Here is a 138,486-nt window from a genome sequence, read left to right as displayed (position 1 = left end):
CAGGTGATGATCTCACGGTTCGTGAGTTTGAGCCCTGCATTGGGTTCTGTGGTGACAGCCCAGAGCCTGGAGCCTGCTTCAGATTCTGTGTCTCCCTCTGTCTCTGCCCCTCCCTGCTCATGCTCTGACTTTCTCTCTCAAAAATAAATACACATAAAAAAAAGAGAGAGAGAGATGACTGAGGGTCAGTCAGGTTAAGTGTCCTGCCTGGTTCCCACAAGTAATAAGTAGCTGAATTGAAATTTGAACAATCTGACTCCAAATTCTTCACTCTTAACTAACACTCTATACTCCCAATTTTTCTTTCTTTTTTTAAAAAATGCAAATAGATGCTGAGTATTAAATTCAAGTGTATAAAAGCACCCCACCCCATCCTACTCCCTAGAGGGAGTCAAATTTTCAAAGTCCCTCTTCAGCATGCTACTAAAAGCTGGATGTTATGTGCAGAGCAGAGGGGAACTCTGTCTCCTTTGCTCTGGCTTCTGACTGCCTTGTGGGCTTGGAGGAACCAGGGGGAATGAAGAGGTCTTTTCTCATTTTGACTTTGGTGTCAAGAAAGCCCTTAGTTTTTTGTTCATTTTACTCAACTGTTGTCAATTCACTCATTTTGTATCCTTGCAAATGGAATTCTTTTTCTTCAAAGAGGCACTTCATATCTATCTCCATTATTTTTCTTGTTGGTTGTGACCTATCATCCCAACTTATATATATCCTTTAGACTCCCAATTTGATAGCCCATTAAACTATCTGGCTCAATGTCATTCTCATATTTTAATAGTTATAATGTCTCTTTTTGTCCAAATCACTGATAAAAGTTTTGTTGAAGATAATACCAAGGACAGAGTCTTTGAGCACCTGCAGGGGGGATTAATCAATCATTTAATTAATAAATTAATCCATATTCCCAGGCTACAGTTATCCAGTCAAAGGCAAACACACTTCATTGTATGAGCATTCAGTCTTATCTGTAAGGACAAGGGAAATTTGGTAGAATGCTTTTCTGTCCGCAGCGTTTTCCTGGTTAATTAATCTAGTAAGCCTATCTGAAAAGGGAAGTATTTAATTCTATTCTTAGCAAACCCTATGAGTTCCTAGTTATCATCACCTTTCCTCTTTAAAGTTCACAAAATATCTCTTTTATAGTCTAGTCTAGAGTTTTGCTGTGGATTGATATCAACTCACTTTTTTATTGGGCTCTGAGTGGCTCTGAAAGGGGACTGGTTCAGACTGGAGTGTGTCGCCATGGAGCCTGGAGTGGAAGGCGGGACCGAGGCCAACAGGGTGATGAAGGAAGGCAGTTTCAGTGACAACGTGGGTGGGTTGGTTGAATGCATAAGTCGGGCTGGTTAATTACAGTGGAGACGTGACTAGCGGTCACTTAGGATCCACTCTAAGGATGCATCAAGGGGCCAGGGAAGATCAAGGATGGGACAAAGGCAGAATTTCCTTCATGGAGCAAAATAGCAGAGCAGGGGAAGACTGGGGGCTGATGTTCGATTGAAACTAAGAAACCAAGAAAGCCCAAGAGTCAGGAAGGTGGTGCTGACATGAGGATGGGTCTTGTAATGGAACAACTTCATTCCCTGTCTCAGCAAATGGTACCAACTACCCAATTGGCCAGGCCAGAAACGTGGGGGTTCTCCTAGAGTGCCTGTGATCCCTCAGCTTCCCCATGGCCAGTTTAATCGCTAAGCTCTATCCTTTATACCTCTAATATTTCCCCAAACCGCCTGTTTCTCTCTGTTGCTCTGTCCCCATCCTGGCCACTGTCATCCTACTCGTGTGTGTATGTGTGTGTCTTAAGTAATCTCTGTGCCCAATGTGGAGCTTGAACTCACGACCTTAAGACCAAGAGTCGCGTGCTCTACTGACTGAGCCATCCAGGCGCCCCTGTCATCTTACTCTTGAGAATCACTATGTAGCTACCTCATCCATCCTCTTGCCTCCGGATTTGGCTTCCCATTCAGTCTCCACACTATGGATTCGGTCCTTATTTTGAAACACAAACTTGATCATATCTCTCCCCTGCTTAAAAAGCCTTCAGTAGTTTTCCTATGACCTTCAGAATAAAATCAAGCTCATTAGCGGGAGATAACTGCTCCTCCTTAAGGATGCCTCACTTCCCACTGCCCCGCCCCCCAGCCCCTCCCACCTTACTTTGCCCGCCTCAGGCTCTGGTAGTCTGTGTTCTGGGTGGTCATTTCATGGATGCTCTCTTTTATGCTACCGAATATATTTCTTCTGCTGCCAGAAATACCTGTCCCAGCCTTACCCCCATCTACCTAATTGCTATTCCACTCAGCATGTCTCCCCTGCCTACCACCTGCTCCCCCTCCCCATTATAAAGAATGTGACCTTCTCCGATGCCCTTATCTTATTCTTTCATGGGATATAATTACTCTGTATTGTAATAATTGATATATTTGCTTGCCTCTCCTCTAGAATGTGAGCTTCTTGAGGGCCAGAGAATATCCTGGAATCCCTAGTGCTTGGCATAGAGCATGGCACATTGAGGTAAACAAAAAATATTTATTGACTCCATCTCTTCATACACTCAATATTAATGAGAAAACAGCCCCTTTTAAAGACCAGCCCTTTACATGGTCTCTACCTTGAGACATTATTTTCCCCTATCCAAGTTCAGTCTATTGGGTCATGATACTTACTGGCAGAAGGGCATTGTTATTTAGAGGTTATGCACGTAGGAGGTATAATACTAGGTCACATCTCCTAGTTCATCAGGAACTGAAACTTTTTTGAATCCTTTCATATCCTTTACTGGAAGAGGAGGCAGCCAGGTGCTATGGTCATGACTCAGAATCAAGCTTGGTTGCCAAGAGGAGGGGATGATGAAGAAAGGGGTGGATTTGGGGCTCAGGGGAGGTCTATGGCTGCAGTCCCCCAGAATGTATGACCTATGCAATGGGAAATAGAGGTGTTACTCATCTTCTTAGAGTTTTGGGTACATGGAAGAATTGGCAGAATTGGGGCATTTTGGTGAGTATCTGTACTAGGTTTCTAACACGGAGAATTTCTGCAGGGAGACAGTTTGTTCAACTTAATTTTATAGACAGGCCTGATCTGGTGTAAGATTACATATAAATTGACCTATCAATGGGACATTTGTACTGGTAGTTATTTTTATCATGATAGCTTTAAGAGATTTGGGGGCTGGCAGGAACTGGCGTAAATGTAGCAGAACAAATGGGTATTAGAGGGAAAATTTAACTGTGAGGAGAAGTGATAGCTTGGTGGTGGTGGTAGTAGAGCATAGAGAAAAAGTCATCTTTAATTTTTGCTTTGCAAAAATTGAGGTACAAACTGAGGCTCCAAGACCCAGGCAACCCAATTGGGACGATCCATAAAAACGAAAAGAGTTTCATACATGTAGCCATCGTGAGTTTCTTGCAGGCCTACTAGAAAATGAACTGTGTTAGCAAATGCATTAGTCAATCTGATGAATTTTAATGACAGACTCTACCCTGGAGAGCTCAGGATAACACCAGTTACACCCACAACTAGTCACTGGGTTAAATTACTGGGAATGTGTCAGAGTCTAGATGAAGAGCTGACCCAAGAGCACTCCTTGAATATGTCCATTTTGTGGCATCAAGAAGGCATCTCCTTCTAGAATGGCTAGAAGTTCCCATTTGTAAAATGTAATGGTGGATGCCAACTGAGAGATAAGGTGCGGCCACCGTGTCTGGGTGTTAGAAAGTGTACCCTGGAGTTGTCTTGGTGGCCAAGCAGTGGCCGTGGTCTGGGCCTTTTGCTGCTGCTCTCTGCTGAGAGATGCAAAGATAGCAAGGCTGAGTTATGGCAAATTTCTGGGCATTCTTTTGCATTGAGCCTACTGTCATGAACTGGCAAGGTCCTCTGGGCCAGCACAGAAAATCTACGGTTCTGGGTGCTCAGGATGCTGTGTGTGTTGATGTTGAAACAGTGGGTTTAGAGGCTTGGTCTCAGCATCTCAGACTCTGGAAATGCTCAGGTTTGCAGTGATCCATGCATGGTATGATAGAGTGCCTGATTCCTATCCCTCTAGATGGCATCTACAGGATCAAAATGTGACCTTGATGGCCAAGTTTTCCTTCTTCCCAGATGGTCTAGATCTGCCCTGTCCAATATGGTAGCCATTAGCCACATGTGACTGTTTATATTAAATTTAAATGGATTAATCAAGGGATACCTGGGTGGCTTAGTCAGTTGAGCATCTGACTTTGGCTCAGGTCATGGTCTCATGGTTCGTGAGTTTAAGCCCCACATCAGGCTCTCTGCTATTAGCACAGAGTCTGCTTTAGATCCTCTGTCCCCATCTCTGCCCCTCCTCTGCTTGCGCTCTCTCAAAACTAAATAAAAATTAAAAAAACAAATGATTAATCAAAATTAATTAGTGCTTAGTTGCACTGGCTACATTTTAAATGCTTTGTAGCCACATGTAGCTAGTGGATACTGTATTGATCAGTGCTGATTACAGAACATTTTCATCATTGAAAAAATTCTGTCGGACAGCACTGGTAGATCTCCTTGAAGGAGAAGAATTTGTAGAAAGTTTTTCTCCTGCAAGGTCACCATGCTGGTGGTTTTTAAACCAGGTGAGGATAGGAGAGGGTTAGTTGTGATGATAAAGGGGTTCTCTTTCTCCCAGGGAAGTTTGCTGAGCCAGAAAAGAGGTAAATCATTTCTTCAGGTCTTTAAAGATCCAGGAGATGACTCCTCAAAGGTTTTCATTTTGTTGAAAATGAAAGGATATCTGTTTTGTTTATGGGAGGGTCTCAAAGCATAAACACTGATCATCTTGGAGCTGAGTGAGGAAGAGGTGTAGGGAATGGTGTTGATCCATCTGGATGCCATGCTTGAAGGTGATACGATCCAGAAATTTGACTTCCACCAGCTAAAAAAATGTACTTCTATTAGTTTTGTGTTTAACCTGTAAATCCAGAGGCATGTCAGGGCCTTTTAGATAAGAGGCAAGAAATTAATAAATACTGAAATCTTTTCCCTAAAAGATCATGCACTGCTTTGCCTTAGATGATAATCCCACCTCATATTGCGGGCCTCAGCAAATACTCTTTGACAAACAATTTGTTCTGTGATGTTATTAAGTCTAATAAATGAAAGGTGGACCTCTCCTCTAAAAATTGAGATACACGATACCAATCTCATAAACTTGAATTCACAAATCCTAGGATTATGAGAGGCACTGAAAGTATGAATGGCATTAAGATTGCTCTTGGGGCGCCTGGGTGGCTCAGTCGGTTAAGCGTCCGACTTCAGCTCAGGTCACGATCTCACAGTCCGTGAGTTCGAGCCCCGCGTCGGGCTCTGGGCTGATGGCTCAGAGCCTGGAGCCTGCTTCCAATTCTGTGTCTCCCTCTCTCTCCGCCCCTCCCCCGTTCGTGCTCTGTCTCTCTCAGTCTCAAAAATAAATAAACATTAAAAAAATTAAAAAAAAAAATTGCTCTTTATCTTTGTGGTAGGCAGAACAGTTCTGTGAATGTGTTACTTTACCTGGGACAGGGGACTTTGCAGACATGATTAGGGATCTTGAGATGGGGAGGTTTTCCTGGGTTATCAGGGTGGGCTCAGTGTAATCACATGAGTTTTTAAAAGTGGAGAAGCTTTCCTAGTTGCAGTCCATAAAGAAATGTGACCAACACAGGAGAGGTCAGAGAGATGTAATATTGCTGGTTTTGAAGATAGAGGAAGGGACCATGGGTCAAGGAATGCAGGTGGCCTCTAGAAGCTGGAAAAGGCAAGAGAATAGATTGTCCCATTGAGCCACTGGGAAAATACAGCCCTGCACACCTGGAGTTTAGATTTCTGACCTGTGGAACTCTAAGATGATAAGTTTGTATTGTTTAACTTTCTCTATTTGTGGTAATCGTTAATACTGGTAATGGGAAACAAATTCACTTTTTATAGAGTGGAGAATGATTAAATAACTTATTTTGAAAACTGTAACTGTTAAGAAGATAGAATATTCATGTTCACTAATTAGTGCATCCTTAGCTTGCAACAATGCTGTATGAAGGCAAATTATAATAAAATCATTGCTTGGTGAGCATAGAAATCTTACTTAGTGATCAGACGGAGCCCAGAGCCTATGATGTCTGATTCTACCCCTTACCTATCTGGGTAGGCCTCTGAGAGTGTAATCTAGTAGAGAACCTGCCTGCCAAAAACTGGCCTGGTGAACTGGGCAGCAGACATGTAAGACTGTGGCATCGAAAGCCTCCTAGCCATTTTATAGCCTTAGCTCCTTGGTGCTATTTTTTCACAAAGATGAGCAAAGAAGATAGATGGAAAAACTTGGTTTTGATGAACTCTTTGTGGGGGCAGGAGGTGGCTACCAAGGGATCTGTATCCCAGTGCACACCAGTCTGAGCTCAGTAGTAATGTTCATCATGGGCAAAGAAGTCAGGATCACAGTTTCCGAGGACTGAACATGTTTTAATTCTCAAACACAAAATCCTTAGTGGAGTTGACATTCATCATTAGCCTTGGCTCAGAGGAGAATACCTTTGACATTCACAGGCTCTCCAAGTTCCCTCAGTAGACCATAGCTACAACACATGGAGATGGAACGCAGTTAATGATCCCTGATTTTGCTATGGCATAGCACCTGCTTGACTTCCAGAAGGCATTGCTTCACCTTTGTGGAGAAAAGATGTAACGGCTGCCACCAGGGACTCGGGAATTCCACCCACCAATTCTAACTCCTACTGGCTGGCTGACCCTTTGTTCACTTTCCCCCCTATTATAACAGCTTTATTATGAACTTGACTTCACATACAAAGTTAGAATGGCAATTATACTTAAAATGAACTCATTAAAAAGTTGAAACATCATATTATAGGTATGTGCTCTCCAAAATTCCAGAAGGTATTTAAACAGGTAACAGATATTTGCTACCCATCTTGGACAAATAGAATAAGCATTATTGAAACTGGCTCCCGGACAAGTATGGACCATCTGCTGCCTTGTCTTAGGAAAGAGAAGAGGTCATGATACAGGCGTTGTTGATGCTGTAATTCATGGATGGTTGTTTTTTATAATAATGCCAAAATCGGGCTCACATTTTTTTTTTTTTACTTTGCAAGGCAGCTGATGACTGTTGTCCTTCTCCTGTTCCTTGAAAGCTACCACTCAAGATATTGACATTATAGCCATTTATTCCAAAAGGCATCAGAGATAGATGGAAATGAATATAAACTTCTTCACAAAGCAAAGCACCTCAGATTCATAGATGGTATCCAACGTTAGTCCATAACTGATATTAGATATTATGACAACATCACTTCTTGGAAGTGATGGAGACCTGGTCCCATTAGTTATGCTGGAGTCCTGCCATTCCATGGCTCAATCTGTGCCTTGGATCTATGACTGTGCCTCAAACCAGGACCAGGCCCTGATTCCTGCTGTGGGGCTGGGCTGCGAGAGGCATTGGCTGGGCATACAGGTGAGAGTAAGCGTAGAATCCAAGTTGGAGGTAGGAGAGGTGCTGGTTAAGGGGCTGGCGAGCTTCGAATGAAGTTGGCGAGCATTTGGTCGGCAAGGTTGGGAATTAAGACTGAGGACTGGACTGAGGGCAGATCAGGGGTCCTGGCAGCAACACGGTTGGGATGAAGGAAGAAGCATGCAAACACAGGTAGGCTGAGAAGGGTCTGAGAGGGAGCTGAAGCCGGGCAGGTAAGTCGAGGCGGCAGGGGGAGACAGGGGGATGCCATGGTCCAGAGCATGGATTTTTCATTTCTATGGAAGACTCAAGTTTAATCCTGTCCTGCCAGATACCAGCAACGTGATTTGGGTCAACTTACTTAAATCTGTCCCAGTTAAATCATCTCTAAAATTAGAAGAATAACATGCATGCTGCTGGTGATTGTAAGAATTAGAAATAACGCTTATGAAGCCCCTTACACACTATCTCTTCAACTGGGTTCACAGCTGTACTTTCAGGAGTCCAGATGTTCTCTACAAAACTTTTATTCCCTGTTGTTATTTTTTAAACATAGACTTCGGTTGTTAGAGGACTTTTAGGCTCATGGCAAAATTGAGCAGAAAACAAGAGTTTCCATATACCCCATCCACCACATGTGCACACCTTCCTCCACTATCAACACCCCCTCCACCAGGGCGGTACCTTTGTTACTGTTGGTGGGCCTACACTGACATCACTATCATCCAAGATCCCTAGCTTACACTGGGGCTCACTCTTGGGGACATTCTGTGGGTTCAGACAAATGTTCAGTGACGTGTATCCACCACTGAAGTATCATACAGAGTAACTACACTCCCCTAAAAATCCACTGTGCTCTTCCTCTTCATCCCTCCTTTCCCCACCCTGTGTCTGCCAACCACTGATCTTTTTACAGACTCTATAGTTTTGCCTTTTCCAGAATGTCGTGTAGTTGGAATCATAGAGTATCTAGCCTTTTCAGACTGGCCTCTTTTACTTAGTAACATGCATTTAAGATTCCTCTATGTTTTTGTGTGTGTGTGTGTGTGTGTGTGTGTGTGTGTGTGTGTCTTGATAGCTCATTTCATTTCAGTGCTGAATAATATTCTGCTGTCCGGGGGTACCATAGTTTATTTATGCAGCCACCAGTTCTTTTTTTTAAGTTTATTCATTTATTTTGAGAGAGACGGAGACAGCATGAGTGGGGGAGAGACAGAGAGAGAGGGAGAGAGGGAGAATCCCAAGCAGGCTCCGTGCTGCCAGCACAGAGCCCCATGCGGGGCTTGAACCCATGAAGCCGTGAGATCATGACCTGAGCTGAAACTAAGAGTCAGACACTTACCCAACTGAGCCACCCAGGCTCCCTGCTCTCCATTCACTACCTCTTAATTCTCAACTCAGTGCTTTTCAAACAGGGATCCTGGGATCTCTGTCTGGGCTGAATGTGTATTCTTGAGGACTCAAGAATTTAGAATTTGGGGCGCCTGGGTGGCGCAGTCGGTTAAGCGTCCGACTTCAGCCAGGTCACGATCTCGCAGTCCGTGAGTTCGAGCCCCGCATCAGGCTCTGGGCTGATGGCTCAGAGCCTGGAGCCTGTTTCCGATTCTGTGTCTCCCTCTCTCTCTGCCCCTCCCCCGTTCATGCTCTGTCTCTCTCTGTCCCCCCCCCAAAAAAAAAAAAAGAATTTAGAATTTGAGAAACACTAGCCTAGCATATGATAGGTACTCAATAAATGCAAATAATTCATAATAGGATCATTACGCCTATAAGAGAAACTAAAAGTGTAGTGGGGCAGGGCTGGGCCAAGTCCCGTGCTCATAAGATTCATCCCAGTGAGGAGAGCCTTGTCAACTGCATTTGTAGTCAAACCTGCTTTACTGTGGGCAGGGTGAGTTCGGGCTTCCCGGACAGCTGCCCGGGGCTGCCCAGGGTTCAAGGGCACATCCTGGGGGCAGATGCTGGACACTGCCGTGACCTGACAGTCTCTGACAGCCCTCGTTCTGAAATGGGGAGCATTTTCTGCTCTTGGGTTTTCTGGCACTGCTCCCTTAGTCCATGATTTTCAGAGATCACAGCGTGATTTCTCAATTACCTCTGAGAGGTCTCCCAGTTCCCCAGACTGTAACTCATGGGGCCTGAAGACCGTGACTCTATCAGAGCTGCTTGGGGCTCCCTCCCCACGTCCCCATCCTCTTCAGCTCCTGTTCCCTCCTAAGCATCCGTGTTCTGTTTTCCTGGGGCTGTAGATTCTGCCTCCAGATGGCAGGGACAGCAGTTCCACTGCAGCTGGGTAAGGTCCTCATCTACTCTGAGCCCTTGCCCTCTTGTTCGTCTTCTTGTCCCAGACACAATTTTTTGAGGTCCACGTTTTGTTCTCTGAGTGTTTCCCAGGCCCGAGGCTGGAGCTGCACGAGCATCACCACTGTCTTCTGCCCTGCTCTGTGTTCCTCTCCCAAACCCCTCATCGAAAGGGACCCCATGCTGACACAGAGATGTTTTTAGGTGCCTCCTCAAAGTTCATTTGGATTATACCTTGTTATACTTCTAGAATTTCATTTTTTAGAGCTCTCTATATTTCAAGTCATATTTCCTCTTAGTGCTGGGGTTGTCAACCCTGGCTGCACGTTGGAAGGATTCGAGCAACCTTTAAAAAGTACCAATGCCTGGGATGCCTGGGGTGCCTGGGTGGCTCAGTTGGTTAGGCGTCCAAATCTTGATTTCACCTCAGGTCACGATCTCATTGGTTCATGGGTTCGAGCCCCGCATTGCGCTCTGCACTGACAGCACTGAGCCTGCTTGGGATTCTGTCTCCCTCTCTTTCTGCCCCTCCCCCACACACTCTCTATCTCTCTCCCTCAAAATAAATAAAAATAAACATAAAAAAAAAAAGCACCAATGCTTGGCCCCAACACAGACAAGTTGAACCGAATCTCTGGGGCAGGGCCCAGGCATGGGTATTTTTTATTTTAAGTTTTTCCAAATAGTCATAAAAGGGAAAAAAATGTAAAAATGGACTTCATCAAAGTTAAAAATTTCTACTCATCAAAAGAGACTGTTAAGTAAAAGAAATAAGTCAGGGTGCCTGCGTGGCTCAGTTAAGTGTCCAACTCTTGTTTTCGTCTCAGATCATGATCTTATAGTTTATGAGGTCGAGCCCTGCATCAGGCTCTGAGCTGCTGATGTGGAGCCTGCTTGGGATTCTCTGTCTCTGTACCTCCCCCGCTTGTACTCTCTCTCTCTCTTTCTCAAAATAAATAAATAAACGTCAAGAAGAAGAAGAAGAAGAAGAAGAAGAGGAGGAGGAGGAGGAGGAAGAAAAAAAATAATAAGTCACGGACTGGGAGAGAGTATTTGCCATACGGTGTATCTGAGAAAGGACTTTATGCAGCATATGTTAGCAATTCTTATAAAAAGACAAACAGACCCATTAAAATTTTGGCCACGAAGCTTGCAGAGGCATCTTACAAAGGAAAATATGTAAGTGGCCAATAAGCTTGTGAAAACACCACTGGGCATCAGAGAAAGGTGAAGTGAGATCGAAATGAGATGCTCACTGATGGCCAAAGAAGAAATGAAAACCAGACAACATAAGGATGCAAAGTGCTAGTGTCACAGGTCATGCCAGGAGACCAGCGTGGTGTGACCACTTTGGAAACTGGTCTGGCAGGTTCACACAAAGTGAAACATACATACACCCACCTAATGACAAAAACACTGCATCTGGTTTTATCCAAGAGAAATGAAAACATACATACACTCAGAGATGTCACAGCTACGTTCATAATATCCCCAAACTGGAAACGACCCGCATGCCTCTCAACTACGGACGGCATGAACAACCTGTGGTATATCCATACAATAAGATACTGCTCACTTACAGAAAAGAGGTCCTGATTCGTGTGACAACATAGATGGGCCTCAAAAACATGATGCCAAGTGGAGGAATCCACACACAGAAGAGCGCCTGCTCTGTGATTCCATTTATATGAAGTTCAACAACAGTTGAAACCAAGATAAGAAGAAACGTATCAGAAGAGAGGTTGCCTGGAGGAAGGCACAGCCTATGAGTGACCAGGAAGTGCATGAGGGATCTTTCCGAGAGGACAGATACGTCCTATATCTTGATAAAAGGGTGGGTGACAAAGCATATACATTTGTCCAAATTCCTATGCAGTGTGGGGGTGGGGGGTGGGTCTTAAATGTTGTACATTTACTATCTGTACATTCAGTTTATTTAAATTATACCTCAACCAGAGAAATTCAATGAATGAATGTTCCCCAGACAATTGTGCTGCACGGGAAAGGCTGAGAGTCACTGCTATAAGGCCTCAGTTCATAAAATGTCTTCTGTCTTCCCTGCAGTTTGACAACCTTCTTTCTAACATCCAGGCCCCTTGTTTGCCAGCACCTTTCATTCCAATCTCTTGTCCTGAGGAACCCCGGAACACCGTGAGCATCTGACCTGAGATGTCTCTCATCTCCAGCACATCGACTACACTTTGTCGTTGGTCAAAATGAAATGGGAAACAAGGTCTCCTTGCTGAGAGAGGGGGAACTGTCAGCAGGGTAACAGGAAAAGGGACCACCTGCTTTTCATGTGGGTGACTGACTCTTGTCATGGATGTCTGGGGGGGTCATGGCCCTCTGGCCTTGCTCTCAGTCTTTATGCAAAGGTTCATATTACGTTTTGGGAAAGCGTCTTTCATTCACTTCATGGACGAGCATCTTTTCCCTCTCAGACTTACAGATATATTTTTTTGACTCACTGAATTTTGATATAGTTGAATGTGTTCTTATTTAAAATTAAGTTCTGTGTCTCTTCTGGTTATGTATACTTCTTTAGAATAAGACATACTTTTAAAAATTACTATTTCCATTCGAAACTCTTTCCCACCGAGATCCTGGGATTTCTAGGAGGATGTTTTTACCATGCTGTACTATATTTTCAGGCTACTTATTGCCTTGCCACATTTTCTGATCTCCAGAAAATGCTGAGATCTGATTTAGGTTCTTTTTTTGGTCTTGTATCAAACAGCTATGAGCAATGCAGAAGTAATATATCACCTACTCAGCAGCCTTAACTGCCCAGGACTCAGCTACTAACTAACAAGGAAGCCACAAGGAGGCTCTGAAAATGCAAAATAGATGGCAGAAAACCCACGCACTTGACTCAGAGGTGAGCCCTTTGGATTCTCACAGCCAATTTACTCTTACCTGCGACCCAGGTGTAGCAATCTTCAGAAGCCCCAAGTCAGAAGCAGAACAGAGGTTCCTTGATAGCTGTAAAAGGTACAGCTGATGGGAGAGAAGATTGTCTTCCACTTCCATCTAATCCTGTTAAAACAAAAAAAGATAGAAAAATCTAGTGGCTGTTTGGCCTAGGGGCACACATGCAAAATCATTCTCAAGTCTCTGGAGGCACGACCATATTTGAGTTCAACACAAAACTGTCCTTGATGACCTTTAAGTCCTCGAGAAAAGGCTGAATATTCCCTGCAATTTCTCCCCTTGAGGAGGCAGAGAAGTGTGTATTACCATTACAGAAGTTTCTATCAAATGGGGTGGAAACAAACATTTTGATAGTTCGAGTGAACAAATTTCAGTATCCCAAACCTTGCCTGTCCCAGCGCGGCACCCTCCCTGGCCGCTCTGATGTGTTGGAATCACACTTCCCAGGTGGCGAGCATAGAGGTAGGACCAGGGTTACCCTACTCTTCTCCATAATGAGCCCTTCCCTGCTCTGGACATCAGAGGGGAGAGTCCCCTCCCTGACACTGCAGCCCCCAGGTATGGCTCTGAGCCTCTGATCCGCCCTTCTCGGTGTTTACTCGGCACCTGCTGCCTTTCTTCGTCGAAACCTCCCCCAGCTGCCAGCCCCTGTCTCCTCGTGCCTCCAAATCCACAAGATTATCTCCGGGTATCTCCGGGCGGACCCTACACTCTACAAATCCATCTGAGGCTTGTCTGTTAATCCCATGAATCTGAGATAAAAATAAGTGATGCATACAGAAGTTCTACAAATGAAATGATAATGATGCTTGGAATTTTTTGATTGTTTTTTATTTGAATTCCAGCTAACATACAGTGTTCTATTAGTTTCAGGTAGTTTCACAAAACAGTGAGCGATTCAGCAATTCTATACGTTACCTCGTACTCATCATGATAAGTGTTGGAATTTGCTTTTAAATAATCCACCGGGCGTGGGGGAAGGAAAGGAACAGATGAAACAAGGTGGTTATTGACACTGCCGGAGTCGGATGTCATGGGAGCAGGTCACATAATGTACTCTCTTAGTGTATCTTAGAAAATGCCCATCAAAAAAGTTAGAAAAGAAAACGTGGTGACATACAACGTAATTTAAAGTTCTTTTCGGGGCGCCTGGGTGGCTCAGTCGGTTAAGCGGCCGACTTCAGCTCAGGTCATGATCTCGCGGTCCGTGAGTTCAACCCCGCGTCGGGCTCTGTGCTGACAGCTTGGAGCCTGGAGCCTGTTTCAGATTCTGTGTCTCCCTCTCTCTCTGCCCCTCCCCCGTTCATGCTCTGTCTCTCTCTGTCTCAAAAATAAATAAAGTTCTTTTCTTGGGGCGCCTGGGCGGCTCAGTCAGCTGGGTGTCTGACTTTAGCTCAGGTCACGATCTCATGATTCATGGGTTCGAGCCCCACATCAGGCCCTGTACTGACAACTCAGAGCCTGGAGCCCGCTTCGGATTTTATGTCTCCCCCTCTCTCTGCCCCTCCCCTGCTCATGCTCTGTCTGTCTCTCTCGGAAATAAATAAACATTAAACAAATATATATTAAAGTTTTTATTCTCATTTTCATGTGATGCCAGAGAGGCAGCATACATTCACTTTACTGTTAGCCTGAGATCACTCAAAATTGTTTTCTCGATAACTTCATCCAGGAAGCAAAATATAGGAATTATTTTTTTTAAAGACTCTTATCATAATTATAATAACTTTTTAAAATTTTATTTGGGCACTTTCAAACATATGTGTGTCTGTCTAATGTAAGGAATCCCTTGTGCCATCACGCAGCCTCAATGGATGTTCACACATGGCCAGTGTCCTTTTGTCTGCCGCCCCCCACATTCCACATTACGTTAAAACAAGTTTACGGCTTTGGGGGCACCTGGGTGGCTCAGTTGGTTAAGTGTCCGACTCTTGACTTCTGCTCAGGTCACGATCCCATGGTTCATTAGATCGAATCCCGTGTCAGGCTCTGTGCTGACAGCATGGAGCCTACTTAGGATTCTCTCTCTCCCTCTCTCTCTGCCCCTCCCCTGCTTGTACTCTGTCTCTCTCTCTCTCTCAAAATAAATAAAATAAAGCTTTAAAAATAAATAAATAAAACAAACTTAAGGCATCATATTGTTTCATCTGTAAACAGCCTATCTTTTGTTTTTTAAACATAATCACAATACCATTATCACATCTAAAAAGTCACTATTTGTTAATATAAAATATCCAGGGAGTGCTCAAATTTCCCTGATTATCTTGTGATTTCTTTTTATCCTTAGTTTGTTCAAATCAAGATCCAAGTAAGATCTACACACCGAATTCAGTTGAAATGTCTTGTCTTTTTGCATTTAGTTGAAATGTCTTGTTTTTTTGAATCTATAGACTTCCTTGATCTTGTTTCTTTTTTCTTTGCTATTTATTTACTGAAGACCCTGGGCTGTCTGTCTTGCGGTGTTTTCAACATTCTGGGTTTTGAGACTGCATTCGCATGGTGTTGGTTAACATGTTCCTCTATTGTCTATAATTCCTGTAAGCTGATAGTTCTACCTGGAGCCTCGTCTTCATTATTAGCAATATCGAAAACTTCACTTACAAGACTGACAATTTCCATGACATGTCACTTATATGACATCTCACCACAGTGAGTAAGGCAGGTTTTAAATTCTCCTGAGGCAACAGAAAAGAGGATAACTATTTTGCGGCAATGTCAAGTGTAGTCCCTGTTGACTTTACAAAACACGTCTGGTCAGAATCCCTCATTAGCTCTATGATACCTGTCAACTGGAGCGTGTTAGGCTTCCCCTCGGTGCATGAACTCGAGCCTGCACAGGTGGAAGGAACGTGCACTTGGGAGTCAGCCCTAGATTTGAATTCTGACTTTGCCTTTTAGGAAGCACACGCCTTTTCTAGTTACTTAATATTTTTTAGTCTCAGATTCCTCACATACGAGGATAATGTCTATCTCACCAGGCTGCTGAGATGCACTCATTGTGTGGTACGTGTTCAATAATTGCTTGTTTCTTTTACAGTGTAGGTTAAAAATGAGAATTTGTGTTCAAAACTACAAATGTATGGTTCGTTTAGAATCCAAATGTGAATATGGCATTTACCAGCTTTATAAATAATAGAGGTTTTCAAGTTAGCCTCAAGAAAGGACATACAGGGGCACCTGGGTGGCTCGGTTGATGAAGTGCCTGACTTTGGCCCAGGTCATGATCTCTCAGTTCGTGAGTTTGAGCCCCACGTCGGGCTCTGTGCTGACAGCTCGGAGCCTGGAGCTGCTTCGGATTCTGTGTCTCCCTCTCTCTCTGCCCCTCCCCTGCTTACACTGTCTCTCTCAAAAAATGAATAAAACATTTAAAAAAATTTTTTAAAGGAATTCATACAGAAAGACGAGGGAATATGAGAACAGGAAATATTCCTCTCTTCCGTCCTTCTTATACTGAGAAAATTTAGGAGGTTCTTCCCAAAGAAAGCATGACCCATTTCAGCCTAAAACTTTTGCTATTCTCTGAACTGTGCTGGCTTGAGAACATATTTCTTTTACCAAAAGATGAGTTCACAGCAAATGACTCAGAAACATATGGATGAAATTTCCCTTAAGCCACTCAGGGGATTTGAAATTAAGGGAAAGAGTACTTGGCAGAATGCATTTGGGGTTTTGCCAAACCCAAACCAACTGAGAAACAGTGAAGACACAAGGCAGATCTCGAATGCTGCCAAGTTTACCCATCATAGCAGGACAGGGATTTATAATCAGAGCTGCTCAGAAAAGCACTGCCTCACGGGTGGCAAAGGACAGAAAAGCCTTTGTCCTCACGTCTCCACGTGGCTGCTATGTCCCAAATGTGTGCACACCATGTTCATCATCAGGACCCTCAAAGCCACCTCTGTGGCTGCAGGTTCCTCTCTGCACTGAGCCCCTGACGTCTCTCCAGGCTGCTTTTGTTTCCAGGCCAGCCTGGATGCTTCTTACTGTGAATTCCTGAAGGAGAGAAAACAAGTCTTGGTGAGCGTTCTGGAGTGACGGTGAAGAGCTGTAAGGGGTGAAGTGTGACAGAGCAATTTCCTTCTCTGACAGACACTAGGGTTTTTTTTTTTGTTTGTTTGTTTGTTTTTGTTTTTTTCAGTCACCTTTCCCCATTTCTCTGCTTTCCCATGGGTTTCTTTGTCTGTAAGATGAAGGGACCGGATGAATGAGCTGTTTTCACACTGTGCTGCCTTGAGCCTTTTCAAGGCTTGCCTGGGCCCAGGGGACGACAGGGTGAGGAGACAGAGAAAGGGGTCTTCTTTGCAACGGGAAAGGGGCTCCAGCTTAAGATCAAGTGAACTTAGGGCTCTGGGGAAACAATTGGGCAGTCATGACACTAGACAGTGTCCTTTCCGACTAGACAGCCCCAGTGTCTTATGCCATTCTTCTCAGTCTCCACCCCCTGCACCAAATATCACTAAAGACGGGCACCAGTTTTTTTTCTCCAGCATTCTTCAGAGGACTCCAGTGAGCTGGGCACAGTGAGCCGGGCATTTAGCAGTGAACAAAACACACCTGGTCCCCACGCCCATGGAGCCAACAGACTAGATGGGGAGGTTGACATCGAGCAAACAAATGCCTATGTAAATCTAAATCAAGATATATCCACCACGAGGGGCGGCTGAGTGCCTCAGTCGGTTAAGTGTCTGGCTCTTGGTTTCAGCTCAGGTCATGATCTCACGGCTTGTGAGTTCGAGCCCCACATCGGGCTCTGTGCTGACTATGCTGAGCCTGCCTGGGATTCTCTGTCTCCCTCTCTTTCTCTCTGCCCCTCCTCTGCTTGCTCTCTACCTCTCTCCAAAAAAGATATATCCACCATGAAAGATAGGATCATGGTTGAAATTTGAGCAGGACTGGGGTTTGAGAGAAACTACAGAAAGCTTCCTGATCAAAGCCGCTCCCCCACCAGCCTGGCTTGCCACTTGCCTCTCTACAGAAATGCCAATCATTGTGAAGTCATCGAGGGTTTCCATGAAAAATATCCCTCTTGCACCTGACAAGGGAGGCCAAGGAACCCAGAATGCAGTGTAGCTGATGGATGTACTAGCTGTTACTGCAGAAAGCCAAGAGGATGAACTTGAGAGAATAGACTGGGGCTTTAGGGGGGCAAGGATGGGAAGGTTTAGAGCTTGGTGGGCCCAAAGGGATATGAGGGACTCAGAAAGGAGGTGATCCAGAGTGCAAGAGAAGTCCATGCGAAGACTCCCTTCATGTAGTTCACTGTAGCGTCTAGAACTCTCGATGTCTTTTCCCCATTCCTCACTGAGTTTAATATGCTATGCGCAATAAGTGTTGACTCGTGACTAAATCTTAATTCTATTACTGTTCTTTCTCTATCTAGCTCTTTCTCTTTATGCATTTTGTAAAGAGAAAAGGGATTAAAAAAATTTCTGGAGACATTTCCACGGTTCCTACTGTAGGTAAGGAGGCAGTGCTCACCAGTAATGGCCTGTGATGTGTCTGACCTCTGGTCTAGGAGAGGAGCAGCCAAGCGGGGGGGGGGGGGGGGGAGTGGGGTGTGGGGGGAGGCTGGTTTCTCATCTGAAAGAGTGAAGGCTCCTGTGGGGCACTAGATGGCAACATTTCTCCAAATCTAAGCTCAGCAAAGGCAAGGACCTGTTGACAGAAGGTCAACCCTGCACAACTGCTAGTCCCAATGCGTTCTGTGAGACCTGAACTTCTGGAGATGAGAGGTCTGAAGCCAGATCTGGTGGAAGGGGGGTCCCCAACAGCGCATCTCTCAGGCACAGTCTATACAGACAGGGGTTCAGAGGTGTTCGCTATTATTTCTCCTACCGTTTTGCAACCACCATCTCCTCCACCATCACCACCACTACTTAGTCACACAAGCTGCTATTAAATCTGTAGGTGCTGAATATTAAAACTTCACGTCAACCGATTCTAGGAGAGATCTACCGAGAGATGCATTTCTTTTCGTTTCCTTTTTTGCGTCCACATGCTGCAAGTATATTAACAAACTGGTACCCGGCTTAGAAACGTAGGAGAGTTGCTTTAACGAAGAACGATTAGTATTTGACATACTAGTTTTTTGGTAGATAAGTAGTTGCTTCTTATCTACTTAACCAATTTTGAAAACAGAGCGTCCTTCTATGTGGACTTAAGGTACCCTCTGGAGTGTCATTTGCTGTATCAGTTTCTTCAGCACACTCTTTCTGCTTAGCAGCCCTGCCCCCACTCCCTAGGTCTTGTCCTGGCAACCTGTCACTGTATTTCAGTGTTTGTGTTGATAAACACCAGCTGACCCATGAAGAGTCAAAACAGACCCACCCCACATAGAACAACATTTACTAAAGTTCTCATGCAATGGGCTGGTCAGATGAACTGTTCCTTGGGGACCGGAAATTGAACCTAGGTGAGCTTATGTGGAAGACCAGGAATCAAGGTGTTCAAGAGGATGAGGACGGCAAGGGGAAAGGGTGGCAATCCAGAGTTACAGAACCAAAAGTTGACAGTGGACCACTTGGTTTAAAGCACATCTTTTGTGCCGTCAAGCCCCAGTGCGTCATAGCTACAACCTGACAGGTGCAGATTTTCCGCATAGGTCCGTTCATGGGTTCAATCAATACGTAATGATTAACTTCTAACATATGCCCAGTCTGGTTCCATGCTCCAGGGAGAGAGTTATGAGCAGGGCATGTGCCTTAAGGACGCTCACACACCGGCAGAGGAGAAAAACAAAACAAATAAATTGCTAAATATAGTTCAGGTTTGATAAGTGCCGATTTCTTTTCGGCAAGTTCAGGAAGAAGGAAGCAGGATTTGCACAGAGTGACAGATAATGGCATACGTGTGTGCAGCTGTGTGCGCATGTCCAATGGCTATTGTAGTTAGATTCATCAAGGAAGGCTGCTCAGAAAGGGTGACATTTGAACAGTAAGACCTGAAAGAAATGAGAAGGTAAGTCATGTGAGAGTCTCTGAGCTAACGTGAAGGTACACATTATTGTCATTATGAGCTATTATTATGAGCTCACTTTATTGTTATTATAAGTCAGTTTGGTCACGATGCTCTTAGGTTCCTGGTGGTGATGATAGCTATTGAAAGAGATTGACGTAAATAAGGGTGAACTGCTACCCTATAACTTTGCTCCCAGTTTATTTTTTGTTTTGTTTTATTTTTAATATTTTATTTATTTATTTTGAGAGAGAGAGAGAGAGCGAGCAGGGGACAGGCAGAGAAAGAGAGAGAGAATACTAAGCAGGCTCCACACCAGCAGCGCTGAGGCTGACACAGGGCTTGAACTCATGAACCATGAAATCATGACCTGAGTTGAAACCAAGAGTCAGACACTTAACGGACTAAGCTACCCAGGCACCCCTCACTTTGCTCCCAATTTGTAAAGAGACCAATCTTCTACCAGATTTGGTAATGCATTACAGAAATTTATTAATAGGTGTTTGTTTGTTTTTTATTAATGGGTTCAAATAGTTTACATGAACTTTTGGTAAGCTCAATGGAGACTCAGATTTCTATTCTTTTAGGAGCTCTTACTACTGCCTTGTATGAGAGGGTCACTTGAAGTGGGGCAACAGCACCCCAGAGGCAGGATTCTGTTATACTGGGACTCAGCAACAGGTGGCCAGAGCTCCCTCTAACCAATGCACAGACACTGGACTGTACAGGACCAAGCTTCAGGGGCCATCCCTAAGCGTGCATATTTGTAATGGTTAATTTTGTGTCCACTTGGCTAGGCTATGGTGCCCAGCTGCTTGGGCAAACACCAGTCTAGATGTTACTGTGAAGGCATGTTTGAGATGTGACTAACGCTTAGATTAGTAAACTCTGAGTAAAGTAGATTACCCTCCATAATGTAGGTGGGCCTCGTCCAATCAGTTGAAGGACCTAACAGCGAAGACTGAGATACCCCAAAGGGGAAGAAATTCTGACTCCAGATGGCAAATAGAGAGTCTGTCTGAGTTTCCAGCCTTCAGACTCATCAGTTGACTCCAGAGTTACAACAATAACTCATTTCAATCGCCAGTCTCCCAGCCTGCCCTTTGAATTTTAGATTTACTACTCTCCACAATCATGAGAGCCAGTTTCTTAAAATAAATCTCAATCTACCTATATCTATATCTTCATCTCGTATTAGTTCTATTTCTTTGGAGAACACTGACTAATACAGATTCTGGTATTGGGGAAGTGGAATGCAGGTGTGACAGATGTCTTAAAATGTGAAAGTAGGGCACCTGGGTGGCTCAGTCAGTTGAATATTCGACTCTTGATTTTGGCTCAGGTCATGATCCCAGGATCGTGGGTCGTGCCCTTTATTGGGCTCCATGCTGAGCGTGGAGCCTGCTTAATATTTATTCTCTCTCTCTCTCTCTCTCTCTCTCTCTCTCTCTCCCCCCCCCCTCCCGCTCATATGTGCACTCTCCCTCTCTCAAATAAAAAATAATACATAAATAAATAAATAAAATGGGAAAGTGGCTTTAGAATGGGTAAGGATAGGGGGTGGACAAATTTAAAGCACAGGACAGAAAAAGCCTAGATCGCCTTGAGGAGGTCGTTGGTGGCGATGCGAATGTTCAAGGGGTTCTGGTGGGAGCTCAGGAAGAAAAGGGCCAGAGAGCCAGTTTCTATCGTCCTAGAGAACACGCATATCATTGTGAGCAGAATGCTGCTAGAAATAGGATTGTTAATGGTGCTTCTGCTGAGATCTCAGACAGAATTTTGGACACAGACGCAGACACGCATAGAGGGAAGATGTCATGGAGACATGGAGAGGAGACAGCGATCGACAAGCCAAGGAGAGAGGCCGGGGACAGATGCTTTCCCTGCAGTCCTTAGAAGGAAACCACTCTGCCAACATGTTGATTTGGGATGAACCGAATGACAGTGAATATGTGCACACTAATACAGGGCTGTAAGCCTCAGGGGCTCCCTATGCCATTTGTCACCAGTCTGGGTCTCTGGGAGCAGGTGCCGAGACAGAGGTGGGGGTGGAAAATGTCTGTCATGGACCAAACCCTGTAAAAGCAGGGGAAGGAGCCAGCATCAGAAACAAATGCAAATGACATGAAACCAGTGAACAAATATGGCCAGCTAGTTCTGTTTCTTAAAAAAAAGCTCAAAATCAAATATCAAGGAGTATAGATAATCTTTAAACATCATTTATACTTACCGTTTTAATGTTTATTTATATCTGAGAGAGAGCGCGCGCGCACACACACAAGCGGGGGAGGGGCAGAGAGAGGAGGAACAAGCAGGTTCTGCGCTGACAGCAGAGAGCCCAATGTGGGGCTTGAACCCACAGACTGCGAGACCAGGACCTGAGCTGAAGTTGGATGCTCAGCTGACTGAGCCACCCAGGCACCCCTTCATTTATACTTATTATACTTGTTTCCCCTTACTAGTTTATCGAGAGTATGATGTCATTCGGTGTTTATCTACGTTCATATTAATGGAGCTCTATAGTCCACAAATTGAAGAGAATTATTAATGCTAATAACTTCATGTATTATGAATGCTAATCAAATAATAGTTATTATTAACTAATTAATAATAACTGCTTTATTTGAATCTTCTTCAGTTAGAAGGATTTCAATTCAGTACAATTTAAGGTAAATTCTTTAGAAAGGTGGGGGGAAGGAATCGAGACTGGGCAGAGGGAAAATATGCATGATGATGTATATCCAAGGAGGCATCAGGCATCCCAATGTTGAGCGCTGGACTGAATGCTGCCTTCAGGGTTGTCTTGCATTGTGTCTAAATGGCTGGGACTTTATCCCTACTGGGGTCAGTCACTGGGTAAGGGCTGCTCCCAGTAGAGTGGCCGTGGGCAAGGAGTTTCTCTACAGCTGAAGCTGACCCTGGAGGAGTGGGCGGCTGGAGATGCCCTCTGACCACACTCCTTACAGTAAGCCCTTCCTGGAAGAGGGACCTGGGCTACACATCTCCATGTCTCTACCATGCTGCTCATGGAACAGTGAAGGATGGCACAAGACCCAAATGTTGTAGACAATCCACAGGTATCTTGAATACCTTTAATTTCACCAATAAGAATCCATTTCTTTTTTTTTTTTAAGTTTATTTACTTATTTTGAGAGAGAGAGAGCGTGCACGTACAAGCACAAGTGGGGGAGGGTAGAGAGAGGGGAGAGAAAGAATCCCAACCAGGCTCTGTCTGCACTATCAATGCAGAGTCCCATGCAGGGCTTGAACTCACAAACCGTGGGATCATGACCTGAACCGAAATCAACAGTCGGACGCTTAACTGAGCCACCCTGGTGCCCAGAGAGTCCATTTCTAATATTCATTGTACCTCTTACCAATGCACTAATTTAAACAATAAAACTCCATTTCTGACATTCACTATGCTAATTAACAAAGCCTCAGGTATTCAGTGAGACATCGATCACAAAAGCACTTGAGGTGACTATTTCTGGAGTGTGACTTTTCTGATAAAATATTAGCTGACTGCCCTAGAGTGGAATTTTCCATTAGAGCAACTGACGGCCCTTAGAGTAAAACCTCAAAGCTTAAATGAACCGGCACACACATCACATGACCGACTCTACCCTGTCAAAATCACAGACATCCTAACAATCCCCCATTTCAATACGCTTGTCTTCGTGGTCTTGGACACCGACCCATTTTGTCCAATCATACTGCTTTAGGGATTACTTTCTTACAAGAAACAGAAACACCTCAAACTGGTTTGAGTTTAATGGGGGTTAAATGATTGGACACTGAGATTCACAGGGAAGTCTCTTTGGGTCACTCCGAGCGGAACTGGGGTGTTGGGATCTCAAGCTTTCCCTGCCTCTCTCATGGGTGCACAGACTCTTCTCTCTGCTTTCATCTGAGTGTCTGCCTCTGTCTCCTGCTTCTCTTTCCCTTTCTACTTACTGATCAGCACACTTCCCCAATCGTTTTTTAAAAAGATTTTTATTTTTAAGGAATCTCTACACCCAACGTGGGGCTCGAACTTACAAACCTGAGATCAAGAGTCGCATGCTCTACCGACAGAGTCAGCCAGGTGCCTCACACTTCCCCCATCTTGATTCTATGTAACCACCATCACCTGACCATCTCCACATCTCTTAGGTCAATGCCTTGAAAGGAAAGAGAAAATATGACTGGCGCAGCCCTGTCTATAGCCTGGGGGCCTGTTCCAGACATCTGTGGCCAGGGGTGCTACGAGAGGGGTAAATGAAGCTTCTCCTTCCAGGGATCCTAGGAGGACGAATTCCTCCAAGAAGAGGATGAAGGTGTGAAGGCTCTGACCTTGGGGTGTCTCTGCCAAGCCCACCGACTGGTAGTGCAGTATCTTGCCAAAAAATCCCCTTATCTGCACACTGTGTGTGCACACGCACATGTGCACATGTACGCACACAGGTACGTGCATGCATACCACATACATACGCGTAGTTGACTAAGCCAATCCACCAGTTACTGCCAAAGGCCATACATTCAAATGGTAATATTCGAACGCACACAGAATATGTCTCCGTGATTAGGTCAATGAAGCAATGTCTTGTTCTCCCTCTCTAAAACCTCACCTGCTGCAAATACCACCTTCTCCGTTGTAATCCGCATTCTGAGTCGAACCTTCCTCAATCATGGCCACTTCCACCACCTCTGGATACTGCCCTGTCTGGAATGGTGGTGTCTCTCCCTCCTCACAGACCACCCATTGTCAAGGCTGTGAGTCATAGAACCCCGTTCTAGGTGGACTCTCCAGGGACACGTTGGCCTCCATCCCGGCTGTAACAATTAAACGTCAGCATAAGCTATCAACCCAGGGATTTGATTCATGAAAGCAGAGCTGTCCTTCAGCCTGAGTACACAGAAACCTCAGACTGTTCTCAGTGTTTCCTTTTGTGCTTGTTTGCATCGCCTGGGGTTTCCCAGGGACACTGGTGTGTCAACCAACGTTATCAGCCAGGCACCCTTAAGCAGGCACAGTGATGAGGCGAAGAGAGCCCTGTGTCCAGCCTACCGGAGCTGCTTACTTCTGCCGAGGGCAGAGATGGGCAGCCCCTGCCCAGGCCCGACAGACGCTCTCATTCCCCATGCCCTTTCCCCCTCTCCCTGTACCCCTTTAACAGGGGTAGAGAAAATGCAGAAAAAAGCGGAGACATCTCAGGCAGAAAGGACCTTGCCAAATCGAAGACCTCAGAAACGCCAAAGAGAAAAGGCCTATTGTTCCTTCACAGACTCTCCCTTGTCAGGGTAGGAAGAGGGGAGATCTGAGTGAAAACCTATATTTACCTGACACTCTCCTCCCCACCTCCCCTCTCAAGTTCACATGCCTAGAGAACTTATAGACTGCCATGAATAATTAGTTAAGTGTTTGCTAGAATATTCTCTCATGAAAGCCCTTTGGAGAGGTGTCCCTAATGGAGGGCACTGAACAAAAAATTTCTTCTTTTCAGTTTTGCCTCAATCCAGCTGCTCTGGTGAATACCATGAAGTGCCAAGGGGTCCAGGCCTCTGTGATTAGGCTGGTAAGACTGCCCTTCCCACACGGCCAGGAGCCCTCCACCTATGGTAGGGCAGGGCCAGGGGGCTCTCTGGCTGCTACCCTTTGTTGTCCCCAGGTGTCTGTCTAGGTTTCTGGGTGATTCCACTGCCAACTTGGCCATAGAGCCCACACCCTTAAGAAGGGGCCCCGTGGCCCTCAGATCAGCCATTGCCCTTTAAGGGTCCCCTCGCTCACTGCAGTGGCACTGGTCTGGCTGACCCCACGTCTGCTTTCACAGCCCCCCTTTCTGAGCCTTTGTCCTGGGAACCACCAGGGCTTGGGGCTCTTCTAATGTCCCCAGACAAAGCCCACAGCAAGCATTCATTTATCTTGCCTCTTTTCCCTAGGGTCAAGCTGGTAAGTGCCAGGTGGTCCATTCAGGAGATCCTTGAGCTTAAGACACCAAGCAGCCTGTCTCCTCACCCTTTGAGTCAGGAGCACCTAGACCCCAGAAACCTCTTCCATGCATTCCTTCTTGGTGACTGAACCCCAGCTGCTCAGTGATTGGCAGGGGGACTTCCTGTCAGAGCAGCAAACAACAAACAGAAAAAAACAAACCAAACCAAACCAGATTTAATATCCATTCTCTTCCCCTACACCCCTCCCCACCACAAACACTGTTTGCAGTCACTTTTCTTTCCAGTGAATCTAGCGGGGAGGGTTGCGCGAGAGGCGGTAGGAGAGGGAGACACTGTTTTATCTGAGAGGCCCCATGTGCTATTTACGTATGTGGTTTTTCCGTGGAGTTCAACACTTAGGACACACGGGCTGTTCGTGCAGTGATTTGAAACCCAGGCTGTAAGCCCAAACTGCTCAGGTTTGAATCCTGGCTCTATCACTTTCTAGATTTGTAACCTTGGACTAGTTCCTGAACTTCCCCACGGCCTGCTTTTCCCCAACTAGCAAAGTGGGGCATAGCATTCGTACGGCAGTCTTATAGTGTTGATGTGAGGACTGAGTGACTTAATATATATTAAGCACGTAGGACAGGGTCTGGTACACAGAAGACACTGTATAAATGCTTGCTTTTCTTATTATGGATCACGTGATATAATATTTCTGTTTCCATCACTATGAACTTGGTTATCACGGCTTATGAGTGTGGAGCAAATTTAACATATAACTTATTTATAATAAATACCTACTTCCAGAAAAGATTTAAAGTGTCTGAACAATGACAGTAATTAGAAAATCCATCCATGAGGGTCTTGTTTGTAGTTCTTTTGTAAAGGTTAAATAATTTTTTTAAGTTTATTTATTTTGAGAGAGAGAGAGAGCACGTGCACATGCATGACCACAAATAGGAGAGGGGCAGAGAATGAGGGAGAACGAGAATCCCAAGCACGCTGTCAGTGCAGAGCCCAATGTGGGGCGCGAACTCATGAACCGTGAGATCATGACCTGAGCCCAAACCAAGAGTTGGACACCCGACCAACTGAGCCACCCAGGTGCCCTAAGGTTAAACAATTTTTCATCTGAGGGGGAAAGTGCCTTCTTTTTTGTTTATTTATGATTGCGGGGTGTGTGATGAAAAGCATCCCAACCCATGAAGCAGGAGATCTTGAGAAAGCTAATGGGAGCCGGGTGGTGCTCTGTGACTCGCTGTGGAAGACAGGAATGCCCTTTCTGAATGGCTACAACTGCCAGGACTAGTCCCTTTCCATGGATGGTTCCTTTGATTCTCACACTCAGCTCTGCAACGGGGAAGGCACTGTTGTCCCTACTGTGCAGATGAGGAAGCAGGGTCAGGGGGGCTTAAGTCACCTGCCCAATCACACAGCAGGTAAGTGGGGGAGCAGGGTTCAAAGCCAGGTCCAATGCCAAAGCCGCTGGGCTGCCGGCTCTGCCCCCACCTACTTTGTGATTGAACAAGACGCAGCTTCTTCAGGTTCTACTGAGGGAAAATGAGAGGAACTGTTACTGCCTGTCCCTTCACATCCGGAGAGGAAAGTAGGCCCCTTGCCTGGGCATCGAGCAGTTTAAGCTTGTGGAATTCATATCAACTTTTGATGTGCAATAGAGGCTGTAAACAGAGAGCCTGACTTTAATTCAAACGTTCATTAAGTGATGATTAACATTAAATTTAACACATAAATGTAAACAGGGCTTTAATTGATTCCTGTGCTTATAATTGGTGGTTCATTTAGAACTGTCTTCTGCGTGAGAACCTCTGTCTGGGATCTAGGGACGACGGGTTTACACAGTCTCACCCCTGGTTTGAGCTCAGGTCCATCGTTTCTCTGCAGACACACTCATTTGGTTAAGAAGTTAATGGTGCCGTGACACACACTGGGCTCCAGTCGTGAACCAAGCAGATGTGGGCCCTGCTTCATGGCACTTGTGGTCTAATGGGCTGTCAGCAAATGACATCATGAAGAAATACACAGTGAAGTGTGGTAAGAACCATCAGTATAAGGACTCAAGGTGCTTGGAGGGAGGGTGACTAAGGAAGCTCTCTCTGAAGAGAGGCACTTAATTGGAGATCTGCAATTTGAAAGTGGATGGAAAAGTTCCAAACAGAGGAAACAGCATATGCAAAGGCCCTGGGCCAGGAAGTGCTTGGTATTCTTGAAGAGATACAAAGCCAGTGTGGCTGGAGGGAATGGAGGGAGGGGTTGCATTGCTTGAGATGGGGGAGATAACAGGAAATATAGGGATGATGGAAATATTTGAAACAATACATGTGAATATAATCATTAAAATAGAGACTGAGGGAATACCCACAGGAAAAAAAAAATGGTCTAGTTTGACAAATAACAAATAATTTCCAAGGGAAAAAATGGTAGAAGGGGACCTATGGATTAAGAGAGTTAAAAGACATACCAAGGATGTGGAGAAATTGAACACTCACACATTGCTGGTGGGACTGGAAAATGGTGCTGTTGACAGTGACAGCATTCCTGGAGGGTGGGACATGCATGGCATTAGGGAAATGCTTGCCCCCATTCTCACACACATCATTCACTTGCACCCTGAATGGTTTCTGTTATGGGTTGAATTTCCCCAAAATATATATTGAAGTTCTAACCTCCCATACTTCAGAATACAATTACATTAGTAGCAGTCAGGGTTCTTTAGAGAAACGGAACGAACAGAATATCTTTCTATCCGTACCTCTCTCTCTTTCTCTATGAAATTGATTGATTTTGAAGAATCGGCTCAGGTCATTGTGCAGGTGTGGCAAGTCCAAAATCTGCAAAGAGGGCTGGCAAGCTGGGGACCCAAGGAGGAGTTGCAGTTTGAGTTCAAAGGCAGGCTGCTTCTCTAATTTCTTCTTGCCTGGGGGAGGTCAGCCTTCTTTTTTTTTTAATTAAAAAAATTTTTTTAATGTTTATTTTTGAGAGAGAGGTAGACAGACAGAGTGTGAGCTGCGGAAGGGCAGAGAGAGAGGGTGGCAGAATCCAAAGCAGGCTCCAGGCTCCAAGCTGTCAGCACAGAGCCCGGTGCGGAGCTCGAACTCACAAACCATGAGATCATGACCTAAGCTACAGTCGGATGCTCAACCGACTGAGCCACCCAGGCACCCTAGGAGGTCAGTCTTCTGTGAAGGCTTTCAAATGATGGGATTTACCCCCTACACACATTATGGAGAGGACTCTGCCTTACTCAAAGCCTACTGATTTAAATATTAATCTCAAGTAAAAAATACCTTCAGAGAAACATCTAGACTAATGTTTGACCAAATATTTGGATGCCATGGTCTAGTTCAGTCGACACATAAAATTAACTATCACGGTGACCTTATTTGCAGATGTAATTAAGCTAAAGAGCAGTCTAGCATAGGCCCTGATCCAATATGATTGGTGTCCTTATAAGAGGGGAAATCTGGACACAAGGACAGACATGCACACGGGGTGAATGTGATGTGAGGATGAAGGCACCAATGGGGGTGATGCCAGTAAACCCCCAGAAGCTAGGAGGGAAGCACAGAACAGATTTTTCCTCACCGCCTTCAAGAGGACCCAATCTAGCTGATAACCTTGATCTCAGACTTCCAGTCTCCAGAACGGTAGGATAATAAATTTCTGTTGTTGAAGCCCCCTAGTCTGTGGTTCGTGGTGGCATCAGCCTTAGCTTCCCATAAAGTATTTTTTGACCATAGGCAGAAGAATCTGAAAGAAGATGTGAGCAAGCAGCACCCATTTTTCCCTGTCTTATCTCCACCCACACCCCCCCCCTACTTCTGGGCTAACAGATGAAACCCTTACCCTGAGTGGAGAGAGGAGAGCTGAAGGGGAAATGAGGCTATTGGATGCAGTGTGGAAGCTGTGCCTCTTCCCAGTGCCTCCACACTAGCTACTTCAGAGATGTGGGTGTGTCTGTTGGAGGCACACAGGAGCTCCTGTTGAGTTTGGAGCTCTGAGAATGGAGAGGACCTGTTCCCCGGATGAAGTCCAGGGAGACCATAAGGGGCTTCATTGGTGTGTAGCAACAGTAGGGTAGAAATGGCAGCATGACATACAGGTCTAGAAGCTAGCCTGAGCTTCCTGTATGTCTGACAGGGTGTGGATGGCCATCTGAATATACCCAGGGCTCCTGAGTGAGACACAGAAAATATCTAGGAAGGAGCAAGCCCATGGGGCCTTGAGCCCAGAAGGAGGGAACACTATGTCAGAAGGCTGCAGCCCATGGACAGGAGTGCAGAAAACCTGGGAAGAGGTCTCGGAGACCAGGCAGGATGGGGGTACATCTGAAGCAGCAGGGCAGCAAAGCACCAAGAAGTAGGTGCCCAGCCACCACCCTGATCCCAAGCCCTCGCCGCCATGTTGGCGAATATGAAAGGAGCTGGATATAAGTGTTAGTCTCAGGGATAAAGAGAAAGAGGGGGGACAAGGAGACAGAGGGGGAATAAAATGTTGATTGTGACTTAGTTATGAAACCAGAATGGCTAGGAAGTCACTGAAGCTGGGTAGGTTTAACTGAAAATAGTTGGGTGAGGTTTTCTATATCAGTTCAAATGAGAATTCAAGATGAAAAGTCTCATTTCATGGCGACACCTCCACACGTGCAGATTCATGCATATATACATTTGAAGGGCCCTTTAAGCACCTTTTGGCAGAGCTTTCTCTTCCTTCTTGACCACTATCTTCTCAGTCAGAGCTCCCCAAAGCTGGAGACCTCAGGTGTGCTGGCCCCAGCAAATTCTGTGATGACAGTGATAATCATGTCCAAATAGCCAGTGACTGACCATCCATTCCTGCTCTTCAGGCCCTTCCTCAGAACCGTGTCCAGCCACAGTTCTCTGCTTATTAGGCAGCCGCTGCTCTGCATGCCCGACTTCTGTGGCAGAATGTCTATATTCTCACATTATATGTTGAGGGAGAGAGGCAGCAGCTTGGAACACTTAACTGGCACGTTCTAAGCATTGGTCAATGAAGTAGGCACAGCAGAAGGCATTATCTGCGCATGAAAGTGTTTTCTATGAAGTAACACACACATCAGTCACTTACTGCTGCTGGTGTTCTCTTCCTACTATTATTAACAACATTTTTAGAGTGGGAGAAAGGCAGCAGGACTCAGAACGCAGAGGCTTGGCATCCGTCCATTCATGGTATCTGCTAACATCTCATGAGCTAGGGCAAAACATTTGAACTGTTTTCTTACCTAGAAAATGCAAGGCATGTATAGTACTCAACTAGAAGATCTCTGTGGCCCTTTCAGCCTCTAAAAGTCTATAGTTCTAACACAGTTTTTACATTTTCTAGTTGTTTGAGGCAAATATCGGAAAAAGATGTTCAACCTCACTCATGAGACGGGAAATGCAAATTGAAATAACACACTGGTTTTTTTCACTTAACAGAACGGCAAAAAATAAAATGTCTGATAACACTGTGCAGGCAAGGGTTTGGGGGAACTCTCCCACATGCTCCCATGTTATTAGTAGGAGCACAAAATGAAACAGCCCTTTTGAGGAATATTTTGGTAATATCCATCAAGAGGTTAAAATCACATTTCCTTCAATTCAGCAATTCCATTTTTTGGAATTTAATCTACCGACATACCTTCACAGGTGTAATGTTAGGTATGTTCAAGGATATTTATTGCAGCATTATTTGTAGTAGAAAAGGATTGGAAACAAAGCAAACAACCATCAAAAGGGACATCCATATAACAGACAAGTATGCGGTTATTAAAAAGAATGAGGCTGCTCTACATGTACTGATATGTTAGAATTTCCACAATATAGGGGCGCCTGGGTGCCTCAGTCAGTTAAGTGTCCAACTTCAGCTCAGGTCATGATCTTATGGTTCACAAGTTCGAGCCCCGCGTCGGGCTCTGTGCTGACCGCTCAGAGCCTGGAGCCTGCTTCCGATTCTGTGTCTCCCTCTCTCTCTGCCTCTCCCCAACTCACACTCTGTCTCTCTCTCTCAAAAATAAATAAACATTTAAAAAAATGTTAGAATTTCCACAATACAGTAAAATAAAAAAACTAGGCCAAGTCCAGAGTATGTCATATGCTTTAATTTGTACTAAAGCATAGACTACATAGATTAGTATATGTTTGCATATGCACAGACTGCCTCTAGAAAGATCACAAGATTCTGACAATAATGATTGCCTCTGAGGAGAGAAACAGTTTCTGGGGAACAGGAGTGGTCAGGAAGATTTACTTTTCATTAATTACTTTTACTTTTTTGAGCACTTGGACTAACTAAGAGGAGGAGTATAGCTTGGGAAAGGGACTCTAAGAAGGCCAACAAAGGACAGTGGAGAAGGAGCTGGCTTCAAGGCAAAATTAGCTATTTGTCCACAAGAATGATCTGGCAGGCCAAGATGGCCACTAGATGCACAGCGTTCCTCAAGAATGTCTGGGCCAAGAGCCAGCGTGGGTCATGTCCTTCACCATCAGGAGCCTTGCTATAATTCTTCCCCGTTTCAGCTCCCACAATAATCACACCATCATGATCAACCAAGCCACCTAGTGCTCCTCTGAAATGATGGGCATTAACCCCATGTGCCAGGCATCCCAGGATCCCCTGGGTCCAAGCTTGGAGTGGCTGAAGAAACTGTTGAGTGTCTCTGTTGATAGGGAAGAGGCCCCCTTACCTGGGGCCCCCAGTAAAAACTGGTTGGTTTTTTCCCAACCACAGGAAAAAAAAAAAAAAGAGAAAGATCTGGCAGAGTTACCATATGACCCACCAATGATATACTCCTGGGTATTTATCTAAGAGCAATGAAAACATATGTCCCTGCAAAAATTTATACGAGTGTTCATAACAGCATTATTCATAATAGCCAAAAAGTAGAAAAAAACCCAAATGTCCACCACTGATGAATGGACAAAATAAATGTGGGATGTCCATACCATGGAATATTATTCAGCAATAAGACAAAATGAAGTAAAGGATTCATGCTACAGTAGGGATGAATCTTGAAAACATTTTGCAAGGTGAAAGAAGCCTGTCAAAAAGGCCACATAGCATGTGATTCCATTCATATGAAATGTCCAGAAAAGGAAAGTCTAGAGGCAGAGTCTATAGAGATCACTGGAGCTGTGGGAGGGAGCTGGTGGGTCATGGGGAGTGGGTGCTACGGGGGTTGGGGTGATGGAAACGCTCTCAAGTTTATTATGGTGATAGCCACGCAACTCTGTGAATATACTTAAAAACCACTAAATTGTACGTTTTATTTTATTTTTAAAGTTTATTTATTTATTTTGAAAGAGAAAGAGCACACGTGTGCTCATGCACACGCACAAGCCAGTAAGGGGCAGAGAGAGGGAGAGAGAGAGAATCCCAAGCAGGCTCCCCGCTGTTAGCACAGAGCCAGATGTGGGGCTCAATCCCATGAACCATGAGGTCATGACCTGAGCTGAGATCAAGAGTTGGACACTTAACTGACTGAGCCACCCAGGTGCCCCTGAATTGTACATTTGTAATGAGTGCACTGTGTGGTATATGAATTGTATCTCAGTAAAGCTATTATAGAAAATAAGAATGATCTGGAGTTTCCCGGAAGTGAGAGCCGAGCCCAGGCCCATGGTGACCAGAGTTCTGTTCCCTAGAGTCAGGTGGGGCTAAGTTAAGGGAAGTCATGCTCATTCACTCCTCTACCCCAGGGCCAGGGCAGAGGCCCCACCAGTGGGCCCTGAGGGCTGCAGGGTGGCAGAATATGTCACCCCAACATATGACTGTAGGATTTCAGGACACGCCATCCCTGGAAATGCAGCTTCGGCATATTGATCATTTTGATCTGAGGGCACTTTGAAAAACAACAAATGTAGGGCAAGGATTTCTTTGAATTCTCCTCATCTGCCTAAAGACAGATCCTCCAAAGCACCCCAAATGTCATAAATCACCTCCATGGGAGTCCCATCAACTCCATCAAGTTCGACTCTTATCACAGGGGAGGAGACTAGAAGTCAACACTACACCACACAAAGTCGGTCACCAACTATCATACCTCTCATCCATTCTTCTAAGGAAGGGCCCATTCATCTTTCTGAAAAATCTATTTCTCTTCCCTACGATCACGTACATCCCCCTTCCCCTTTCCTTATTAAGATGGTATTTGATCCTGAATTCTAAGCACCCTTGGGGACTTACCCATTTCCGCCTGGTTATCTCCCATGTATCCAGGAGGTATATACATTAATAAACTTCTGTTTGTTTTTCTCTTGTCAATATTTTATTACAGGGGTCTCAGCCAAGGGCTCACAAGGGTGGAGGGAAATTATTCTTCCTTTTCTGCAGGGCCTCGGCCTCAGATGAGCCCCTCCCATGCTGTTCAGGGCCAGGAGGGAGTGTTCCGGGGCTTCTGGAATGAGGAGGGCTGTGGCACTTCTTTGTTGCCTCCTCCAAAGGCTGAGGGGCTCTCACGCGTCTGGGGTGGGGGAGTGAAGGGCACAGCGCAAGGGAATAGAAAACAAATCCAGTAATTTCCCCATTTCTGAGCACATCTGGCACAGTGCTAAACGCAAAGCATTTGGGAAGCAATGAGACTGAAGACCTTCTCTGGCCCCGGAAAGCTTGCCAGGGCCGACTGGACAGTGATGGTGAGAGCACTGGGGAGCGTGGTGTAAAAGAGAGGTGCCCGTCGCCACGGTGGCCCCGCACGGAAGACACGGGAGGGCTGGTGTCCACACCTACAAGGAGCCGCAGGCCATCAGCATGGCCACCGTCGCTGTGAATGTGTACTCGGCCTTGAGGGCTCTCTTCCTAAGGGGGACCTGCCATGCAGGGGTGCTTCAGTGGGGGAGCCTGGGTGCCATGTCCCTGAGCCTGGCTCCCAGAAGCCAACAGTTCCAGTCCTGGATGAACATGAGTCATGGACAGAAATCCCTCCTCCAGTGATAGAAAGGTGACCAGTGGTCACTGGCCGCCTCCCCCCCCCCTCCGCCCCGCCCTGTGCCCATGGAACTGCTGAGGGAGCTCATCTGTTAAAAATGCCTCTCTGCCTCCCTCACCTCATCTATGTTTCAATGGCTGATGTAAGGGTTTCTGGGCTGCGAACAATTAATCTGTGGGAAAGCATGCTCCAAATTCTAAGTCAACAAATCTTTGGAACACAACTTCCTTGCTGGCAAATTAGACTCTCGCAGTAACTGGGTCCCAGAAGAGTTGCTTTAAATACCTGAAGGGCTCAAACCACCGCTGGGCCAGACACGACATGGGAGAAGGCTCTGAAGGTCTTTCATGCAGGGGAGCCTGCCCCAAGTGTTCCAGACCCTTCCAGGCACTTCTTTCACATCACCTGTCTCAGACCCTGGTGGGACCAGGAGGACTCAGGCACAGGAGAGCAAGGGGACTCGGGGTCCTGCCTCCAGGGGATTCTGGCCCAGCTGCATCCCTGGGACCAGACCTCATGCTTCCAGAAGAAGACAGGAGCTTACGAACAGAACACCCTAGTGGCAGAAACAACCTCAGGACTGAAAACAGAAGCTGTAATCACAGAACAAACCCACAAGTTCCAAAATCCGAGGGGTGCCTGGGTGACTCAGACAGTTAGGTGTCCGACTCTTGATCTCGGCTCAGGTCACCATCTCACGGTTAGTGAGCTCGAGCTCTGTGTCAGGCTCTGTGCTGAAAGGTCTGCTTGGGATTCTTCCCCTCCCCCCCCCCGCCCCTCCCCTGCTCTCTCTCGCTCTCTCTCTCTTAAAATAAATAAATAAACTTAAATTTTTTTCCCCCAAAACCTGACCCTTATGATCCCTGGACCAGGAAGGAAGTGGAGATTCTCCATATCCTGGTGAGAACGGCAACATGAGGAACGCTGTGCAGTCAGGCTGAAAATTAAACAGATGTGAGTTTCTTTAATTCAAAGGCTTAATTATTCTGACGTTTTCCATAACTTCATCTGAGCCATCACTTCAGCTTTAATTATGCATAATGAAATGGATTATTTACAGTAACTAATATGACAGGAAAAACTGAGAGGTGAGAATTGGTAACTTGGCAACTACTAACTCATACGTTTTCAACCCGTGTTTATTGAGTACCTACTATGTTTTCGCCTTTGCCGCTGTCCTGGAGATGTCCTATTGGGAAAAAAATAGTATCGCTGGAGCACATCCACGGGCCAGTGTCTTTCCCTTCATTATCTCACGTGCGGCTTGCAAGAATGCTACACAACAGGGATTATTCTCCCTGATTTATACGGGTGCAACTGAGATTCTGGAAGGAAGGTAATTTGCCTAAGGTCACACAGAAAAACCTATGGTGTTATGTTGTTTTTTGCCATCTACCTATTTCAGACAGGAACTTACATGCTGACATTCCGAATCTTACTGCCTTGTACAGGAAAAGTCAACTTTTCCTAAGGGAAAAGTTGCTTGTTGTGTTAAGCAGGACAGCGGGAGCAGGGGTACTTTTGGGAAATTAACCTGACAGTTTCCTATAGGACGCACTGGCTGCTACTGAGATGGTCCAGGTCAGAGGCCAGGACCTTAAACCAAAGCGGTGGCAGCAAAATTGGGAAAAGAGGCTGCAGGCGGCCCTGTGGTGTCTGGAAGGAGCTTGACGAAGGCTTGCATGTGGTGGAAAGGAAGGATGCCAACCTCGCCGCCCTGGGTTTGGGAAGCAGGAGAGGCGAATGTCAGCCTGACCACTGACTGGCAGCTTGACCAGGGGCAGGTCACTTAGCCTTATGAGTCCTCGTCTCCTTGTGCCCAGAAGAGGCTGCAAGCAGTTCATAGAGCAACCTCGGTTCAGGGGCGTATGAACTAACACGTTTACTGGCCTCCATTAAATCTCCCTTAAGGTCTTGCTTCCAGGTCACTTCTATTATTCACAGTCCATCATAGACTTTACTTCCATCTCAAACTTGACTTAAGTTTCTTTCTTTTTTTTTAATGTCTATTTATTTGACAGAGAGAGAGAGACAATGTGGGGGGGGGAGGGGCAAAGAGAGCGAGGGAGACACAGACTCCGAAGCTGCCTCCAGGCTCTGAGTTGTCAGCACAGAGCCCCATGTGGGGCTCAAACCCATGAGCTGAGATCCTGACCTGAGCTGAAGTCGGATGCTTAACTGACTGAGCGCTCCAGGAGCCCCAACTTGACTCAAGTTTCATTTCAAGGTTGTTGAAGCCGGAGCTGGGATTCTGAGAGTTTGGGGCCTGGACATGAGGTGCAGTCAGGCCTCCTCCCTTTGTGCTGGGGCAGGATTCCGAGGAGGTGGAGGGAAAGGGATGTGTGAGTCCCCCTAGCTGGCCTCGTTCTGTCTCTCTCGATTGGTTGTGGCCTTCCTCGGGCTCATACTGACTAACTGGCCAGGGGTGACCTCTGAGTAGCCAAATGCTGGTTTACTTGTGGGGAATGCCCCCCCCCACTCGGGCCACCAGCCTTGGGCTGCTGGGCCCCCTCCTGCCACAGGCAGTTCTCGGGTGTGAGGAGCAGGAGAGAGGGTCTAAGTCTAGCTTCCTTTCGCTATGTCAACTACTGTTCTCACTGCACCACACCGAGAGGTCGGGCCGTGCCAGCCCCACACTTGTCCTGCTACTGCTCCTTCTCTGAACTTCTCTGGACTCCAGCCCGACTGTGTTTCGCTCACCACGCCTTGGAGCCTAGCATGGGGCCACATGGGGCATGAAAGCACCATATAGGGCAGCACCTGGCCCCAAGGGATGGGCCACATCACTCCCAGTGGGCGGAAGTCTGCTTCACTACTCCAGTAATCTTTGTCCACAAACCACGTTGAGCGCTAGAGGGACGGTGGTTATGGATGCAGTCAAAGGGCCAGGTCTATCACAGCCAGTCTGCCTTGAGAAGGGTCTGGTCCCAAGTCAGAGCCCTACTCATCTATTCAGGGTAGCAGAAAAAGTCCCACTTCACTACCCTGCCTCCAAGGATGACAAGATGCCTGGGGAGCCTGGGTGGCTCAATTAAGTGTTTCTGCTCAGGTCGTGATCTCGTGGTTTGTGAATTTGATGAGTTGGAGCCCCACGTCGGGCTCTGCACTGACAGCAAGGAGTCTGCTTGGGATTCTCTCTCCCTCTCTCTCTGTCCCTCCCCTGCTTGCCCTCTCTCTCAAAATAAAAAGAAAAATTTTTAAATTTTAAAAATTAAAAAAGAAAAAGAATCATAAGACATCTGGTTATAGGGCGGCTGAGACTATCATGGATGTCTATGCTTATGCCCAGCTTTTAGCATCATCTCTGTGTCTCTGCTTTCTTTGCTCTTTCCACTTCTCTTTTGGGCTCTCTGTCAAGACACACGGTGGGTGTAGAATTTTAAGAGGGACTCTGAGCTCACCAGGGCCGGCTGGTTGGCCTCTTGGGTAACCATGCGGTCACAGAAGCAGGTAATCAAAGAACAAACAGTCCTGTGGTGTTTAGTCTCCCCGAGCTACCACCAAAGCCTCTGTTTGCTTTCTCACATGGCAACAAAGCTAGGAAGGGAAGATGAGTGGCATTTGGAATAAATGTTGGGTCTTGGGCGGGATTCAGCTACTGGGTAATATCCTGGAAGTGCATACAGAAGTGAACTATCCAGTATGCAGGGGGCAGTTTTTCTCCTGGTTCTCCTGGATGCCATGTCAGGTAGGAACTCCATTTTGTCCCTTGTTTGGGCTGCTCTCTGTTTGCATGATACCACTGAGTGATAACGTCCCCGAGGAGGAAATTGCATCTGAGAGGTCTTGCTCAACGGTGGGCTTATTGGCACTGGCGAACGAGATAATGCAATGACGGGGAGCCCGAGGAGGCTGGGCAGGTGCTCTGGGAAGGGGGTGCACCAAAAGAAGCTACAGTCTAGTCTCCAGTCTAGACTAAAGTCTAGTCTCTGTGCAGACTTCATTTTCTCCCCTTGGTAACCGGCCTGTGCCTGTCCTTCCAGGGTGTAAGGTTGGAAGAATGGTTTTCACTACAGAGCTTTGTGAGTATGTCAAGTCAGTCTTTGTGGAGACTCTGGCCTTTCTCTGGAGTCTTGTGGGGGCAACTTGAAGTTGGCAGATCATCCTATGGGAAAACTGAGGTATCAAGGGGCCATTGTCTTAGTCTTGAGCAAAGACAATGTCTTCGGATGAAGCACCAAGGATTGAACCGAACCTACTGCTTCTTGTAGTCCCTCTTCCTTCTTCAAGAGCTTCAAGAATCCCGGGTGATCTCTTTAATGTTGTCAGCTTGGATTATGGAAATTGAGCTTTTTAAATTAAATCTTATTTTTGAATAGGTAGTATATGCAGAATGTGTGGAATTCAATCATGTGAAATTTGCAGATTAATTTAGGGATAATTTACATATTTGATGAGTTATGCAGGAACACACTGAGAGGAGAGGCAAATGCTTAGTAAATGGCAGTGCTTATTACGTATGACGTGAGCCTTCCTGTTCAACTGTTGTAGACAGTTGTTTAAGTCTTTGTTTTCTTCCAGATTATTTTAAGATTTCCTTCACAGGGATCTTGCACATTCTGATTATGATTATGTTTCCTTCTAGTTCTTTCTTTTCCTTCTCCTTTTTCTGTATTTGTGGAAGGAATCTTATCTTCTCTTGTATGTTTTAACTGATTGTTGTGCAATGGATCGAACCCTACTAATGACGTACCTGATTATTTGTAATGGTTTTCCAGGTGACTCTCATGCATTTTCTAGGTTTTGAAAATAATCAACATTTATATTCTTCCTTGCCTATCGTTCTATTTTGTACTTATCTCTCTTATCTAATTACCAGGCCCGTACCTTCAGGCTGTTGTTAAACAATGATAAGCGGGGCGCTTGGGTGGTTCAGTCAGTTAAGTGTCTGACTCTTGATTTCAGCTCAGGTCATGATCTCATGAAACTGGACACCACATCAGGCTCTGCACCGACAGCTCGGGGCCTGCTTGGGATTCTCTCCCTCTCTCCCTCTTTCTCTGCTCTTCCCTGCTTGTGCTCTCTCTCTCTCTCTCTCTCTCTCAAAATAAATAAACAAACTTAAAAAAAAAAAAAAGAGTGTACATTCTTGTCTTATTCCCCATTAAGGATGATGTTAACTTTCGGTGTGAAACAGAAATGTTTTACATGTTAAGGAGATAACTTTTATTCTTTTTTCAGGTATTTATTTCTAAACCAAAATAGTTTTTAAATCAAATGCTTTTTCCAGATTTATGGAAATGACCATTTAACATTCCCTTTTGGTCTGTTAATAACATAAATAAATGACTGGGTTTCCTCTAATTGAACCCTCTTGAATCTTGAGATTTTCTACTTGGTAGAGGGACTGTGAGGCTGGGTCTTGAGCAGCTCAGACTCTCACTTGAAGTAAACATTTGAGATTTTCCCAGAAATATAGGCTTCTAGGACCACAATCATTTGAGTTAAGAGGTGACATTGCCATTGAGGAAAGAGTGAATTCAGCAAGAACTCAACGTCTCATAGTGGATATGATCATTTGGAATCTTATTATTGGACGTGTGAAAGGGACAGATCACAAAGGTTTGCAATAAATACTTGAAATTTCTTATCAAAACCACACTCAACCCCCACCCCCACCCCCATCTCCAAAAGACCATGCACTGCACCACGCTTTTGCTTCCAAAGGGAAAATCTCGGTTTTTGGAAGGTCTGCTGTGATGTAGACTATTTCCCTCTCACCTTCTTTTGTGAGTCTGAGAACCCAATTCTTATCCTCCCTCTCAAACACTAGAGTCACACATTGGGGGGGGGGCAGCCACACTGGCACCTGTTTTCAGGGTGTTGGAAACAGGCATCACCATAATAATCTCAAACAATATCCTCTTTCCTCTCATTTGGTCTAACTTCTCTGCATCCTCTAACACCCAAGTCAAGCTCCACCTCCTCCAGAGAGCCCACCTGGATTGCCCCGACTCCTGGTGGGTACTCTTCCCACTGTACCGTGGAGCTCCTCTTGCCCACACATGGGATGTATGCCAAGGTTTGAACACAGTGCCCCACACGAAATGAATGCTTAACAAAAGGTAGTATGAGTTATTCTAGAATTCATCCGTTATGTGTCTGTCGTGTTTCCTCAAGGGGAATGTCAGCCCTGCAATAACAGGTTTTGTATCTCTTACTGCTCTGTGGTCCCCTCATGTCACATACATATATAAGGGATCCAATAAATATTTGTTGTTTTCATGGATCATCATCCCTTTCTGGGTCTTCCCCCCCACACACACACACGCATTTACTGATACCTTCCCCCACAACACAGAAATTTAGATCAGATGGCTGCTTGTACTGTCATTTAAATTAGCTTCTGTCCTTCCCACCCTCTGTTAAGATGAGAGAAATCAAACAGTTTCTCTTCAGGATGCTACAGATGTTACAGTGTCGCACTCCCACGACGTCTTACAGAGGAAAGCCCCACGAGAACATAAAGCAGATAAACCTCCCAAGCACACCGGTGGAAAAGAATTGAGATGAAACAGTCTTCGGGTTCTATCAGTACCAAAAGACCACGCGCCATTCCTGAAGCTGGAGGACTTAGCAAGGGTTCCTCTGTGTATTCAAATCCACTGCCCGCTGAAAGTTGTCTACATTTTGAGAAAGTTCTTCGAGGGAAGTAACATTTGTGTTACTCTCTTGGGGATTAAAAATTCCAGGGTGTTTAATGAAAGAAGGGTTCCTTGGTAGCTGGAAGATCCACATGAACGTGAAAAAGGTACCAGTGCCATTGACTTGAGTCTTCTCCGCAGAGCACCAGGCATGAGGCTAGCTCATGTCTCTCTAGGAAGACCCCCCAGGCTGGCCATTGCTCCTGATCTTGTGCTAGGCAGTGCTGGGAAGTCAAAAAGAGGACTAAGGCTCACTGTCTCAGGCTCCTTGAGGAACTGGGTGCAACCTTTCATTATTAATGCTCTCATCATTTCAAAAGGCAGGAACATGGAGCCCATCCCCTGAAAGTCTTTCCGTTGGCTGATCAATCTGATATATGGGAACCAACAAACATTGTAAAAGGCTTCTACTTCTTCTGTAACATCATTTTCCTGTGTAGAGTCAACCTCAGAGGAACAAAAGGTGTTCCTCCTCTCGGCACTCCCCCTACCTCCTTCCCATGGCAATCTGGTTGTCTTCCTCTCTCAAGTTCAAGAATTTTGTCTCTGGAATCCATCTGTATTTCCACCCCCATGGAATTGGAAGAGGTTTGCCAGAAACCAGCCCTTCTCGGGCCAGCACCAGAGGGTTGCTCTGAGACACATACATCTTTCTCCTGCTACTTATGGCCCAGTGTAATTTCCAGAATCGCGAGTAGAGTCACCATCTTTTCTTCTGTGTCTTACTCAGGGCTCCCCGCTATTATTAGCCTTGCTTGGCATGGATCAGCTCCCCAAAGAAGACAGGTGAGAATCTCACCTAGGGAGGTATACATCTTGGAAATTAAAGGCACAGGAAGACATTGCATATACTGAAACAATATTCTATAATGCTTGATGGTTTGGCGAGTATATGCGTTTTCAGCGTATGGTATCTTTGCTGTGAGAGTGAAATCTCGTAGGCCTGGAATTAGCCTGAGTTGCTTCACTGAAGTTCCTGCACAGAACTGACCTCTGCTCAAGGCAAGAAGCACACTGATTAACGGTGCCGCTCCCACGGGTCCTGGGAGTTTCCGAATTATTTGTATGGGCCTGCAAGCATTGTTTATTGACAACAGTGAGATTGAGGATTTGCACCTGGCTTGGAAGGCCCTGTTGTGGAAGCTGGTTATGTAACAAGATGGTGCCTACATGACCAACAGAATAGAAAAATGTCCAGTGGAGACTCTATTTGGGGTTCCCAGGTGGTGAGGTATCATTAGATACGTCAGTGGTCTCTGATCTGAGCAAGTGCATTCTGTTATGACCCTTAGGGAAAACAGGATGAAAAAAGCTAGTGCCTGGCCTCTCTGATCCTCAAGACATGAGGCCACCTTTAGTCCTGGTGCAGATATTCACTTAATGTTTTTGCTATACTGCCTCCTTTTTCTGTAATCAACTGTAGATTTGCAAGCGTTCTCTCTCGGCTTCTATGAGTCTTGTTTAGCAATTGAACTCTGTTTAATGGCTACCATAGTGCAGCACCATAGCCCTGAGAGATAGAAGTGGACAGAGGGCCCCAGAGAAGTTAAGGGACCAGCCCAAGGTCACACGTTAAGTAGTGGCAAAGCTCAAACTTGAAGCAAGAGCTCCGATTCCAAATCTCATTCTTTTTTCACAACACTCCTTGATCTCTCTCCCTACCATTTTGATTAGCTAGTGGAGAGAAAGAAAAGGTACTTACTGAGTGACGGTCTCAGGCAAGGACTGCCCTGTATTGAAATCACACTGTGAGAGCAGCTGTGTTCCTGGAGGGAGAAGATGGCATCACCCACGCTTCCTGAACCACACGGTCACTTTGGTGTCGGAGGCCCAGGGTGGCCAGCTTCTTCCCCCACAACTGAGGCTGCAGAGGCCTTAATTATTCCAACACGGGCTTCCAGGAGGAGGCTTTGTTGGTCCATATCTGGCAAGGCAGCGCTTTCGCTCATTTCGAAACAAGTGAGCACATCATCCATCCAGATCCCAACCCCAAGCAAGATGTTTCAGTGGGCTCGGTGACTGATAATAAATCTTCTGCGTGTTCTTTCTTTTTCAAAGTGTACGCTTCAAGCAATTCTAATTTGATCCTTAATTAAGATGCATGTGTAAGTCAAATTCCATTAAAGCCTCTTTCTTGCTCAGACCGCCAGAGAAAGTTTGGAAGACCAGCTTCAGAAGGCAAGCGCGTGGTGTCTTAGGGAGAGCCTTTCCCTGGCTTCTAACCTTCCCTCTCTCCTTCCCCCTTCAAAATATCTCCCTCACTACCTTGTAAAATATGACCATTCACGGAGGAGTATGAAAGCTCTACAAATAGGAGGGGGCAGTGTGCGGCTGTGCAAAGAGACTTGTGCTTGGAGTCAGGTGCCTGGGATTGGAAGGCTGGTTCTTTCATGGAATTAGTTTCCAGAACCCAGGGCTTATCAAAGTTAAAATGAACACAACAAGATCAGTGGAAACACTCTCTGCAAAGCAAACTAAATGATATCAGTGGGAGATATTTGAAGAGCACGGCTTGACCGGTCTTCTCAGTTCATCAGAGGAGTCGCGCCAAGGTTGGTGGCCATGGTAAGCTGCCTGTTCAGGGCGAGGCTGTGGAAAGCCCCGAGTGGCACCTAGCAAGCCTCTCACACCCTGAGCCCATGTCAAGCTAATACCCCAGCACGATTCCTTATGCTGTTCCCCCAAACAGCCTCTTACAGATTGCATCGCCACATCTAACATCTGGGTGGAGGGGCCAATTTCTTACCAGGCCCCAGCACCATCAGGATGCATGGTGCCTTACGTGCATGGTCACCCGACGGGCACGTGACAGACGGTCTGTAGTTGGTATGTACCATCTGTCATCTAGAAGATCCAGAGGCAGTGATCCAGGCCTGCAACAGCCCCTTACTGAGTGCAATCACAGATGTGCAGAATGGTGATGGTAATACCTACATGGCAGGATTGTGTTTAGAACAGCTGAGATCAGGCAGGAAAGCCTACACAATGCCTGATGAGTAGGAGCTTAGAAAAAGCAAGTGGTTACTTGTTTTCAGTCTATTCATTTGGGCACACCCTAACTGCAGGCTGCTCTGGAGAAAAACTGAGGGAGTTCTAGCTTTGCTTAAATACGAGCAGAAGCTTCCTTCCTCTTGACTGGAGAGGCCCAGGTTACTGGGGTGAGTGGGAAGGAGCAGGTGAAGGTGGGGGGTGGGGTCCCTTGAAATTGGCAACCTTTCATTTTACTTATTAGGACTACCCTTGTCTTGCTGAACAGAGGAAACACTGGTGAACAGCTGGGGACGGGGAGGGGGGCCCTGGTGATTTTCCACTGTGGGAAAAGAGAGCAAGAGGGAATTATGCCTAAAATAACTTAAGCACCAAAGCAATTGATTAATTTGCTCATTTAAAAAAACTATTTTTGGGGGCGCCTGGGTGTCTCAGTCGGTTAAGCGTCCGACTTCAGCTCAGGTCATGATCTCGCGGTTCATGAGTTCAAGCCCCGCGTCAGGCATCTGTGCTGATGGCTCAGAGCCTGGAGCCTGTTTCAGATTCTATGTCTCCCTCTCTCTCTGACCCTCCCCCGTTCATACTCTGTCTCTCTCTGTCTCAAAAATAAATAAACGTTAAAAAAAAATTTTTTTTTTAAATAAAAAAACTGTTTTTGGGAACTCTTTGCCTCTAAATATTCCAAGCTTACTATTTTGCTCTCCATTTTTAAGAGGCGGGGAGGGGCAGAGAGAGAGAGAGAGAGAGAGAGAGAGAGAATCTCAAGCAGGCTCCATGACCTGACCCTGACCCCTGACCCCTGGGGTCATGACCTGAGCCTAAATCAAGAGTCAGGGCGCTCAAGGAACTGAGCCACTTAGGTACCCCTTGCTCCGAATTTTTATTACAAGAATGCTATAATATTAAAGTCATTTTGACAGATTTAAAAAAAAAATCTATCCATATCCGTGTTACCCTAAACCTCAGCTGTTTTTTCTGAGCCCTTGCACAGTCCTTGTCCATAACACTGGCTAATCCTGCAATCAAAAATAACTTGTGTACAATGTATTTTAGTCTCTAAACTAAGATGATTTTAGATTTATTTTTTAATTATTTTAATGTTTATTTATTTTTGAGAGAGAGAGAGAGAGAGAGAGAGAGAGACAGTGTGAGTGGGGAAGAAAGAGAGAGGGAGACACAGAATCCAAAGCAGGCTCCAGGCTCTGAGCTGTCAGCACAGAGTCTGATGTGGGGCTCGAACTCACAAACCGTGAGATCATGACCTGAGCCAAAGTCGGACGGACACTTAACTGACTGAGCCACCCAGGTGCCCCAATGATTTTAGATTTATGAAAGCTTGTATCAGTATGTTTATATTTCCATTTTTCCTACATTTGCATCTACTTCTCTGAAGCCCCGCCCCCAATTTTGAAATAAAAACATTCTCTTACAAAAGCCAGCATTTTTCCACGGCTGGTTTGTTTCTAGAAGTTGTACACCTTTTGGTAGGACTGATCCTCTTACTGCCCCCTGTACTTCCTCCCAGAATTCCAGGTGGTTCGTCTCCCAGGGCTAAAGGTGGCCACGATCAGGAAGCTGGCTAACAAGTAGGGCTTCAGCATAAAGTTTGGTTCTTTTACTTGTTATTATTCAGCTCAGTTCCCTCATCTGTAAAATGGTGACATTAATGCCTATGCGAGAGGATTGTTTCGAGGAGTAAATGAGAGAAAGGATTTTACCTTATGCACTTATTTGGCAACTGGAGAAGTGTACTGAGTTCCTAGAGCTGTCACAGTAAACTACCACACAGTGGATGGCTTAGAACAACAGGAACTGAAATGCCGATAGTTCAGGAGGTCAGAGGTCTGAGGTCAAGGTGGGGACAGGGTTGGTTCCTTCTAGAAACTCTGAAGAAGATCTGTTCCATGTGTGTTTCCTAGCTTTTGGTGCTTGCTTGCTTCTCCTTGGCTTGTAGATGCATTAGTTCAATTCCTGCCTCTAGCATAACATGCTTTTCTTCCTCCTATGTCTCTGTGTTCCGTCCTCTTCTTATAAGGACATCATTTGGTGGGTCAGGGCCCTCCCTAATCTGGAATGATCTCCTCTTAACCAGTTAATCTGCAAAGACTCTATTTCCAAATCAGGTACATCCTGAGGTTCTGAGTGAACGTGGGTTTTTTTGGGGCAGGACAATTTTCACCCCCCCCCCCCACACCCTGAGTAAGCATCACCATGGAAGCATGAAAGAGCAGGAGCTGCTGGTCTCCTCTATATTGGCAAGATCTTGCAGAGTATCGAGGAGACCTAAGAATGTCCCAGGATTTTCCTGGAAGAAGCATACTTTCTCTCAAATTGTCAAAGTCCCTGTCTGATGTGCAGTCCAAGGCAATGCATGCGCCTTCACTGAGTCTCACGTTTTCTTGTCTGTGAAATGGGAGTTAATGTATCAATCAAGATGTACTCATTGACCCTCTCTGCATGATGCCCCCAGCATCCAACAATAACAAACAATTGTCCTGGAGATTACTTACAGATGTAAGGAGATCTAACATGATTTTGGGGCTTGCCAATCATGATCGCTCCATTCTTGATGACCTCTGAATCAAACACTGACACAGACAAGGCAAATAAACTCTTGTAAACTACCTGAGTCATGATGGGACTAGGTCCTTCAAGTGAATGTCCGTCTCCAAAGGCATCATGTTTCTGTTTCTCTAGCCCTTCACAAAGAAAAGAGAAGGGGTGTGGGGAGACAAGAGAAATGCAGCAGCTTTATTTACAGAATGACAAAAGCAGATTTCATGGTTGTTTTGTGGTGGTTTTCTTGGCTCCCAGAAGATCTCACATTTCCATTTCCAGTCCTGGCAAGAGTGACCAGGTTCCATTGTTGCCCCGAGCTATGAGTTGAAACCATAGAGCGAGCTGTTAAGTCCTTTTTCCCAGCACAAGGCTTTATGTTCATGTTGTTTTGCATCCTTCTTAAACCCACAGGGAGAGAAGCGCTACGCCTAATCCATTTGCCTGCTACAAGCAACGTGGCTGAGAATTCTCCACCTGAGACTTCAGTGCACAAGTTTTCTGTGAATTTATCAGCATCGCTGGCACCTGTGACCCCGGGGTTTCCCCTGATCATCAACTCAAGCCCCCTCACAGATGCCTTCAAAGTGAACTGGCTGTCAGGCACCGACTTTGAGGCAAGCACATCTCACGCCCAGGGGGAGTTGTCCACAAAGAGGGGTCCTGAAGCTGAGGATGGATGGGATTCCAGATCAGTGATCATTTCCTCCTCTTTCCCTGGTTCAATCTCTCCTCTAGTAAGATCCACAAGGGCTGTTTGGGGCACCATAAAGCCCTCTGTGCTAGATGCCCCAGAGCACTTGGGACCTTCTTTCTTCACTCAATCCAGTGCAGTGACCAAATGCCCAATTTATTACAAATAAAAGTCTTGTTTCTTATTGCCAACCGCCCTTACATGATATCAGGCGTTAGAAGTGTACTGACAGTAACTAAATTCTTTGGGTGGCATAGTTTGGGTATTCGTCTCCTCAAAAGCCAGGCGCTGATGAACTTGTGTCCAGTGATGCTGCTTTTCTCGAATTCTGTGATTTTTCAGAAGGAAATCTATGAGGAGACTTATTTAATATGGAAGAACACACCCTTCATAGAAATCCAAGTCTAAATGGGCAGCTGTGCTGTGTGACTGTTTCCTCGTGGATAATTTAGACTCAGTAATTCACATTCAAGAGCCATGGCTTGAGGGCCAGAGCGCAGGAACACGGCATTCTCAGCACCCCATTCAGGAGGTCTTCACCTCAGTATCCAGTGTACATTCCCGGGCCCCAGATGCTGGTTCTGTGAACTCACCTGCCCTGTCTACCTGGCCCTTGACATCTGGCTCATCTTCCACAGCTGCTGTTCATCTGTTCCTATAAGCCCTGCCAATTGCTTGCACTTACACAGCATGCGGTATTGGCTGGACACTGTGGAACCTGTTCTACATGTGTTTACTCTTGTAATCTTCCAACAACCCAATGATTTTATTTATATTACTAGCCCTTTGTACAGATGCAGGAAACCGAAGCAAAATTTAACAGAGATATGAGATAACTTGCCCTGGGTTGCACAGCTCTCAGGTGGCTGAGCCGAAGCTAGAACCCAGGTAGCCTGACTTCATATCTCTGACTAGTCTTATAAACAGCTTCATTGAGATATAATGTGTACATCATAGAAGTCACCCATTTAAAATGTACAATTCAGGGGGCACCTGGGTGGCTCAGTGGGTTAAGTGTCTGACTTTGGCTCAGGTTATGATTTCATGGTTCGTGAGATCGAGCCCCGCATTGGGCTCTGTGCTGACAGCTCGGAGCCTGGAGCCTGCTTTGGATTCTGTGTCTCCCTCTCTCTCTGCCCCTCCCCCGCTCTGTCTGTCTCTCAAAAATAAATGTTTAAAAAAATAAAAATAAAAAATAAAATGTACAATTCGGTGGTTTTTAGCGTTTCACAGACCACCACCACAATCTAATTTCAGAACATCCCATCACGCCCAATTGAACCCCTAGTCTATCGGCAGTCACTCCCCTTTTCCTATTTCCCCCAGTCGCTGGCACCCACTAATCTCCTTTCTGTCTTAACGGATTTGCCTATTCTGGACATTGTCTCTGAATAGATTTGCATTGTACGTGGTCTTTAATGACCGGCCAGTTTCCCTGAAGCAAAAAATTTCATGGGTCACCCATGTTGTATCGTGTGTCAGTACTTCATTCCTTTTCGTGACTGAATCATATTCTACCATCTGGACAGACCATATTTTGCCCATCTGTTCATCAACTGACAGACATCTGGGTTGTTCCCACTAAGAGTTCCCTCCCTTAGCCTCGATAGTCTACTGCCTTTAATGATGATGGTGACCGTGCTGCTTCAGATACACATCCTGATCTCTTGATGTTACTACTGACACTGATATTATCACTGTTTAAAGTGCTTTATTGCTGGGGCACTTGGGTGACTCGGTTGAGCATCCAACTCTTAATTTCAGCTCAGGGCATGATCTGAGGGTGGTGGGATAGAGCCATGCATTGGGCTCTCTGCTGAGTGTGGAGCCTTAAATCCCCCCTGCTTGCATTCTCTCTTTAAAAAAAAAAAATCAAACAAATAAAAGTAAAATGCTTTATTCCAGTTCAGAACTAAGATCATAAAGAGACAGCAAGTTTAACTGAATTGTCTGAGATCACATAGCCATTAAAGATGAAATAAGCACTTAACTCAGGTCACCTGACCACCAATCTTAGGTTTTTTTTCTTACATTGCCATGCACATTGTTGCTGTTTTGGCAAGCCCCCAAATCAGGTGGAAATACCTACCTTTTCCATGTTTGATGGGATTCACACAGGGCTATCAGTCAAGGAAGAATCCCATCCTATTCCTGAACTCTAGAAATGGCAATTTTATTAGCACCTCAACTGATGTGGGTTCCAGTGTTCAGGGGACTGTCCCAGCCCTGGTGCCCTCCTGGATTCTGTGCCAGCACTAGGACTGGCCACGCATTCATAAGTCCTGAAGCTATTCTTAAGAATTGGTTGCTTCTCCCCAGAAACCACCCAATGGCATCAACTATCCCCTCCAAAAAGATCTTATTCTCGGGGTGCCTGGGTGGCTCAGTCAGTTAAGCGTCTGACTCTTGACTCACGGCTCATGAGATCCAGCCCTGTGTCGGGCTCTGTGCTGACAGTGTGGAGCCTGCTTGGGATTCTCTTCCTCCCCATCTCTCTGCCTTTCCCCCATGCATGCTCTCTTTCTCTCAAAATAAATAAACATTAAAAAAAAATCCTTTTCTCCTACCCCAAATGTTCATAAGAGCTACCACCACAGTAGAACCTGACTCCTCCTTGGGCTGACTGGACAGTCTGCAGGAGAAGTCCAATGGTGAGGTTTTTGGGTCTCTGGTCCAGAGGTCTGGTTACCGTTGGCCTTGGGACTTCATTGTACAGGGCTTTCGGAGGGTGACCTCTGAATCACGCCAGAGCTCAGGCCTCTCTACTTTCAAACACAGCTGCTGAGACTTCTGGGGACAGGGGGCAGGCAAGGAGAATTTGTGACAATGATCTAATGATAACAACTCATGTGTATGGCGCATTTATCATATACCAGGAATCCCCCTAAATTTTTTGTGAATTCATTGATGTAATACTCACAATAGGACCATGAGTGCTGTACTACTATTATTTGCATGTTAGAGGTGGGGCACGGAGGCATGGAGAGGCCGAGCAGGGTGCCCAGGTTCACTTAGCTAGTTGGTGGCCAACTTGAGACTTGGGATCTGGCAAGCTGGCCCAAGAACCCTAGCTCGCAGTCCCTACTCTGCGCTGGCCCACTATTGCCCAGCAAGAGAGATATCAGAGCCCCATTTGGCCACATGTGGCCAATTGTTAGTCATGGAGTTTTCTCCCATAACAGCAGCAAGAAGGATAACTCTGAGAGGCGCCTGGGTGGCTCAGTTAGTTAAGAGTCCGACTTCGGCTCAAGTCATCATCTCACGGTTCATAAGTTCGAGCTCCACGCTGGGGTCTGTGCTGACGGCTCAGAGCCTGGAGCCTGCTTTGGATTCTGTGTCTCCCTCTCTCTCTACCCTTTCCCCACTTGTTCTCTCTCTCTGTCTCTCTCTCACCTCTCTCTCAAAAATAAATAAACATTAAAAAGAAGAAGAAGGATAGTTCTGAGAAGCCGGGCAGGCATGCAAGCATTGCTCTGAGGTCGTGTGGAGGCCTGCACCTGCCCCTCTTTCTCTCTCAGCCAGACTCTCCTATTTCCTCACCCACTGTCACCAGCAAATTTGTTGAGCTTTGACCAGAATGACCTCAGGCTTAACATACCTGAGACCAAACATTGTCTTTCATCCTAACTCTGCAGCCAGATTGCCTGCAACCAAATGGAGGCTCCACCGCTCCCAGCAATGACCTTTGGAGCACCTTCCCCTCCCTGGCCTAGTCTCCTTACCCGTGAAACACAGGGAACCTTCACCAACCTGCGGTTGTTGCCACGACTTAATAAGCTACTCGGCAAAATGGCTTGGCAAGAGCCCGGCACGTAAACACTTAATAAATGCTGGTAGCAACAGCAAAAACAACTCCCCCATTTGTGTTTGTAGCAACCCAGTTCCTCTGACTCCAAAATGTAGTATTTTGGACTCTTTCTTTGACTGTATTGTTTCCTTCCTCTGGGGAATCAGAGCTAGTTCCCAAGGACAAGGAGCTGTCAGTAGGTAATATTGTGGTAAAGGATCTGCTCAAGCTTGGGGTTCAGGAGAGGCCTCCAGGCTTAGCAGGAAGCTCGGGTCTAAATCAAGGAAACAGAATGGGTCATGACAGAGGGAGCTGCTCTGGGGGACAAATGCTCACTGCACGGTTTCTGGCTCTCATTTGCTGGGTGCTTGCTCAGTGCTAAACAGTGATCTAAGTGTTTCGTGGCTTCACTCATTTCATCCTTACAACAACCCTCTAAAGTAGATGCTTTTAATGTCCCCATTTTACAGATGGGGAAATGGAGGCACAGATGGGTTAAGGAATGGGAAGGCTGGGCTTTAAAGCCAGTCAGCCTGGCTCCAGAGTCTATGCTCTGGACGCCTCGCTTATGCTGCCTCTCTCCTTACAGGCGTCAGACGCAGAGACAGGTCATCTCTACATACGTGGGCGCCAGGCTGACCCCTGCTCACGGTAGTGACAAGACTACATCTTTGTCTCTCTCAGCCCTCCTCCACACTTTCTCCCTCCACTGCACGTATTCATTCCCATCTGTGGCTGTCTTCACTCAACCAGCCCAGATCTGCAGCCCAGATCTTGCAAAGTCAAACATGAAACCCATAGCCGACTCCATGAAGCCTTCCCTGGCTAAACACGGCTCACAATGAACTCTACCCCCTATTCTTTGTTATAATATCCTGTCTTATACCTCACCTGTTTAACTAGGGCGAGGATTATTTACCTACTTATAATCATGTGGAAGCAAAATCAGGGAAAGGTACAGGACTTCCCCAAGGTCACACCAAAGTTCAGCCACGAAAGTGAGATTGGAACTAAGTGCTCTCCTCACGACAGGATACTGAATGCCTGCCTGGCCCCATTCGTATTAACAACCAAAAGCTGCCATTAGGATAATTAAGACATTTATGAAATGTCCGAAAGGACTCTGGGCACTCCGTGGTCTGAGCTGGTGGCAGGAGTGTGCATGTAGACATGAGAGGTCACCAGCTGGCCTCCAGTTAGCCTCAGCAGAACCCTCCCATCATGGACTTCCCAGGTTCCTGCTGATGATTCTGGTGATGTCTCTCTATCCCTGGTTCTTGGTATCCCTCCCACATTTCCAAAACACAATTCAGAGGACAAGTTTCCAATAGTGGAAGGATGTGTGGAAATGTACAAAAACACTAACAGGGTATTGATGTAAGTATATATTGTTCCTTATTTCTGCAGATGTATCCTTCCCTTGTTTACTCTTGGACATGGCCTTGGGAAAGTTAGCATGGCGTGCTACGCCAAGATGCAACTTAACAGCAATCACAGGAAAGTACAGTGTCAGAAAACCTAACTACATTCAGAGTAGACTTGCCTAGGCGCCAACCCCAAGTAGTGACAGGCAGGGTTTTAACTCCTGGCTTTCCATCTCCAGTGGATGGAACCAGGATGTCACCTAAATATTTTTCTTTCCCAGGAAAAGTGGCATCACATGCAGGAGGCCCTTTAGTGGAGTGTCATGGGGCTTCTGTTGGACGGACTAAGGAAAAACAACCCCTTCCTTTGACAATGAGGGAAAGGATGCTGGTTGTTTCCTTCCTAGTAACATCCCTTTGCAAAATGCATGCATACCAAACATATCTTCTTCCACAGGGTTACTAAGAATTCTGCATTTGCTTTTAGGTTGTCACCAGTGGGAAGGAACAACTAGACTTTGAAATGGAACCAAACATATTTGAGTTGCAGATTTATGTTAAGGATGACGTTGGTGTCACTGACCTACAGATCCTGACCGTCCAGGTAACAGATGTGAACGAGCCGCCTGAGTTTCAAGGCAACTTGGCAAAAGGTAAGATACACTGGGGTGTGCGGTATGGCCAGACGGTGGCACAGGGGAGGACCCTGGGGGGGCTGAGCAAAGCAGACAAGTAAGTAAACAAGCAGCTGTTTCCCTGGAAAAGGCATCTGCTTCATGAGCAGGGAATAAATGAAATGTCCTCCAGCACAGGACTCCCAGTAATGATGCCCAACGATTTACAAAGCCCCTCACCTCTGTCGCTTCTCTTGGGAATCTCTCAGACCTGGGGAGGAAACTGAGGCTCTGGGACCTCGAGTGGATCATTCTGGAGGAAGCTGGGATGAGCCCATCAGAGACTCATCACCGTGTGCTGCGGTCATTGACTCGCTTGTTAATCCTCCCCATGGAGGCCTGGAGGGCAGTGTGTGACTGGGCTCTGCTGCAGAGCAGGGACAATATAAAGGACTGGAGCATAGGGTAACTTCCTGCATAATCTTGCCCATGCTCATGCCTTTGAATGCCATCCATACTGACAACCTCCATGTTAGTCCAGTCTTCTCCTCTGAACCCCTGACTCAAACACCTAGCCATCTTACCCGATATCTCCATCTGCCATGTCTAGTAGGCATCTGGGATACTGTGAGGCGACTTTTGGAATGTCCCCAGGTCACCCAAACCTAAGCAGGTTGGCCAGTGGAGCCAACCATGTGATTAGAAGGTTGCAACTCTGACTCCCATCCTCCACTTTGTCCCCACCTCTGTGGAGGGAAGGGGGGTGGAGACTGAGCTCAATCACCAATGGCCAATGATGTAATTAGCCATGCCTTTGTAATCAAGCCTCCATAAAACCACAAAAGGGTGGGGTTGGCAAAGCTTCCGGGTTGGTGAACAAACTCTCTCTTCCTGGAGAGCGGTGTATCCAGAGAGCATAGACGCTCTGTACCCTTTTCCCCATATCATAACCTATGCATCTCTTATATCTGTCTGTTCTTGAGTTATAGCCTTTTGCAATAAGCCAGTAATCTAGTAAGTAAAATATTTCCGAGTCATGTGATCCCCTCTAGCAAATTCACCAAACCCCAAGAGGGGATGGTGGGAAACTCAGACTTACAGCTTGTGGGTCAGAAGCACAGATGACAACCTGAACTGGAAATTGACATCTGAAGTAGTGGGGGGGTGGGGGTGGTGGTGGACATGTCTCGTGGGACTGAGTTCTTGGCCTGTGGAATCTGAATGCTGTCTCTGGGTAGATAGTATCAGAATTGAGTCGAATTGTAGAACTGCCAGCTAGTGTCAGAGGATTGCTTGGTGGTATACAAAATCTGCCCCACATTGGAATCGGTGTCATAACGTGACATTTCCAACTTGACATGCCCCCAAACCAAACCCTCAGCTCCCACTCCACTCCCGACCCCCACCACCCCCCACCCCCCAAAGTCTGCTTCTCCTGTCTTTCCCCTCTTAGTTAATGGCACCTCCAGCATTCCAGTTGCTTGGACCAAAACTTCAAAGTCAGCCATGACTCCTCTCTCCTTCATACCCAACATCAAAACCGTTGGGAAATCTTGCCCCTTCCAAGTCCCCGCAGTCTGACCGCTGCCTGGCATCCCCGTCACTACCACCATGGCACAAGGCACCGGTCAAGTGTCACCACACATGACTGCATGGCTTATTGCAATGGCCGGCTAACTGGTCTCCCTGCTCTGCCCTAGCCCCTGCCAATCTGTTCTCCGCATAGCAGCCAGAAGGATCTTGGGAAATATCAGTTAAATCAAGGCACCCCTCTGCTTAAAACCCTACAGGAACTTCTCATCTCCCTTAAAACGAGAGCCAGAGACTCCTTAAGGCAATCCAAACTGGCAAGACTGCTCCAGCCTCCACCATGTCCTCTCCCACACATTTCCTGCTACTCCTCCGCTATGGCAGTCCCAGCCTCCTCGCCGGACTGTCAGTGCCCCAGGCACCACCTGTCAGAGTCAGCGTCTGCATTTACTCTTTGCCCCTCCCCCATATTTATGGCGGCACCTCATTTCTTTAAGAATCTTGACTCAAGTGTCCGCGAACCTTCCACAACCACTCCATTTCACGTTGGAACCCAACCCACAACACGCCATTCCCTGATTTTCCCCGTGACATCGCTCCGTAACATTCACATATTTTGCTCATTTCCTTTGTCTGGATCTTCCCACTATAATGGAAGCCCAGTGAGAGCAGGGCTTTGGGTTTGGGGAACCGCTGCCTTCCCAATGCATAGATGGATCCGTGTCTGGTGCAGTAGTGAGAACTCAGTAAATACTGACTTGAATGGAAGCACGAGCAGTGACGAAGGTGAATGGGAGCTGGAGCTCCGATGGAAGGTGGACTGGGTTTGAATTTTTATGCCCTCACCTCCTTCCTAGCTGAGACAGCCCCATCACTTCCCAGAGTGCATTCCCTCATTTGTAAAGTAGAGATCACTACAATACCTCCTTACAGAGTGTTGTGAAGATAAGGGAGAAAACATAAGTCCTCACCACAATACCTCCAAAGAGCGAGTGGATGTGCGCGTTCTCAGCCCTCTCTCAGAAGGACGGGTTCTCAGAGAGAGAGAGATACCCCTAGGCAAGGCTGGTGGGGCCAAGGAGCTGTTCCCCCTGGCTGCGAGAACTCTGAAGTAGATGAAACCAATTTCTGGTCCCCTCCCTGAGTCTCTGCAGCCCTCTCCCTCCCTTATTCCTTCTGCACATCATTCATTTCAGCTGACATGCTAAGTTCACTTCCGGAGGTGACCTTGGTTAGGTTTCAGAGGAATTTGCACGTGAGAGTGGATCAGGAATCAGCCTCTTGCAGGAGGCTCCTCCCCAAGGTCACCTCTCAGCAAAGGAAAGGTGGGGAGAGGTGCTGCCAGCTTGACCACCGAGCACGTTATAAATTCCCATAAGCGGTCCGCTCACGCCCGCCGGCCGGTGGGCTTACTCACCGCCTCCGTCACCGCGTCCGCCTTTCCCACGATGCCAGTGCACTCGGTTCCCTTCGGCCATGTACGGCTGGTCCCGGTTTCGTAATTCCTCATTTGCTTTGTCTGATAAAATGTGTCTTCTTCCACTCTGGACGCCAATATAGGTCTAGACCTGTACATAGTAGAAGGAGCAAATCCTGGATTCATTTATCAGGTGGAGGCCTTCGATCCAGAAGACACAAACCGAAGCATACCCCTCAGTGTAAGTCTCCTCGTTGAACAAGAAGGGCTTCTCCAAGCTGCCTTTGACCCAGGAGCCTGGAGCCTCGGCCTGCGGTGGGGGGGCCGTTGGGGCAGTGATATGGGAGGACGGTGCTGTCCACAGCATAGAGTACAGGGGGTGTTGGAATGGGTGAGGGAGCTCTGGATACCCTGGATAAGATTCATGGCCCTGTGTGATCTTAGTCGAGTTCTTAACCTCTCTGAGCTTCCATTTCTTCCTCTATAAAAATGGAAGAACAATAGCACCTTCCACAGCTGGGGGACTGTAAGTATTAAATCATGCACATAAAGCCACTTAGCACAAGCGCCTGGCATATTAAGACTGCTCAGTATTTTTAAATTCTAAGTTAATACAAATCCAGCCATATTCTTTAAACATTTTTTTAAATGTTTATTTATTTTTGAGAGAGACAGAGTGTGAGGGGCAGAGACAGAGAGGCAGACACAGAATCCGAAGCAGGCTCCAGGCTCTGAGCTGTCAGCACAGAGCCCGATGCGGGGCTTGAACCCATGAACGGTGAGATCATGACCTGAGCCAAACTCGGATGCCCAACCGACTGAGCCACCCAGGCACTCCAGCCCCCCCCCGCCCCCAGCTATATTCTTTTAAAAGTGGAAAATGTGTATCCCAAAGGCCGGCATTAACACTTGTTTTCAAGAGATGAGGTCAAGCTGTTTGGAGCCAAGTTAAAAAAAAAAAAAAAGTCCCAGAAATTCCAAAGAACAGGAGGAATCCCACAGAGAAAAACCAGAGTCTAGGCCCTGGAACCTTCCCTCACGGTTCAGTCTGAGATCTTGCTTCTCTCCCTTTTAAATCCACTCCCTTAAAGGCAGCTGCCGGTGGAGCTCTTGTAAACGCTAACCTTTGGGCGAAGGAGCTTCTCAGCGTGTCCCCAGGACAGGGATGCTGTGGCTCCCAGCTCTGTCCCCTGAAGTGGCTTGTGCGCCCTGCAGCTGGGCAGCCCAGGTCGGAAAGAAAAGAACCAGGCCCGCTAACCTTGGAGCAGGCATTGCTCCGGCAAATCCCACCTTACAGAGAAGCGAGCGCTTGAAATATGAGACTCGGGGAACTGGTAACACCGGGAGGCTGTTTCGGCTGTTTGCTCTGTGATTTGCAGCCTCAACAGGGCTACTTTTTCTAACATGAGGAAGCGAGCCTTGGGGATAACCTCAAGCACTAATATGATACAGTCGGCAGGGTCTGAATCAAAGCTGTTTTAAGATTAGTGGGCACATCTTAGGTTACAGAATAGACTGTTATTATCAGAAGATGACCCCTCTGAAAAATAATTTATTCAAGATTCTATTTGCATGAATACGTGGAATATGCAAACACTTAATGGATCCCTACTATGTGCTAAGAGCCACACTAGGTGCTTTATTTTTTTTTTCAACATTTATTTATTTTTGGGACAGAGAGAGACAGAGCATGAACGGGGGAGGGGCAGAGAGAGAGGGAGACACAGAATCGGAAACAGGCTCCAGGCTCTGAGCCATCAGCCCAGAGCCTGACGCGGGGCTCGAACTCACGGACCGCGAGATCGTGACCTGGCTGAAGTCGGACACTTAACCGACTGTGCCACCCAGGCGCCCCAACACACTAGGTGCTTTAAACGCATACTTATGAGTAACATACTTGCTATGTAAGTTATAAATGTGTTGGTCTGAAAACAACAGAAAACTTAATCACAGTGGCGGATGTGGGATTTTGTTTTTCCTCCCATAAGAAGTCCAGAGGCAGGCAGGCAGTCCAGGGCTGGCTCATCTACTGCCATCAGAAACCTGGGCTCTTTCTATCTTTCTGTTCTTTCACCCACAGTATGTTGGTTTTGTCCTCTTTCTGTTTGCCTCATGATTACAAGATGGCTGCTGTACCTCCAGGCTTTACTTTTAAGTTCCAGGCAGAAAGAAAAAAAAAAAAAAAAAGCAGGAAGGGGTACAGGGTGAAGGGAGCAGGCCAGCCCAGCCTGTACCTTTTTTGGTAGGAAAACAAAGACCCTTCTGGGGCCCCTAACCAGAGGACTTCTGTTTACTCCTCACTGGCCAGCACTGTGTCCTACGGGCACTGTGGCTTGATGGTGACCAAGGGAAAAAGGATTTCAGATGGGTCGGCAACCCGAATTATAGTACCTCATTTATACATTTAGTTCATTTCAACATTTACCAAGAATCCACTACGTGCCTGGCTTTCTATTAGATACTATGGACTCAGAGATGAGTAACACACATCTTTGTACCTCAAGAAGTTTACAGTCTGTGTGGGAGACATTCGTGCACACACCAAATCGTTATAATTCAATAAGGTAATTGCTATAAAGTCTGTACAAGATGCAGTGGGGGCAAAGTGGAAGGACTCTCCGACTGCCAAGAAAAAGGTTTATTTTTAAATCCCCATCTTTAATAGATCTTTCCAAATTATACAGAGGGAATAAGGCCATAGCAGTCCCTTTAAAAACACCTCCTGGGGCACCTGGGTGGCTCATTTGGTAGGTGGCTGATTTCAGCTCAGGTCATGATCTCACAGTTTGTGGGTTCCAGCCCCACGTCAGGCTCTGTGCTGACAGCTTGCTCAGAGCCTGCAGCCTGCTTCAGATTCTGTGTCTCCCTCTCTCTCTGCCCCTCCCCCGCTTATGCTCTGTCTCTGTCTCTCTCTCTCAAAATAAATAAAAAAACATTTAAAAAATAAGGTAAAAACCCCTCCTGGATCAGGTTGTTATGCTTTCAGAGCAAGGGAAGCAGCCAGGTGGGTAACAAATGCAGCAGGCGTTGCTCCCTTAAAAGAATACGTAGTGCCATCCAAAGAGGTCTGAGCTCAGCCGCAGGGGCTGGGGGCCTGGAACTAGCTGCACCCATAGCTTTCACAGTGTGCTTAGGAGTTATTTGCGGGAGGGGGCCCTTCCAGTGCAGCAGAAAGTGTTAATGAAGTATTTAACACCTGCACTAGAACTAACAGCTGCGCAGAATGTTCCAGCCTGCAGAAGCAGTGAGCATGATGTAGAAAGAACCCTTGCTCAGATTGGAAAGGAATAGCAGTTCAAGAAGTGACACAGCACGGCCTTTGTACTTAGACTTTTTATTCTGGACGCTCTGGAGGTACTAAATGACATATTTGCTCTATATAAGGAGAAAGGAGATGGGTTAATTTACTATTCACCGAACCTGTGCCTCTTAACTTTGGCTGTAAATTGAAACCAGAAGAGGAACCTAAAAAAACAACAGATATCTGGGTCCCACTCCGCCGAGAGTTGGATGTGACTGTCCTGGGGTGTGATCCAGGCATCAGGCTTTGCAAGCCCCCAGGTGAATCTCTTGAACAGCCAGGGCTGAAAACCATGGGCATGTTTTCCCAAATTTCCCAAGTATCTCTCCAAGTTTCCCATCCTGTGGGTCTGGGATGGGCCTGGGAATCTGCAGCTTTGCCAAATACCCCGGGGGGAGTCTTCTGGTTAGAGAGGCTGGGATGGTTTCTCAGAAGGCGTTCAGGTCCCTGCGTGAGAATATTTGCAGGCTGCTTTTAAAAAACCATGGACTCCTGGAATACAAACCGCTCAGGTGATTCTGACATTGTACCCTTTGAGGACCACAGAACTGAAGAAGCAAGCAGGGGCTTTAATGGAACACCGAAGTAGAGCCGGGAGCTCTGGCACTGTCCGGGCTGCGGCTGTGACTGCTGCTGCCCATGCTGCCAGGAGGGGGGGGGGTGACATCGGGGGGAGGGAGGCACGCTGGCCTGGCCCCACTTCAGTTGGTCGGGAGCTGCCACCGACCCCCGCAGAGGGACCAGCTGTCCAAGCCGGGGCGCAGGACACAGCCTTGGCCTCATGAGCACCTGTCCCTGTCAGATCTACCCAAGAGCTGGGACTGGAGCAACGTGGATAGGGTCAACTATGCCAGTGTCCCCAGGGGGCCGGACCGTCCCCCCATACTGTGGTGCCTGCTGGGTGCATGGCAGCACCACAGCTAGGATGGCGGGTAGGATCCACAGCAAGAGGAAGGGGGCGTGCCCCCCGCACCACCCCCCACTGCCGCCATGCTGGCAGCACAGCCTGTAAAGGACCCTTGCAAGGACGCTTGCAACCTGGGCTCCTGCGCAGGGGCGACGACCTGCAGGTGTGGGGGTACACCCACCGGCAAGGCATCCCTGACGAGGCCTGCAACAGCTACCAGGCCAAGGACTGGGAGTATGACAATGACCGGGAGCTTAACCAATGTGGAACCTGCACGGAACTCAGAGACGGCCATGCCGTCCAGAACTACACCCTCAAGTAGGTTGGCGACTATGGCTCCCTCTCCAGAAGAGAGATGGTGGCAGAAATCTACACCAAAGGCCCATCGGCTGCGGTACAAGGGCGACAGAGAAGACGGCTAACTACATAGGCGGCATCTATGTCGAGAACCCAGACAGGGCCTACGTAAACTGTGTCATTTTCTTGGCCGGCTGGGATGTCAACCATGACACTGAGTACTGGACAGTCCAGGGTTCATGGGGAGAACCATGCAGTGGGCAAGACTGGATGGATAGTGACCGGCACCTATAAAGATGGGAAGGGTGCCAATTACAACCTTGCTGTCCAGGAGTCCTGTGCATTTGGGGACCCATCCTAAAACAGGTCTCCGGAAGAGCGTGTTTTAAGAAACAGTATCATGTAGGGCCTGGGTGGCTTAAGCATCTGACCCTTGATTTCGGCTCAGGTCGATCCCACAGTTCCTGGGATGGAGCCCTGCGTGGGCTCTGTACTTACAGCTTGGAGGCTGCTTCCTCTGCCCCCCTTCATTGCCCCTCTCCCGCTCGTGCCCTCTCTCTCTCAAAAGAAATAAATTAAGAAAAAAAAAAAAGAAAGTAATGGTATCATGAACCATAATCAGAGGGGATCCTGTTGTTAGGGGCACTGGGTCGGTACTGCAATGGTCTGAACGAACTAGGGGTTGATATTTCAAAGTACCTGATGGCTGGTCATTGCACTGAGCACCTAGAAGATGTGCCTGTCACATGCAGACTGCTGTGGTGCTGGCTGGAAGGGCACTTCAGAGGGAAGAGTCTAAAAGGGGATGGCTGAGACCCCTCTGCCCCCCTGCCCCCAAACTGGCCACTCCCCTGCCATCATCACGCAGCAAACCATCTACCTGGCGAAGATGTGATCCGCAAGACAATTATGTGACCTCCACTCCCTTCAATACATGATGTGGTATTTTCTGTTTGGTGACTGTGGTCTATAATGTGATCAAAAGGTGAAAGAGGTCAGACTTATCAATGGTGAATAATCAATGGTAGGGGCTCAGGGAGAAGGCGGCCATTTCAGATTGCCCGAGTGATGACTAAAATACACGACTTCCCACAAGAAACAAAACAAAAACAAAAACAAGATACCGAAGCATGTGCATGAAGCCACCCCGGGTTGGTTTGTGCCTATCATCTTACCTGATGGGTTCCAAGGAGTTGCCTTGCTGGTGGGAACCCCTGAGGAGGAAGAACGGATTAAAAAATAGCTCTAGGACAGCTCCAGAAACCCCAACTCCCTTAAAATGACAAATCCTGCAACCTCTATGCAGCTTAATGAACTGAAAGTGTATCACAGATAACATACAAGTGCAGGCTAGTGCAGAGACCTCTGGCATTTGCTCCCGCCTTTTTAAGGAAATTTTAATAGCATGTTGTACATTGTTTGGGCCAGCACCGCCCAATACAGCTGGCATGCGGGCCAGAAATGACTGTGGTGTGTGTCATTTTAAATGTTCTAGTAGCCACATTGAAAAGGTAGAACAAAATAGGTGAAATTAATTTTAATATACTTCTTACATTTTAAATACTCATATACAAACTACTATCGTTTCTAACCCATAATCAACATAAAAGCGACTCATGAGATATCTTTTAATGTTTTTGTAATTTGTTTTTGAGACAGAGAGAGACAGAGCATGAGCAGGGGAGGGGCAGAGAGAGAGAGGGAGACACAGAATCCGAAGAGGCTCCAGGCTCGGAGCTGTCAGCACAGAGCCTGACGCGGGGCTCGAACTCACAAACCGTGAGATCATGACCTGAGCCGAAGCCGGACGCCTAACCAACTGAGCCACCCAGGCGCCCCGATTCATGAGATATTTTACATCCTTTGCTTATAGTGGGTCTTTGGACTCATTGTGTCCTTTATACTTACAGCTCACCTCCTTTCAGACCAGCCACATTGCAAATGCTCAATAGTTGCAGGTGCCCGTGGCTGGTGGCTTGTGTTGTTTGGCACAGGCCCGGATCCAGCTTCAGCTCCCCCTCCCCGTGCACCTTCTGTGTCGTGATGGGGTACAGGTGGAGCACGCTCAGAGGCACGCGTTAATACTGGGCTCAGAGTGGTGTGTATGTGAATAACTCCATTTCCTGGCATTTCTCCTCTGGGCCCCCTCCCCCAGCCCTGTCTCTACTTCTTGAGGGAGGTTCAATGAGATCCAACCCCCTCCCACCCAACTCCCATGCTCCACCTCCCCCTCTGCTCGGAAATGGCCACCGTGACTGCAGCAAAACCTCCTCGGAGACTCTGAGGACGTTAATCAGTTTCGCAGCTGGAGGCAAAGTGATGTAGAGCAGCAATTCCTCCATTAAGGAGCTTTCTCTTGGCCTTTCCATTAGGGAAGGACTTTTGCATAAAGTGAAATGTGCTTTGTCTTCACCAGGGCAGACAAAGGATTAAATTAAAAGAGCAATAACCTTGCTACTGGCTGGGCCACCAGGAGGGCAACAGGGGAAGTAATTCTCTCCCCGCCTCCATCTTGCACATGGCTCTGAGAAGTGGCACTGAGCTGTGTCTTTCCATCTTCCTGGGAATAAAGTGGTCATTTATGCCGGGGCCGGCTGGCTGGGACTTTTCAGGTGCTTCGAGCGGCCCCTTGTTTCCGGACGAGCTGAGACCTTTGCCTGGGCCCCGTAACTCTAGTGAGAACTGAGATCTCCTGGCCCAACTCCTGCCCATTCCCTTCTATATCGTTCTGGCAAATTCTGCCCTTGGTGTCCTGTCCCTTGATGTCCCGAGTGACAGTGCCCTTCCTGCTTCCCACATGTCTCCACTCCTACCACACAGACACACACACACACACACACACACAGAGATACACACACAGACACACACACACCGCTTGCTCAGTGCCCCCCTGGCATCTGCCTGCTAACTCAGGAGTCACTGCCAGAAGTCTTTGCAAAATGAGTTGTACTCCAGGTTCTTGTTAAAATGCTCTAGAAAGGAAAAAAAAACAAACAAACAGTGGTATTGGACTATTCCCCTTCCAAATACATCACCACTGGTGACTGTTCATATGTTGAGAGAGACACTTCCTTGAGCGGACGGGGACTGTTGTCCTTAAGATCAGTGAAGCCTGAATCAGAGAGTACGACCCAGGCTGATTACAGAAAAAGAAAGACGGAATATGAGAGGATAGATCGCTGGCAGCTTTACCAGTAAAGGATTACACATCTATAGCATTCTGAATTTGTAAATATGGCTCTTCTTAAAAACATTCCAATATTTGCCTATAACCCACTTAGCTCACCCTCCTAACAATACCACACAAGCCAAGCCAAGTTAAAGGCTTGCAGTAGGATTTTTATGGTGTTTTTTTTCCCCTCCTAGGTACCCTTCCCTCCCACTCCTGCCCCCCACCTCCCACCTCTGAGCTGGGATGGGGGGGAACAGGGATCAAGCCTTTTATACGATATTCATCTTACACTGAAAAATACCACAGGCGTGCAGCATCACATTTATAACTCGCCACAGCCCACTTGGAAGATGGTGTCGCACGCCCTTGGTCCTCCGGGTGGGTCTGGGGGCGTGTGGCTTGCTGAGCTACTGGACTTGGGAGGGATAGGGCTCCTTCCTTCCCTCTGGAGACTTGGCCCCTGGAGGTTGACTGCTCTGTTCTTGGGAGACTAGAGGCTGAATGCTCGCCCACTTGATTCCACTGCAGGCCTGAAAGCAACTGAGGGCCGCAAACCAGCACAGGTTGGATCCCGATCTGCCCCCGGCTCCAGCTGTAGCGAGGGAGCCCAGGCGGAGGTGGTGAGCTCTCCCCAGGGAGCCTGACATTTCAGGAAACTGGGCCAGCTTCCTCCCGCCCTCCTTTCTCCTGATGCTAGTGGCACAATAAAGGGGGAATGGGGCAGGAAGCTCGGGCTCTGTTGTCTTCCACACTGAAGCCTTTGTGTCCCAGAGCAAACGGTAGCTGCCAAGGGGCTGCAAATAGAGAAGCCTGGGGTGGTGGTAAAGGAATATTCCCAGCGGGGACACTGAAGCGCTTGTCTGACAAGCATTTGTTAACCGAATTGATCTGATTACTCAGGACTTTTCTTAGCCAGTAGTGGAGCAGAGAGGGGGTGCAATCGGTCCTCATTCTATTTAATTTCTGTTTTCCAAGAATGAATATCAAGGGAGCAGCTTTGATTAAACAAGCCTTTAAAAAGGGGAGAGAATGCCAGGTTTTACAGAAAGCTTTGCTGAGTTGCTGGCAAATGGCCACATGACACAATATTTTTAGTCTATGGATATTATCTCCCTTCTAAGTACAAGCCTGCTATTCCCATTAACACAAGCTCGTAGGTTCAAGGATAAAGGAAATTAGCCTGGTGCTAAAAGAAAAAAAATCAGGATTCCAGGAAATCAAACTCTTAACATAAATGAAAAAGTAATTCCCTACGTTCCTGATCCTACAGTCACCGCTTTCTGTCTGCTGCTGGGTTTTTCCTGCTCGCCCAGACATCGGCAGGACTGGGGAAGATTTCATACTCCAGCCTAGCATTACCCAAGTAAAACAGTTTTTTTTTTTTTGAAGTTTGGCAAGATTTTTGTCATTGTTGTCGCCTGCTTTAAAAATTTTTTAGGGTGGGGCGCCTGGGTGGCGCAGTCGGTTAAGCGTCCGACTTCAGCCAGGTCACGATCTCGCGGTCCGTGAGTTCGAGCCCCGCGTCGGGCTCTGTGCTGACTGCTCAGAGCCTGGAGCCTGTTTCCGATTCTGTGTCTCCCTCTCTCTCTGCCCCTCCCCCGTTCATGCTCTGTCTCTCTCTGTCCCAAAAATAAATAAACGTTGAAAAAAAAAATTTTTTAAAAAAAATTTTTTTTAGGGTGGGAATGCTGGTCTTAGATGGGAAATAGGTAAGAGGAAAACCCCAATATTTAACATTTAACAAATATTTATTTTTATTTTTTAAAGTTCATTTATTTATTTATTTTGAGAGAGAGACACCCAGAGAGAGAGATAGCATGAGGGGAGGAGGGGCAGAGAGAGAAAGAGAGAGAGAATCCCAAGTAGGCTCTGTGCTGTCAGCACAGAGCCTGATGTGGGGCTTGATCCCATGAACTGTGAGATCATGACCTGAGCTGAAATCAAGGATTGGATGCTTAACCTACTGAGCCACCCAGGCACCCCTTAACAAATATTTATTGATCGAAAAAATTTATTGAGCATCTATTATGTGTCAGACACTAGAGATAGTAATGAATAAAATGAAGCCCTTCCCCTCATGGATCTTACATTCTAACCAACAGTAGTAGTTTACCTATATTGGGCGCTTACCATGTATCAGGCACTGTTCTAGAACTTTACATGATAGCCTGTTGGACAGGCCCTATTATTATTACTCTTTGTTGCATAAGCTCCAGAGCCACCGCACTTGACTCTTCTGTTCTAGATGGGTCTGGGTCCCCCTTGTCTGTTCCCATATCGTATCCTATATTTATCTCCCTGTGAGCATGTCTCTCACATCTTCTTTTATGTTCCCCCCATTGACCATCGGCTTTTGAAGAGTAGGATGTGTGTATCATCTCTGTAGCCTGAGAATTTCTGCTATTGGAGACTCACCAGAATGGGAGACATATCTTCCAGAGCATTAAACACATTGGAAAGGCATCTTGAATCAGGTGCACATAGTAAACACCCCCCATGGCTCTATAAATCCTGCCATCCCGCCACGTACAGCTTGAGCCTCTGATCTATGGGTATGTGAGGATTCTCTGCAGGGAAGGCTCTGCTCAAAGACACAGAACTGCTCTGTGTGTACAGACAGCTGCAGGCCTAGGCAACTGCTGCCCAGGCTATGAGCTGGAGAGACGGTGGGGGCTTGGGATTTAAACATCATACCTTTGAGTGCTGCCAAGCTGCTTATACAATTTTGGGGACTGGAAGAAGGGCGTTCCTCGGTGCTGCCCAAATATTTCCCCATAAAGGTGGGTAAGAACCAGCAAGAAAGCCTTAGTAAAATAAGCCCTACAGTAGAATGCTGTGTCATCATTAACCAATCAGGCTGTAAGATAAGATTTAAGAATATGGGGGAAGTGCTCCAGACACAAATGAAAAGAACAAGAGAATGTAATTTTGACTAGAGCATCATCTCAATGTTCTGGAGGGTATAAGTTTGCATAAAAAAAGAATTGGGCCACCTGGGTGGCTCAATGTGTTAGGTGTCTGACTCTTGATCTCAGCTCAGGTCTTGATCTCACAGTCATGAGTTCAAGCCCTGTGCTGGCCCCTGTGCTGGGTTCCATTCTGGGCATGGAGACTACTTACAAAACAAAACAAAACAAAACAAAACAAAACAACCCAGAAGGCTATTCGTGAAAATGATGGGATTTTACAGGTGACTAATATTGGGTATTTTTTAAATACTTTTCTTTCTTTCCTAATTTGTGTGTAAAAAATATGTTTTATTGCAGTCAGGGAAGTGGTTAAAAACCTTCTATTGGCCCCTGATGAGACCTTTAATCTGTTTTCTGTGCATTCTCTCTCCTACGGGGAGCTCAGCTGTGATCACACGACACAGCAAATCGCCAGGTTGGAAACCTTGGCTGTGTTTCCTTTGATTCTAGACTTCAGGGGCTGTGGCTCTGATTGCAAAATCTCCACTGATTATTTGATCCAGAGACCTAAGGCCTTTAGGATAGATCATGTCTCATCCTACTAGGAAATAATGAAAGCTTCAGACCTTAAAGCCCTTTGGAACAAATGGCTATAAATACATAAGCCTCGAGTGTTGCTGTGGATCTTCACATTTTCAAGTGTTCACTCTGATTTAACCCTCACAATAACATGGAGGAGCACTTGGTGGTCTTCTCCATATATTATAGGCAAGGAACGGACTTGTCCCAGATCCTGTGGTGAGGACCAGAACTTGGACTCAGCTCTTCTGATCCAGGTCCTTTGTCTGCTTTGTTGACTCCATGATGGGAGCATAGAAGCAGTCTTGATGAGCACCCATGGGTAGCATGGAGGTGGTCCTCCCGTGGGCTGGCCCTTAGTGGGCTGTGTAGTTAGTCCTGCAGTTGGTTCCCAGGTAGAAAGAGTGGTGGTAGGCAGGGAGTCACCAAGAGAGCTGGGCTGGGCACTGGGAGCCATAAAAGATGAAACTCTTAACTCCCCAAGATGTGCAAGGACTTGACCAGTGGCCATAAACCTGAGATCAGATTCTAAAATAGCCCTTCTATAGCTCCAAACCACCTTCCAGTTTGGACTTGAGGCCCTGTTAACTTTCTTTTTTCTCTCCCACCTGTCCCTTCCCTTTTCCCTTCCGTCATTTCAGTGAACAAGGTTTGTGAGCGTTTTTGCACCCCACTATATCCTAATTTCTTTTAAGGGTAGAGACCAGATCTTGTTTACTTCAGTCTTGTCCTATTACCTAATGCATGGTAGCTGTGTTTAAACAGTGTTGGCTAAAGCCAAGACCTAGACTGAAAGCCAGACATCATCCTGAGAAGCAAACGTGAGAACATGGCAACAGGGATAGGGAGACTAGACTCAGAAGCAGAGGGCATAGACAGGACACCCTTGCACTTGTCTGTAATTGAGGCAGGACCTAGGGACCAGCTCCTCAGGGTGTGGTTTCTCAGGTCAGAGGCTCAGAGCAGCAGATCCAGAGCTTTCTTGAGTCAGGAACCGGTAAGTCCAAGAACTGTACATTGGGCCACCTCCCGATGCATCAGGAATGTTCCGTGGGCCAAGAATATAAAATGAGATTTGAACAAACTAGTCTCCAGGGGAAAGATGAATAGGTACTCTTAGTTACATTCTTTGTTTCCTTGTTTTTCAGTATTTCCTGATATCCCCCTCAGTGAACTTCAGACTGTCTGCTAGTGGGACCCTCTTCTCCACAACAGAATTTGACTTTGAAGCAGGACACAGAAGGTAGCCTTTGCCAATGACCTTGCTTGAAGGACTATTTATCTGAGGGTCCAGGAGCACGCATCGTGCAGCTTGAGGGCAGTGAGGGAGGCCCTGAGCGGTTTGCTGCTTTCCTGCTGAGTTCAGAGGGTAGTGAGCCCCCAAAAGAAAGAAGGAATAAAATTCTCTGGAAAGCCTCCTCCCCGCTCCCAAATCTTCATCTCCAGATAACAAGAATGGAGGTGTGAGAGATGTGTCTCCAAGAATCTGGAGGCTTGCCTCAGGTGCCTTTCTGGCTTGGGAGAGGTTGCCATCAGAGCTGTTTTCTGACATCACAGCAGCAGGGTGGAGGCGAGCAGGCAGCTGAGGAAAGAGGTGAGGAGAGACCAGGGTTTGAGGATGCAAACACACAGGGTGACAAGGGTCCAACCCAGGTTTGGCTCTTGGCTCCTTGCCTGGTCTGAGAACCAGGCCAGTTACTTAATCCATGGGAACTTCGGTTTCCTCCCATGGGCATGATACCTGTTTGCAGGGATATCGTGAGGGACAGCAGAGATCCAGTGTGCAACATGGCAGACGTGAGCAGCCCCCGGGGAATAAGGACTATGGGGTGAGAGAAAAGTGGAGGCATGGGTTTTAGAGGCGAGGAAAGAAGGGTGGGCGTGGCAGTTCGGACTCTGTGTGAGCACGTGAAGGAAGGTGGCCAGAAAGGAGCACACTTCTTTACCCCTCCCCCCTCCCCATTCCCCCCCCCCCACTCCGTTTTAAGGTAATGTCAAGCAAAGCTTGATTCGCTGACACGCAATGTTTCCCTGCCAGTTTCTACCTCACTGCTGGAGTGAGAGATAGCCAAGGGCTCCAAGCTTCCACGACGCTCCACGTGAATATTGTGAACATCAACGATGAAGTCCCTCGCTTTACCAGGTAGGCCTGAGGGCGTGCAGGGCTCCGTGGGCCACAGCCATCATCTCTCCCAGGCGGCCCAGCTCTCTCAGACGCATTTCATACAAGACAGAGGGATAGTTCCCCGATAGGAAGCCTCCCGGGCCTCCCCGGCCCGGAGGAGACACAAGAGACCTGAGAGCTTCAGTGTCCGCTCTCCCTGAGCCTCTGGACTGCCATCTTCCACCTTGGCTCCCCTTTCCTCCGCATCGGGGATTGTGGGTGAGCTGGGGAGGGAGGAGGGGCCGGACACGGTGCCCCTGGAGTGCAGCTGGCCACTGGGCACGTGTAAAAGGTACTTTTATAATCGACTGTTCAGCATGAATAATAGCAAGATCCTAGGGTACGCGTCGTCAGTCAAGACTCTATAAAGACCACTGGTAGAACGTCATCCTCTCTGACCGAGGAGAGGTCTCTTTTGATGATACTTAGGAGGCCTGCCCACTGTGGGGTGCTCTAAGTGTCTTCCGCCACGGGCCGGGGGGATCCAGAAAAGAGATGTGGCTGTATCTGGCAGCTCCTACACCCGGCAGAGGTGAGGTGAGTCTGGTGCGGGGAGCCTGTGGGAATGGGCCTGCACCAGCCCAGGCATAAAGGGGAGCCCCCAGCCTGTCATAGGTAGGGGTTTAGGAGGGGAAGGTGGCATTCTGAGCTAGCATACGACCCTGCAAACAGCCTGGCTTGCTGGGTACCGGACTCTTCCTGCCCCGGTTGCTGAGGCGGGTTCCGGAGCCAGCCATGAGGAAACTGACAGAACCACCGGCCTGCTAAGTGCTAATAACTGATTTAATGGCTGTGAATAAATTCAGCTCAGGAGACTCCACCAACGAAAAGCCACTGGGCCCCAGAACTACACGGAATGCTTGCAGAAGTGTTCTGAGACTGGGAGGTATTAAGGCCACCCCATTCGCAGGCCAACCTGCTACCATTTGGCAAAACACGCCACAGTTGTGAAACTTCTGGATGCTAACCGTCTGCAGCCCTGTTGCCGGATGTCAACGTGGAGGGAGCGACAGCAGATACACTCCCACATAACGCTTCCCATCAACGTCCGTTGCCAGGTTAAGCTCAGAAGGATGATGCAATGCATTTCTGCTGACGGGTTCCTCCAGGAGCACAGTACAGGCAGTTTATAAATAGCTGTGACATCCCAGCCTGGATTCAGACTCAAGTATTAGCCAACACAGCAATGCGGATTTATCAGGAACCCCCAGAGGCGGGTGACGGCCGCAGGGCCAGAGCCAACGTGTTCTGCAATGTCACCCCCACCTTCCCTTCTGTGAGGTGGGGGAGCAGGCTAAGGGAATCGCAATGGGGAAAACGAGAAGTTCTCCCAAGGTGCAGAACTATCTGGTTTGGACCGTGTCTTCCAAAATAAAGCAAGTGGCCTCAGCAGAAAGAGAACATGACCTTGGCTGGTTACAGGGACCCCCAGAAATAGGTCTGGAACTCTGGTTCTCATTTTTGGACATGCACCTGTTGGGCCCCATTCCAGACAGATAGCGTGATCTTTGTGACCATTTAAGCATTTTGTAACAAATCACTTCACTCCTTTTCAAACGGCGATTCATGGGTGTGGGTAGGGATGGGTCTGCGAGAGACTGTCCCTGGAAGCACGGGGGCAGAGTGGCTGTCCTGACTCTGGTTCCCGTGAGCCATGACCCTTCTTTCCCCCCAGAACCAGTGCTAGGACCACCCATTAAGTTACTTAATTCAGAATTAACGCAATTCAATCCTCGAACTGACTCAAGTACACGCAATTGGAATGTGACGTAGGACTGTGGAATGTGGAAACAAGTCTTCTATCTTTACCCTTTGGTGAGGTCCTGCAATCAATACAGCCAAAGCAGGTACTGTTTGCGTTGCTGAAAGCGGCTCACCATTGTCTCCCTGGGTGGTGACAAACATCTGAATGCTTTGTGGACTCGAGATGTGTACTCTAGGATTCTGCTATTATTACAGTCGAGCACGTTATTATAAAAGTACTTGACTTCTATTTACTCTCTACATAGCAAGCACAATGCTTGTTGTTTTTTGCAGAGCACTTTACCTTAGACTAGGGCAGTCTGTCCCCTGCTGCCCATTTCTTTTGTATTTACCCACTGTCCTTTTCAACCTAGGGTCTCGCGGTGCACACGCACTCTATGCACTTACCGCAAAGTCATTTGTAACGATGAAGCTGTCTGAGGCCATCCGGGATTCATGCCCTTCCCTGTGAGTGTGGCCATTGGCCCTTGTCTCCCCCTCGTCCAGGTCCTGGTGATCTGGTGTTATGGCAGAGGAGGGTGCGGGAATGTAAGTGATATCAGAGCTTAACCCTGTCAGTGGCTGCGGGACACCTGGCTTTGCTGCTCTTGAATAGATCTCAGCTGTGGGCTGAGGGTAACACCTCCATGTTCAATGATATTTTATACCTACTTGGGTCATGGGTGCCCAGACCAAATAAACCAAAGATTTTGCCTTCTGCCAGCCTCAATATCAGGTCAGCAAAGGAGAGAATGGTGTGCCTGAGGAGCTCTGCACTCACCAATAGCCCGACTGGTTCCCTTCACAGGGACTGCATTTCCTGGACTGCCCAGCATGGACCAGATGGGGCTGCAGAACAGGGTGTCTTAAACAACTGCACTCTTGACATTTTGAGCTGGATGCTTCCTGGGGTGGGGCTGTCCTGTGCACTGTGGTATTCAGCAGCGTCCCTGGCCTCTACTCCCTAGATGCCAATAGCAGCCCCTCCCCCTAGTTGTGACAACCAACATAATCACCCCCAGGTGAGAACCACTGTCTTAGAAGGAAGAAGGGAGGGTAGGAGGAAGAAGATTCTCCTCCCAAGGTGTCCTCTGTCCTATGACAGGTTGGCTATCTGTGGTTGTCACCTCTGCTGTTTCCTTACGAGAATTCTTTCTCAAACTTTAAAAAAAATTTTTTTTAACGTTTATTTATTTTTGAGACAGAGAGAGACAGAGCACGAACAGGGGAGGGTCAGAGAGAGGGAGACACAGAATCTGAAACAGGCTCCAGGCTCTGAGCTGTCAGCACAGAGCCCAACGCAGGGCTCGAACTCACAGACCGTGAGATCATGACCTGAGCCAAAGTCGGCCGCTTAACCGACTGAGCCACCCTGGCGCCCCAGAATTCTTTCTCAAACTTTAAAGTGCATACAAATCCCCGGGCATCTTGTGAAAATGCAGATCTCGATTCAGTGGTCTGCAGCTGGCCCGAGTTCTGCATTCAGATCCAGAATCCCCAGGGAGCCTGTGGACCGGGCAGTGACCACACGTTAAGAAGCAGAGGCAAGGTAGCACAGAGGTCCTCGCAATCTCTTTGTTGGAAGTTAACGGAACCCACTCAGAGTAACCAAAGAAAAAAACAGAACACCTTAGAAACAGGGACTCTCACATAACGGACATAGGGGCTTTGGGAGCTGGGGCTACCTCCTTCTCCCCTCTGGCTCCGGTTTTGTTTCCTGCCCCTTGCCCCTCACACCCCACTTAGCTATTCCTGACCCAGATTCACTGAGAAGGGGGTCAGGCAAGTAAATGGATCAATGGGCAGCCTCCATGAGGCATTGGGAGGGGAGAGGTGGAGAGCACTGGGGTGGCCTCTTGACCTAAACAAGATTACTGTCCCCCCAACAATGGGGAGCACCAACAGGAGGTCACCTTGGGAATGTTGTCGGGGGTGGGGGGCAGGCTCAGGACTCAGGAGGAAGCCCCAGTGAGGGAGAGCCTGGTTGCAGCCTCTCTCTGCCTACCTCTGATGCTGGCTGAAGGATCCCTCTCCTTCCTCTTCCCTCTGGTCCCATCTACCCTACAGAGAGGATGAGACAGAACCGAAGAAAAATTCTGAGCTCATGAAATGAATGCGATCATTTAAACCTGAAATATAGAGTTCCCCTCTAAAGGAAGATCCCACGTGGGAAAATCCTAACTTACAAAATTGGTAAATCAGAGGTGATTATTTGCCCCACTGAAATGATTTCCCTCGGCAAAAAGATTTCCTGCAGGGTTATTCCAAACAATAAACCTTCCTTGGTGCATTCAAAATTACTCAATGTACCCAAGTTGTGTAGTTAAAGCCTTGAACCTCTCTGTCTTATTATCAGCCTTTTCCAAAGACAGTGGGAGTCTGAGGAAGATGGGTGGGTTGGCGGTTTGGTGGTATCTTGTAAGAAGTCATCCATGGAGGACAAGTGCACTGACCTTGGCTTCTGCCAGAGGGGGGCTCATTCCTCCGTTCAGAGACCTGACCTTAAGATAAATGCAACTCAGAAAGATGCACAAGTTCTGTATGTAAATTCTGCCTCCTCAGGCAAAAAAAGGTGGGGTGGGGGGGCGCCTGGGTGGCTCAGTAGGTTAAGTGTCCGACTTCCGCTCAGGTCATGATCTCACAGTTCATGAGTTCGAGCCATGTGTAGGACTCTGTGCTGACCGCTCGGAGCCTGGAGCTTGCTTCGGATTCTGTGTCTCCCTCTCTCTCTGCCCCTCCCCTGCTTTCACTCTGTCTCTCTCCCTCTCTCAAAAATAAACACTAAAAAAAATTACTTAAAAAAATAACCAAAAAGACAAAGAAAAAATAAAAAGCGTTTGCAGTTTATTATCACAGCTTCCTGTGCCAGCCATAGGGTGGGAGTCAGGAATCTGTTAGCTGTGGACATTGTGTCCAGATGGATTTCGTAAAATAATTCAGGGAGCTTTTGCACAAGAATTGCAGAAGGAGAGAAGATGGCTGGATAGGCCAACTATCCTTATTGCGAAAGAGGTTAATGCCCCGGCTGATCTGAAAAGGCATCAAGCGTGCGCGGAGTCAGAGGCCGAGGCCACTGTAAATGGTTGCAGTAACAGCGTGGCACTTTCTTCGCATCCACAGGGACGGGAGCTCTGGAAATACAAAAGCCGGCCACCCCTCCTTTCAGCTGCTGAGTTCTCTTTCTGAGTGAGCAGATGCAAGTTCAAAAGCTCAGTGCTATATTTAGCACTAACCAAAATACCCACCTCCCAGACTCCTCCCTCCCGTGCCCCTGAAAATTAGCTGTGTCTGCTGTACTTCTGCTCCAGCCCAGCACGAGTGTACTCGATTCCCGAGGAGCTGGATGCGGGCACCATTGTGGCCAATATCACAGCTGAGGACCCCGATGATAAAGGTTCTACCGGCTTCCTTCTCTACAGCATCACCACTGCTAACAGCTATTTCGTGATCAACCAGTGTAAGTCACACACACACACACACACACACACACACACACACACACTCATTCACCTTTCTGTGCATCTTTAATCTAGCCATTTGGATTGTTTTACAAATATTTTATCTGTCTTTTGGTCTGGGGCATGCCTTTCTGTCTGGAGTATTATAACTTACCAGGGTAATAGGTGTATTAAAAGCAGCTGGCAGAGGGGCCGGGGACTCTGAATGGGGGCCCCAGGGTGGCCGGCTATATCACAGCACTACTTCACCGTTGAAGCAGGTGGGTATCCAACAATGGATGAGTGCACTCTCCTGAGGGTACCTTGAAGTCTTCTGAAAAGAGAATCCACATCAGCACTGTCCAAAATAAATAGAGTGGAAGCCCACGTATGTAATTTTTTTAATGTTTATCTTTTGAGAGAGAGTGCAAGCAAGGGAGGGGCAGAGAGAGGGGGACAGAGAGAGGATCCCAAGCAGGCTCCGAGTCATCAGTACAGAGCTTAATGCGGGGCTCGCACTCGTGAACTGTGACATCATGACCTGAGCCGAAACCAGGAGTTGGATGCTTAACTGACTGAGCCACCCAGGTGCCCCTGCCCACATATGTAATTTTAAAGTTCAGTAGCCACATGTTTAAAAAGTAAAAATAAACAGGCGAAACGAACTTTCATAAGGCATTTTATGGAACCCAACACATCCAAAATATTGTCATTAACATGTAACTAATATTTTAGAGTTACTTGTGGCATATTTAACATGATCATTTGTTGTACCGAGTCTTTAAAGCATTTTGTACTTACCACACATTGCAATTTGGACTAGCCACATTTCAAGTGCTAAAGAGCCACATGTGGCTAGTGGTTACCATGTTGGACTGCATCAATCTAGATCAATCTCCTGGGTTGCTGGGAGTTACTTTCCCATCTAAACATGTCAGTGTGGAGAAGGAGAGTTTCCCCCTCCTGTGTTAGCCATCTTTTATTGGGGTCTTAGCATACACCAGGTGCTATATACTAGGTGATGTACATGTATTCCATCTTAAGAACTCAACACAGCAAGCCAATACGCTATCATAATCCACACTGCGTAGATGAAGAAAATAAAGCTTAGAGAGAGATTTGGGCAGGGTAAGTGACTTGTCTAAGGCCTCACAGCTTGTGGGTTGTGAAGCAGAGATACAGACAGGCCAAAGGCTGTGGCTCCAGAGCCCCCCTCCTAGGCTACACCACCTCTTAAGCTTCTATCACGTCCTTCCAAAGGACTTCACTTTACATGATTTTGTGGAGCCCAGCATCGGACAATCCCAGAAACACAATGTGCTATTTGCCACATAGGCTTTACAGCAAAGGATGTCTGGTCCTAGGAGAGGCAGGCCAAGGCAATAATTGTGCCCTATCTCTGAAAACGTTCTAGTGTCCTGTCATCAAGGACCTCACTTGTCTGATGGTATAGCGATGAACAACCATGGCTTAGAATTCTGTTCACTGTAGTATTGCAAATGCAATGTTTAACAAACGCAGTGGGTTTTTGGAGTGTATTTATTAAGACTCTGAAAAAAAAAAAAAAAGTCCGTGAGTTCGAGCCCCGCATCAGGCTCTGTGCTGATGGCTCAGAGCCTGGAGCCTGTTTCAGATTCTGTGTCTCCCTCTCTCTGACCCTCCCCCCATTCATGCTGTGTCTCTCTCTGTCTCAAAAATAAACGTTAAAAAAAAAAAGTAAAAAAAAAAAAAAGACTCTGGTTGCAAGTAACAGAAATGAAAGCAAGCCAAACCAAGCTCGAGGAAAAAAAAAAAAAAAAAAAAAAGGTAGGGGACACATATCAGCAGGACCCTGGGTAGCTCATGAGGCACAGGAAAGGTGTGAACCGACTCTGCCCTGACCACCCTCGCAGCTAGAGTTCTGGTCTCTGATCTGTAACTCCCCTGTTAGCCTGACTTGTGTCTCTCTGTTACACATTCCCCAGTAAGAGAACTAGTGGGTCAAACTGGAGTCAGCTGTCTACCAGTCTGGTCAACTATAGGTAAGGAACAGCTGCCAGGGGCACAACCCTGAAGTTAGAGGTGAAAAGTTCTAGAAGGGTCAGGCTAAGCACCCCGATCAATGTCTAATCCAGGAACTTACATGAGTTTGTAAACACCTGTTTGTACAAAGGGTATTCTCTAGGCAAGCCAGTCCTCCTATCACAATGATCATTCCAATCGCCTTCAAGTCTCCAAAGAGTGATGTCCTTGCATTTGCCTCCTTAGTGACCGGTACGATCCAAGTGGCCAACAGGCTAGACCGAGATGCAGGTCAATTAAGACAAAATCCCACCATTTCTCTGGAAGTTCTGGTGAAGGACAGACCCTCGGGGGGTCAAGAGAATCGCATGCAGATAACCTTCATTGTGGAAGACATTAATGACAACGCTCCTACGTGCACCAAGTTCACCTTCAGGTAGTCACGTGCGGGGCGGCTCCCCTCTTTGGTGGTCCTCAAACTTGTGGCTTCTCTGACAGGAATCAAAGAATCATGGGCACCTGGGACAGGCCTCAAGAACGTAAGCCAACATACTTGAGGTGTCTGATTTAATTGATAGGTTTTTCTTTCTTGATCCTTTTTTTCTTCCTTCTCTTTATTTTCTTTCTTTTTCATTGATTCCTTCCTCCACTTTTGTACTCTGGCCAAAAAAAAAAAAAAAAAAAATTCTTGCTCTCTTCTATAGCGTGTTCACCTTCTTTGGTGAAAAGTACCACAGGGATTTGTGAGACCCTCTCTGGAGTGTGCCTTTTCTTTATTTTGCCTCCAGTGGCAAGACAGTGCTGTTAGCAGTTATAATAGATACTTGACACTTAGGATCAGTAGCCGGGAGCTCCCAGAGAAACACACCACCAGGAATAGGAATAAATCAAACCAAGTATTTACTTAAAACAAAACAAAGCGTCTAATTCACCTTACACAACTTAGTTGCCCATACACAAAAGGCAACCAAAAGGGGGGAAATGCAGAAACAAGTGATTTTGCACATTTTGACCTATTCTTTGTGTCACAATCTATTCAGTGTTAGTTAAAAATAAGGTCCCTTGGGGTGCCTGGGTGGCTCCGTTGGTTGAGTGTCCGACTTCAGCTCAGGTCATGATCTCACAGTTTGTGAGTTCGAGCCCCACACCGGGCTCCGTGAGGATAGTTCAGAGCCTGGAGCCTGCTTTGGATTCTGTGTGTCTCTCTCTCTGCTCCTCCCCCAGTAGTGCTCTATCTCTCTCAAAAGTAAATAAACAGTAAACAAAATTTTTTAAATAAAAATAAGGTCCCTTGTGTCTGGTTCAATACGCCTTTTTGAAAATGGCACTATCTCCCTACTAAGTATTTTGTCTAAATGCCATATCAGTATTCCCGGGGTTACTTGCTTCTCTGTGGCTTCTTACTTGCTAGTCTCCAGTCTTTTGGATCGATGAAGGTGGCTCCTTATGGGGGCGGGAGGGCACCTCCACAGTGACACTGGTATCTGGAGAGTGCCCTACATCTGGAGCAAGGTTCAATCACGTCCAAGCAGGTCCCCTTTTCAGAGGTCCCCACGGTGAGAGTCCTCCTCTGAGTTCATTTTGACAGGTTTTGCAAGGTCACTTTTTAAGCTCCAGGTGACTTTGGACACAGATCCAGTCTATAGTGTGGCCATGCAAAGGACAAAGGACCCTAGGACAAAGGGCAAAGATTGTCGAGGGTTAGCAATAGAAATATAAATAAATTCCTTTATTATGGGTATGAACGTCTCCCTGTTTTCTCCGTTGCCATGCCCAGCATGATGCTAAAATTCAGTGTGGCCTAGAGTCTGGTATCAGAACAATTAAACCCAGTTTTGGACACATCCTACTTGTGTCTCCAGATCCAGCCTCCACACTACACCACCCTGCTCTGTGGGGGGCTGACCCATGTGGTTAGCGCTTGGCCCCCTGTCCTGCAGCTTCTGGTTGGCCAATGGGAAGCCCTGGAATAAGGGGCAGAGTAAAGTCGGGGTATTTACCCATCTGGCTCCATGCCTGTTAGCTGGAGATGTCCCCCCACCTCCTGAAATCTCCATATCCTATAAGCCAGTCCTCTGCACAGCCATCTGTCTCTTTCCAGCTTCGGGAACTGCTCCCTCCACAGGCTCCTCTGGGCCAAGCGGTGGTAAAGGAGCTCCACTCTTACCAGCCCTGAGAGTCTTGCTCTTCCCTTGGGATTTCCATAAACCCAGTGTGTGCACCTTTGTAATAGTCCCTTTACCAAACCCTCCTAGAATTATCCTAATTTGCCATCTGCTGCCTGCTGAGGCCCCCATCAAGTCAATAATAGCCTTGACCAGGTGATAGGCTTCTATCCCAACCCTAACCTAAGAGTCTGTTTGATGGGTGGGAATGGTTGCCTTGGGTAGTTAGGGTTGTGACTTCCACACTCTCACACGCAGAAATGGAACCCACCTCTGGTAACCGAGTCTGGGCCCGGGGGATGGAGCAGAGATGACATGTGGGGTCACACTTTCTTTGAAAATTGAAATCTATGCTAGCACTCTTGGGTGGCTCTGTGCACCCAGGGGCGGGAGGATTTCCTATCCTAATGCTCTGCCCTGCTGGGTCCTCCCTGCTCTTCTTTGCTCCGCTACCCTGAGAAGTGGAGGGTGTGGGTTGAGGCGTCAGAACTCTGAGAAGCAATGACTGCAGAGAGCCACGCTGTCTCCAACCTTCCTCGTGCACTTCCTCCCCTCCTGGTGCACTTCTGCAAGCGCGTCCTGTGGCTTCCTGCAATCCAGACTCCCCGGGCATGTGGAATGACGGGTTGCAGACTGCATTCCATAGCAGCTGGCAAAACCACAATGTGAATATTCTCGACTGTCCGGGCAAGCCCATGAAGAGCTCTGTTCTTGATAATCTTCTCTCCAAATTAGCCCTGAAGGTCAATGCCAGGGAGTAACCGGACTAATGGTATTGATGACTGAAGTAGCTCTAAGCAATGTCGCTCCTCAGGGCTTGTCCAACCTGCAGGTAGCCTGTGAAAGCCGAGATGTGAGGAGGGGCCACAAAAGGGCTCCTTCTGCAGTCCCGGAGGTGGAAGTCTCTATTCCAAAAACCTGGCCCCATTTGCAAACTCCAGGGGCATCACCCACCACCTACCCTTACCACCTTCTCCACTCCCACCATGCCAGAGCACCCAGGCGGGTCAAAACCACACAGAACAGGACGGTGCAGCCACCAGCTCTGACAACACATGTCCCTGAAGATTTATTCCTTCTTCAGGGCTCTTGGCATGGTCCCAGCAGGGGAGTCTGGGAGAGCAGGTAGAAGAGAGTGGGAGGGCGCCAGCAGGCAGTGGGTCCGAGGTAGGTGGCTGTGTGCCCAGCCCCCGGCCGCCCCCCTGGGTCACACGGTCCCCGCAGGCTCTCTGGCCGGCCTAGAGATGGAGATAGCCCTTAGCGCTGAGGCCCCTGCGGCTTTCCCAGGCTGGTGATGAATGAGCCCTGGGCCGGGAGGAGGCATCAAAGGCGCCGTGACAGCCCCCGCTCTGGTTGTAAATTGTCCTGCGCTTGGCTGAAGGCGCTTCGCAAGCGGTTTGTGAGCCAGAGGCGGAGAAGGTCAGCACACTCTGACTGCCACTGGGCCAGTCACCTTTGCGTGGGAAGGGAACGTGGTCAGATGGCTGGGAGGGAGGGCAGCCGGCCTTTGAGGCAGGGCTTGATGAATGAGGGGGAAGCGGCTTTCCAAGTCACGCATTTGGGGGAAAAATTCCGACCGTCAGGGAAGAATGAAAACATGCTAGGCAGCCCTGAGAGGCGGAGTGCGTGACAGGTCTGGCTTCGGGATCCTGGATTCCTTGGATGATGCATCACCTTGGCTTCCAGAGAGTTGGAGTCGAGGTCCAGATCCCCAAACTGTCTGTGGGCCCGAAGATTCACTGATGGGCCTTAAATAGAATTTACTAACACAGACAATAGAGAAGCATGCCTGCCTGGACCAGCTTTGTTGGACAGGTCTTGAAACCACTCTGAACCACTCTTTCTTCACCTGTAAAATGGAGACAAGAATCCAAAGCTCTTGAAGGTCAGAGAATTAGAGATAGTGTTTTTTTGTTTGTTTTTTCAGTTTTGGTTTTTGGGGTTTTTTTAAAAACCTTTTTTTAATGTTTATTTGTTTTGAGAGAGAGAGAGAGAGAGAGAGAGCATGAGCAGGGGAGGGGCAGAGAGAGAGGGAGACACAGAATTCCAAGCAGCACAGAGCCTTATGTGGGGCTCGAGCTCACGAACTGCAAGATCATGACTTGAGCCGAAACCAAGAGTTGAACACTTAACCAACTGAGCCACCCAAGGCCCCTTGAGTTTTTTGTTCGTTTGTTTGTTTTGAGAGAGAAAAAGACAAAGAGAGAATCTTAAGCAGGCTCCGCACCCAGCATGGAGCCCCACACAGGGCTAAATCTCACCACTCTGAGATCATGACCTGAGCTGAAATCAAGAGTCCAATGCTTAACTGACTGAGCCTTTCAGGCATCCCTAGAGATACTGTTTTTAAATTGCTTGTTATGATACAGTATATAGTTGGTGTTTAATAAGTGATACCTATTCTAAGCACTTATGAATAAAACTATGACTTTGTACAGTCAAGACAGGAATGAAAATATTTGGACCCCGATTCTGCTGAAACAGAGGTTGTCTTTGCCAAAGATGCACCTGTCAGAAAAAATGCTTTCCAGGAAATAAGCCCAGTTATCCTCAACAGCCCCAAACCATCCTTGCTGTCAGATGTTTCTCTTCAGACGTCTGTTGAGCCCAGATCCCACATTAGATGCCATTAAGAGATGATGTGGGGGAGCCTGGGTGGCTCAGTCGGTTGAGCATCTGGCCTCGGCTCAGGTCATGATCTCTCAGTTCGTGAATTCGAGCCCCATGTTGGGCTCTGTGCTGACAGCTCAGAGCCAGAGTCTGTTTCAGATTCTGTGTCTCCCTCTCTCTCTGTCCCTCTGTCCCTCCCCACTCATTCTCTCTCTCTCTCTCTCTCTCTCTGTCAAATAAATAAATAAAAACTTCAATTAAAAAACACCCCTAGGGGCCTGGGTGGCTCAGTCAGTTAAGCACCTGACCTTGGCTCAGGTCATGATCTCACCACTCATGAGTTTGAGCCCCGTGTTGGGCTCTGTGCTGAAAGCTCAGAGCCTGGAGCCTGCTTCCAGTTCTGTGTCTCCCTCTCTCTCTGCCCCTCTCCCACTCATGCTCTGTCTCTTTCTCTCAAAAATAAATGAACGTTAAAAAAAAAAATTAAAAAAAAAAAAAAGAACACTTCTAGGGGCACCTGGGTGCCTCAGTCAGTTAAGTGTCTGACTTTGGCTCAGGTCATGATCTTGCGGTCTGTGAGTTCGAGCCCCGTGTCAGGCTCTGTGCTGATAGCTCAGAGGCTGGAGCCTGCTTTGGATTCTGTGTCTCATCTCTCTCTGTCCCCACCCCTGCTCATGCTCTGTCTCTCTCTCTCTCAAAAATAACTAAACATTAAAAAAAAAAAAAACCACACTTCTATTGGGTGAATGATACTAAGGTGTTAGGAGATGCTTTTAGGACATCAGAGATATTAGAACACAGGTGGCAGAATACCCAATTTTCAAATCGTGGGAAGTGAGGCGTGCAGGGGTCCAGGATTCTCCCTAACCGGGTCATAAACCCCTGGCAGGCAGGACAGAATTTCTATTTCCCTATTATTCTTCTTCACAGCTGCGCTAGTCTCCTGGGTCAACATTCATTCATCCAACAAACATTAGTGAGCATGCCAAGAACAAAGCAGACAGAGGTCCCTGTCCTCATGGAGCTTACTTTCCAGGAGGGGAAATAGGAGATAAACAGGATAAATAAATAACCATGTAGTGTATTGGAAAACGATCACGCTAAGGACGAAAAATGAAGGAGGGGAACAGGAAAGGGAGCAAGGGGCGGGAGAGGCTGACATTTCAGAGAGGGTCACCAGGGTGGCCTCCTGAGAAGGTGACACTGATTGGAGACTAAAGGAAGTGCACATGTGAGCCATTTGGACATGTGGGAAGAAGGGCATTGTGAAGCTAGTGGGATGGCCTGAGGCCAGAGCATGGGGAGAGTTCAAGGACCACCAGGAGGCCCAAGGTGGGAGCAGACAAGGAGCCTTTGAGCAGATGAGCTCAGACAGGTAAGGCAAGGCAGGGGCGCACATCGGAAGAGCCCCCTAGATCAAAGTGAGGACTTGGAGTGAAATGAGAAGCCGTGTGGGATTTAGGAGCAGAGGAGTGAGGTGACCTGACATTTTAACAGGATCCCTCCGGCTGCTGTGTTAAGAATAGTCTGAAAGGAGGGAAGGGCAGAGCAGGGAACCCATTAGGCAGTAACCACAATGACTGCGGACTGGCTTTGAACGGAAATTAAAGCAGAGGTGTCTAGCCCAGGGCCCCTGTCAGGAGCAACACTCAATCACCATTTGTTGGGGGAAAATATTGAATCGTGTCTTTTCGCCAGCATTATGGTGCCTGAAAGAGCAGCCAAGGGGACGTCGCTCCTGGACCTGAACAAGTTCTGCTCTGACGATGACAGCGAAGCACCAAACAACCGGTTCAACTTCAGCTCGCCATCTGGAGTGGGGGTTAGCGGCAGATTTTCACAGGATCCAGCTGGCTCTGGGAAAATCGTGGTCAGTTCATGGTCGTTGCCTCATTGAAAGGGCATCGGGGGAGCTGGTGTGATATGCCTAGTGCTTTTGCTGCCCCGTAGAGAGCAATTTCCAAGGTAACTCCCTCTCGAAGCGACGGTAACCGGTAACCGACAAACTTAATAGTGACTCTGGTTTCCCCATTTGCTCTTTATTTTACCCAAGTTCCGGGAATCATTTGTTATGCATAGTTGTGCCTGGGGTGCTAAGGACTGGATTCTTTCCTGAGATTGCAATTTGGCATGTCTGTTCAGTGCGGTGCTTGCAGTCACATTAGAGCCCTCTGGGCTCGTGCACTTTTGTTTCCTTGAGTGCCCGTCTCTGGCCCAGAGAGGTGTGAGGGGAGAGAAGGCCAGCCCAGGGCCCTGAGTGTATCTTGCCAAATTCAGCATCGTGCAACCACTGGACATCCAACAGAGAATGAGGAAATGGGGGTGTGTAGGTGCCCCACTCCACAGCGTCTCCACAGGGGCAGAAGCAGAATTGGAAGACAGACGGCCGGCCGTAAAAAGCGGGTCTCAATGAGCTGTGCACCTTTCCCTACAGGGCTCCTGCCAGAGGGTGACGGGGAAGGAGAGGAAAGTGGAAGGCAGAAGAAGGTGGGGGCGTGGTCTGGGAGTAGGGGGAGGTCTTTGCCTCAGAGATAGAGCCTCAGGGAGGAGAACAGGCAGCCCCCAGGCATCCTGTCTCCACCTCTCATCCCAAGCCCTTGTTCCACCCCCAAGAAAGTCTTACCAATTTAATGCATACGTGTCAGCTGAGAGATAATTTCTACTTTTTTCTGTTTAGGAAATTAATACATCTTCACTGTAGAATGTAGAAAACACAAACGGCATTACCATTCAGTGATAGCCACTACTAACATTTTGATATATTACCCTCTTGTCTTCTCCGTGCATAGATTTTATGTATATACTATAAACATTTCATTTCATTTATTTATTTGTTTAGTTTACTTATTTACTTTGAGAGAGAAAGAGCACACACACAAGCAGAAAAGGGGCAGAGAGAGAGAGAGAGAGAGAACAAGAGACTCCCAAGCAGGCTCCACACGGTCAGCAGAGCCCGATGTGGGGCTCAAACCCGCGAACCATGAGATCATGACCTGAGCTGAAATCAAGAGTCGGACGCTTAACCTGCTGAAGCCACCCAGGCGCCCCAGCTGCATAAATATTTCAAATGATGGAAACATCCCTGCATATGGGATTCTATATTGTGTTTCTCTTCAACTAAGCTGAGACCTTGAGCCCCTACTGTTGGACAGTAGTGCTTGATGAATGTCTTGAAACATAGATCCTCTCCTGGTAAATTCTTCTGAATCAATTCCCCAGCAGTGAGCAAAGCTATGGATGTAACTCATTAAAGCTCCTCTAATAGGCAACCTGCTTTCCAGAAAGGTTTTACATATCCAGTAACAGTGTATGAAAATGTCTTCTCTGTCGGTTGAATTAAAAGGATTGTTTTTACTCTGTGCAATGTGCTATCTCTGTTTTAATCTAGCTGATTGGTGACCTAGATTATGAAAATACAAGCAATCTAGCAGCTGGCAATACGTATGCTGTGATAATCCAGGTTCAGGATGTTGCCCCTCCTTACCACAAAAGCAAGTATCATTTTTATCGACTTCATGAAGCTTTATTTCAGGTAGCAACAACTAAACTGTGCTAGGCAGTACTCGGTATTGGGGTAGGCATTTGTGTTCAAAAGGAGACCTCAGAAACCCAAACACTTGGGAATCAGCCCAGCCTCCTCCTGTCCTTTGCCAGGCACGTGTAACCGGTCTCCAGGTCCTTTCTCCTGCCCTGCCCCCATCTGCTAGCAGTGCTAGAATGCAGAACCTCTTCTTTCTTGGCTCAGTTATAACACTAAGAGTCTTTGAAGGATCTTTCTGTCTGGCTTTTGTCTTGCCCTTTTCCGGGGCACACTCCGCATTCTGACAGTGATTTTCAGGAAATGCAAATACCATTATATCACTTCTTCGCTGAAAGCCCTCCAAGTGTCTCCCGGTAGCTGTCAAGTTCAAATTCAAAGTCTCTGGCTTGGCACACAAGGACCTTCATCTCTGGCCCCTGCCTGACTCTCTGGTTTCAGCTCTGGTTGCCCAGCCCTAAGCTCCCCCTTTTTCCAACAAGGCCACCAGCTTGCAGTTTTCCTGCGAGAGTCGTGCAGTTCTATACTTCGGTATCCATGCGCGTGCCCAGAACCGCCCCCCCCCACTCACCCCCACTCCACCCTGGCCCCATTTGTGTAACTCTAAATATCCCTGTGAGCCAGCCTGCCCTTCCTCTGGTGTCCACAGTGACCTGTACATGTATTTAGTAAAGGGCCACTGCCCTATGCATTGTGAAGGCAGGACCCACCAGGTCTCATTCACCTTGCACCCCCTTTATTTTGCTCAGAGCCTGGTACACAGCAGGTGCTTTAAACATAGTGAATAAACATATGAGTGAGAATGGGGTATTACAATTAAAAATTTTTTTTTCTATCTCTGCTTTTAGATAACATCTACATTTACATCCTCACGGAGCCAGAAAATGAGTTTCCTCTTGTCTTTGATAGCCCGTCCTACGTATTTGATGTGTCAGAATTAAGGCCAGGTAAGTAGCAGACAAGACCCAGACCCCAGTGCTCTTGATAGACTCCTCCATCCAGACGTGCCCTTAGCAGAGGGGAAGTTCCCTCCAGCACAAGGGCCCCGCGTGGCGTTGTGCACAGCAACTCACAGCTCATCCGTGTTTATTGCACCTCTTATTTCTTTTTAAATTGTCCTCACTGCTGAGGAGCCCTTCAGGTGAAACCTAGATTTTGAAAACTATTGTTTAAACTGCATTTCTCCAAACCCTTGATTGCTTCCTTGTCTGCGTGCCTGATTTTGCTAATCTTCCCTTTTTTGTAGCCTAAGTTTTCCCTTGGTCTCCACTGTGATTTTTATCCAGCTCGCTCAGAGAATAGAAATTTAAAAATAGAGAAAAGATTTCCCACTTGTAGGTTTCCTTCATTTAAAAACAAAATAAAGACATTTTATCTCCCATAATAGGATTCCCTGTTTTTGCCCTTTGTTGACACCTTGATTTCTCTTTTTTTTTAAAGAAAACTTACTTTTTAAAAAGTTTGTTTTTTTTTAATTTTTTAAATGTTTTTTTTATTTTTTTTTATTTTTGAGACAGAGAGAGACAGAGCATGAGCAGGGGAAGGGAAGAGAGAGAGGGAGACACAGGCTCCAGGCCCCGAGCCGTCAGCACAGAGCCCGACGCGGGGCTCGAACTCATGGACCATGAGATCATGACCTGCGCCGAAGTCGGATGCTCAACCGACTGAGCCACCTAGGAGCCCCTAAAAGTTTATTTATGTGTTTTGAGAGACAGAATCCTGAATCCCTGCGGAGCCTGTCTTGAGGCTAGAACTCATGAACCGTGAGATCCTGACCTGAGGTGAAACCAAGAGTCAGACTCTCAACCGACTGAGAGCGCCCCTCCTGACATTAAGTTTTAAACAAAGCATAAAAAGAGGGTCTGAAGAAAACCTTTTAATTCCTTATACCTTACCCAGTGACCAACAAATGCAGCGGTAATAGTCTTCTTATAAATTCACAGATCTTATTACAATTATGGATTACCTCCTTTGGGTCAAGCACTTAGTGCTGGGGCCATAGAGTTAAATAAGGGGTGTCAGCCCTTGAGGAGTGCAATATATGAGAAAAATCTTCTACAAAACAAGCAAGCCAGAACTCCAGCAGCCCCACTAACAAGCTCTGTAAAATAAGCAAAATGGAACAGTATTTAAAATTCTCTACTCCAATCATCATCAATTGCTAAACCCTTTTAAAAATTGTTTCTTTTCTGGGGTGCCTGGGTGGCTTGGCTGAGCATCAGACTTCGGCTTAGGTCATGATCTCGTGGTTTGTGAGTTCGAGCCCCACATCAGGCTCTGTGCTGACGGCTCGGAGCCTGGAGCCTGCTTCGGATTCTGTGTCTCCCTTGCTCTCTGCCCCTCCCCCGCTCACACTCTGTCTCTCTCTCTCTCTCTCTCTCTCTCTCTCAGAAATAAATAAACGTTAAAAAATAAAAATTGTTTATTTTTTATCTTGTTTATTATAAGAGCAATTCATGCTCAACACAGAAAATTTGAAAGTTGCAGAAGACATTTAGACAACAGGGCGGCAAAGTGAGGACCTATGAAAATGGTCTTTGCTGTGTTGCTTATGATCACATCATAACTGGCAGGCTTGGAGTCTATATAAAGGCATGGATTGTCTTTTACACCTTACTCTACTGCTTGGATCTTAGGGCCAGTTACCCAGTGGGTGTTCATTAGCGTGATTTAATTTTAATAGAATAGAAGACATAAAACATACAGAGTTTGAACAGCAAAGAGACCTCTAAAAGTCTTTCTGCCCATGGCAGTGAGAATGTGTGCTCATGGTGCCTCCCCTCACCCCCCAAAGCAGTACTAATCTCAGGTGCTTTATTCTTCTAGCTCGAACCCGGGTTGGACAAGTGCACGCCACTGATAAAGACCTCCCCCGCAGCCGCGTCGTGTACTCCATCTCTGCCGGAGGGGCCAGCTTCCAGTCCCCAAACATATTTTGGATCAATCCCCAGACAGGAGAACTCCAGCTGGTGACTAAAGCTGACTACGAAACAACCCCTGTCTATATTCTCAGAATCCAGGCCACCAGCAGTGAGGACACAAGCTCAGTCACGGTGAGTGGGGCTGTTGGTGTGTTCATAGCAGCCCGACTGGCTAACGTGGGCTCTCTCTGGCACCTTCCGTGGCTGTAGCAATGAGGAACCTTAATGGAGCCCATCCTGCAGGTGTAACAGGCAATGTCTAGTGGTTTCCAGGATGGCACACATGGACACACCTAGCAGAGCCCGGGAAATAAAGATTGGCATCCGTCGACCCAAGGTTGTGGCATCCGTAGACCTCTTGGGAGGTCACCAAGATTGATTAGCGCTGTGTGGGGCAAGCTTCCATCTGCGGATCTCTCTTCGCTTTTGCAGTGGGCATAGGCTAGCGGTGGGATGCATAGTGGGATGTGGTACTGTAGCCCTGTGTTTCCCCCCTCCTCGGTAGTTTTGTCATGTTCCTACCCCACCTGCATTGTATCAGATAGGGTAGACCTTAAAATGATGCACCTTGCCCAGGGCCATGCTGGTTCTCAACTTTTGGTGTTGAGCATCTGGTTAAATGCAGATTCTGAGTCCGCAGGTCTGAGTAGGCCTCAGAATCTGCATTTCTAACACGCTTCACGTGATGCTGATGTAGTTGGTCCGTGGCTGCCCTTTGAGTAGCTAGGGTTGAAGAGGTCTGTGCTGTCTGTGGTTCGGATTATCCAAAGGTAATATGATGGCCACGAAGACGCAACTATTTCTTGGTCTTTCCCATCAGTAAAGTGAGGAAGCATAAGGCAACATAGACTCATAGCTAGCGGCAGGCAGCCCCGTGTGACACAGGGAACAACTGCTTCAGTCAGGAGACGGAGTTCATTTCTCAACTTTGATCCCAAGTTTCCAAGGGGGTCTGAGCAACGCTTATCTTTGTGTCCAATTTCTCTCTCTCTTAAATGGAGAGCCACCTGATAACCCATCGCCTGAATAGTCCAGTCCCTCCGATGAGTGGCTTTGAATTAACGGGACACGTTTTTAATGATGTGTGAGGCTCGGCATTGCTAGCTGAGCAAAAGACGGGCCAAGTTGAAGATAATTGTAGTGTTTGTTAGGCTGGGTTTTTGAGAAAAAATGAATGGACTCCACTTTGGGAGCTAACTAGAGTGAACATTTCAATTTATTCCCGGGCTCAGAAATAGCTGAAATCCCCAAATTTCAAAGGTAGAATGAATACGATTCAAAATTCATAAGCCTTTAAAAAGGGTGATGATCACATACGTCCCTTTCAGGGCTGACGTCCTGTGATTCTGTGCTGGCAGGCATCCCAGGCCGTATTCCAATTCACCAAGCATAAAAGGCGACAATGAAGGAGAATAGGCTGGCTCCTGCTTGTGACAGGTTAGGGCCACCAGCTTCGAGCGGTGCTAATAGTCCAGGTTACAGATGAGATCCTGGCTTAGCCCGGTTGACTCCTTCTATCCCAGTGGTCCTCAATCCCGGCTGCATATTAGAATCAGCTGGGGAACATTTAAAAAAGTGCCTGGGCCCCACCCTCCAGAGAGTCCAGTTCGTTTGGTCTGGAGAGGTCCCATGAAAGTGGAGCCAGGGCTGAGAACCATTGCTCTATGATCCAAAGTTAAAGACAGAACCTCCCATTCACAAGGGTGATGGGCAAGGAAGTATAGAGCATCACCATAAATTTACAATCATTACTGGGAAAACCACTCAGCATTAATTGGGGATGAGCCCATGAGTCTGGATGTATTTGTCGGGGGCGGGGGACAGACCTGAGTTCAAATTGCCTGAACTGCGACACTCACCAAACTGAACGGCCTGAAGTTCCCCTCCCTAATCTTTCTAAGCCTCAGTTTCCTCATCTGTAGAATGGGAATAACCATATTTTCTATCTCAGGCGAGGTTCAATGAGCTGGCTCACCAAAAGCGCATAGCCCAGTGCCTGGCACACAGAAAGTTCTCAGTGAATTTTAGCTGTTAACCACGCCACCTTCTTGCTGCTCTAGGTAACTGTGAACGTCCTTGAAGAAAATGATGAAAAGCCAATTTGTACCCCAAACTCTTATTTCCTGGCCATCCCAGTGGGTTTGAGAGTTGGCACAAACATTCAGAATTTCAAGCTGACGTGTACTGACCTTGATTCCAGTCCCAGGTCTTTTCGTTACTCCATTGGCTCAGGTATGCTGTTTCCAAGGGTCCTGGTGTTGGAGGCCTCAGCAGCTGTTGAGGGAGAAGGGGGTCTGTGCTCACACACGGATTTGGGCACAGTGTGTGTGGGTGGGGGTGTTTTAAGTGAGAGAAGCAGGGATGAGGAGCGTCATGGTCGTGTGCCTCATAACTCCTCACTCAGGCTTCCCTGTCTCACCTACCTCTTCCCAGGCTCCCATCTGTGGTTGCCCAAAGGCCGAAGGAAGAGTGAACCCCATTGATGGCACCCCCATCCTCTACAATTCCCAGCCCATCATGATTCGTGACTCATATTAATGTAGTTTTAAAAAAATTGTTTTTTTGGTCCATCTCCTCAATCACTTCTTTTCCTGTAAGCTAGTAGTGGGGGCAGGGAATCCCAGTCCTCTCTCTGGATAATAATAGATTAAATAGATTAAATGCATTTTGAAACGTGTCCTCAGGAATTCTCTTCTACTCCATTCATTTTCTCTCTTTAAAAATATACCACTGTGGGGGAAAAAAAAAAGAGCACCCCTCAATGGAAATTAGACAAAAATAGCTCATCTAATGAAATGCTGGGGCCAGAGACTTAAACCCAAACAGGCAGAGCAATTCCAGGTGAGAGAGTAAAAATCCATCTCGGCTGCTGGCTGAGCCCTGGCAGAGCAGAAACTCCAACAGCAAGAAGCCTCTCGAGCAGGCCGTGTCACAAAACCCAGGGGCAGAGACTGCCTGGAGACTGCCGTTGCCGAAGATGGAAATAATCCATACTGAGAACCCTCAGGCCTTGATGGAGCTCTTCACTGCTAAGGGAGTAAAAATTGCATCATCTCCTGCTCCATTTACTGGTTTTCAGTCGGTAATGAGTCTGGAGCCACCAGAGGAATGAGCAAGGACTGCTCGGTGGCAGCCTTTCTGCCCTGGGCACTCGAAGCTGTGAGCCTTGAGCTCCAGCCGAGCTGTGGGGGAGGCGGGTGTGGGGTAGATTCAGGAGGACCCGGGACTGCAACCCTTGCCAAGCTGGGAGGTACCTTCCTTTGGGGGATCCGTGGACATCTGCCACCAGTGTGGCCAGCCAGGTTCCACGAAAGGCCATGGAGTGAACTTGGCTCATGGCTGGAGACGTGGCCCCCTCTAGCCTCTTCCCTCCCACCCATTGGTTTGAGTGTGAGTTACACAGCGTTACCAAATAAAGGCTGACAGCAAGAACTGGCTAGAGAGGCTGCCCCAGGATTATTAAATCTCCTGTGCAGGAAGATGGCAGCCATTCTCCTGGAACAGGTGTGGTGCTGTTCTTTTCTGCTTTGTTCCTGTCACAGCCACACTCTTTGTGAGCAAGAGTTTCCCTGTACCCGTGAGGTCTCTGGTGTGGTTAAGGCCCATGTCCTATCACTGACCTGACTCTGGTGCATCAGAAACACCAGTCTACACCTGAGGTGTGCGTGTTTGAGGAAACGATGGAATGCGGTGTTCTTCTAAGCCCTTGTTTTTCTCCCTTTTCTTTCTTTCCCCCCAATCCTTGTCTCACATCTCATTTAGGCAATGTCAACAGTCACTTCACCTTCTCTCCCAGCGCGGGGTCCAACGTGACAAGCCTGCTCCTTGCGACACGCTTTGACTATGCCAGTGGGCTTGACAAAATCTGGGACTACAAACTACTCGTACACATAACTGATGGCAACTTGCTGTCTGGCAGGAGGAAAGCTAAGGCTCGAGTTGAAACAGGGACAGTGACGCTGAGTATTAGCGTCATTCCTGACCCAACCACAATTGCCACCACAACCTCCAGGGTAAGGGCTTTGGAACCTGGACTCCCCACATACATCCCTTGTGATTTACATAGATGGAGCCCCGGGACCCATGAGAAATATGGGAGGGGCCGAAAAGAGTTGAGGTGTTAGGATGTTGCCAGGAATGCCAACCATGTGAGAGAGAGAGAGAGAGAGAGATGGGCTGGATTGGAGTCATCACTGGGTGGTAAACAAAAGATCTGAGTGGGGCACCTGGGTGACTCAGTCCGTTAAGCGTCCGACTTTGGCTCAGGTCATGATCTCACAGTTCGTGAGTTCCAGCCCCGCATCGGGCTCTGTGCTGACAGCTTAGAGCCTGGAGCCCACTACAAATTCTGTGTCTCCCTCTCTCTCTGCTCCTCCCCCGCTCATGCTGTCTCTCTCTCCTTCAAAAATAAAAAAATAAAAAATAAAACATTTAAGATCTGAGTGAGACCTTGGACTTGTAGAACCTATGTTGGGAAAGAAGGATGTGCATTTTTGCACCGATTTATGATAGGCCAGGTATTGACCACCTATGGTGCTTGTGGCACAGGAGCCAACTTTCATGGGTCTGCAGCCAGCAGCTCCCTTTACAACCCCTTCTGTGCTTGCTCTTAAGAGCCATTGCAAGTCAGTGTCCATAAAGGCAGGTAACTGCCAGGTATATTCTTCTCCACTTATTTTGAAGAGTCCCTGTGTGCCAATCTGTACCTACTCCCCACCTCTATTCTAAAAGAAGTCATTGGTTCGATCTACAAATATTGACTGAATACTTATAATATGCCAAGCGCTTTGATGAACAAGCCAAAAATGATCTCTGCTGTCATGGAGCTTATAATATAGGTCAGTGGTCCCCAGACCATCAGCAACAGCATCACCTGGAAACCTGTTAGAAATGCCAATGCTTAGGCCTACCCCAGAATATTGAAAAGGAGTTACACCTTGCCCAATGTGATCATCACCATGACCTCCAGGGAAAGATGTTGGGCCCTGGAGTCCCCAACCACATCCCCAGAACTACTGGACCAGAAGCCCTGGGAGTGGAGCCCAGTGATCTGTGTTTTTAATAAGCCCCCAAGGGGATTCGGTGTGCACTAAAGTTTGAGAGCCACCGATCTTGAGAGGGAGACAGATTATGAGCAGGTATCGAAATGAGCACATTAAGTACAGATTGCAGTAGATGGTAACAAGAAACAAGCAGGCACCATAATCAGACCAGGGTGTGAAGGAAAGGAGAGGCTTGGAATCTGACAATAGGATTATCTCCCCCTGCTCCTGGGAGGGACTGGCTTATATTTATGCTGACTCTTTTGTCCCCTTTCCTCCTGCTCCTAGTGAAGTTGTGCCCTTAGTCAGCGGTCCCACACTTACAGTATCCTAGAAGACAAGTAATCAGAACCTTAGACAGCTACCTGTGACAGGCGGTCAAATTCTGCTTGTCCGAGCCCCACCAGGAGCTGGTCAGTGCCAATTTCCCATGTGCCAGAGTCAATCTTACCCCAACGGATGGAGGCATAAGAAAGTCTTAAGGGCTTTCAGGTGTGGTACGAGCCAGTGACTCCCCTGAGTAAGGAGTTTCCACCTTTTGGGGACTTACAACCTGACCCAACTGTGACATCTCCAGCCCCGAAATCTCCATAATTTATTTGTTATCTATCTCCCTCTCTAGGAAGCCAATGCCAAACTTGGGGTTTCACTGTGATGTCGGCCCCCTCATCTGGCAGTGTAGCTTGTAGTGAGTGAGCACTGAAAAGCCTACAAAGTGTTAAAAAGAACAGCTTTTGTGGCACATGCCTTCCCAGTGAGAGACAATGGCTGTATCAGTCCCGGGGTGAGGCCATGATTTGGCAGGAAAAAAAGCCAATGGGATCTTTAGCGTTTGGGAAGAGGGGAAAGAGAATAAAAATAGGCTTGGAGCTGCTTTTCAGTTTCCTAAATTTTCTGGGTTTTGATCTCATGGGTGCTTGGGAAGACTATAAATAAGGTGATGGGTTGGTTGCAGCAAGAAGTCTGAGCACACAGATGCCTGGTGTAGACAGCAGGAACAAACAGCAGAATCAACACTCAGCACAAGACAGTGCTGATGTCAAAAATGTCACCCGAAACCACCCTCCACTCACCGTCCCTCACTCTGTCATTCAAGCCGCAGGTCATCCGCCAGGTCCTGAGAAAAAACGTTTATTCTTCATCAGCATGGTATGTGCCTTTCGTCATCACTTTGGGCTCCATGTTGCTTCTGGGCCTCCTGGTGTTCCTGTTCGTCCAGTTGGCCAAAGCCATCCACAGACACTGTCCCTGTAAGGCTGGGAAGTACCAGAAAACTCTGTAAGTTGCCAGCGGGCTGGGCCCTTTCCACCACTTCCTTTAGGACATTGTTTCTGGGGCTGTGGGGAGAGGGAAAGGTGAGAATTAGGCTTTCTCCACTGGACAGAGAGGGGCAGAGAGGGCAGCTGGCATGAAGGAAGGAAAAGTGGATGGGGGGAGGGGATCCCAGCGCCCCCCCCCCACCCCCGCCCGCCTCAGTCCTGGTACCCTCTTCATCACCTGTGGGGCCAGGAAACGCCTGCTTTGGTTTTCCTGGGCACTTGCTCTGTCCTTGATGCGTTCTCAATGAAATTGGGGCTTCAACCCCTTGGTGACCTTGCCCTGGATAAAAGCTTCAGGGAAAAAAAAAAAAACCAAAAACCTGGTTGTGAGTAGTGAAGGAATATGCTGTGCTGTTATTTGTAGAATATTTAAAGGATGGGATGGAATTAGAGGAAGCGCAGAAAACTGATAAGGGAATTAAGCTCTTGGCTCCAGTGACTCACTGGGCTTTTGTGTGACTAAATAATCATTGTTCTTTCGCATGTGACCCCAATCTCTCACTCTCAAGGGCTGTCAGTGGAGGCCTATTTCCCCTCCCTCCTGTTCCCTCCTGTTCCCTCCTGTTCCCTCCTGCTCCCTCCTGCTCCCTTCTGCTCACTAACCCGCCTCTTACCCTGTACTCCGTGGAGTGTCTCTTACTGGCTGAAGTGAGACATCAGAGAGAGCACTCAGTTGTCCCACGCTTCTCCAGACCCAGTTTCTTGAGTCTCAGAGGCTCCTGCAATGACAGCATGATGGTTCTGAGCCCGGGATTTGGAGAGAGACACGGCCTGGTTTGGATTTGGGCTTTAGACAAGTGACAACCTCTGTGAATCTCAATTCCTTATTTGAGGACTAAACAATGAAATGAGCAAAATCAAAGAAAGCACTTAGCACCGTTCCTATACTTAATATAGTATTTTTTAAAAAGTCTTGTTGCATCATTTTTTTGTGGCTGAGTCCCAGTGAGCTCAGGATTCCAGATTCCAAGTTCAGCTCCATGTTCAACTACCTCAGGGGGTCGGAATCTGAGTTTTGGCAAAACGGGGGGCTGATAAGATCTCACATGCCTTTTAAAGGTATTTTGAAGATTCACTAGTACTGTCAAATCATGTAAAACCCAAGGATGAAAAGACTGTACCGAAGTATAAGGCATTAGCATAAAGATGTGCACTGCATCTTGCCATATTTATCGGGGAAGTTTGTTGCTATTGGCAACCTTGACTTCAAGGTAAGAAATCCTTGAGCAACTGCTGAAATTAAAAGAGGCATTTTTGTTTGGGCTGTACTCGCAAATTGATTTGGAAGAAGAAAATAACTCCAAAAGAGTGACACTTAAGCTTGTGAGGATGGTGGTGTTCCGTAATGGGATTTGGGTGGAAGTTCTTAAAGGGAGTCATCCAGTAGACACTGCAACTCTCAAGCAATTTATGGTTAAGTGTACCTGGAACCTGGTTGCCCTCACTTACTTTCTAAATGGGAATTGTTTTCAGCATGGTTGACTCAAAAAGGAAAAACTAGCTCGTAACACAGACCCAGGCCTGGCCTCTCTGGAAATTCGTTGCACCCTGTGGCTGCCAACGTTTATCCAACAGCAAAGAACAAAATTAGAGTCACAGACCCAGCAATAGCACTACTAAGAATTTATCCAAGGGATACAGGAGTGCTGATGCATAGGGGCACATGCACCCCACTGTTTATAGCAGCGCTTTCAACAATAGCCAAATCATGGAAAGAGCCCAAATGTCCATCAACTGATGAGTGGATAAAGAAGATGTGGTTTATATATACAATGGAATACTACTTGGCAATGATAAAGAATGAAATCCTGCCATTTGCGGCAACATGGATGGAACTGGAGGGTATTATGCTGAGTGAAATAAGTCAGTCAGAGAAGGACAGATATCATATGTTTTCACTCATCTGTGGAACTTGAGAAGCTTAACAGAAGACCATGGGAGAGGGATGGGAAAAATAGTTACAAATAGAGAGGGAGGGAGGCAAACCATAAGAGACTCTTAAATACAGAGAACAAACTGAGGGTTGATGGGGGGGGGGCGTGCAGGGAGAGGGGAAATGGGTGATGGGCACTGAGGAGGGCACTTGTTGGGATGAGCACTGGGTGTTGTATGTAAGCGATGAATCGTGGGAATCCACCCCCCAAAACCGAGAGCACACTGTAGACACTGTATGTTAGCCAACTTGACAATAAATTATATTAAAAAAAACCTAAGAGTCACAGAATCATGGAACCCAAGGTTATCATGGGAAGGGGCTCAGCATCCACCCCCATGTCTTCATGTTATAGGAAAACAGGGTTTAACTGCCAGCCCTTGAAGCTTCCTGCTGTGAGCCAAGCCTTCTGCTCCAGCTGGCTGCTGGGGAGAGACAGGAGGCAGGAGAATTGCCAGGCAGGCTGGTCATGCCCTCACCTGTGCTGTCAGAAAAAATGTATCCCCTGATGTTCTATAAAGCAATAGTTTTCAAACTTTGATCGAACTCCCAGAACCTCTTTAGTACCAAACCAACGGCGACGGAACTGCTGTGTTTGGAGCAGCGGTAGGAACCCGGTCTTCATTTTAGTGCCCATGGCTGGCCCCTCTTTTAATCAGTCCCTGAATCCCAAGGAATACAGTTGCCCAGAGGCCCCAGGTTATCACATGTGCGCCAGTGCAGGTTACTCTTAGGTTAATTCTTGTCCATCCCTTTTCTTCCCTCTGCAGGGTGAAGAAAGGAGGTATGTACCAGGCCTATTCTCTTTGTTTGTGGCTCTCACTATTGTTGATTTTTGCTTGCTCTGTTGTACTAAATAAAAGGGTTCCAACCTGGCAGAGAATCAGGGTGCAGTTCTGTCTTGGTGAGTTTTCAGCCACATCATCTGTGGGTGAAAGAAACAGTGGTCAGAAGTAGCTGCAGAAAGGGAAGGGCGGGGTGCATGGTGCCATCAGTGTGTCAGATCTCTCCTGTCATTTTATTTTTTATTTTTTAAATTTTTATGTATTTTGAGAGAGAGAGAGAGAGCGAGCACGCAAGCAGGGGAGGAGCAGAGAGAGAGAGAGGGAGAGACAGAATCCGAAGCAGGTTCTGTGCTGTCAGCTCAGACTCCAACACAGGGCTCCATCTTGTGAACTGTAAGATCATGACCTGAGCCGAGACTAAGAGTCAGATGCTTAACCGACCAAGACACCCAAGCATCCCTCAGATCTCTCATTTTAGTCCTGCCTGTTCCCTACCCAGAGTTGCCTCCACTCAGCTGAACTTCAGCACCTAAAGGTCTGTTCCCCTCCAGCGGGACAGGAGTGAATTGTCTGTGAGTTAAACACAGCGTCTACTGTGCTGCTGCACGTGGATGCGTGTGGCTCCTCTTGAGGACAGCCGATGCTCTGTATTGGACAGATGCCTCTTTTTCAAGAACAAATGACACTTTATGCTCAGACTGTAATGGATTTGGTCATTTCCACAAGTTATTTGGATCAGGCTTGTCAGAAAGGGGGGCTGGGTGCAGTCGGATGGGCAGGGAGAGCTGGGACTTTGGATGAGTTGAGCGAGGTCCATCTGGATAACTCCAAGCCTGAGGGGATGTCCGCACCCAGCCCCGAAAGTTGCTGCCTCAAGGGGAATCCAGGCTATGGGAAGAGACAGGACAGAGAAATGAAAAGTGTGTATGTTGTTGTTGTTGTTGTTGTTGTTGTTTTAGAGAAAGAGGGAAAGGGGGGAGAGAAAGACTCTGAAGCAGGCTCAACGCAGGGCTCGATCCCACAACCCTGAGATCATGACCTGAGCTGAAATCAAGAGTCGGATGCTTAACCAACTGAGCCACCCAGGCACCCCAGGAAAGTGGATTTTTTAAAAAAGATTGCTTTAATCACTCACCCCATAGGCAGGCGCCTCTGACAAGCACAAGGCACGTCTAAGCAGGGTTAGAAATCTGATTATAATGGTTATTGATCATATCAAATGAAATGATTTTAATGAGATCTTCACAAACTGTCACCCACCACCCTAGCTACTTTTTTTTTAAAGGGCATAGAGAATGGATGCAAAGAATCCCCACATTATGAACAAATGTATCAACCAGATCTTTCTGATCTTTCATTAAAAGGCTAATTTCCCAGGTCCAGGAGTAGCAATAAGTAGGAAAAGAGTAAAATCGTTTTTAAAATTCTGTGTATTATTATTGTTGTGTGTGTGTGTGTGTGTGTGTGTGTGAGTGTGTATTTTTCTGAGAAGGTAGAAAGCTGTCAATAAACATGTCTACAGAGAACTAGCTCCTTGTCATGTCTGCAATACTAAGTTCAAAGCCTGTTTAAGAGAAATCCCATTGTGGAGGTAGAATTTTAAGGTCAATTTAGTGTCCAAGAAGCTTCACTTCTGTCTGTTCTATTCCCTGCAGAAATGAAGAATACAAAGAGAGGGGTTTTGGTGGTAAGTGTGCTGGCCATGGGGCAACAGGCTTGGGTGATGTGTGGTGGGGCACTCCTGTCCCCTCTCAGGCAGACCCTGCCACAGCCCCACGGGGGTGGGGTGGGGGGAGGTGGTATTTATCATTCAGGGAGACGCTTGCATTTGGCCACTGGAACAGATTGCTGTGTGACGAGCTCCTGATAGAATTTGTTCCCTCCACTGAACATGTCTGCTGATATATTTGCAGAAGAACTGGATTTCATAAATATGGAATAGTGGTGTTTATTATCTACACCAGCTCTCTGGGAGACTGAGCTGGGGGAGAAGAGCTGAAGACCACAACTGGAACTTCAGCCTTCAGTGGGATTTATTTTTTCCTTGCTGTTCCACAACCTTGAGGAAAAGTGATGGAGACAGAACATTGCTTGGGCCAGGGGTTGGCTCTGCACACTTGTCTGTATGATCTTGCAGACTCCCGTGGCCTCTTTAAGGTTTAAATTCCTCATCTGTAAAATGGGAGCAACACCTGCCCTGAGCTTGCAGGTGGGGAAATATTTTGAAAGTTGTTAGAGTCACATAAATGCAAAGTGATACAAGATAGTTGGAGAGTCTCCCCCCACCCTTACCTCCTTGTTTTTCTTTCTTTCTTTCTTTCTTTCTTTCTTTCTTTCTTTCTTTCTTTCTTTCTTTCTTTCTTTCTTTTCCTTCTTTCCTTCTTTCTTTCTCCTTTTCTTTCTTTCTTTATTACTAAAATTTTTTTAAATTTATTTTTAATTAAAAAGATTTTTAATGTTTATTTTTGAGAGAGAGAGAGAGCGTGAACAGGGGAAGGGCAGAGAGAGAGAGGGAGACTTGGAATCCGAAGAGGGAGACATGGAATCTGTGCTGAGCTGTCAGCACAGAGCCCGATGTGGGGCTTGAACCCATGAACCGTGAGATCATAACCTGAGCTGAAGTTGGATACTTAACCAACTGAGCCACACAGGCGCTCCTATTTTTTTTTTTTAAGATTTTTAATTTATTTTGAGAGAGAGAGAGAGAGAGAGAGAGAATATTCCAAGCAGGCTCCACACCAGCAGTGCTGAACCCGATGTGGGGCTCCAGCCCACAAACTGCAAGATCATGACCTGAGCTGAAATCGAGAGTCGGATGCTTAACTGACTGAGCCACCCAGGTGCCCCCCTCCTTGTTTTTCTTCACTAAACCTGATCTGCCCACTGAGAAGTGACAGAACTTGAAGGTGACTCCCCAAGTCTCCCTCAGCCCCTGATAATAAGATTTGGTTGTGATCCCGGACCCATACATTTGGGGAATGACATGCACAACGAAGAAGACAGTCCAGGGCACCAGAATCTTTGCCTCAGGTCCATCACCCAAGTGTTTACATGTACGGGCCTGTCTACGAGTGTGAGAAAGAGCTGATCTCTTATCTCCTTAGCCTCATTGTCTAAGGCAATACCCCTGGTGATGCCACTCAGAAAGCACCTTAGAAATATGTAACATTAAATCAATCAATTAAATAACTAGTCCCCATGACCATAGAAGTGCAGCTGCTGAATTGTTTGAATGGATAAAACCCAGATGGTCTCCACTTCCTCTGTTTTTGGAGTGGAGTAGCCATGGGCCAGTGTGCAGATGATGGCCTGTGTGATGCAAACTGGTGCTGGAAAGGCCACGAGACTCTGAACACAGTCCTCATCAGCGTGCTAAAGAAGGGCATCACTGGAGGGCACCTTGGGAGGGAAGGGGGTGTTTCCGTGCCGACAGAGGTCAGGTCCTGGAGGGAGGCACAGAGAACAGGGGAAGAAAGAGATAAGGAGCACAAGGCCTCGGTAAGGGGGGCACGCCCAGTGGCAACATTGTATCAGCCGAGGAAAGGGGTCGCAGTCATAGCCCAACTCTGGGAGCACGTGAGTGCTCTCCTGTGCCCACCTTGCCCATCTGCCTGACAGATCCCGCTCAGCCAAAGTAGATCTCAGCCAGGGTTGTATGGCATCTCTGCTCCACTTTCCATGAAGCTGCAGCCTATCATTCACTCAGGGCAGGATGAATGTCCTCCCGCCCTCCTGGGCCCCCAGGGTGTGCCATATTCCCACTCATGACCTTATCACTCTATATCATCCACCTGTTGTCAATGGCGCCCACTGATTGCAAGCGTTGTGCAGGCAGTAACCACACCCGTCGTGTTCCCTGCTGCATCCTCGGCCTTTAGCACAGCGCCTATCAAATAGACTAGTGTCAAGAAGGCCCTGGGTAAGGTACGTGGGCTGTGAAGATGAGTGGCCTGGCCCCGGGGGGAGGAGTGTAGGGTTGTGCTTGAAGCTGTCTCTTTCTTCTCCATAGGAAACGATCCAGATGAACTCTGTCTTTGATGGAGAAGCCATCGACCCAGGTAATTAGCTGGCAATGCCATCCGAAAGGTGTTTTTCACATTCCAGGTTGGTGGAGTCATGGAGGACCCCATCCAATCTCCTGCCCTCAACTCAGTTGGTCCATCATTCGGTTATGTCGCCTGACCTTTCCCGCTGCAACACAGCGTGAGATCACCTCTGAGCAGAGCTGGCTGGCACACGCTCCAGCACATGACCATGTGTGAGGCCTCAGAGGATTTCCACCTGACGCCTCCTGCCCTCTCTCGCCTCCCTTCCCAAATCACAAACCAATTCAGCGGACTGAATTCTGCCTGCTCTTTGGAGCTCAACCACCTCCCCGGTCCTTTCTGAATGCTCCTCACACCATCCTATTGGTAGTGAGAGATAGGGAGAAATGGCAGGCTTGGCTCCTTTTCCCCCTAGATCAGGGCCAAGAATTTCTTCTTGGTCGGCAAGATGAACATAAGGTAAAGCTGGCCTCCAGAGCTCCCGTCACCCCCATGAAATCAGCTCCAAATTTAGCTCCTTTACACACATCCCTCCACTTACAAAGGCTCAATTATAGATGTGAATAAAGGGAAGGAAACCAAACTCGGGAGGCAAGCGTGCTGGCTCCCTGCCACCCTCACATGCGAGCGGCTCGGTCCTTCTCGGAAGGATGGCTCCTCTCCAGGAGAGGCTGCTGCTGCTGCTGGAATTAAATTTCCCTCTATTATTAGGTACTTGTTACCATAATGTGCCCACATTAGCATAAGTGCTGGTGGGATCCCCTGCCGAGAGGCCACTCTTGCTGCAGGGAAATGGCAAGAGCCGGGGATCGCCTGAAACTCCAGCTTCTGGGGCAAAAGCCAGGGAGGACCAAGGCTGTTACCTACATTTGTGGGTTGACGGAAGAAAAAAAAAAAAAGGCGGGGGCGGGGGGGGGGATGAGCAAATTGAATTAATGTGAATAAACACACCAATTAGTGTCTGCCACGCTGACACAATAAAAATGGCTCCCTTGCACCATCTCAACAGAGGCCAGACTCAGCGTCCGCATCTACCAATCTCTGCTAACCTAACATAGATAAAAAAGCCCTTTCCTCCTTATGTGGTGACTTCCTCTCTCTATCTGGGATTCCGGGGGCTCTCAAAACAAACCCTTCAGAACATGACGGGTAACCCCATTAAAAACGGAACTGAATTTATCCAGAACTGACACGGAATTCAAGATTTATGTGGCTTTCTAATCTCACAACCGAGAGCCTGTCCTGAGCCTCCTCACCCAGGGAGGCATGATATTTGCTACCTGTGGGGTTGGAGCCCTGTAGCTCGTGGAAAGGGCGGGCTGGCAAAGTTTGTGCCCTGATTCACACCTCCTAGTGCCTTTCAGCTTTCCCTCGGGGTAAGAACTGAGCGGGCTGGAGATGGAGGAAGAGAGCATCCTGAATTCCCTCGTTTATATGGTGGTTGCGTATTTTTTTCCCTCTAGTTACTGGGGCAGTATATGAATTCAACTCAAAAACTGGAACCAGAAAGTGGAAAGATCCCTCAACCCAAATGCCAAGATGGCAAGAGCCCAGCCCCCACGGAGCTGCTCCAAGTAGACCTGTCGCAGGGGAAGGGGCCGGGCCACCCGGGAGCACTGGCGAGCAAGATGGGCTGAGTGGCAAAGCACAGGTTGAGGATGCAAGCCCCAGTTCCAGAAACCAGGATGGCAAGCTCGGCACCCCCAAGAGCAGAAACACAGCCCTCATGAGCAGGGCTTCCCCCAAACTGCACCCAGGAAAGTAATGGGTACCTGGTTGTGGGGCCCACAGTGCAGCACAGCGAAGGGACCTTGATGGCCCTGGGATGCTGCTTCTCCCTAAATTCCATAAGGGCAGGTGTGGGAGTGCCTTAGGGGTGAAAACATGGTCTGAAGGGACTGGGAGATCCAGGGTCCCAAATGGAATGTTTAAAACAGACAGGGGCGGGGCGCCCGGGTGGCTCAGTCGGTTAAGCACCCGACTTCGGCTCAGGTCACGATCTCACAGTTCATGGGTTTGAGCCCCACGTCGAGCTCTGTGCTGACAGCTCAGAGCCTGGAGCCTGCTTCTGATTCTGTGTCTCCTTCTCTCTTTGCCCACCCCCAGTCACACTCCGTCTCTCTGTCTCAAAAATAAATAAACATTAAAAAAATTTTTAAACAGACAGGGGCTTGATTATCTAGTTGCCTTTTTCTGAGACAGCACAGGTGAAATTTCTCTCGGGTCTCTGTCCTCTGATCAGATGAACCGTTTTAGCTATTGGAGGAGGAACCGTGTTTCTTCTTCGTGGTGACTACTGGGAAGCTTCATTCGGTTCACCCCCTAGGAAGTGCTTAGGACTTCCGACATGAATGCTGAGGGCTCCCCTCACACCTGGTTTCATCTCGATTACCTGCCCTTTGTGTAGTATCACTCAGATTGCCTCCCTGATAAATACACTCAAAGCCACACGCCTTTATAGTCACCTCCGATCTTTTTTGAAAGAAGCAGGCCAGAGGGAAAAAAAAAATGGATGAATATATAATGAGTTATTCATCCAGGAAGAAGAACACACAACGCACACCTTTTTTTATTCTTCTTTTTTTATGGAGGTGTAACTTATATTCAATAAAGTGCACAGATCTAAGGTATTCCACTCATAATAGGCTCCCCTCAGAGATAACCGCTATTCTGATCTTTATCATCATAGATTAGTATCGCCTTTTCGGAATTTCGCAGGAATGCAATCACACGAAACATGCTCTTTTGTGCCCTGCTTGTTGTACCCAGCATCACGTCTGTGAGATTCATCCGTGCTGCGCTGCAGATTGGTAATCCAGTTCTCCTCCACTGTGCGTCCTCCTCATTTGCAGGAGTATGCCTCAGTTTCTTTATCCATTCTGCACTTGGGTGGCCGCTTCCAGTATTTTACTATGATAAATCCCATCACTATGAACTTTCTTGTGCAGGTGTTTTGGTGAGCATAAACACTCGTGTCTTCTGAGCATGTGCCCACGAGGGGAATTGTTAGAGCCACTGCTGGGATCTGCGAAGAATTCCAAAGTTGGTGGCTCTGATTTACACTTCCACCAGCAACGCCCAAGAGTTCCAATTGCTTTCGAATTGGTGTTGTCGGCCCTTTTAATCTTAGCCATTGGGTTAAAATTTCTCCGGAAACGCAATCACTCTTTCTCAAAGCTGAAACAACACCCCCACCCCCACCCCCAGCTGCTGTGTTCCTAGTCCAACCACCACAAGAAAGGACCGGGCGAGAGTCTATTAGAGCAGCACCCCTCTCCCCTCTCCCAGTTGGGGAGCCAGATAAGAACTCCCGATTCTGCAAATGCAGAACTTCAAGGGAGCAGCTGTGTATTTACTGTGTGCCTCTGCACCCATGTGACTTCTCAAGAGAAAGAAACATTAAAAAAAAAAAAAATGTCCCGTCCTGGCCTAGAGCAGGCGTGATTTATTAATAAGGGTTGGTTGCCGGGGAACTCCCTTGAATAGATTTAAATTTTGCAAAAGGAGGCAGAGCTGTTCATTTGTGGAGGTTAAAGTGGGTGAAGTGGCTGATTACCCATTTAAGACTCCACAAGTCTGTGCAGCCCTGAGTAAAATGCCTTCCTCAGAAGCTCTCAGCCTCAATGCAAGTAAAATGAGGCTCAGAGAAGGCTGAAGGGGGACCTAATAACTGTTTATGAGCCCATTAAGGATGATTAAAAGGAGAGCAGCAAGCATCTGTTCCCCCTTCTCCAGCGATGACAGGCCAAGAGGGAATCAGGCTTCTCGGCCAGAAGAAGGGATTTAAGTCGGGCACAGGGAGGGACCTCCTGAAGGCTGGGGTCTGTTTGAGGAGCTCAGATTCTCCCCTGGTGATGGGCGGGAAGAGCCGTTTGTCTTCCAAAGCCCAAGATGTGAGCCCCAAGGAAGCCAAGACACAGGGTCAGCAGAGGCACTGGGCAAAATGTTCTTCGGCCAAGAGAAAACCTGCTCTTTCCCTTTGCATATTTGACTACCAGATTAAGAAAATCAGAAGTCTGAGGCCCAGGACTGAGGCCATTTGTTTGCTAACATTTACCGGGTTTGACGGGGCAAAAAAAAAAAATTATCTGAATAAAAGCCGGGGAGTCCTATGAATCTTGTGCAGATTTTCTCACATTTCCCTTTCGAGGGCCTTAAACACATATGGACTTATTGTAGCTAATGTTGAGTTGCCCCAGATTCTGAGTCATAAAATGGGGGCAGAGATGTTCAGGGATTAGACCACAAAGGGACCCATAACTGTTGAGGGATCTGAAACCACGTGGCGAATGACGGAGTTCCAGTGGGGGGCACGGTGTTACAAGCACGCATGGCTCACGAAGAGAAACTGGGCAATGACACTTTCACTCCTCAGAGCCTTCTTTCACATCGATACTTCTGTCACTTGCCTTTTAATGCAGTGTGCCTTGTGATGGCTCAGGAGACTGAAGCAACGAGATGAGTGAACATTGAAAGTGGTCTCTATTGAAACTTGGCGTTTCTCGTTCCGAACTTAATGTGCATGTTTATAACTCCCATTTGTCCAATAAATATTTATGGGGCATCTACTGTGAGCCAGGTGTTGATTCATTAGTAAACAGCTGCCCTGAATCCCTGCCCGTAAGAAGCTTGCATTCTGTCTGCCACGGCTGACCTTGGCCTCTGCTGATAGGCCATCCCCAGAAGTTCTGTTCCCAATCCCATCCTGGCCTGTTTGTTTCTTGGTTCTTTAGTGTTCTAGCCGAAAGATAGATGAACCCAAACTTTCCTGGAAGAACAGATAACTCAGAACCATTTAAATATTTTTTTGTAAAAGACTTCACGCAGAGCCCTTTGTCAGAAAAGAGTTGAGGGGCGCGTGGGTGGCTCAGGTGGTTAAGCCTCCGACTTTGGCTCAGGTCGTGATCTCACAGTTCATGAGTTCAAGCTCTCTGTCAGGCTCTGTGCTGACAGCTCAGGGCCTGGAACCTGCTTCAGATTCATATCTTCCTCTATCTCTGTCCCTCCCCCAGTCATGCTCTGTCTCCTGCTCTCTCAAAAATAAACATAAACAAAAGAAAAGAAAACAGTTGAGATACCTGAGTAGGGGGCCCCCAGCCTGGGGTTACCAGGCTGGCATACATCTCCAAATGGCAGCACCAAGCCAGCTGGAACTTCCGTGTGTAGAGAATAGATGTATCCTGAGGCCAGTGAGACATCTGATGTGGAACTCAGGGAAAAGGTCAAACATAGGAGGGATGGGGAGAGACTCAGACCCCCGAGACCTTCCTGTGTGTCACCTGCATTGGGGGCGAGATGTGGCTCCTGCCCTAAAAGGGCAAAATCCAACCGAAAAGATAACCACCTCATGGAGAAGACAGCCAGCTACCACACAGGTGCTTTGCAACGACTAAAGGAGCTGCCCAGGTCCTAAGTGCTGGAGAGAGCAGGTGTGGGCCACCGCAGCCTCCGAGTATAATGGGAGACCTGGAGCCTGAGGGGCTTAAAGGTAGAGATGAGTTCCAGGTGGGAGAAAAGAAAAATTTTGAGCAAAGGCCAAAGCATTCGGAGTCTCAGACTTCAATCAATTTTCTACCAGTGCTTGTCCTGTGTAACCTGAGTGAATAACCCCATAGATAGCCCACTGGATACTAGCAAGCACTCAACAAACATTTGTAGAGTTGGATTGAATCATGCAAGCTTGCCTTTAGTTTTCTACCCAGGTCACGTGGCAGAGTCACAGCATTTCTCACTAGATCTGGACAAACATGATAATCAACAGCAAACAGTCGCTGAGTGCCTACTAGGTACAAGACACTATTTCAGGCTCTGGGGAGATAGCAGTAAATAAAACAATGTTCTCGCTGGTCCATATCCTGGCAAAGGATGAGAGACTGACGATGCAAATGAACAGTGGCCGGACCATATATAAAAACAGAACTCTGACCCACAACCTGCGGGAAACCCCCCCCCCCCCCCCCTCTACAACAAGGGCACAGGAAGCCAGCCTTTTGTAAGTCAGACTTGCAGGAAGCCAGATTGTGAGCTCTAGTAACAATCTAGGAAGGTAAATGATAACTTCTGTAACAATCTGCCCACAGTGGCCAGGTCTTGATTAATAACTGACACCTTCCCTCATTTTTATATCCACTTCCAATTTAGGACCAACCACAGAAAGCCAAATATCCACTCCTCACCAATCACCCTTCCAGTTAGCTCACCCGCGGCCTCCCCATGCCAACAGCCTCCAATCAGGGCACCTTTGGTCCAGTATTAAGCTTCCCTGCCTTAGTGACTCTGCTAAAATTCAAGTGATGGGGCTGACTCCCTTGCTACAGTGAGCTATGAATAAGTAGTAGCCTTTGCTTTTCTCGTATGGTTGGTCTTCATTTATTTCCATAGGAATGATAGACAAATGGATTATATATACACTATATATAATATATATAGATATTGTACATTATATACACTATATAATATGTGTGTATATATATGGTGTGGGTATATACATATACATATATGTATGTGTGTGTATATATATATACACACACACCTCCATCCACAGTGTTAATGGTGGTAAATGCCATTGAAAAAAATGAATGGGGTCAGGGTTATGGAGGGTGGGGATACCCACTCTAATGAGGGTGCTCAAGGAACACCCCCATGATAAGATGAGAATCTATTGCTGGAAGTGGGGAAAGAGCCATGCAGGTAACTGGGAAGAGGCTCCAGGCTGGAAATACAAAGGCAAGGGCAAGCCAAGGATCAGTAGGAGGAACACAGTGATGAGCATGAGGCCCAGAAGTGACTTCAGAGGGAGGCTTGTGGGGAAGTAGGCAATACACCTGTGGGGAAAGATTGGGAATGTGTCACCTGTGGGGCGTGTATGGTGAGGGGGTGGGGAATTGTGTGATCATCACGTAGGACTTCATGGGCCCTTGTAAGGAATTTGGCTTTTACTCCAAGTATGATGGGAGCCTTTGCAGGGTTTTGAGGAGTGATATAATTTATGGTTTTTTTAAGTTTATTTACTTGTTTTGAGAGAGGGAGAGAGAAAGCAGGTGAGGGACAGGGAAAAAGAAAGATAAAGAATCCCCAGCAGTCTTCGTACTACGTGCTGAGCCCAATGGGGAGCTCAGTCTCACAAACTGTCAGATCATGACCTGAGCCAAAATCAAGAGTTGGATGCTTAACCTACTGAGCCACCCAGGTGCCCTGATGTAATTTATTTTTTCATTATTTACTTATTTTTTTATTTTTAAAAAATTTAATGTTTATTTATTTTGAGAGTGAGAGAGACAGAGTATGAGGAAGGAAGGAGCAGAGAGAGAAGGAGACACAGAATCTGAAGACAGGCTCCAGGCTCTGAGCTGTCAGCACAAAGCCTGACACAGGGCTCGAACTCACAAACCATGAGATCATGACCTGAGCCGAAGACGGACACTTAACCGACCAAGCCACCCAGGCACCTCATTATTATTATTTTTTTTAAAGCATCTTTCTGATTGCTGACTTGAGAATAGACTTCTGGGAGGCAGGGAACAGGGCTGGAAGTAGAGAGACCAATTAAGTGGCTATTGGATTAATCCAGATACGAATGTCAGTGGGTTGGTCCAGGATGGCAGAGATGGAGGTGGTGGGTATGTGGAAATTTTACAGAACGTTTTTGAATGAGTGTCTCATAAGTGAAAGAAGTCCTGAGTTCTCTCAGGCCCTATTCTGTATTAGATAAAGGTGCCCCAGGAGGCTTTAACCACTCCCTCAACGGAAGCTACCAGATACAGTTATTTCAGATAACACTGAACAGTTCCTCCTGAATGCGACTGTCCCCATGCCTACTCTGAGATCTGTTGCTTTCCGAGGATGGTGGTCATGTGTATGTTGGGCAAGAAAAGAGAACCCCTCAGTGTGTCTGTTGCACTGAACTTCCTGTCAACATTCCAAACGGGCTTCGATGAAACAGAGGAAACAGGCATAGACTTTCTAGGTCTGGAGTCTGTGCCCTGCCTTGGGAAACGTTGCAGGCACCTCTTTCAACCTGAGCACTGCATGACATTTGTTCTCAGTCTGAAAAGGACAGTCATCCCCCTTACCCGTGGGGAATATGTTCCAAGTCCCACCCATGGATGCCTGAAATGGCAGATAGTACCTAACACTGTATGTAATACTTTTTCCAATACATACATAAAGTTTCTGATAAAGTTTAACTTATAGAATAGGCATGGTAAGAGACTAATAACTAATAGTAAAATACAACAATTATATCAATATACACACATCAATAAAAGTTATATGAATGTGGTCTCTCTTTCTCTCTCTCTCTCAAAATATTTTATTGTCCTATAAAAAAAAATCTTACTGTCCTGTCCTCCTTCTTGTGATGACATGAGATGAAGTCACGTGAATGTGGGCATGGTGACACTGGGCTACCACCAAAACTTCTGACGATAAACCAGAAGGAGAATCATTGCTTCTGGACCACAGTCCACCACAGGTAACCAAAATCTCAGAAAACAAAGTCGCAGACAAGGGCTGACTGTTGTACAGTTCTTCCTCTTCTTCTTCTTTAAATATTTATTTATTTTTGGAGAGAGAGAGCACGAGTGGGGCAGGGACAGAGAGAGAGGAGGGCAGAGGATCCGAAGCAGGCTCTGTGCTGACAGCAGCAAGCCCGATGCGGGGCTCGAACTCATGAACTGTGAGATCATGACCTGAGCCGAAATCGAAGGCTCAACCAACTGAGCTACCCAGGCGCCCCATGATCAAATACCTTTCACCTGGAGACCTGGGCTGTAGGAAAAAATTGATCCCTGTGACTCCCCAGAGCGTCTAAGTTCTTAGGAAACTTGTCTGCTTAGAGGGAAGAAGGGAGATTGAGTATGTCCGGCAAAAACTGGAGCTTTACTTGTGATTAGATTTTTAGAGACAGTTCTAACTTCACATGGTATATCCTACTATCTTCATGAGCACAAACCATAATTATCAGCCCTGATTTTTGGTTTGGGAAACATGATCCCTGTAAACCTTAAGACCAAGGCAAAGCATGCTTGTGAACTTTGCATCTGAGGCTGGCCCGGTGCCGGAGGCGAGCATTCAGGCTGAGCCCCAGCGTCCTCAGCAGCCCTTTGATTTCCGTGGCACCGAGAAAACTCTGCAGCTGCCGTAGCCCCTTCAGAACCAGGCACAGCTGAGGGAGGGAAGCTGGTTAAGATGATTTATAGGCGAGGCTCACGAGAGCTCCACTCCCGCACTGCCCATCTCGTTTATCCGTCCGTGGTCAAAGCATACTCCAGCTGGCATGCTAAGCGTTCCTTTTTTGTGCGTGTGACAATTTCATTATTCATATTGTGATTTAATTCACGTACCATAAAACTCAGTGGTTTTCAGTGTCTTCACAAAGTTGTGCAACCATTACCACTATCTAATTCTAAAATATTTTCATCTCCCTCCAAATAAACCCAGTCCCATAAATAGTCATTCCCCAGTTCCAGGCCCTGGTACCTCCTAATTCATCGCTATGGATTTGTCTACTCTGGACATTTTGCATAAATAGAATCATAGAATATTTGTCCTTTTGTGTCTTGGCTTATTTCACTTAGCATAATGTTATCAAGATCCATTTCTGTTGCAGCAGACAGCCGTAGTTCGTTCCCTATAGTGGCTGAGTGATGTTCTACTGGATAAGCATACCACATCCAGTCAGCAGTTGGTGGATATTTGAGTTGTTTCTACCTCTCAGCTGTTACGAATAATGTTGCAATGAATGTTCATGTACAAGTTCTTACACAGACACGTGTTCTGATTGCACAAATTAAAAAAAAATTTTTAACGTTTATTTGTTTTCGAGGCAGAGGGAGACAGTGCATGAGCAGGGAAGGGGCAGAGAGAGAGGGAGACACAGAATCTGAAGCAGGCTCCAGGCTCTGACCTGTCAGCACAGAGCCCGATGTGGGGCTCAAACTCGTCAACTGTGAGATCTTGACCTGAGCTGAAGTCAGACGCTCAACCGACTGAGCCACCCAGGCGCGCCTGATTGCACAAATTTTTAAAGAAAGCGAGACAGCCCTCGCCCCATCCAGGTTGTGGTATGAGGCATTCAGCCCTTCCCAGATCCTATCTACTGTGGCATGAGGAGTCTGGGGGTGGTCTGGAGTGTGGGTTGACCTCACTGAGCTTCTTGATGGCAGCTTCCTCTGCACGTGAGTGGTCTGCAGACTATGTGTCCACCAACCTCAGGATGGCAGGTATGTGTCTAACATGTGTTGGGCACGCTGCCTACACAAACTCTAATCCTCCCAGCATTCCGTTGAGGATGGTCCCGTCACCTGCATTTTACAGATGAGAAAGCTGAGGGCTGGAGCGATGAGGAAACCTGCCCAGAGGTCAAGGAGCCAGGACACCAGCTTCTAAGTGGGAAGTGTTCAGCGATTTGCCTGCCGGTGGGGAAAGGTGTCAGATGACTCAACATGAAGGTGGATCCACGGAGTGACTCTCTTCCCTTAAAGTCCAAGGCTTCTCTGGGCTGCAGAAATCAATACCAGTGCACGGGTGCAGTGTCAATACCAGCTTTTGGACCAGCAGGTGTGATCCAAGAGTGTCATCTCCCGCCTGGCTTGGGTTGGCCTGGCTTGGGATGGGATCTGAAATGGCCCCTGGCCTCCGGAGTCCTGCCAAGCCCAGAGCATGAGCCTTTGGGCTGCTAAAAGGCAGTCTATTCTTTCTGTGTTCTGTACACATTCCCTACCTGTCTGCTGCTCAACAAAAGCAGTCTCGTCTTGGCTATGAGTATTCTAGTGCCTTCCAAAGACAGTAAATCAAGATCTGGGTCACTCAGCAACAGTCCCCTTCTTCCAAAGGCAGATGGGACTGCTGTTACTAATCTGGACCAGCAGGGGCTCTTTTTACCATTTAGCTTCTTCCCACAGAGTGGTCTAGAAATGCCTCTGGTAACAGACCGGATCTGCCTTCTTTCCACCTTTCCCCAAGCTTTCCAGGGTATGTGGCCTCAGGGCCTGCACAGCAGCCACAGGGTACCCACAGTCAGGATTCTGCCCTGTGGTCACCCACGAAAACCCACAGTAGCAGTGTGGTAGCTGGAAACCAGGGAGTGGTGTACCAAACCTTCTTGAGGGGGGAGTGAGTCTCCACCCACAAGTGGCCTTTTCCCAGAAGGCCCCAAGACAGCTATCGGGGCATTTTGCCAAGCAAGCTATTGCTATTGACCAAGACAGCTCCCAGCTGGGCTCAGAACAACTTCATCACTGTTGACGTGAGTAGAGAGGGTTAGAATCAGCGGTAGTGGCTGGCATCTCTGACTAAATGCCCTCAGATTTTGTTTCCTTAAGACACCATCTTGCCATGGATTCAGGAGATGAGGGCCTAAGTTCTATACCTTTGGCTGAGTGTGTGGTTTTTTTTTTTTGTTTTTTGTGTTAATTTTATTGATAATTTATTTTTATTTTATTTATTTATTTATTTATTTATTTATTTATTTATTTTTTTTGAGAGAGAGAGAGAGAGAGAACAGGGAGACACAGACAGAGAGAGGGAGACAGAGAACCCCAAGCAGGCTCTGTACTGTCCGATATGGGGCTTGAATTCATGAACCGTGAGATCACGACCAGAGCCGAAATCAACAGTCAGACCCTTAACTGACGGAGACACCCAGGCGCCCCTGGCTGAGTGTGTGTTAATGTGTCTGTGTAAGTGTCCATGTAATAATAATTAAAATCACTTTGCATTTATAGAATGCTTGCAATGTGCAAGGTCCCTTGGGGTCCTTTGTACGCATGGTTTTATTTAATATATGCATCTGGAGGTACTATCAAATTTACCTATGAAGAACTGAGGCTCAGAAAGCTCTCACAGCGAAGTAAGGCCAAAGGTCTCAGAGCCAGTAAGTAGCAGAGGGAGGTGGGGGGGGGGGGGGTCTGAAAAAACAGGTGCAGCTTCTAACCCCTTTATGCCGGAACTAGGGTCAGGAATTCCTGGGAAGATAGCTTAGCCTCTTGTTGCTCCCTCTGCAACACCGCCTTAATTTCGTGACTGCTTTGGAAGGAGGGGGCAAGGTCAGGGCTCGAATCAGAAGGGGAAGGGGGAGGTGTAAAGTGAGGATGGCATCTGCAAGCTAGTTTATTTGGGAGCTGGTTTGGGTGCCTTGAAATTCACCAGGACAAGGCTTCTAGGATGGTACCCTCTCTGCACAGAGCCCCCGAGGGCTCATTAGTGTCAACGGGCACTGGGAGAGAAAGATAAAAAAGGGGGATGAAGAGGCAAAAAGGGAGGGGGAGAGCAAGGCAGAGGCCAGGGTTGCTCCCAGGAGGAAAGAAAGAGGTGGCATTGTAGCTGGCGGTCCAGAGACCCCTTCCCTTGGAACCTCCTGCCTGGGGGCTGGTAGAGCAAGCGCGGTCTTCATTCTCTCAAGCAGGGCCAACAAAGGACAGCTGAATCACAGGATTTCTCAAGAAATAAAAATTCCTAGCACACCCCTGGGGCCTCGGGGAGGAAAACTGACAACGTGTTGATTGAAAACAGACCGGGCTGATGTGGCCCGCAGCGCGGGGCCAGGCTCTCGCGGGTTCACAGCGACACCTAGTGGTTTTCCTGAGCACCTGCCACCGCGTGGAAACGGCCAGACCTGTGGTAGGTCGCGAGAGAATATTTGGGGTCTAGACCAGACATTTCCTCTTTTCCCTTGCTGTCAAATCCCATATTTTTCTTTGTGGAACATTTCTGTACTCTGAGGAGAATTCCACACATTCCCAACGTGGAAGGCCAGTTATGTACATCCAACTGACTGCCCTGGCTGGATTTTCGGAGGTGGTCATAATTTCCTCCGAATTTATCATTTTCATTTGTTAAATATAATTAAACGTATATAATGGTGATACCTTTAAAAGACTTTTACACAGATGAGTGATCTGATCAGAGACCTTTCTTTACCAGACTACATGTTTGGAAAATATAATGACTATACTCCTGTATTAAGTCAAAGACCTCAGCTTCCAAAGTGACCCTGATCAGTAAGCCTGTAAAAATGAAAACTATGCATCTCTTTCTGGATAATGGTGCTTGGACATTTTCATTCCTGTCCTTGCATCATGTTGCTGCAGTTAATCTTTGGCTAGTATACTTATCTGAAGGCTCCCTGGGGCAGAGTATGTCCAGTGTTAGTACAATAGTACAATGCATGGGACATAGTTGATGCTCCAAATCTATTTCTTTGGTTTGGTTTCGGTTTTGTTTGTCTGTTTGTTTGTTTGTTTGTTTTCAGAGAGAGAGTGCACATATGCGAATGGTGGAGAGGGGCAGAGAGAGAATCCCAAACCCGCTCCACACTGTCAGCACAGAGCCTGACACGGGGCTCAATCCCATAAATCATAAAGTCATACCTGAGCAAGATCAAGAGTCAGATGCTCAACCAACTAAGCCCCTCAGGCACCCCTCTTTTTTTTTTAAGTTCATTTATTTAAGTAATCTCCACGCCCAACGTGGGGCTTGAACTCACAACGCTGAGATCAAGAGTCCCATGTTCCCCCAACTGACCCAGCCAGGTGCCCCTCAAAATCTATTTCTTAACTGAATAACTTGAGCTCCTGAGAGCAGTGGGGAGCCACAGGAGGGAAGTCTCCTGGAAAGTGCTGCTTTCCAAACTCTGAAGGAAATTTATCACATGGGGAAGCTTCTTGTCAATGGCTGGGGATGGTCTGTGGTTAAACAGTAGCCGGATGTGGCATTTGTAAAGCCTGTAAAAAGGCCCGTTAAATGTCTGTGGGTTGGCAGTCCTAGGAGGGCTCCGCGTGACCATGCTTTATGGGCACCTTCAAAATCCTCCCTGAAGACTTTCCTTCTGAAGAAGAAATCTCAAGCTTCTGTGATCCAATCTGGCTGGGAAGGGAACACTACCCCACACTGCATTTTATCCAGACTGTGATGGCCAAATTACTTGTGTTAACTGCCTTCCATTGGTTGCAAAAATCAGAGACGCACCGATTTTACTGGCAGGACGCATGTGGCAGTAAAGAGTCTTGGCCCCATGGCTTGATTTCTCTGGAACCCAGAAGACACAGAAGACCTGACTGTCTGAAGTGTGGTGTAGTGGATGTGGCTCATACTGGTGCCAGCCCAGCATTGCTTGAATAGCCTTTCTAAGTTAGGAAAGTAGGCCATGTTTCAGGCATTACTTCACCAGGGTGGAGATCAGAACTCAGTTTCCCAGACTAACTCTGCAGCTGTGACAGAGGCACGTGTCCCAGGCTCTGCCAATTGGAAGTAACAACACGAACCTTCAATACGGAAGAATGAAAAGCAAGGAAGCAGCTGCTGCATGGGGTTGCATCTTGATGGGGGGTGGAGCACGGCAGGGGACATGGAGACCCCTGGAGGCAGCAGGGGCAGAGATGCTCCCCGTAGGAAGAGGCCAGGGCAGCGGGCTCAAGCCTGTCCCTGGACAGACTGGGTGGGGACCAGGGTATTATTCATGGCTGCAGAGTCTCACGCCCCATTCTCTGATTCTGCTAGAGATTACAGGAGCTACTAATATCCTTTAAGACATTCTTTTTCTGTTGAGACTAGAGTGCATTCTATTGTTTGTAGATAAAAACTGTCATTAATAAACCCGTTACTGGGGCGCCTGGGTGGCTCAGTCGGTTAAGCGTTCGACTTCGGCTCAGGTCATGATCTCATGATTCATGGGTTCGAGCCCTACATCTGGCTCTGTACAGACAGCTCAAAGCCTGGAGCCTGCTTGGGATTCCGTGTCTCCCTCTCTCTCTGCCCCTACCCCGCTCATGCTCTGTCTCTCTCTCTCTCTCAAAAATAAATAAACATTAAAATAAATAAATAACCCATTATTAATAAACCAAAAATATAGTTAGTCCTCTCTCATGGAGCTGGGATCAGAAAATTATTCAACATTAGCTATAGGAGGTTAACGTCAGGAGTTCAAGGATCACTACTCCAGAGAGATTGTACTCAGATGTTTTGTTTGGGGCTAAGGTGGATATCTGTTGTTAGTGCCTGTTCAACATCCCTCCAGTAACAGCCATTTTCTATATTAGGCTCTGTGTCCTGGTGGGGCTGACATCATGCTGAACACATGATCCAGGCCAGGCCAATCAGATTGCAGCTTCTCCCTGGTCCCAGTGATTGGTTCAGAAGTTGATACATGTCCCATGGCAGACCAATGACAGCTGTCCCTGGGACTTGTGCAATACTTCTAAGAATTACTCTTTGCCTGCTGAGGCTGCTAAGCCATAAGGAGGGAAGCATGAAGCATGAAGCCAATGCTGACCACCTTGTCAAGTGTGGGAAGAGCCTGCCAACCAAAGCATAAAGCCACCTGGAGGAAAGCAGAGTAAGAGAGAAGGGCTAACTCCTAATGCTATTGTACATTTGGATGCAGCCATGACTAAAATCAGTTCTGTGAACCATTATGTGAGCCATCTAGTTCCTTCATAAGTTCCTTTGAGTTGAGTTTCTGTCACTTGAAACCAAGAGGGTCCTAATACAGTGGTGCACATTCATATCCTAGAATTTGGGGCAAGTCTTTAAAGGGATTAAATGACATTCCTGCTTTTCATCCCATTCACTTGGTTACTCTTCAAGCCCTCAAATATCCCTTATTTGAGGATAAGTGCTATGGCCCCAACTGCTGTCTTCTATACTCACGGGACCAAACTTGCACACATTCTATGAAACCTGGGGCTCCTTTGCACACTTTGTCATTATGCTCTAGCTCTCCCCTCCCATGTGGCCACTTGGGATTCTCCCATTCTGCCTGAGGCACTCCTTTCAACATTCTGTCTGACAAACACTGTTTAGCAATATACATCTTTGGTTTCAAAAAAAGGTACATCCTCCATCCTGTGCACAATGTGGTACCCACCTGTGAGGGTACATTGCCAACCCGCGTGCAGGGATACTTGCTCTGGCATCAGTGTGACTTAGTGACTGTACTCCTCATGCACCACTTCTAAGGGTTCTTGTACTGCTACCAGCTGGTTCATTTTCTCTTTATTTCCAAAATCAATTCCCTAAGAGGGAAAGATATAATTTGATTGATCTACTTGCTGATTCGAATTCTCATTTGGGCAGGGCTGGTTGACCTGGGCTTCATCAGACAGTACCAGCCAGTCTGTGGGTAGCACATCCTGGGCGAGGCATCACTCTTGTCCAATCACACGTGGCCAAGAGAGGGTCACGTGGCAAAAGCACTCAAACACTGGATGAGAAACAGCTGGAAGCACTTCCCTCCTTGGGGGCTGTGACTGGGGCAGTTTTTCTTAGCTAGGAATCATGGGTATGATAGCTTCCATGATCCACGTGTCTGGTACCTTTTCCTATCCTAAAATTATGATGGCAAAAGGAGTGGGGACATTCATAATCATTGTAAAGGGTTGGCTTCACCTTCAACACCTCTGTTCTTTCTGCATCACACATTTTATTTTCCTATAAGCCAAAGGCTGCCCAGGTTCATGCTCTCTGGAGGACTCTGGGGAGAGAGGGGTTGCTGAGCATCATTTTAATACTCCTTTTCCCTGACACAGAGCACCCAGCTGCCACCTGGTTTATTCTGTAGTGTTCCATCAACCCTCTAAAGGCCAACTCCAGAGGCTCCAGCTTCAAACCAAAGTGCTTTCAAAATCACCAGGAGGGGGCATGTGGCTGGCTCAGTCAGTGAAGCGTACGACTCTTGATCTCGTGGCTGTAAGTTCGAGCCCCATGTTGGGTACAGATTACTTAACGTCTTTTAAAAAATAACAACAACGAAACACACACACACACACACACACAAAACCACAAAAAAACCCAGGAGGTTCATACCTTGGAGGCCTATCTCAGGCCATATCAACTTGGAGTTTCCCTTGGCCTGGCACTGTCCCTGGTTGGGCTGGAGTGTTATACTGGGAAAGCGGCTTCTCTGCCTGGACCTCTCTGCCTGGACTGACTTCTGCCCAGGCCTAGAATTCTGTCCCAATAGTCTAATTCCTCCTTGTATTTGAAGGCTCCTAGAATCCTAGAGACATGACTTCTCAAACCTCAATAGCTCATTTCTCTAACACTTCCAGATCTTTGTTCAAACTTTATTTATTTAATCCACCAAATTCTGATGACTCTTTTCAGTTTGCTGCCAAACACTGTCTCAAGAGAAAAAAATGGTCTCTAGTCAATGTGAATGCCACCAAACTGACCTGTCCCCACTGTGGAGAAGACATAGCTTAGTGATAAAGAATGTCGGCTCTGATACTAGATAGACTTGGTGTCACAATGAGATACCACCTCATACCTGTCAGAATGGCTAACATTAACAACTCAGGCAACAACAGATGTTGGCAAGGATGCAGAGAAAGAAGAACCCTTTTGCACTGCTGGTGGGAATGCAAACTGGTGCAACCACTCTGGAAAACAGTATGGGAGGTTCTTCAAAAAATTAAAAATGGAGGGTACTATGGGTACTATGACCCAGCAATTGCACTACTAGGTATTTATCCAAGGGATACAGGTGTGCTGTTTCTAAGGGGCACATGCACCCCGGTGTTTATAGCAGCACATCAACAATAGCCAAAGTATGGAAGGAGCCCAAATGTCCATCGATGGATGAATGGATAAAGAAGATGTGGTATATATATATATATATATATATATATATATAATGGAATATTACTCAGTGATCAGAAAGAATGATATCTTGCCATTTGCAACAACATGGGTGGAACTAGAGTGTATTATGCTAAGTGAAATAAGTCAGTAAGAGAAAGACAAATATCACATGATTTCACTCATATGTGGAATTTAAGAAACAAAACAGATGAACACAGGGGAAGGGAAGCAAAAATAAGATAAAAAAACAGAGGGAGGCAAACCATAAGAGACTCTTAAATACAGAGAACAAACTGAGGGTTGCTGGCGGGGGGCAAGGGCTAGTTGGGTGACGGGCATTAAGGAGGGCACTTGTTGGGATGAGCACTGGGTGTTACACATAAGAATCACTAAATTCCATTCCTGAAGTCAAATCATTATTACACTATATGTTAACTAACTTGGATTTAAATATTAAATAAATAAATAAGTGAATGAATAAATAAATAAATAAAACTTCCTCTAAGTAAAAAAAAAAAAAAAAAAGATACAGTTGTGGTCAAATATTGGCTCTTTGTGATCTTGAGTAAGTTATTAACACCTTTGTGCTTCCATTTTGATGATGATGATAATGATGATGACAACGATGGCAAAAGTCTGCCCCCTACTGGTGTGTGTATATTAAATGAGATCATGTACACAATAAGCAGTAAAAATTCACTGTTTTTTCTAGTTAGGTGGGATTTCCTTGGGTAGCATCATCCCTTTTTCCTAGAGACCTGCTGGGACTTGCACACTTTGGGGCCCTTCCAGTGAAGGTGACAGAAACTTCACAGCCGGTGCTATGGGATCCTCCTCTGGACTCTATTCTTCCTGCCTTTCCAGGGGCCTCAGGCCAAACGTCACTGGTTCCAGAGAAGAAGGCCAAGACAATGGCCAACTTGGAACATGCAAGTCTGGACTTGGATATTCACCCACTTGAAAGTGTGCACTGAGTGACCCACCACTATTCACTTTGGGGTTTTCTTTTAGTGCATATTGATTGCTGCTTGATGTCACTGGGCACAGGACTTTCAGTACAGGGATGGACGTCGGGGAGGAGCCCCCACTGCTTCTGTCCACCCTGGTCTGTGAATGTCTCCTGGCTGTGCAAAAGTGGTTCAACAGAACAGGCCCCAAGTCCACTCTCCAAAAAACCTAATCTGGGCTCAGCCAGGCTTTTGTTAAATCTCAGATCTAAGGAGCTGGCAAATCCATTAAGAACAGTATCTGCGAGGTGATGGCCCAGGCGATCCTGGGCTCACGGACCTGTCATCATTAGAAGTGCTGATGTGCACCGTGCTTTTCGGCTTGTCTGGGGCTTTCACACACCTCATGACAATCTCGGAACAATACCATGCATTGGGCAGAGTTTAGAGACAGAAAACTGTCCATGGAGTTTTAAATCTGCAAAAAGTTTTGAGGTCCTCTACGTGAGCCCCTTTGTTATGCAAATAAAGGGAGGAGATCCCAGAGACCACAAGGTGACCTAGCCCATTAGGAGCAGTGCTAGGCTCACCCCTGGAACCTCTGTCCTTCTACCACTTTGCTCTGTACCTGATGCAGGGGAGATCTGTGCTTGGTGAGAAGACAAGTGCCCCAAAAGCCCATAGGAACATTTGGGCCACACCCTTGTCCTTGCAGGGGGAATATGGGGGCTGAGGATAAAGCCAGTTTGCTCCAGCTTTCAGCTGCGCTAAGGAATCCCTTTGGGTCTATGCAAATTCCAAACTGGGAATGTCAGACCTCAGGCAAAAATTCTTCAACCCTGAGGATGAGTCAGTCCAGACTGCGTGAGCATTCCTTGGCCTGTCCTGCTTCTCCCAGAATTCCCTAAAAGTGCTGGAACTTCATGTGGATGGAACTTAAAAGATTTATCCCTTGTTTTAATCCATCAAAATTGTTGAGCACAGGCTGTTTTCCCAACTCTGGACTGGCACATGCCACTCGAGGTCAGGGGCTGTCCTTAGCACCTTGAGGAAGGGAGGGAGATGGGGGGCATTCGCACATTCAGTTCCCTAGGAGAGCCTCCTCTGGGGCACCTTCCAAGTTTGGCTGTGCCTGTGGTTTGTCTTGGGGGCCGAATGGGCGGCAGGGCACTGCCTGGATGTGCCTTTCGGGTGATGCTGCCTGTATAAGCACGACTCCTCAGACACACATCTGCTCCACCACATAAAACAGCATCTTTGCTGACTTACTTAGCGTCCATTAAGTTCATATTCAAATGAACACACCAGATAGGACAGGGGGAGGGGTCACAACACCCACAGGAGGTGGGAGAGGGTTTAAAATGAAGACCTGTGCACCAGAAGCTTGTTTCACGTAACGAAAATAAAATAATAAAACAAGACAGAACAAAATACTGCAACCGAACACTGGCTGTAAAAGCAGGAAGGGGGGCGCCTGGGTGGCTCAGTCGGTTGGGCGTCCGACTTCAGCTCAGGTCACGATCTCGTGGTCCGTGAGTTCGATCCCCACGTCGGGCTCTGGGCTGATGGCTCAGAGCCTGGAGCCTGTTTCTGATTCTGTGTCTCCCTCTCTCTCTGCCCCTCCCCCGTTCATGCTCTGTCTCTCTCTGTCTCAAAAATAAATAAACGTTAAAAAAAAATTAAAAAAAAAAATAAAAGCAGGAAGAGAAAATTTGGGTCTCCACATCTTGCCTCCTCAGGGTCCACTGCAAGTGTACGTTGGGGGGCCACCAGCCTGGTGGCCTCTAGACAGTCATGAGTACCATTAATTTGTGTGACATGATTGTGGCTGAGGCCATCAGCACACACACAACAGCCTCTCCAAAATCCTGAAGGACTCAGGAGGCCCTGGCAAATGGAGGGTCTCAATGGACAGGCTATCTGGGCAGGAGGCAACTCAGATGCCAAGGAGCACGGTTTCCTGGGACCTTGGGGAACGGGGGCGGGGAGGGAACAGAGCAAAAGGCGAGGGCATCAGAGGGAGCCTCTGGGAGATCTCTCTGCATGCTTGGGTGGGAGCTAGCTGGGACCAGTCTCCCTCACCCAGCCAAAGTGGCTGGGTGAGGGCTCCCCCAACGAGGATGCTTCCTGTCTGCCCATCAAGGTGCCCAGGGAGCAGTGGGGACCCCGAGACAATGCCAATACCTCCCTCTGCCTGAAGCCAGGTAGCCTGTGTACTGGCCCAGACGCCCCTGGGTGAACGGCCCTCTGCTCAGACCCAGGACGCAGACCCAGCCTGTAGCCCCAGCTCACCCTCCCCGCCGACCCCCAGGAAAGATGGCACAATGGCGGGTATGTGCCTGCTTGTTCCTGCTTGCTCTCCTTTGGCCTCGTGATTTCCCCTCTCCCTTCCCAAAGCCTATTCCCTCCTCTCTGCTGTGTGATGTGATGGAATTGTCCCAAACCTTGTTCCTGAAGGGAGGAAACCCAGATAGTGGCAGTCACTCTCTGGGGCCGCCTGCAGCCCCTGCACTTACAAGTGACTGTGAACAGCACCTTCAAGGCTGTCACCAGGCCTGGAGGCACAAAGCCAGAGGAAGGGTAGGGATCTGGAAGGGGCTCAGGAAGAAGACTTCTGCTAGCTGTAAGGGCAAGAGCTGTGGCTGCTTCTGCCAGTGCTTCTGGAACAGTCTTCCTCAGTCTCCTGCCCCGCCAAGCCCACCCCTGCCTGTGCCCATCACGGCCTGCCTTACACCTCTCAAACTCTCCGGGAAACAGAGAATTCTGCTGGGTTGCTGGGATACACTTCTACATCTTTCTGAGCCTTTGTGATTGCTGGCATTTCTCACTGAGGGATGCAGATGGCCCTCTCCTCGTGCCAAGGTGAGCTTTTCCAAACGTTTGCATGGACCTCATGTTCCTTGGAAAAGAAGCCTTGCTCCCTGTCAAATGAGAGGAGGAGTGCACTCTGCCTCAGACCCCACTGAGCCCTAATGAGCTGTCTGTGTAAGCTCAGGCGGTGGGGTACCTGGGAAGACAGCTCCTAAGGTCTCTCGCAGTGAGTTTCTTTGGGTTCCACGATCGCACTGTGCTCGCGTAAGCCGCAGAGCCTTTGCACCCGTAACCCTGCTGTCTGGGATGCATCCAACACACATCTGCCAAGCTTCCCTTAAGCACCAGGCACTCTGTCTCCAAGGTGCTGAGCGAACAACGCTCAGTGTGGCGGTGCAGTGCAGAGAATGGCAGTGAGGTGTGGCCTGTGCCTTTGTCTCTGGTACCCCCTGTGCCAGAGCATCATGGTGAGGACATCTGACCAGTGGTTCTCAGGGTTGATCAGCGAAGAAACGCACAGGGATGCAGGGGGAGAGAGAGAGAAATGTCAGACTCGGAGAGCTGGAAATTGAACCTGTCTCTTTCCCAGTATTCATCAGAGCACTGGCTTTGACCATGATCTGCTATCAGAAATATGTCTGACACTACAATCTGGCTCACACGTAGGCATCTAAGTGTATATATGCGAACGTACACACGGCTGGCAACATTTTGTAAGATATAAGCTTTGCTACGTGTGATGGACTCTGATATATTTTTCGTTCTATCCTATGTTTTCCAAAATGCTGTTCATGAATTTTGCATCCCACTAATGGATGGCAAATGTCGGTTTGAGAAACATCAAGGTACAGAAAGGAAGAAGGGTAACCAACGCTGTGTGTGGCAGGAAGAAATTGCCATCGAATCTTATTTTAAGTGCATTCAAGACATCCTCTGCTTAGATTCTTCTAGAAATCTTATCAACCTCCTCTTAATTTGCATTGATGAAGACCCAACCTTCTGCTTTGGGGTTTGCTCAAAGCAAAGTACGGCCTCTCAGCCAAATCCAGCCCTCTGCCTGTTTTTCGTAGGCCTGTGAGCTAAGAATGATTTTAAATGGGGGGAGAAAATAAAAATAAGAATATAATTTCACAACATTTGAGAAGTATATGCAATTCAAATCTCCGTGTCTCTAATGATTGGCTCACGGCCACACTCGTTTGTCTGCGTGCTGTCCGTGGCCTGCTTTTACACTGCAATGCAGACCCCGGCACGGCCTGCAAAGCCTAAAGTACTTGCTGTGGGGCCCTTTCCAGCAAGGGTTTGCCTTGGGCTCAAAGCATGGCATTTCTTATGCTAGGGATGGGGTGACTCCCCAAAGAAATGGTTTTGCTGCCGTGGGACCTTTTGAAGACCAGCTGATTTGAACATCTGGTTCTGCCATGGTCTCCTCTGAGCCCCCCGTTAGGCCAGCAGGAGCATCAGGCTGGTGTGGTGGAGGAACCAGAACCACATGACAGCCTGGGCAGCTGCTCAGAGACTCCTGACTCTCAGGCACTGCGTGGTCTGGCCTGGAGGCTGGGGCTGGACTGGGGCTCAGAGAGAGCGGCCTTTGAAAAATTAGCCAGCACTGGACTCTGATTTCTCCACTTGACCTTTCTCTTCCCTCTCATCTTTAAAAAAAATTTTTTTTTGATGTTTTTATTTATTCTTGAGACAGAGGCAGAGCGTGAACAGGGGAGGGGCAGAGAGAGAGGGAGACACAGAATCCGAAACTGTCAGCGCAGAGACTGACGTGGGGCTCGAACCCATGAACTGTGAGATCATGACCTGAGCCGAAGTCGGACGCCCAACTGACTGAGCCACCCAGGCACCCCTCTCTTCCCTCTCATCTTGCTGGCAACTCTTTTCTCTAGTCTTGTTCTATTTGACTTTGAGCTTGTAAGGCCTCTAGGTCACAACTTCCTAACAAAGTATGGGACAGAATCGTTTGAAATATTCATAAATGCCTTTTATTTTTTTGGAAAACCCCTCCCACTCCTCAAACTCAAGGCCAAAGCCTCCGGGAGACACCCCCACCCTGGTCCCCCACAGCCAGGCTGTTCTGTGTTCCTGTCTCAAGAGAATTGGGGGTTGAGGGGACAGGGACCCTCTCTGGCTTTAGCCTCAAGGATGGGGAAGCATTGAAAACTCAGCAAAAACTGTTTCGGGGAGCAGTACGGGAAGGAGCAAGGCTCCCTCACCTCCATTCTCTGGGCTTAAGAGGGTGGGAACTAGAAAGGGATCCTGTGTGCAGAGAAATCAGTAGGCTGAGGGAGGGAGACACAGCCCCTGAAGACACAGGGTCCAGCACTGGGGACTTGGAACGGAAGTCCACCTTGACCTCCAGCCTGCACGTAAGCAAGCACCACTCAGGGCCACTGGAGGGCCTTTGTTCATGGGAACATCTTGTGCAGCTGGCACATCCCTATGGTGTATGACACCATCCTGGCCTCCACTGTGGCTGTCTCCATCTGACCTGCCCTAAGGAGTCACTGCCTGGATCTATTTACTACCAGACACAGAGAGAGGGGCCTGGACATTTGGTGGGTCAGGTCCTGTCTGACCTGGGAAAATCTGGGTGTGCTGAGGGGATTGCACGTCCTCAGGTTCCATGGCGCCCGTTGCCAGATTTGGGACTGGGTGTGTGTGTGTGTGTGTGTGTGTGTGTTTGTGTGTGTGTGAGGGTTCCTGTGCGTGCACATACGTTTGTGCGTCTATGAGGGCATGTGGTGGGATTTGGCATGGGTGAGGATGAGAATGAATGGATGGAGAGACAAGCAGCCAGACACATGTCAGGGAGGCCTAGAAGCGATGCCCGCTCTCCATACAGGCGTCCAGTCTGCTGGGTCTGGACGTGCTGGGCCCAAAGCCCATCACCCCGGCTTCAGGACAGAGTCCCTACTTTTTTCTACCCCATTCCTAATTTTGGTTCTTCCCAAAGAAGACGTTGAATTTCCTCAGGTTACCACTTCTCTGGCCCCACCTGAGGTAACTTTTTCTAATTTCAGAAGCAAAGAGGTTCCTCCAGCCCCCTCCCCACTAACGGACAACAGGCAAGCTTCCTTCCTCATCTGCCAGGGTTTAAAAACTTGGCCCACATTTCACAGAAGTCTCCTTGAGTTCAATTACAGTAGATCGCCCCATCTCCTAGATTTTTCTCCCTTATACTTGAAGTGAGGACAGCTTTAATGTGAAATGGAAATTTATGCAAATACTATGTAAATTAGGTCATTCCCAGATTAACTGGGGGAAAAAATCTGGTCGCCTTAGCAGGCACCATCTGTTTCCTCCTCATTCTTTCCATATCTGTACCCCACCCCCCTTTCCCAATCCACTTTGAAACTTGTTTTCCTGTGGCTGAGCAAAGAGATCTTTCAAGGGAAGGAGAAACAAATCACCCCATGCTTTTCAAGCTCTAATGCCCATTCATTCCCTGTGGGAGGAGGCTCAGGTGAGGGCTAGGCAGAGGTTTAGGGGTAACCGCAGGCTGCTGGCACTTGCTTTAAGAAGAGAGCTTCTGGGGCTCTCTGTGCTGGCCCCACTTGTTCTGAGCTGAAGAAGCCTGGATTCTCAGAGTACACGTGTGCTATGACCCCCTCTTTCCCTTTCTTCCTGGCCTCTGTTTCCCTTACCATTCTTTCTGCCCCTCCTCCTCTTTGCCTTTGCCCGGAGCCTTCTAATCACATCCAGGAGCCGTCTTTGGGCAGTTGAGGCAGAAAGGCTCCCCTCCCCAATGGCCATAGCCCACTCCTGCTTTGGGGCAGTGACCGTTTCAGTCCTACTGTGTAGGACAGAGCCTAGTATCCTGATAGCTGGAGGAAGTTTCTAACCCACAACCCTTCAGACTTCCTTTCCTCTTAAAGGTCGTTAATGGGAAGGAAGTGGGGGGCTCCTTGGCTCCTTTGTTAAGTGTCACTCTCTCCTTGAAGGGAGTAAATGAGAAACTGAGCAGCAGCTCATTAGCCCCTCATCCTGCAATGAAGAAGTGTCTGGAGCAGAGCCACAGCTGATTCACGATGAATAAATAACTTGGGGGTAAAAACTTTTGTTGTTGTTAGCCGCTGAGATTGTTGAAGTTGTTCGTTATTGCAGCAAAACGTGATGAGAGCTGACTAATATACTCTCTATTATCTTCACTAACTTTATCTTAAAGCTGCCTCAAATGTCAAAAAATTCTTAAAAAAAAATTTTTTTTAGTGTTTATTTTTGTGAGAGAGACAGAGAGTGAGCGGGGGAGGGGCAGAGAGAAAGGCAGACACAGAATCCAAAGCAGGCTCCAGGCTCTGAGCTGTCAGCACAGAGCCTGACACGGGCTGGAACTCACAAACTGTGAGATAATGACCTGAGCTGAAGTTGGACACTTAACTGACTGAGCCACCCAGGTGCCCCTCAAAAAATTATTTTATGTACTCATGTGATATTTTCTCAATCTAAGGCCAAATGAGAATAAAAGCATCTTCATAGGGGCGCCTCAGTGGCTCCATTGGTTAAGTGTCTCACTCTTGATCTCGGGTCAGGTCTTGATCCAATGGTGGAGAGTTTAAAACCCACACTGGGATACACACCAGGTGTGAAGCCTACTTGAAAAAAAAATCTTCATAAAAATGTGTCCTAATATGACAGTACAAACTGCACTTGCACAAATGGCTTCGAAATCAGACCTCCAGGCAGTGGGACCAGTTAATGCAAAGGCCCTGAGGCAGGAAGGTAAAGAGCCCCGTGTGGTTGGATCAGAGCAAGCAAGTGGGAGAGTAGTAAGAAATGAAGTCAGAACAGCAGACAGGGTCGCTCTATGCCCCTCCTCACAGTCACCGTTGGCCCAGCGTGCCGATAGTAGAGGAGGAGGCAAAGACCAAAGCCACCACTCAAAGCATTCTTCCAGGGAATCAAAGTCCAGCAGGCACTAAGCAAATCATAAACCACAGACTCTTAGAACTGGAACTTCTGAGATCTCTCAATCTAGTTGATTGCCACGTGGGGTCCTTAACGTCCACAAGATTCTGGGAATCCCTTGAATTGGAAAATGCACTTTTCAGAGAAAATCTCCAAAGTTTCACTCCAGGAAGTCTATGTCCCCTCTCTCCCCCCTCCAAAAAACAAACAAACAAACAAACAAACAAACAAAGAAAACAAACAAACAAAAAACCAGCAAAGAACTTCTGGTCCAACTGGTTCTCCACCCAAGGCCAGATGGTGGCAGGCAGCCTGGATTGTATCCATAGCCTTGGAGACCTGGGTCTGTATGCCCTGTCCTCTCGGGTGGAGGAGCCCAGGGAGTGCCCTGAATTTCTAGGCCTGGGGACACTGGGGTTCCCTTCAAGAAACTAGAGCTTTTGTGAGCATCTGCAAACTCACAGGCACGATCCCGGCTGTCCTTAGACCAAACAGACCACAAATCTTGCACGTATTTTACTGCTGCTTTTCTAAATTTTTTTTCAACGTTTTATTTATTTTTTTGGGGACAGAGAGAGACAGAGCATGAACGGGGGAGGGGCAGAGAGAGAGGGAGACACAGAATCAGAAACAGGCTCCAGGCTCTGAGCCATCAGCCCAGAGCCTGACGCGGGGCTCGAACTCACGGACCGCGAGATCGTGACCTGGCTGAAGTCGGACGCTTAACCGACTGCGCCACCCAGGCGCCCCTATTGCTGCTTTTCAAAGGTGCCCGGATGCTCCTTTGATAAGGAAAATGTTGTTGCGCTTAATGGGGTTACTGAATTCACGGCCCCTTTCATCAGTATATGGTTTCTCACCCATTGGATGCTCTGTATAAGTCTAACATATAATTAGTCTAACATATATTAGATTCCATATAAGTCCATTACAATGCGGTGGGGAAGTGTAGGTCAAATATTTTGCACTAAACGGGAAACTATATTCAAAATGGTCAGAACCATGGTCTGTGGCCAGAGAGAGGAGGCGTGGAGAAGTCTGATACATGTGGGTCGTGCAGGGGATGGCCCCAGGGCAGCGGCCGCTGTGGGCAGCAGCAAAGCGAGAAGGCAGAAGTGAGACCAGGCCCGGGACTGCTCAGGTGGGGCCATAGACGAAGACGAGGCTCCCTCCTCGCTCCTTGGACAGGAAAGATGCAAATTTTCAATTCTGCATCTTTCAAAAAAAAAAAAAAAACAAAAAACCAAACAAACAACCCTGGGACTACTCTATTTGCTATTGGTGTTTTAAAAATACCAAATTAAATACCCGATTAACCAGTGTCACCTCTGGAAGCCTGACTTCCCTGTCCTGCCCTGAGAGCGGGGCTCAGAAAACCCCAGCACCAACCTCAGGTGGTCAGACCTGCAGGTGGGTGGTTCCCCCAGGAGGCTTTCAAGTCAAACCACGAGCAGAAAGGAGAGGTTGAGGGCTGGCGTTCCTTTCCGGGCCTCTGCTCAGCTTCTCCTCACTTCACTGCCTAAGCATGTCCTCCAGGAGAGGGCCCGGGGCCGAAGCCACCGAATATTTAAAGGGCTTCCTGCTGGACGTGGGAAACTCAGAACAGGAAAGTCAGGCCCAGGCGGGTGTCTGTGGAGCCTGCCTGGGTGCTGAGCAGACTTTCAAGACACAGGTCGCCCCGTTTACGCTGGGGAATCATGCCCTGCCTGCCACCCTGCTCGGGAGGCGTGGGTGGACCTGGCCGCTGCTGGCGAGCTTGCTTCTGGTTGCCATTCTCCACACTGACTGGCGTTGCCAGCGCTGACCCGACTGTGGCTCCATTGTCCACCGTGGCCTGGGCTGACCAGCCCCGCCTGGAGCCCTGCCCTGGGAGGACGCAGGCTACCACGGCCATCACAAAGCGCTGCTTTGTGGTCCTGACAGGAGGGCTTGTCATTAGCTGTGAGATGGTCCCTGGCAGATCCTGGCATGTGGTGAGCAGACAGCTCTGTGCTGGCCACAGTATTTCGAGTACCCCCATTTGGATGCTGGATCCAAACCATCCAGGATGCGTTGCCGCTTCCTCCCCATGGATCCCTATGGACTCAAATTCACTGGCGCCTTTGTGCTGACCCAGAACAGGAGTAGGGATGGCACAGGGGCAGAAGTCTGTGCCCAGTGCCCATCGTTGTGCAGGCTGATGGCTGTGGCGCCATTAAAGTTGTGCGGGACCCTTATATGGTGGTGTTCCTGGTGTCAAGGTAGTTGAGAGCCTGCCCATCCCCCGCTTGGGGCACGGGGACAGGTCCCTATATGGCAGCAGCTTCCTGAGGGTATATCCGACCAGAAAAAAATGGAACGACACACACACACGAAATCACAAGCCATAAGGATTCATGATTTCAACTACACTGAGAACCTCAGTTTATCACAGGTGCTTTAAAGAATTTCGGAAGAAAAGCCACAAACTGGGGAAAGACCTGTATAACACCTAAGTGACAAAGGATTAGACTCAAGAATAGATCAAGGGTCTGGGGACAACAGGTGGGGATGGAGGGAGTAGGAAAGAGACCAGCAGTTCAATAGAAAAATGGGCAAAAATGACACGCAGGTATTTCACAGAAGTCAAAATATGGAGGGCTAAGGACACATATGGAAATGTCAGCCATGGCAGTGTCCGGGAAATGCGATCCCAGACCACGATGAGATGCGTTTTTCTAGTGCAGGCATCCTTTTCAGTGACCCTGGGCCTTTCCCTGGGAAGCCTGGCCTGCTGGGCTCTGCAGGGCCTCTGCTAAATCGTCCCCCGAAGCACCCTCCCCCCCCAGAGCCTGAGTGGGACCCCTGCCCTTTCCCTTCCTCTCACCGTGTTGGGGGGTGGGCAGCAGATCCTTCCCCCACCCCCACTCTCAGTGCCTTCTGGTGGCTCTTCTCTCAGGTTTCAGCCTGGCCAATGGGGCCGTAAGGACATCTTTTCAAACAGAAACTCAGTCTGCTTCACCCCGCAAGCCCATGGGGAACTCAGGGCAGACTATGACAAAGTAAATCTGCTGACAGTTAGCACTTTCCAGATCAAGTCCAGGTGAAAGAGGGACTCCCCCCAGCTGACCCCAAGCGCCTCCTCCTCCCCGGGGGCAGTGGCCTCGTACCACTGGCTGCAGTGGATGCCCCGTGTGACAAGGAGCACGTGCAGACCGCGGCGGCACTGAGGGGCCCCCCTCCCACAGACTGCCCCCTTGGTCTGCCCGCTCAGAGTCTGGCTTGCACTTTTCCTGTGGGACTCACCTGGTTCACAGCCTTGAAGAACTAAACAGGCAGCTAAAAGAATATCCTGAAATGACTGAGCCCACACTTGGAATGAGAACTAGATGCAGCTTGGCCTGTAGGGAATGTCTGCATAATTAGGTGTCCAACAAATAAACACTAAGCAGTGGGGTCTGGACACCGCTTCCAAACTCGCTGCTCTTAGGAGGTGGTGAGACTGAGGGGGCGCCATGGTCGCTGTCGGCTTCCCTTGCTGCTCCGCTCTCGGGAACCTGGATCATGGCTCCTTTTTCCATCCCCCTCATCTCCCACCACATGTGGATTCCAAGCCAGCTCAGGCCAGCACGGTTGCCATGGTCTCTATAAATATAAACAGCAGGCAGGGGAGTCGTGGGGATGGTGAATGCATAGAGATACGGAGATTTGGGGGGAGAGGCACACCTGGAAGGTATGGAAGAGGGGGGTACCCTCTCCCTGTACCTTGTCCTGTGCATCTCTTCCCTCTGGCCCCTCCTGAGTTTTATCCTCTTATAATAACTCGGTGATCCAGGAGGCAGCTAAAAGAACGCCAGCTATAGTTCAGCAGCGGGAACACAGCACTAATGACCGCGCACTTTGGCCTGGCTCTGATGGCCGAGGCAAGCCTCTTACAGAACAACACCACAGAATACCTCTTAAAGAAGATGTCATATTGACAGTGACAGAGTCAACATCCAGGAGTGAAGAGGAAGTGATAGGACCTTCAGCCTCAAGCAGAAAGAGCAAAAAATCTAGAACCTGACAACTTCATCCAATGCAAGTTTTTCTGTTTGTTTGTTTTTTACCAGCTCATCTCAACGGAGCCACAGGCAGCAGATCACCTCCTGATTCTTATTCCAGCTGCAAATGTTTCTCAATACATCATGAGTTCTAATAATCATGATTTTTTAAAAGCCAAATTAAAAAAGAAAAAACAGAAACAAAACAAACAGAAAACAAAAGCAGCAGGCAGGATAGCTCTTTGGTCTGCAGTGGCTCCATGGACCGTTCTTGTCAACTGCATTCCAAAGAGATTTTACTTCTTTCTTTCGCAGGATCTCTCTCTTTTCTCTGGTCTTTCTTTCAGCCAACAAATCAAGCTTTCACCTTGCACCAGATGGTCTTCTAGGCACTGAGGACACATCCGTGAACAGTCACAAACCCCTGCCCTCATGGAAACGATATTCCAGCTGGGGAGACTGGACATAAACAAAATAACAGGTGAAACCTATGACACAGAATGTGATGAGCAGCTCTGAGAACAGCTTCTACCTGCCTGGCAGGGAGCAGTGAAAAGAGACAACTTCACTGACCACTGAGTGACAATGAACGTGGACGGAGCAATCAGCACAAGCAGGCATTGCGTCCAGTGACTTAGGCGCGTTATCTCATCTGAATCACCTAAAATCCAAATACGGAAACTGCCAAAGAGGGAGATTCTATGACTTCCCAAGATTGACCCACTGCTAAGAAAGGGGGTCAGGATTTGAATCTGAAACCAGGGGACTCTGGTGTCTTTGTTTTTATGTCCCTTGACTCTGCCCTGACCCTCCTCCACACTCACTCTGCAGCCCCTGGGCTGTACCACACCGCAGTGAGCGGGTGTGTAGCCCCTGAACGTATGGGTGACGAGAGGAGTTCAGTGGGTCTGAAATGACCACTATCCCCCTTTTGTGCAGACGGCCTCACCTGCCCTGCACACCACAGCCTGGCGTTGGCAGTGGCTGCCTGGTGGCGTCTTTCAGCCCCTACCCTGGGTGTGGCTTGGCCCCTGGCAGGCACCAGCCTGAGATAGAGCACCTGTGGCTCCACTGCCCAGGTGAGACCCCAGCTCTGTGGGGACAGCCTGAACGTGCCTGGGGCAAGATTCAAGGCGGTCTCAGGTTCTAGAGAAGCCACCACTGCTGCAGCCCCTGTGTACTGTTTTCCCAAAGTGTGGTGTGCAGTATGGGGGAGGGTACTCTCCATGTCCCTTCCCTGCCCGTAGTGACAGGAAGCCAAACCTGGGAAGAAACAGAGCACGTGTATGTCCATGTGTGTGTGTTTGCAAAATGTCTTATCAGTGCTCAGGGCACGAGGCTGAACAAAGACGCTCCCTCCTCCCTGCCTGTAGTGGGTCAACTCTGCACAGGGGAATGCCTTCCAGTCCTTCCAGCAGTAAGCCATGTGACCTCTCTGGGACTCAATGCCTTAGTCTGTAAAAAGGGGAGAACTCTTCTCCTGCCTGCCCCCCTGGTTTATAGAGAGGATCACAGGAATAGTGTACTGAGTGTGCTTTGTAATCTTTAAAGTGACATGCACATCCATCAACCCTGCAGGGACTGCCACATGGAGTCCCACCAGCAGGAATCACCAGGAGGCTTGTTTAGACAGGACAATCAGGGGTGAAAATTCCCTCTCCCTGAAAGGACACTCTGTTGAAAATCCTCCACTCTGTTCCAAAAAAAATTATATAAGATCTGTCCCGGGGCGCCTGGGTGGTTCAGTCGGTTAAGTGTCCGATTTTGGCTCAGGTCATGATCTCACAGTTTGTGAGTTCGAGCCCCGCGTCGGAATCTGTGCTGACAGCTCAGAGCCTGGAGCCTGTTTCGGATTCTGTGTCTTCCTCTCTCTCTCTGCCCCTCCCCAGCTGACACTCTGTCTCTTTCTCTCTTAAAAATAAATAAACATAAAAAAAAAAAAAAAAGATATTCAAAAGACCTATCCCTCTCCTCCCCCCACTCCCACCAACAGATGAGAAGTTCAGAGAAGGCACATGTCTTCAGGATTGGGGTGCAGGAGGCCCTTCCACAGGGTAGGGGCTCACACCGTGCTGTCTTTACACAGGGCCTGGTGATACACGCCTCCCCAGCGGGGAAACAGCCTCAGTACCAGTCCCCTCTCTGAGCTAAGCGGGCACCAGGCAGATGGGCCATGGGCTCCCCAGACTGACAGATGTGACCCTAAAACCAGTGAGGGCTTTCCCCCCATGGGCTCAACTGGCTTCTCACGCTCTTTTTAGGAGGATTCCAATTGCCTGGAAAATGAACTCTCATTTATTTATTGGGTCCCCTCCTGCTCGCCATAGGTTACTTGGGTTAACCCACCCATCAGGTCCGTGAAGTATTAGCCGCATTTTATGTCCAAGGAAGCCTGAGCCTGAGAGAGGAGGCTTTTAAGTCAGCTTCTCAGCTCCAACTGGAACCCGGATGTGCTGGGCCTCAAATCATGGGCTCCGACAGGGCTCATTATTAACCAGGCAATAAATACCTCCATGTACCTGTGGGTCCGGGAAGCGCTGGGGGTATGAACTTTGCAGGAGGCCCTCACAGGGGTGGGGTGGGGAGGGCAAGCTGACCGCTGGGCCGAACCCCACAGAGGACCAGAGGGTCCTCCGGGGACCTAAGCTCCCAGCCCAGGGCTGTGAGCCGTGTCTTGAAGAGGTGGGGTGGGCGTGGTGGCGGCAAGTGAGGGACAGGGGCCAGCCACCAGGGCCTGGGCTCCGCCTCTGGCTCTGGCGGCAGTGCTGACCTGCGCTGGCCAAGCCCACTGGCCCGGGTGAGCAGCTGTTTCCACTCTGGCAGCAGCCTGGGTTCTGGGAGCCAGGCCAGCGTTCGCAGCCTTTCCCCTCCTTTTCCTTCTCTAAAAGGGAAAACTGCTCAGGGCCGCCAGAGCCAGCGGCTTGCTCCCAGGTACACTGCCCACCACTCGGCTGGACTGGAGGGTGAGGCCTCTTGGGACGCTTTTTCTCTCTGGGTCTGGCCATTCTGGAGCCCTTCCCCTCCTACAGCAGCTGGAATTCACTTTGTTGTAGCCCCTCTTCCTCACAGGGGCTCCCTCTTCCCAGTCCCAACCCGTGTCCTTTGTCTCTTAGAGCAAGCAGGCCGACACCTCCAGTGGACAGGGGGCCTCCTGGTAGACTGTCCCCAGACAGGGCCCTGCCGCCCATGGTGACGTGAGTGACTTTGCCTAAGATACTCTCAAGTACGTCTGAGGGCCAAGTCTGAAGCACCCTCTTCCTCTCTCTCCAGGGCTCACTGTTGCTATTTGAACTCCAGGGTCCTGGGGCTCCTACCTAGAATGATCTGGGGCGTGTTTGTTCCCTCCTCTGGAAGGCCTCTCACAACCTTAGCGTGCGCCGTGCAGACTACTCGTGTTTACAAGTCTCTTGTTTTCTTAAGTGATTTTCTATGACTTTCCCGGAGGCTTTAATCTACGTAAGCTCTTCTTCTAGGCAAACAGGAGGGGAAATGGATTCACTACCCTCAGAAAGGAGGAAGCATGAAATTATATGACAGCTTTGCTACTGAAGGACAATGTGCAGGGCTCCTGGGAGCGGGGTGGCCCTGATCACAGCTCTGTGGGGCTGTCAGCAGTCAGTGGGGTCAGGCCCGAGCTGGGCTGTGCCCTTCCGCACCATCCTGGCAGCTGGGAAGATGACCGGAAGCTGCCCCCACCCACCCGGAGGACGCAGTTTTCCCTTGTGGTGAAGGGGCACTAAGTCTTGTTCCCAGGCCTCTCTGAGGGGGACGTAGTGTAAGAGAAAGGCCACAGAAGCCAGCTCTGGAGATGTCTATGCTTTGAGTAGAATGTTCTACGCTTTGAGAGAGTTCCCCTAAAGGGAATCCCCTTTGACCTGCAGATTTGTGGAAGTCCCCATCACACCCTGGTGTTACATTAAACTTTTTAACATTGGGCCACATGTGATTCATGTGGCATTGGGCCACATGTGATCCTGGGTTCTCAAGACCTATGATTATTTTCCATGTTATAAAGTTATAAAAGAACAGTAGAATTCCACATAGTCATTTGAGAGAACAGTACTTTTTTTTGGAGGGGGGACCCAGAGATAGTATGAGTCAGGCTAGGGGGTCTGGCCAGACACACACAGTCTCTAAGGGGCGTGTGTTGGACAAGAAAGAGTCCAATATATCTGAGCTCAATCCTGGCTCTGGTGTGTGACTTTGGACAAGTTAATTAACCTCTCGGCACTTGTGTTTCCTCATCTGTCAAAGGGGAAAGATAACGCTCCATCTCACTATGTTGCTGTAAAAATTAAATAAGAAAAGCAATATAAACTCCCTCACACAATGCCTGGCACATAGCCAGGGCTTAATCAAGGAGAATTCCCTTTCTCTTCTAAAATCTGGGCTGCCAGGGGCGCCTGGGTAGCTCGGTCGAGTAAGCGTCTGACCCTTGATTTTGGCTCAGCTCATGATCTCATGGCTTGAGAGTTCGAGCCCTGTATCGGGCTCTGCGCTGACAGCACAAAACCTGCTGGGGATTCTCTCTCTCTCTCTCTCTCTTTCCTTCTCTCCTCCCCCACCCCCCACTGGCTTGCTCTCTCTCTCTCTCTCTCTCTCAAAATAAATCAATAAACTTTAAAAAAAATCTGCAATGCCTGAGAAGGAACCTAGCATTAGGAATCTCTCCGTATTTACTGGTGGACTTGTCGGAGAGATCAGAAGTGTTTGGGAAGGGGCTTACAAGGGAAATGGAGTCTATGAGAATGTCATGTTGTTACCAGGAATCAGGGGTGTGAGAAGTCCTTTAACATAAATGAGGAGATTACCTCTTTCATCTGAAGCCTTGTCATGGGTCCACTGTGAGTGTGATTCCACAAAAGTGAAAATATTTTCTGTATACAGGAAAACCATCTCCTCGACTTAGGGCCACAGACTGTGGGTAGCTCGGTGACACTCTCTGGGTCCATAGGGCCCATCCTATAACCTGGTTTCATCTCCTTTCCCCACTCTGGTCCTTGCGAAGTATGTACAAGTTTCCTAAGTGCATGAAAATAGTTGCTCGAGATCACTAGTGTGTTTTGCCCATATCCTCTTGATCTTTGATAAAACAGAAACAATTAAGATGACATTAGCCTCGGTCATGAAGAACTGAGTTCCTGTCCAGTGCTCCTTGGACCCTAAGGCTACTACCTCAGGCAGAGACCCACAGCAAGTGCAAGGCCTTGTCAGGAAGGGTTTCCTTTAATAACCCCCATTCATACACGGGAAACACAGGCATCCCTGAAACTGTCAAATGAGAACGGACACAAAAGACTTGAACAAGAAAAGTTCTTGTAGCTTTATTCCAAATAACCCAAATGCCTACCAACAGGAGAATGGAAAATAAATCGTGGTATATTTCTATAATGGAATATGACACAGCTATAAAAAGAGCAAATTTCTGAAACATGTAATAACATGAACCTCACAGTCATACTGACAGAAAGAAGCTATACACAAGGAAGTAAATACCATCTGACTCTATTTACTTGAGGTTCCAGTGTCATCAAAAATAATCTAAGATAATAGAAATCAGAACAGTGGTGACCTAGGGGTCACCTTGGGGCACAGAGAACTTTCTGGGGAGATGGGATGTTCTGCATCTTGGTCTGAGTGGTGGCTCTATGAGTGTATGAATAGCTAATGATTCATAGAGGTATGCACTCGAGAACCCATTCTACGGCATGTGAACAAAAGTTGAACATTTTTATTATGTCAATAACAGTATCGAAAAAGAAAAGAGAAATCGAAGAAGGTGTGAAAAGGTCAAGCTAAATGGGGACTGTCCAACCTGGTGCTGGCCTGAGGCCTCAGAAAGCCCCATAACCTGCTTCTCCTTGGCGTCTTCCCTGCTGAGCCATATTCTGACTCTGGCATCAGCAACAAACCACTTGCCATTGGATTTATGTCAAGCAATGTTTCCAGGCTTTCCCCACAGTTTTGCAGATAATATTAAGCAAAAATTCTGCCATTTTGAGGGGTGCCTGGGTGGCTCAGTCGGTTAAGCGTCTGACTTTGGCTCAGGTCATGATCTCGCGGTCCGTGAGTTCGAGCCCCGCGTCGGGCTCTGTGCTGACGGCTCAGAGCCTGGAGCCTGTTTCAGATTCTGTGTCTCCCTCTCTCTGACCCTCCCCTGTTCATGCTCTGTCTCTCCCTGTCTCAAAAATAAATAAATGTTAAAAAAATTTTTTTTAAAAATTCTGCCATTTTGAAACTCTCCTCCGAAGCGTGGCCCTTACTCCCTGCACCCCACCTCCAGTCAATCACCCAGTCCTGTCAATTTGACATCCTTAAGAGCTTTAACACTCATCCATTTCTCTCCACTTCTAACATCCTAAATCCAGACCAGCATCCTCCTCTTAGATTATGCAACAATCTCCTTCCTGGTTTTCCAGCCTCCCACGGTCTTACTCTCTTTCAGTGAATTCCTCGCACTGCGAAAGGGATCATTGCCCTGAAAGGTAAACACAAAATACTTTAAAGGCTCTCGATAGCTCCCAGATGAACAGGATGACCATAGGATAGTCAAGAAAGATCACCTCTAATGAGGTGATATTTGAGCAGAAGCTTGAAGGAAGAAATTCCTTGCCCCAAGTGTATGCCATAGTCATTCTGATCTGGCAATTCCTAGAACAGACTGTGCTCCCTCAGGCCTCAGGGGCTTTGCTTCTTCTACCTGCAATGCCCAGTGCTGTCAAGAACTGTGAAGGGCCTGGGATTCTGCCTTACTTCTAGGCCAATAAATTAGCCTGCCACAATTTCATGGGTGTTGGTGGAAGAAATGAGACTCGGGGGCCAGAGAAAGACAGTTTGTTACTCCTAGAAACAGTAGTAGCCAGAGCCTCAGCATTTTTCTCCTGACTTTCTCACCCCAGATGGCCCAACACCACCATTATCATTAATAAGACAGATGAGGTCTAAATAAGTAAAGTACACTGCTGTGGAAGGAACTGAGACCATAAAAAGTAATATGAGAATAGTTGAGAACAGAGTGCTTGGAATTGATTGCAACATTCCCAGTACTTGGGTATTGGTAGAGGCCTCGGTATTAGCTGATAGATGCCCTGCACTGAACCCTTGAGAACCTGCTCAGGGCCTGGTGGGGAGAAACATCCACAGATAAACCGCAAGGCGGTGCTCTTAAGCTCAGTGGAGATGTGTACACGGGATTAGGGAAGCCCACTCGTTGGACAGGAGGAGGCTACTGAGGCTAAATCTTGACAGAGGGGCAGGAATTCCTT

The 138,486-nt window shown here is 47.7% G+C and overlaps 1 protein-coding gene and 2 long non-coding RNA genes across 4 annotated transcripts; 1 reads left to right on the top strand and 2 right to left on the bottom strand.

Moving 5' to 3' along the window:
- Positions 1-38,051: 38,051 nt before the first annotated feature.
- Positions 38,052-102,960, top strand: CDHR3 (cadherin related family member 3). The gene is made up of 19 exons (XM_030307781.1): positions 38,052-38,193; positions 47,108-47,310; positions 53,026-53,191; positions 56,243-56,340; positions 68,413-68,507; positions 69,303-69,407; positions 74,480-74,628; positions 76,856-77,045; positions 83,083-83,254; positions 84,773-84,875; positions 85,771-85,869; positions 87,749-87,975; positions 89,904-90,075; positions 91,606-91,856; positions 93,982-94,163; positions 96,908-96,921; positions 98,578-98,609; positions 100,932-100,980; positions 102,432-102,960. The coding sequence occupies exons 1-19, from the start codon at positions 38,148-38,150 to the stop codon at positions 102,731-102,733; spliced, it is 2,655 nt and encodes an 884-aa protein (XP_030163641.1). The 5' UTR covers positions 38,052-38,147; the 3' UTR covers positions 102,734-102,960.
- On the bottom strand, positions 73,999-77,722 carry LOC115508791. Its single transcript, XR_003967117.1, has 3 exons — positions 76,731-77,722; positions 74,784-74,942; positions 73,999-74,302 (listed from the first exon to the last, which is right to left on the bottom strand). It is a non-coding gene; the product is annotated as an uncharacterized LOC115508791 (long non-coding RNA).
- Positions 87,309-95,829, bottom strand: LOC115508790. 2 transcript variants are annotated; one of them, XR_003967115.1, is made up of 4 exons: positions 94,819-95,829; positions 94,383-94,495; positions 93,959-94,222; positions 87,309-90,117 (listed from the first exon to the last, which is right to left on the bottom strand). It is a non-coding gene; the product is annotated as an uncharacterized LOC115508790 (long non-coding RNA). The 2 variants fall into 2 exon arrangements; XR_003967116.1 differs by having other exon boundaries at positions 93,959-94,141.
- Positions 102,961-138,486: the final 35,526 nt, after the last annotated feature.

Source organism: Lynx canadensis, chromosome A2 (assembly GCF_007474595.2).
Source record: "Lynx canadensis isolate LIC74 chromosome A2, mLynCan4.pri.v2, whole genome shotgun sequence".
In the NCBI taxonomy this organism is placed as follows: domain Eukaryota; kingdom Metazoa; phylum Chordata; class Mammalia; order Carnivora; family Felidae; genus Lynx; species Lynx canadensis.
The sequence above is the reverse complement of the archived record's forward strand: the minus strand, read 5'-3'. Positions and strand labels throughout refer to the sequence as shown.

Bases quoted from the DNA above. Each gene is read 5' to 3' on its own strand.
- CDHR3 (XM_030307781.1), top strand. From the start codon at position 38,148: ATGCAGGGGGCAGTTTTTCTCCTGGTTCTCCTGGATGCCATGTCAG. The intron at 38,194-47,107 runs GTAGGAACTCCA...TTAAACCCACAG, and splicing joins TCTCCTGGATGCCATGTCAG to GGAGAGAAGCGCTACGCCTA. The intron at 91,857-93,981 runs GTAAGGGCTTTG...CTGTCATTCAAG, and splicing joins TTGCCACCACAACCTCCAGG to CCGCAGGTCATCCGCCAGGT.